Source organism: Monodelphis domestica, chromosome 7 (assembly GCF_027887165.1).
Source record: "Monodelphis domestica isolate mMonDom1 chromosome 7, mMonDom1.pri, whole genome shotgun sequence".
Classification (NCBI taxonomy): Eukaryota; Metazoa; Chordata; class Mammalia; order Didelphimorphia; family Didelphidae; genus Monodelphis; species Monodelphis domestica.
The window spans coordinates 135,240,880-135,385,058 of NC_077233.1; the positions used below are offsets into that span (position 1 = coordinate 135,240,880).

Below are 144,179 nucleotides of genomic sequence, written 5' to 3' on the forward strand. Positions count from 1 at the left end.
TGGCCAAAAACTGGAAAACGAGGGGATGCCCATCAATTGGGGAATGGCTGAACAAACTGTGGTATATGTTGGTGATGGAATGCTATTGTGCTAAAAGGAATAATAAAGTGGAGGAGTTCCATGGAGACTGGAACAACCTCCAGGAAGTGATGCAGAGCGAGAGGAGCAGAACCAGGAGAACATTGTACACAGAGACTAATACACTGTGGTATAATCGAACGTAATGGACTTCTCCATTAGTGGCGGTGTAATGTCCCTGAACAATCTGCAGGGATCTAGGAGAAAAAACACTATTCATAAGCAGAGGACAAACTGTAGGAGTAGAAACACCGAGGAAAAGCAACTGCCTGACTACAGCGGTTGAGGGGACATGACGGAAGAGAGACTCTAAACAAATACTCTAATGCAAATATTAACAACATGGCAATGGGTTCGAATCAAGAACACATGTGATACCCAGTGGAATCACGCGTCGGCTACAGGGGGTGGGGGGGGTGGGAAGAAAATGATCTTTGTCTTTAATGAATAATGCATGGAAATGATCAAATATTATAAAATTTAAAAAAAAAAGGCTGTTCCCTGGAAGAGGTATTAAACATGTTCCCCTTGTCACCAATGAAATCAGGAGAGGGAGGTAGAAGTTGCAGAAGCAGCAAAATGAAACTGGGAGACAAATTTTCTAATAATGCTATCCCAACCATCACTTGAGGTTTTTAAAAAAAAAAGGGGGGGGGAAGGGAAATACTTCAAATCCAAGCAAGAATTAGAAAGAGTTACAAAATGCAAAATAAATAATCTGGATTACATCAAATTAAAAAGGTTTTGTACAAACAAAACCAACGTAACCAAAATCAGAAGGGTAGCAACAAATTGGGAAACAATCTTCATAAAAACCTCTGACAAAGGTTTAATTACTCAAATTTATAAAGAACTAAATCAATTGTACAAAAAATCAAGCCATTCTCCAATTGACAAATGGGCAAGGGACATGAACAGGCAGTTCGCAGCCAAAGAAATCAAAACTATTAATAAGCACATGAAAAAGTGCTCTACATCTCTTATAATCAGAGAGATGCAAATCAAAAAAACTCTGAGGTATCACCTCACACCTAGCAGGTTGGCTAACATGACAGCAAAGGAAAGTAATGAGTGTTGGAGGGGATTTGGCAAAGTAGGGACACTAATTCATTGCTGGTGGAGTTGTGAATTGATCCAACCATTCTGGAGGGCAATTTGGAACTATGCCCAAAGGGCGACAAAAGAATATCTACCCTTTGATCCAGCCATAGCACTGCTGGGCTTGTACCCCAAAGAGATAATGGACAAAAAGACTTGTACAAGAATATTCATAGCTGCGCTCTTAGTGGTGGCCAAAAATTGGAAAACAAGGGGATGCCCATCAATTGGGGAATGGCTGAACAAATTGTGGTATATGTTGGTGATGGAATACTATTGTGCTCAAAGGAATAATAAAGTGGAGAAATTCCATGGAGAGTGGAACGACCTCCAGGAAGTGATGCAGAGCGAGAGGAGCAGAACCAGGAGAACATTGTACACAGAGACTGAAATACTGTGGTACAATCGAAGGTGATGGACTTCTCCATTAGTGTCAATGCAGTGATCCTGAACAATCTGCAGGGATCTAAAAAAAATACTACCCACAAGCAGAGGATAAACTGTGGAAGTAAAAACACCGCTGAAAAGCAACTGCTTTGACTACAGGGTTGGAGGAGATAAGACTGAGGAGAGACTCTAAATGAACACTATAATGCAAACTCCAACAACAGGGAAATGGGTTCGAGTCAAGAACACATGTGATAACCAGTGGAATCATGCGTCGGCTATGGGAGAGGGAAAGGCGGGGGGGGGGGGGGGGGGGAATGATCTTTGTTTCCAGTGAATAATGTATGAAAACGACCAAATAAAATAATGTTTAAAAAAAAAAAGCCTAAGATCATTTGTTGGGTATATTATAGAAGAAATTTTTCCTGAGGTAGAGGTTGGACTAGATAGATGTCCTCTGAAGTCCCTTCCAACTCTGAGAATGTGATTTCTGTATTTGGAATAGTTGAGGAAAGTGCCTGGCACAGAATACTACTCAGGACCCCAAGTCTTATTCTGCTCTCACCCACCACACACCCACATCCACATGTACCCTTTCTAGGAACAGCTGTGTTGCTAGAGGACTTCTAAAACCAGATATGATCAGGGGTAACTAAGGTTGCCAAAATTCCCTCCCATGAGTAGTGGGTGGCATTCAACCTCCATGTGCCCACCATATTCTTGTTTGGCCTTCAAGTAACTTATGACAACCCATTATCTACAAAAAAATTCAGCATCATCCCAGACTAACAAGACTTTTGCCCCATCCAAGTCAAGCCAAAGATAGAGGCATAATGTGATTCTGTATTCATTTATCAATGTATCACCCTGCCCCCAACCCCCCCCACCCCCACCCCAATCTGGAACTCTGCCTAGATCAACCCTTCATTAGCAAAGATTAGAGGTTCAAGAGTTAAATTTTAATTTCAGGGCTTCCAGATCTTCTGCCTCCTACCAGGGTTTTCAGTATGATAAACCTCCCAGGTACTATTTGTGGAAAGAGAAGTTAATTTTGCCAGCTTTTAAAACAACAACATAAGCATTTTATTTCCATTAAGCATCTTAGTATCACAATGGAATGATGAGAAAACAATAACAAAAACAAAAGTCTTTCTAATCTCTGCAAATAGCAGAGACGTAAAAAGGGAGGAAGGGAACAGAGGGGAGGAGAGAATTGGGAGTGACAGAAGTGCCAAATTAGTTCAGATGTCACATTTCTCCTTCGACAGCCTTGGGGGGAGGGAGTGGGTGCAAGAAGGCGGAATGATGCGAAGGTACAAATGTCTTAAGTTGTCTTTGGCGTTTCTGCCTCATGATTGATATACACATGATCTGCACAGACCACCCACTGAAATCTCCGGACATCACAGAAAGTGCTAAGACCCTAATACCTGACAACATGACTCTCTGTCCTCTCCAAATGCCCTGGTAACTACAATTGGTATTAAGACACATCCTGAAGACAGTGCTGGCGAGCCACCTGGGGCCAAGGCAGGAACAAAAGGTGTGGAAAGGGGGAGTAGGTTGTAGATGGAGACCAGGGTGCAAATTCACCAACATGTGCCCATGATGTGTCCAGATGAGGTCTGAGAGAAGGAAGGTGGAAATGGTGGTGGCAGCAGCGGTAGATGTACAGATCTGTTGGGACAGTAAACAGAATAAGGGTCCAGTGCAGACACTATAGCTTCACTGTGCCAGGGGGCAAACTGTCATTGCAAAGTCTGTAGTAGCGCAGGTCATTTACCAGTCGGTGCACATTCTGGGTAAACGATGGCAGGTCCTGAAAGACAGAGAGACAAAGCTGTAGCAACCAAGATGCCTATAGGGATAAACTGCAGTGACTTTAAAAAAAAAAAGGACCTGATTTATAAATCTAACTAGGGTTCCCTCCCTTGCTGTCAATCTCTATACTCACACTGCTATTCCCTTCATGATCTGGATGGTCCAGATCTATTAAAGACATTTGGGAACATGGGGGATTAAAAGCTTTGTCTACAATTCTCAGTCCATCTTCTATGAAAAATGAAATCTCTCAGTCATCTAAATGCAATAGTTATTAAATCTGAAATTTAATCTATAATCCTTGGTTAGATCAGCACAAGTTTCTGAACATTAACCTCTCTAAACACAAGCTATTCTTTACAGAATAGAAGTGAGTTGAAAAATGATAGTGAGGCCTCTTCACATGAAATGGGATGCCAATTTGGAACAATTCAGTTCAGTTTGTAGTCACAAAAGAAATCAGCTACATTAAAATACCACCAAAATTAAAAAATTCCTAAAGAAGGTATCTCCTCTTTTTTCCCCTTTCCACTTGCCTGTCTCCCCCCTCACTAAAAGTCAATCCCTATATAGCCTTGCCCCTATTAGTTTCTCACAAAGAGTTAATATGAAGCTGACAAGCAGATATATTCTGAGATATAGACAAAGCTTTTTTAAAGTCAATTTTATCAATAGAGACAGAAGGTAATGAAGAATAGGACAAATAAAAAATTAAGCACACAGAGACATAGGCACACATGCACACATGTGAGTGAGCATAGAACATCACACAAAGAAGAGTTACAGAAGTAAGATTAAAAAGTTATCTAGTGCAACCTTTTCACCTCATGCAAAATTGCCATTACAACATTTTTACCAGGTAGAGAACCTGGTTAGAAATGAAACTTAAGTATTAAAGCTGAAGGAACCAATAGCTAGTGATTTCTTTTCTTGGTTGATCCTCAAGAGAAACAACTTGGGAATTTATTGAAATTAAAAGAGAAAAAGAAAGAAAACAGTGATCATTGACAGCTGTGGAATTTAGATTTTGCTCCAGGGGACTCAGCAATTCACAGCATCATTCACTCAGCAAACATACCTGATAAAACTCCACCCTGATTTTCACTGTTATTTCACTAAACAGCTCCAATTTCTTCCTATGAACTAAGAATTACTACATCACCTAACTTGTGGGGAGACTTAGATCCCTACTGGTCCTTGTCTAGGTGTAGAAAAAACTCCTCTGCTTTAAGTCTAAAAGTCTAAGAGTCTATTATCACTGCTGATTCTTTTTGACCTGAGGCTTTCCCTGAACAAATGGGAACCTCTAGGATGAGCCAGAAGATGCAAATCAAAGAGCACTGAGTTCTGCTATGTGTGACTTTGAACATGTCATTTATTAACCTCTCTGGGCTTCAGTTTCCTCATCTGTAAAATGAGGGCATTGAATTCAACGACTTCTTGAGTCTCTTTCCAAGTCTTAAACCTGTGATCTTATGTCTAGTAGCCACAGAAAAGATAACTAAAGGAAATGGGTGTGATGGGATTTTGCATCATAAAGACAAATAGAGACCATTCTCATTACAAATACTGAAGTATGTGTGGGAGGCATTTACAAAAGATATGAGCTATAAGAAAACTGCCAGATCTTGAATACTAAGTATCATCCTCTTTTATATACGCCTATTAAGACAAGCAAAGATATGCATGAGAGGTGGGCTACAACAATCTCAATAAGGCAACTTGTGGTTCCTCAAATATAACAGTGATATCAGCCCTTGTGCTGGCCAGCAATCGCTAGTGGCTATTAAGTATCTTTTTTACCAACCCCAAGTAGTTCAGAAAGTTGAGGACTCTTCCAAGACTTCTGAAGTAAGTTAAAAGTAAAGAAAAAGAGCTGAAGGTCAACATTCCCTTAAATTTTTTTTAAATAACTTGAGACACACCTTATATGTCATTATGTGTGGAAAGATATCACCAGGCAATTTTCTAGGCCCATTACGGCAAGAAACACATTTTGATCACTGAGTTAGCCATCAAGTATTCAGAGGACAACTACTGACTTCATATTCTCAAACAAGGCAGAAACTTCTTTGAACAACAAAACAAAAAAAAATCTTTTTTCCACTAAATCTGGTGTTCCTGTCTGGGATATCTCGTTTTAAAAAAAAAAAGTGGGAAACTCGAACACTGGAAAATAAGGCCAGTCAGGTGAATTTCAAAAATTTTCAGTAAGAAGTATCATAATGGATTACATGTTCTCTATGACAAAGAAGATCAAAAGATCTAAGAGGGGAAGAAAAAACTGTGACAACACATGAAACTGAGGAAAGTGAGAAGAAACTTAAATAAGAGCTACAGAAAAACCTCAAGTTTAAGAGCAAAGTATAAGTCAAATAGAAAACCTCGAAAGGATGTAGGAATAAAGAAAGCCAAAGGGGGAAAATGGGAGAAGGTAGTTGTGGTTTCCTATGTACTATAAATATGCATTCTTCATATCTATCAGACATTAAGAAGAAAAAAGGAAATTCTATTTCTTTTTTTTTATATAGGGAAAGAGAGATAAAAAACAGACTGCAATAAAGCAACAAAGGCTTTCCCACAAAAGGTCAATAATTATGGCCAGACAACTAAAGCCAGTCTTGCCAAGGATGACAAGCTGGAAGTCAGGATAACAGTGAGTGAAATTAGCTGGTGTGTCCATCAGGCCCAGTTAGCTTGACATGTAGCCTGTGCTGTTAACAAGCAGAGGAATGCAATCTGTTTCCACCTCTAACTTTCCTTTGACTACTGTCAACAGTGAAAGGGCTACAGGAACTGCACAAGACACCTGCCTGGACCTCCTCTTCTTTCTTCAATGGCTCCAGTTCAGAAACAGTCAGGCAACTGGCAAAGGAGGCAGGCAAATACTTCTTTGACCTGCATGGCTACATTAGTTAATACTGTGAAGAATACTGGGACAACTGATAAAGAACCCTCCTAAGCAAAAGCCAGGATAAGAGACTAATCAGCTTACCTTTAATACCTGGAAAATATATAATAACTAATTAAGTATTCAGTTTTCACATTTTGATGACCATGAGGAAGTGAGGGAGTCTAGAGTAAATCATTAAAAATTAACACAAATCTGATCAGACTAAATGTGGACCTGTACCATTTCTGGGCAATAGAAGCTAATGATAATTTTAGCTTCAGCAAAGTTTTTAGACTGGTCCTATAAGACATGCTGCTTGTTCAGATAGATGAAGAAAGCATTTATTAAGCAATTATTGTGTGCCAGGCACTGTGCTAACACTGACACATTGTATTTAGCTAAAAACAAAGCCACTTCCAACAGAGAGTTCTGGAATTTCAGGAAGTAACCATTCCCAGCTAATGGGCTTCCTATCTAAGAGACATCTCAAACTGGTTAGTGGAACTAGGGCAGAAATACTAATCAAATTCAAAGATACTTCTTTCCTCAAAGCAAAAGCAAGAGAGAGTAAAGTCACAATAAGTATATAAATCAGAGAAAATCTAGCGGTTACTACATAGCTCACTGGCAAGCTAAGTAAGTGTTAGTACAAGCTAACTTTTCAGGTCCTTACCATCCCTGGGAATGGAGTAACACAACCTCCCTCTGATGAACTGGTGTCTCTGGCCATGAGATTGGCCAAACCCACCCTTCCCTGCAGCCTGGCCTCTCTTGTCCTCTCACCCGATCCATTTTGAAATTCCTCCCCAGAACATTTTTCTGGTTGGAATCCACACCATCACAGCTGGCCAGAAACTCTGGAAGGAAGGCTGCATAGAAGCTGTCAAAGTCAACAGAAGCCATGTTGTAAATGGCAATCCCTATCTCTTCTTGCAGCAGGTCATGTGACTTGTGGACGAGGACTTGAAGCAGCACATTCACAAACTGAAACAGCATGGTGGTCCGAAAGATCTTCTGTGGGGAGAAAAGATGACAGTTTTCAATATATGTGGCCATAGTTAGCTCCAGGAAATCTCTACTTCTTAGTAAACCCAATAAAGTAGGCAAATGCCAAATAGATTTTCTCAAGTAATCAAGAAATTATTAATCTAAAAAAATGGAATCTCACTGCTGTACCTAACGAAAGAAAGAATTTCTAAACGAGGAATAGAACTTACTTTATGATACAACTTCTGCTTGGTGTTCAGAGTCTCCAGGTAGAAGAGATTTTGTTTAAACAGGTGGATATCAGGTTGGAGAAAAGATTGTCCAAAGGCCTAAGAAATAAAATTGGCTTTTATAGAAACAGAAACACATCTCAAGAACAGATTGAGAAACCGTTTTGAAGGGGTTGGTTTAAACCAAGAGAGAGAGAATTGAAAAATATTCTTGTCAAATCAACTTCTATAACTAAAAGTTTCTGCCCTGTCTAAACTGTCCTCTCTTGACTCCACCTTCTCTCCAACACTTCTGACATCTTAATTTTGGTATTAAATTGTTCCATTGAGGGCAGCCAGGTGGCTCAGTGAATTGAGAGCCAAGCCTAGAGACAGGAGGTCCTAGGTTCAAATCTGGCCTCGGACACTTCCTAGCTGTGTGACCCTGATCAGGTCACTTAACCCCAACTGCCTAGCCCTTACCACTCTTCTGCCTTGGAATCAATACAGAGTATTGATTCTAGAACAGAAGGTTATGAGTTTAAAAAAAATTGCTCCCTTCAGGCAAATGTATTAACATTTTTTAAATTTATCTATTTTAAATCTTCCTTGTAGAACATAAACTATTTAAGGACAAGGACTATTTCTTTTTTGTCTTATATACCTAGGATAGTGTCTTGATAGGGACTTGATGAATTAACTTGATGAATGTTAAAATGAAGTACAATCACTTAGTCAAGTTAAAGAAATTAGCTTCAGCTCACACCTTTAGGAACACATGAGTCTTTAGACCTATTTGAAAACCTAAAAATTCTACTCTATAGAGCTATATGCTTAATATTCTATATTTTCCAATATTATCATGTTAGGAATAGTCTTCACAACTCCCCATTAGGCTAGGCTACCACAACTTATCATTCTTCCTAACTTCTTGGTTATGGAAATAAATAGTAGAGACAGTTTGATTTCCCCCTAAAGTGATTATAGATTGAAGGTTAATCTTTTGTGGTAGGAAGAAGTAAATGTGAAGATTTCAACTTAGTTGATGAAAGAACAGACAATTCTGGGACTTCATTGGGCCTTTAAAACACTGTATCCTTAAACTATATCTCTGGGAATGGATTATTATGAATCTTGTTAAAGAGATGAACTATGTAAGATAGGCCAGGTGAGAGAAGTGACAAGAGATGGGATTAGGTTGCAGAGACTTATTAGGCAATAAAGGAACTTTTACTAAAACTGAATCCCAAATAAGTTTGAAAGAATGTGGTATGAACTGAGGAGAACAGCTTGGCAAGAAGCTCAAGGACAGGGTGAGCAAATAAATAGAAAAGGAAAAAGAGAACACTGCTAAGGGAAGAGAATGTAATATATGGTGGTCAAGCTGAAATTCAGTATTAAATCAACCAGCTATTCACTTTGGTTATTATAATACAGGGGACAGCAGCAAATTTGGTAGTTCAGATGGCAACTAGAAGAGTACTTTCTTTCTTCCTAGTTTGTTTTTTTAATTAACTCTTACCTTCCATCTTAGAATTAATACTAAGTATTGGTTCTAAAAGCAGAAGAGTGGTACGGGCTAAGCAATGGGAGTTAAATGACTTGCTCTGGGTCACACAGCTAGGAAGTATCTGAGGCCAGACTTGAACCCAGGATCTCTCATGTCTGAGTTCAGCTCTCAAGCCTCTGAGCTACCTATCTGCCCCCTAAGAGAATATTTTTCCATCTGAGACCAAGATAGGGAGGCAAAAAACCGCACTTCTCCAGAAATTTTCTAACTAGATAATAGTACTAAAAATGATACCTATCAGAGAAGTAAAATTATTCTAATAGACAGCATCTAATAGACAGCAATAAGCAAAAAGAAATATAATCCCTACCCACAAAGAGTCAACATGCTACTGCCCAAAAAGCTAGGAGCAAAGCTGAGAGTGAAATAAAAGCAAGGCTAGACTGGACACTTCCTCAAAAGAAGGTTCCGGGAGGAACCCACCAACTAGAGGAAACAAGCCCAGAGGGGAAGAGTCTCCAAGGTGAAAAGGCAGGTGTGTGTGTGTGTGGGGGGGGGGGGGGGTGTATATACACCCACACACACACACACACACACAGAGAGAGAGAGAGAGAGAGAGAGAGAGAGAGAGAGAGAGAGAGAGAGAGAGAGAGAGAGAGAGAGAGAGAGAGAGAGAGGTAATGCAGTCTTAATGCAGTCTACCCTTCCTTTTATATCAGCTGAACTTAAAAGTCAGCAAGTCAAACCTGGTCCAAGTTGACTAAACAATGATGATGCACTCAAAACTGACTTCAACTGGAGAGTTTATTCAACTACACAGTATTTACTCTGTGGTTAGCCATGTTCAACTAACAGTTTACACTAGCCTCTGACTAACAAGTTATGGTAAAGGACACTTGTCAGAGATAAGAAAGAAAAAGAAAGACAACAAACATAGAGATAAGACATCTTCTCTGGTTATTATTATTAGTCTGATTATTATTTATTAGTCAACACACAGTTACCACAAGAAAACAAAAAATCTTGGGAGATGAACAGGGATTGTCAAAGATCATTAGGAAAACTTGGTATACCACCAAGAATTCATATCAGTTTAAGAAACAATGCATATCTGGCAGATCGCTGATCGCAGATGACTGATGACAGTCAACTTCGACAAACTGTCTTTGTTTGCTGGAGAGGGGAAGGGGATTGGAAATATTGGGAAATATAGTGTAAAACCAAAGCATATATTTCAAAATTGAGATAAACTGAGGGACAATGGTCTAAGCATGATCAATTTATTAGTTAGGCTAGTAGTAACCAATAAATTGGATCAATGGCCTCTCTCAATGACCAAAGACCCTAAGTTAGGGCTCACCAGCTTTCGTATAGTTTTGGAGAGGTAATTGATTTGGATAGGTAAATAAGAAAATGTGATGTGGTTACAAGTAAGACAGGGTAAAAACAACACGATTGGTTATTTTAAAGAAAGAGGGCTAGCAATTAGGTTGGCCCAGTAACCACTCCACTCTCAGAATTAAGGAATGTTAATTGTTTTAAGAGACCCATTCAGATCTCATAATCTTTGCTAAAGAATCAAAACTACCAAGGCTAAGATCAAAAACTTCCCTAATTACAAAAAGGCAGGCAAAGATTGACAACATATCTTTTGGGGCTGATAACAAGTTAACTTGTAACTTTAAAGTAACTCAGAGGAAATGCTAACTCACTAATAAAATGAAAAATCATAAAATCAGTTAAACTCAGACAGTAAAAACTAAAGATAATATTTTTATATTTTCAGATATGAATAAAACCATCAACAAAAATTAAATTGGACTCATGCTATTTGGTCACTACAAAGGCTGATAAACCATTGGTTATTCACCTGGATCTAGGAACTTTTTTTTCCTTTACTATTTTGATAACTATTTCAGTATAATTGGTTTTCCTCATAATCCTATTCCATGAATTAAAAATATTGTTCTGAGAAAGGATCCATAGATCTCAACAGAGTCTATGACACAAAAAACTAGCATTAATTTCCTAAAGAATACTTTCTAACTCTTGCTCTGTACTGAAATAATTAACTGCAAAGGTTTTCAAATTACCTGCATGATGGCACTAAATTGTACTTCATTTTCCATCTGCTCTTCTGCAATTCCCCTATGGACACTGGCCAGGACACTGGACTTGAAGAAATACCTCCAGTTGTGATGGAGAATCCGGAAAAGTAGTTCAAACAATTCAGCCTTCACATCAGGAGAGGGACGCTAGGAAAAACAGAGATGCCCTCAAATTCTCTAAGAAGGAAATCATTTATACCAAAGGCTGCTGAGTTATCTGGTTACAGTAAGATCATGGTTCATGGGAGGAATGTTTTATGTGTACAGTAAAAAAAAAAACAACAACCTCTACTTTATTCCTCAGCTGAAATCAACTAGGAATGTTTCAGCTTAATCATGGGTCAAATCTGGGCTAGCATTTGAAAGCCAGTTTAGAATTTTCCTTTTGAAGGAATTGGTGGTGACCTCAGTCTAGAAATAATAACTGGTCATGTTTATACAGCATTTTAAAAAGTGCTTTTCTCATCAAAGCCCTGTGAGGCAGGTAAAGTTTCATGATCCCTGCTGTAAAAATGAGGACATGAAAGACCCAGACAGGTTGGGTGACTTGCCCAAGGAACTACAGAGAATAAAAGAGGCAGCTTAAGCTCAAGTGCATGACTCCTAACTCCAGTATCCTTGCCACTCAAGAAGACTTCTGAGTGGAGGTATAAGTGAGAGCTACTTATTGATTTTTCTGCTTCAACTAGTACATTTAACACTTATACTGTCTCTTTTACTTTCTCTAGAACAGGAATGCCTAGCTAAAAAAGCTTTCTGGTCTTAGAGATTATAAACTATTGAACCAGCACATCTATTGAATGACCACAGATCTGTCCTTCACAGAGTTGAAAGATCTAAGGTTTCAGGAAAAGAATACACAAGGGATTAAGAGTCACCAAGAAAGCCAGTTTAAAGACATATTTTTTAAGAGGAATCAAGACCCCTTGAGGTGTGGGGTGCCACTCTAATCATCTTGTTTTACTCAGTTTTTGAGGTTCTAGCGGACTAATTAGCATCATAAGAAGCACAAATTAATCTCCAGCACTTATAAAACCTCAACCCAAGGCACTCAAGGTAGAACATGCCTGCTTGTACAGGGATGAAGCATAACCACAATGTCCAGATTATGTAGCATGTAAATACATAAATATACACTATCAAGCTAGCCATAGCTACTTTCTCATTAAGCTGCCCCACCCTGACCCTTACCTTAAGTCCCTATCTTCTAGTCACTAGTGAGTATCCGGAGGTTACAGAACAGTTTATTTGAAGAGTAGGACTCTGATGGATTCACATTAATCTATTTTAACTCAACTCAACTAAACCAAAGTGTGGAGACCTAAAATTCTAAGGTGATCTAAGATCAAGTTAAGACTTTAACATACTTAACTCTGTCTTAGGGAAAGACATAATTAGATACTTGTGCATAAAAGACACACACAATAGGAGCCCCTAAAACTCAAGTCAGCAAAAGAGTAGTATAAACAACATTACCAAAACCTAGTAAATTAAAATCTTTCCCAACAATTAACAATGACCCATTCTTTGTTTTGTGACAGTAAAAATAAACTCATTTCTTCAACTCATAACATTCTATTAAATAAATCTTTTCTAGTAATTAAAAGAAACTTCCAAACAAGGTTTCCCCATCACTAGAAATGTAAAGAAAGAGTGGTAGGAAGGAAGCCCTTCAAGTACTCAGTTTTTTAAACTGGCTGCTTCAGGCCCTTACCTCAGCTATGATTGGGCAGACCTGCTCCATACACAGTGAGATGATGCTCGGAAGGAAAGGCTTGAACACTTGGCCAGGTTCTTGCACAACCACCTGGAGGATCTTCAAAAATTTCTCAACCACTCGACAACCAGTACTCCCTTCATGGAGGATGCTTTCAGCTAACTGTTCTCTAAAGAAATGTGGGAAAAGACATTGAAACACAGGAAATTATGACACAAGCCAATGCAATTCCCAAAACAGCAAACAGAAATATTAAAAACCTCTAATATAAATATAAATATAGTTGTCTGTTATCATTCAAACATTTTCTAATGGGGATTGAAGCAGCCACAGAAATATAGAGAGAAAAAGTATGCAGTTACCTGGTAAACATGTTTAAAAAGGTCTGTATTATCTGCTCAGTAAAAGGCACACCCATCTGTACTCTAAGGCCTTGAAACAGTGTAAGGAAGAAACTCAGCATCTCATCAGTCACATCTAATAAACACAAAATAAACTAATCAAAGACATGAAAAAGGGGCAAACATAAAGCCCTATGCTCAAAAACTCTCTTCTGCAATCTCTATATACTTTATTTTTCCTGAACTCCTTATGCTGAGACATATCTACTGATGCAACTATTAATAATGGGAAAAAGAAAAAGATTAAGAGCTTGATGAGAAAATAACTTTGGAATGGTCAACTCTGCCTGAGCATTCTTTATAGGAAATGAAGTTCCTCTGGAAGCCAAACAAATTCTCTAGTCTACAAATATGGTTTCCAATGCAGAGTAGATCACAGTATACACATACTGAAAGAAACAATTATTTGTGTTAACATATGAGAGGGCATCATCAATTTCCCTCTTTGGTCAAAAATCTCTGAGTTTACAGGATAAGTAGCTAATATGATTCATGCTACAGGACTGACTGAATTCATAAAACTAAATTATAGAAAAATACTAGTTACATGTAATGCTCTTCATTTCATGATGAGAATTGCCTTACTTGGCAAATTATTGCCCAGATAACATAAATTCTTTGCATGAAAGAGACACTCAACAAATATTTGCTGAAATATTACTGGATTGCTTTCAGGTAAATAAGTCAAAAAGACATGTAAATGAAATCCACATGACTAGAGGGGTTTATGCTGGTGGGACTAAGAAAACACTTGCAATAGGTCATTTTGAAAATTGCCAGAATTACATAAAGCAGTTTTCTTCTTATGTTGGATCCAAATTTCTTTCATATACTTCAATCTCCCATAATAGAGACAACTGGGACTGAAAAAAACTGAAGGTGTTCATGGAAAAAGAAGAGTTCCCATCTGACTCATTACCATAGAATAATACCAAAGCTTCCTTGTTATATTTTAAACTATCAGAACCAAACTCACCAAACAGAAAATTATCATTTTCAGTGTTGAGATTCATTCCACTTAAGCAAGTTAAAGCATGACTTGCATTAACCCAGTTTTCTTCAAAGGAGTCCATGGCTCTCATTCTCATTAGCCCCATAAATCAGTGAAAGCCTTGGAGTTCATTCATACCTGACTGATGAATAAAAGCTGGAAAGAGGGCCAGTGAGACCTGAACAGATTCTTGCAGCGACTGATAGCAAATCTGTCGAGACTTTGTAGCTTCCCCAGAGATACTTTCCACAATATCTTCTAAGACACTCAGTGTCTGGTGGATAATCACTTTGGCTACAAATCAAAATGAAGTTACATGTCATGATGTGTGTTCCAAAGACAGATCAAGGAAGGAATATGTTCAGTTATCAGGTAGAACACTCAGCAGCCTCTCTACATCTTTACTGACTAGATATGTACCTTACAATATATAAAGTTATTAAACACACTCAACTGAAATCATTTTTAACTTACCTTCTAATAAGCTTCTCAGTAGCCTACTCAGCTCATTTGCCTCAAGGAAGCACCACCCACCAAAAAAAAAAAAAGACTAAAATTACCCATAAGGAAGCAGAAACCCCAGATATCTACTTGAATACAGTGGTAATCAAGTCAACTCAAGAAACAAAGTAGCTGTTTTAGGCAGAAGTGTGGTAAACATACCCATAATTTTTCTTTCAGATCTAGGTAACAGCAAGGTACAGAGGACTGAATAATGGTTCAGAGGAACTAGGGTCAAATTCTGAGATTCTTGACCCACGTGATCAGACAAATTATTTATTCTCCCTACTTAAATGAGAGTTAAGACTAGACAGCTTCTGTGGTCCCTTCCATCTCTATATCTACTACCTTCGACCCTGATTATTATTATTATCAATAATAATAATTCAGTTAAATATTGTCATTCAAAGTATATTGCAGAAATAGAGGGAGACTGTCTTACTGATTCTGCTATTTATACCTCTAAATTCAGCCTCATTTGATCTCTCTGGGTCTCAATTTCCCCCTCCATAAAACAGATACATCTGTTTCTGCATAATCTCCAAAAGTCTCATCAATATGGATTAAATGAGCATGGCTGTGAAAACTTTTTGAAAACTGTAAATGATCTATCAGGTTCCTATTATTATCAACTTGATACACTTACTGTCTTCCAGCTGCATCTTTCTCTGTGGTGCACTGGCATCGGATTTCAGGTGGCGATAATCTCGGGTCAGAGCTGAAATGAGGCTGGCATGGTTAGTTGAACGCACTGCCCACTGTTGCTCACTTTCTGGAAGGTTTGGCCATGGCAGCAGGAGTACATTGGAGAGGGCTCGGCATACCAACACCTGGGCCTAAGAAAGGCATTCACAGATACTCATTTGTAAAAGAGTATGGGAATGACAAAGTATACATTGGTATCTGAATTACTCACATTGAACTTCAACAAGTAAAGTAAATACATAGATACCACCCCACTCCCCATGGTTGAACAACCATGCTCCTGGCTTAAATTATTACTTCCTCTAAGTGGAAAATTATATACAATGTTGTTAGGAAAATTTCATTGAGATTTTAAAAGAAACTAAAAGAAAATGAAAGTCCTTTGAATTCCTTAAGGTGGTAGCTATAGATTCTTCTCCTTCACCATGCCCCAAACTGCTCCAAGCTATAACTTCTCCCACCTTCAACTTTTAGCTTGAGTCTTCCCAGAGGTTAATAATGGAGTCTGCTTTTCTTAAAACTATCAGTCTCAAAAATCAGACAAAGGTATATCAAAAAGCACTCTCACATTTGGAGTCAAAATACCAGCTCCAGAAGATGAATAATGCAAAATCTCTCAGTAAGGGCCCGTTTCCAAACCAGAACTTTCTAACAACTAAGGTCAGGAAGAACATTAGAATGGATCCACCTTAGCAGTTCCACCCTAACTACCTAACTGCACAAAATAGTCTATCAGTGGAAGATATGAAGGAAAATATTTATCTAAAGTTTTGGACAAGAGTCATTTATCCAGCCAAAGAATTTAACTCTTACCTTATCAAGAAGTGGCTGGGCAGAGGTATCTGTAATTCTGTTGAAGACCTTCTGAACTGCTGGGATGCTGATAAGAAAGACTGGCCGCACTGTAGTGGCTAACGAGACCAGTAAATGACATGCAGACAAGAGTAACTTCTCTTGTACCTGAGGAAAAATGACAGCACCCAATCATTCCATATACTGAGTCTGAATACAGGGTAGGATGTTTAAAAAAAAGACATTGTCAGCTCTTTTCTACACCAAATTTCAGTTACGATGGTTATCACACCACAACTCTCAAATCACAAGAAATTTTTCCTCTGGGATTTCTCTCCGATTCTAGTCTTCCTTGATACTACCTGGCCTTACTTTAGCAGTCTCTGCCACAAAGTTCTGCCTATCCTAAATCATCTTAAACATAAAAGCCAAGATCTTTTCCAATCACCTTTTTTTATCTCATTCCCTATAAACTTTAAAATGAAAACATAAACATTCAACTGATTCAACTATGCCCCAAATTCCCACTCAGCCTTACTTTTTGATGCTTTCCCATCAAAACCACTTTGCTAAAATGAAATCAGACCTTAAAACCCTCACCTTAATCTGCCTTTTTTTCATATTACTTCCCTACCCAAAATGACCACCTCTGCACATCTTCAAACATGTGGCTTAAGATTCACTTCAACTCTAAGAAGTCTTCTCTGACTAACCACCCAAGAATCATTCTCCAAGTTAATGCTTCAATAGCACTCATCTAACAATTTATTGTAGCTTTTTTATTCTTCTGATTCCCATGCATTCCCCCCTTCCACCATTTTCAAATAGGATCCAACTTCTGAGGTTTTTAAAAACCTACCTCACAAAGCTTAGTACTTATAATGAATGTTATTCATATAGTAAGCTCTAGGTTAAGTGCCTGATAACTGACTCAAAGTGGACTTCTTATATGCCCTGAGGATAATAAGAATGAAAAATCAGTAACTATTACATATCTACAAAGAAATAAAAGACAGTTCCTAGATTTCATGAGTTAAGGTTAAGGGAAGGGAGAAGATGGCTAACAAAACAAATACAATACAGTAATTTGTTTTAAAAAGACAAGAAGTCATTTTATAATAAGAATCAAGGAAGCAGCCAAAATAAATAATACAGAGAAAGGAAATATCATGCTTAATTATCTATGATGGTAAGAAGAGATTTTTCCTAAAGGAGGCTCTATTTACATTCAGTTCATTTCAGAGATCTAATCCAAAACAGCTAAAACATATTCCTTTAACATTTCCTACAAGTCATCCAAGGTGTGTTTAAAGACAACCCATAACAAGAACTATACTACACCTCAAGAAGTAGTCTACTCCATTTTTTGAGCAGCTTTCATTGCTATGAAAATTTCCCCCTAGGTTAATCCAAGAATTATCTCTGTACTCCTGGCCATGAGTCCTATAATGTTAAGTATTCCAAGGTCAAGCAAAATAAATCTAATCAAAATTCCTCTTCCAAATGATAATCCTTCAAATATATATTAAGGCAAAGACAAAGCACTTTTGTGACTCTCTGTTCTTTTACCCTCAAGTCTTCTCTTCTTTAGGCTAAATAATTTTAATTCTGACAAATGATCCTTCCTATGGCATTGCTTCAAAACTTTTTACCATCACTACCTACTTTTTCAGCATTCTTCTGGAAATGTGGTATACAAGACTGGGACATTTCATATGTGACATTACCAGAAGAAGGTGGGACTACTACACTTTCCTCCAACTGGAAGACTATAATACAGTCTAGCAATCCAGTATCACATCGATGATTCATGTTGATTGTGCAATCCACTAAAACATCCAGGCCTTTCATATAAACTGCAATCTAACTAGATTTTTCCTACCCAATTCTTGTCAACATGCAAGACTTTATATTTATCCCTATTAAATTTTATTGTATTAGATTCAGCCCACTGTTCTAATCTAGTGGGATCTTTTTTGGATCCCAATTTTGTCACCTATTACTTCATTTGTTTCTCATAGCTTTGTGGTAACAGTGAATATAATAAGATAATCATGCTATGTCTTCATTTAAGTCCTGAAAAATACAGAACAGAGCCAGACAATAGACTATCTCACTCCACTAAAGATCTACCTTCAGGATGAACATGAGCCATTATTCAGTCAATGAGTTGGGAAACTCTAATCAGTTTCTAGGCCCATAAAGTTCTGACATTTGAACTCCCAAAGCCCTTGGAGATACCAAAGATGAACTAAGGCTCAGTCTTCGGTCTCAAGGAGTTTATAATCTAAAATCTCAAGCTGAATCCTAAAAGATAGGTAAAACTTCAAAAGGTAAGTAATAGAGAGAAGGGTCAGAATTATAGTTGTCAAATCCCAGGGCATTTTAAGGGAATAGGAATTACCATTTCTTAATCCAGGACAGGAAGGACAAGATCCTTCCGGTCTAACTAAGAAAGTGTCACTCTTAATATATCACTCTGCTTATTACCTTTATTATTAACTATATTAACTCAATATTATCCAACTGGCACCTATTGGGCTTAGTCTAAGGGGGTGGGAGCTGAGAGAAACAATCCTCAGAATACTCTCTTAATTTTGCTGCCACAATTAGACCATTATAAGAACTTTAACAGTCTCAGCAAAGAAGTTTTAATAAGATATTTAATAATAATTATATAGGGAAAAAAATGGTCCTTTCAAAGAATATTCTAAAATAAGAGATACAAACCAAGAGTCTAGAAATAGTCAAGAACAAAGTCCTTTTATAGTCATTAAATCTCAACACTTTTGACATTAAAAATAACATCAAAATCTTTTCTCATTTTTTCAGTCTTAATTTGCTTCTCCCAAAGTGCCTTACACAATATTTCAACCCTCATGGTAACCACATATTTTAGTAAGGAAAAGCCCTTTACCATACTTTATGCATGAGTTTATTTTTACAAAACATTACCTTGAACAATGCCAAAAGACTATATGCTGAATACTTTTCATCTGTTGTTATACTTTCTTGATTATATTTTCTCATAATTTATTAATATTTACTAGATAAAAATTAATTTAGGAGCACTACATCTAAAAGCAATAGGTTTAATTCCTTATATCCAGTTGTCAAAGCCAATTAACAGATATTTGCTGAAATATGTGTGAAGCAAAATCAAATATGGGCATTTCCAGCTTCCACTCCTTTTACTGGGTGCAGTATGCTTCTGAAGAAATCTTAAAATAGATCACTCAAGATTAAATGACTGCACATGGATCATACTCTGCTGAGTGTGAATGTGCTGCTGCCTTCACCTGTTCAAACATTAGTAAAAACTAGCAAAATATTAAATGAAGGCATCAAGAAGATACAGGCTTGAAATGGCAGTATAGTTTACTATTAGAACAATAAAAGTCAGAAAATCTGATTTTTAGCCTTGGTTCTCCCAAATACTAGCTCTAAGACCTAGAGAAAAATATTTAACCTGAATAACACAATGTTACTTTATTGGACTGTTAAATCCCTATAAGTTATGTGATATGCATAAATGTAAGGACAGTTCAAATATTTGGGTCAAATGCACCCCAGGTAAAACACACCCAGGTGTTCAAATTGAGTATTTATTGGAAATACTGGCCTTTGGCAAAAGTTCTAACCCTTCCACACAAAGTGGATTTTAAAATAATTATTGACTCCCAACCCTGAGCCAAAACAGGCTCTCTATGTTTCAATACCTTGGAACTAATAAGAGGTGTGACTGCTTCCATGGCAGTGGAGACCAGCGAGATGAACTGTTGTGGGTTCTGTCGATGAGCTTCACTATAAAATTGTGCTAACCAATGAGAGTAAGCCTGGAGTGCTGCCAGGGACTGAGCATGACTGGGAAAAGAGAAAGAAGACTACATTTTAAAGCTTAGGATAAATAATCCATCATCAACTAAATAGTTTTCTTGCGGGACAGGAATTCCATCAATCATATAGTTTATAAAAGTGGTATTAAAATCTATTTTCAAAACATGTGACAGAGATAATGGAAATCTGTTACTTTTTCATGGAATACCTGATATAAATGAAAAATGCATCATCTGTCTGGCTGGATACTTGACAGTGTAACACAATCAATAAAATGATAAATTACAAAGATATACAACTTGTAAAATAATGTATAATATTCTGAATTACTAGTTTAACTTCACATCAACAGCTGTAAGCCAGCTATTAAATGTTATTTATAATTAATTAAAATCAGCTTTAATTACATTTCCTAAGTCGCTCTTTATTAATAGTTTTTTAAGACCTTTACCTTCTAACACAGAAGAGCAACAAGGATTAGACAAAAAGGGTTAAGTGATTTGTCCAGGGTCACATAGCTAAGGAGTCTTTGAGGATAAATTTGAACCCAAGTGCTCCAGCTCCTGGCCTGACATTCTATCCACTAAGCCATCTAGCTGCCCCCTTATAGGGGCATTATTAAGGTAATAGGAAATATCCTAGAATTTACAAGTCATCGTGGCTAAATGATAAATTTTAGAAGAGGTTTGCTTTCTCCAGATTTTGCACTGTGCCCTATATGTCATACAAGTTAAATCGTTATTAATAAATGAAAAAGAAATAAAAAGTAATGTGATGTCATCCTCAAAAAATTGGAGGTAGTGGTCAAATTCATAATATACAAGATGCCTTCAAAATTACTGTCTTAAGGTCACTTAAGGGTGTTGAAATTCCTATTAGTTGGAATGCCACTCTAAAAGTAGTTATTTTGCATATAGAATCAACTAGATAATTATGCCCTTTACCCTATTTATAAAAATGAATTACTGAAGAGAAAGGAGAAAATAAAGTTTATTTTTTCCAGCCTAAAGAATTTATGTATCAAACATAAATTTATCAAGATGCTAGATGGGTACCTGAAAATCCCTGGGAAAGAGATGCTGGATATACCAAAGTTTAGTTGAGAAGTAGTAACTTCATAAATTGCCTAACAAATTACCCAAAGCACAAATCCTCTTTAAAATATCCCAAAATGTTCATTCAATTTTTCAACTGAATACCTTCAGCAACGTGGAGTTCGCCACCACACAAAGCAGCCCATTACATTTATATAAAGTTCAAATTTTTTGGAAGCCCTGTAATTGTCACCAATTAGTCCTTATGGTTCTGCTTTCATTAGTCATTATTTACTGATTATTAAAAGGAGATATGTCTCAAATAAAAAAGTAAAATAAGTAAATCTTTAGCAAAGACAAATCCAAGTATCACTAGTAATACTCTTATTTTCCATGAGTCTAATTCTAGATTTCCTTAAAAGTTGGATATACTAAACACTACCATCTCATCCTAGCAAATGAGAAATTCATGCATTTATAATCTGTTCACACTCCCCAAATCTAGAAAGGTAGCAAGAAAAGGGAGCATGAAGTAGAAAAGGAAAGCAACATATCCTGTTAGCAAAGAAAAGAAGGGAAGAGAAAGGGAAAAAAGAAGATATAGAAAAAGAAGTGGGAACAAAAGGGAAGATAGGGAAAAGAAGGGAAAGAGAAAGAGAGAAGATGGAAAGAGAAGAGCATGAAGATAGGGCAAAGGAAGAGAACAAAAAAGAGAAAGAGAAAGAAAGGGGAAAGAGGTAGAAGAGTTTGGGAAAATATGGGAAAGGGGAGGGAGAAGAAAGGACAGGGAGAAGCTAGGAAGAGGGGAGTAGAGTGGGGAGAAAAGGAGAAGGGGATGTAGGAAAAGAGAAACAAAAGGAAGGAAGGAGATATGGATGAGGAGTGTAAAGGAAGGAGGAAGTGAAGATGGCCAGGGAAGATAAGGAGGAGGAGGAAAGGGAAAGGAAAAGACCAGAGAAACAAATGTGTGAAGAGGGACATAGTACTTCTAATTCACACTCTCATCCCCACCCTATCCTAATTCCTTAACTTTCCTGGACTTTGAGAGGAAACCTGTCAGAGAAAATTTTACACCTAAGAAACAGAATTTTTATACCAAGGTGGTAAAAAACCCATACTTACACATCAATGAGGTCAGGTTTCAATACTGATGGCACAGCAGTTTCAATGTTGTACAATTTTATCTGGGATCCATATAGAGTTACTTTGACCAATCTGTTGGGGGCAGAAACAGGACAAAGAAATAGAAAAACAGTGAAAAAACTAACTACATAAATTCAATATCTATATCAGAATAACAAGACTTAAAAAAGGCACTACAAATGACTTTCAAAAGTCAAAATATGACTCAATTTGTGGTTTTGAGAAGCATTATGAAATTTTACATCTTTTATAAATTTCTTCTGTTTAAATGTTGTTTGAAAAATGGTTTATCCTAAAAGAGATATTGAAGTTTTTAGAAGAGTTACAAAAAGTAAGGCTAGATTTCATTTTAATCTCTATGATAGGCAAGTTGTAAAAACTGCTGGTTGCTAAAGGGAACATTGCATACAAATTACCAATAAATACCCTAAGAGGAGCTAAATTTCTTTCCCAAGAGGAAAAATTCTGCCTCCTTTGAAGTGGAAAATTATTCCCTACTGATGGGAAGAGACAGCCAGAAGTATTTACCCTGCTGACAAGAGATATGCACCTAGGCTTTCTGTTTCTATTCAGAAGATTAAAAAAAAAATTCCCTCTAGAATTTCTCCCTCTGATAACTAAGAGAGAGAAATGTGTAAGTGGCAAACCAAACAAAAGCCCCAAGGTTTTGATAATAAATTAAGGAAATAGAGGAAAGAAGTCAAGCATCTATTATTTTTTTCTTTGAAGTCATAAAAAAGAGCTATAAGTCATAAGAATTTATGAAAAAAGTAGCAAATTATATGCAGGATTTGTCTAAATTTTGTTCTATGTTATCAATTTATACTTATGTCTTTAATCCTTTGACCTGGTATACTCCCACCTACCAAGCAGATTACAATCCATCCATGCTTTCTGATCCTGTGTGTCAACTATGTGACCTCCTCCTGTTACTACTTCCAACATATGCTAAGACCTTCCTATAGATATACTGACGTTGTAAGAATATCTTTGGAGCACTATAGGCTGTTCATTTGCTATTCTTTCTTTTTCATTAAATGATTGTCCCACTTCCTTTTAGGATAATGTTATGTCTCTGACAACATGCCCTGGGAGGGTTCTCCCCAGATCCCTAGGGATGATGACAATTTACTCATTCCTCAATTATTAACAAACTCCCACCCTCTCCAACCCAGTGTTTCTGAAACTTCAAATGTCATTGTCTAAACCCTATTCTCTATCCTCTAATGAACCTTATTCCCATTCTCCTCAACCCAATATCCCAATGTCTCCCACTAAAAAAATTGACTTTCAACTTCAACTTTTTCCTTTCTTTCTCCTATCTTCTTGTGCTTATTGAGATCTGAAGACCCTCCTGACACTTTATACTTATATTTACTTATAGCCCAAGTCATTGGCCAAAGTGCAGGAGTTGGAATAGTCTTTGCTCCTTATTGCCTATTCCAATCTCTTCCCTCTATCCCTACCACTATCACTAACCTTTGCTGCTTTGAAATTCATTCAGTCTATATTTGACATTCGGCCAAGATTCTGGTAACTTCCAACTTCTAAAACTCCCCTTTCCTCAATTTAGTTCAACACCTTGCTCCTAGTCTTTTTTCTCCTAACTGCTTCCTGCCTTTTTATTAGGCGCCTTAACATACATAATGATGAGCCGTCAAATGCCCTAACTTCCCAGTTCCTCAATCTACTTTAGTTTTCATGATCCACTTCACCTCAGCTACATGCAGAGATGGGTCATATCTTTGATCTTCCATTAATCACAAGTGTTCCACGTCAATGACCATTAAGTCTTGAATTCCTTTATGTGATATTTTCTGTCATTCCATTCTCTGCCTTGTAACCCCTAAATTGACCTCACCACAACTAAAATTCTTCCATCCCTGTAATCTTATATCTCCTGTAATCTCACATCTCTACCTGCCTTTCAGACATATGGAAGTAAATGTCCTATAGACAAATTAAATCTGACATGTTTAAAATTGAACTTAATTCTTCCCTGCACCCAAAACTCTCCTCTTTTCTTTACCCTCCTATTACTATCAAAGGTACCACTATCCTCCAAGACTCCTAGGCTTACAACCAAGGTGCCATCCCTTGACATCTCACTCTCACTACTACATAATCACTTGTTGCCAAGGCCTGTAGATTTGTATTTCATAACATTTCTCATATCCTCTTCCTTTTTTCTTCTGTGTGAAAAACCTGGTGCAGACCCTCATCACCTTGGGTCTAGCCTTCAGTTGCTAGACTTCTAGTTGCTTTCCCTGCCTCGATTATCTCTCTCCCACTTCAAACTATCCTCCACCCAACTGTCAAACTGATTTCCTAAGGCACAAACTTAACCAGATCAACTCTCTATTCAATTATTCCAGTAGCTCCCCATTACCACTTCTGGGAACAAATAAAAAATCCTTACTTTGGCTTTTAAATATCTTCAATCTGTGGGAATAGAAACACAAAAGAAAAACAACTGCTTTGATTACATGAGTTGATAGGGATATGATTGGGAATATAGACTCTAAATGATCACCCTAGTGCAAATATCAATAATATGGAAACAGGTCTTGATCAATGATACATGGAAAACCCAATGGAATTGTGCATTGGCTAAAGGAGGAGGTTAGGGGGAGGGGAGGGAAAGAACATGAAAGTTGTAACCATGGAAAAATATTCTTAATTAATTAAATAAATTTTTCCAAAAAGAAAAAAGAAAGAAAGAAGAGCACTTATCACAGTGGATAGTATCTAAGATCCCTGAAAGCAAGGTGTGCTTGATTCTTGGTATTTATATACCCTATCTCCTAATAAAGGTTGATTGATGGGGGAAATATAATTAAGATCTTCAGTACCAATCTTCTTAATATCTTCTTTTCCCCATCCTCACTCTATTATATATTTTATGTTCCAAAGACACTGGTCCCAAGAAATGCATCAATTAACTCTTGATCATTATCACTGGCTATTCCCCAAGTCTAGAATTCTCTCCCTCCTCATCTCTACCTGCTGGCTTCCCTGTCTTCTTTTAAGTTCCAACTAGCAACTTGTCTTTCACAAGAAGGCTTTCCTGATCCCTTTCAGTTTTACCACCGTCCTTCTGTTGATTATCTTCAATTAATCCTGAATATATCCGGTTTGCTCACTGTTGTCTACATGTCTCCACTGTGTAATTTCAAAGATGTGGCCTGCTACAAAATGTATATGTAACAATGAAAATAAAAATAAAAATGCTTCTCTGGTTGCTTTTTTAAAACTCCATCAAATGTGTGTCTTCTTCCACAACATGACAAATAACAGAAATGTGTTTTACATGATCACACTTGTATAACCCATATTAAATTGCATACCATTCTCAAGGAAGGAGGAGAGGAAGGAGAATTTGAAATTCAAAATTTTAAAAAACAAATGTTAAAATGTGTTAAAACTTCATTAAGAGGGGGCAGTTGGGTAGCTCAGTGGATTGAGAGCCAGGCCCAGAGATGGGAGGTCCTAGGTTCAAATCTGGCTTCAGACACTTCCCAGCTGTGTGACCCATGGCAAGTCACTTAATTGCTGCCTAGCCCTTACCATTCTTCTGCCTTGGAATCGATACCCAGTATTGATTCCAAGATGGAAGGTAAGGGTTTAAAATAAGAATTTCATTAAGGATATACTATGTGCAGATTATGTGGCAGTGTGAAAGTAAACATGTATTTAAGGCAATTTTTTCCAGTCCTCTTTCAGATAATTAAGAAGAGATCACTCAACATACTCCAAATTTGTCTCCTCCAGAACAGGCCTTCTGTGACTCCTTGAGCTGATTCAGCTGCACTACTTCTTTAATACCATTTCTACTTTTTGTACAGCCCTTCAGGAACTATGATACGGTGCAAATGTGCTGGCTTCACTGTCAATTACAGAAAGAAGAGTTTGTTTTAGCTCTTCTGACAGATCTTTTCCATTTTTCTTATGTTTGTCATCCTTCTAGTTTCATACTATTTTTTGCTTTATATGGCTTAGTTGAGTTTCTTGCCAAGGTTTCCATAAATTTGCTTTTCCTTCCACTGCTTCTCACTATTTAATGACATCATGCTCATAATCTTTCACCATCCTCTTCCACAAGATTTTAAAAATCAATAAGCGTGTCCTAAATATTTATGCCTATATGCCTGTTACTTTGCTAAGTATTTATGATACAAAGACAAAAATGAAAGTCTCTAGCCCACAAGGAGCTTAAAGGAAAGAAAACACAAACGTATATACAAAATCTATACAGCATAAAAAGCAAGGCAAGTGGAAAGGGGAGAGAGATATTGAGGAGATCAGGTAATTTTGGAGCTGAGCTCTGAAGGAAACTAGAAACTCTAAGAGGTAGAAGTTAGGAGGAAGAACATGCTATTAAAACAGAACAGCCTGATAACAGCAAAGGAAAGTAATGAATGCTGGAGGGGATGTGGCAAAGTAGGGACATTAATTCATTGCTGGTGGAGTTGTGAACTGATCCAACCATTCTGGAGGGCAATTTGGAACTATGCCCAAAGGGCGACAAAAGAATATCTACCCTTTGATCCAGCCATAGCACTGCTGGGTCTGTACCCCAAAGAGATAATGGACAAAAAGACTTGTACAAGAATATTCATAGCTGCACTCTTTGTGGTGGCCAAAAACTGGAAAACGAGGGGATGCCCATCAATTGGGGAATGGCTGAGCAAATTGTGGTATATGTTGGTGATGGAATACTATTGTGCTAAAAGGAATAATAAAGTGGAGAAGTTCCATGGAGACTGGAACAACCTCCAGGAAGTGATGCAGAGCGAGAGGAGCAGAACCAGGAGAACATTGTACACAGAGACTAATACACTGTGGTATAATTGAACGTAATGGACTTCTCCATTAGTGGCGGTGTAATGTCCCTGAACAATTTGCAGGGATCTAGGAGAAAAAAACACTATTCATAAGCAAAGGATAAACTATGGGAGTGGAAACATCGAGGAAAAGCAACTGCCTGAATACAGCGGTTGAGGGGACATGACAGAGGAGAGACTCTAAATGAACACTCTAATGCAAATACTATCAACATAGCAATGGGTTCAAATCAAGAAAACATGTAATGCCCAGTGGATTTACGCCGTCGGCTATGGGGGGTGGGGGGGAGGAAAAGAAAATGATCTATGTCTTTAAATGAATAATGATTGGAAATGATCAAATAAAATATATTTAAAAAAAAAAACAGAACAGCCTGTTCAACAGTCCTGGCAAAGACTAAATGTTAAAGGAAGCAAGAGAATGGAGGGCCATGAGTGAAGAACAGCAAAAAGGCTAATTTGGCTGTACTGAAGAGTAATATAAAATAAAAATGGAGAGGTAGGTTGGAAATGGAAGACTTTAAAAGCCAGGAGTATATATTTTATTCTAGAGGCAATATGAACCATTTTTAAGTGTACTGAGTATGGTAAGACGATCAGACTCTGTCCTTGTAAAACATCATTTTGGCAGCTGGATGAAGAATATATTAGGGAGAAGAAAGAATAGGGGAAGGGAAACCAATCAGAATTTAATGAAATAGCCCAAACAAGAGGTGATGAAGGCCTAAAAAGTATTAAGAATTTAAAGTCACTGAGAGAACTAGGAGAAAGATCCCTAAGTTAGTAGAAGGCTGCATCATGAAGGGAACTACAGTAAAACATCCAAAATCTCTCCATATCAAAAAACTATAGGCAAGGAGGGTGAGATTAAAATAAGGACAAAGAATAGCCAAGAAAAGTTAAATGAGAATTAAAGAATCTAATTAAAATAATAGATTATCTCTGCTATGCAAAATATTCTAAAATTTACAGCACAATTAACTAGGCTTTCTATTAAATAACTACAATGATGCAAACAACAAAAACAAAACAACAGAAACAAGACACAAACCCTGCCTGCTGAGTAATTAAAATGATCGTTGTTTGGCCCCAAAGGAAAGAAGAGAAAATATAATTGCCTCCCTTCTTTACATAGGTGGGAAGATTATAGATATTGAATACTTCAGCTATGTAATCAGATTGGATTGCTGTATAGACTAATTTTGTTCAACTGCTTTTCCTCTTTCTAATGCTTTAGTATAAAGAGAGCTCTATGAGTAGGTAAGGGGTGAGAGATTGATTTAGAAATGGTAATATAAAAAACAAAAGATAGCAATGAAAATTTTATAAATATGTTGTACAGTTGGCAAAAACCACCATAACAGCAGCAGCAACAAAAATAACGGATTCCTAACAATCCAAGCATTCAGAAGACCACATTTTTGTACAATAAAATATAAAGTAAAATGTCTTCTTTGGTTTCTGGTGGAGTTAATATCATCCTTCAGTCTTTATATAAAAGGTTTCTCAAGAAAATGACAAAGTTATCAAGAGATGACTTACACAGTGACCTTTAGCTTACCTCTCCACAACTGTAAGTGCATCATTGAATCTGGCAGCAAACACATCTCCAATAAAATATTCAGCTAATCGGCCAACAGCTTGGAGGAGAGAACTCAAGTCCCTCAGAGAACAGTGCAACCTTCGACAATCATTCTCTGCTGTGATGTTCAGTCTATGACCTGAAACACATTGTCACTGTCAGTTTCACAGAAAAAAATGTTTTAAGTTACTTCTATAAATAATAACTCAATTACTCAGAAGGTGGCCATAACAATCCCAGATATAGAATCTAGATCTTGGAGAACATCTAGATCCTGACTTTTAGAAATTCAGAAACTTAGAACTCCAAAGTGATCTACTCAAGAGCATACAGGTAGCAGGAAAAAGTCAGATTAAGAAAGGAAATGAATGCTTGTGAAATACCAAACTTTTTTTTCAACCCTTACCTTCTAACTTAGTATCAGATATAAAACAAAAGAACAGTAAAAGTGAGGCAATTGGGGTTAAGTGACTTGTTCAGGGTCTGAAGTCACATTTGAACCCAGGATCTCTCGATTTCAGGTCTGGTACTCTACTGTGCTACCTTTCCTCCCCTCCCTTCCCCCAATTTCTTTTAAGAATAATCTACTAAAACAAATTCTAAACGCAAGCAATAAAAGGGCTCAAAATCCAAATTAAATACCCTTCCTAAAACTGGAAGTCTTTGATTTCATTTAGTATTCAAAATTAGTAAAGAGAAGAAACTCATTTAACAACCTGTTTATAGTAAAGATCATTTTCCCCCCTAAGGGAACTGTTTTAACATCTCTCCAAATTTCTTCTAAGTAGATGTTACTTTGTCTCCCTCTGCTGGCTGTTAAATAGCCATGCATATATAGCACCATTCAATAATGTTAAGTAAGGAAACGTATCATTATGAAAGCAAGAGCACTGTGGTAAGCATTCAAGGACTGACAAGATTTTCAGCTGTTCACAATGAGAGTTTGGGGGCTTACCCCAGAGCAATAGCAGAAATCTGATGGGCACAATACAACCACCAGGCTATGTCAAGAAGAATGAGAAAAGTAAAAGGGCTACAGGAAGGGGAGGGGAAAATATAGTTGTGGTTCTTGGGAGGAAAAGGAGAATGAACAATGAAGAAAAATGTTCTGTATCAATTCTGAAAATTCCTGGAATCTCATTAATAAGACAGTCTTCTCAAAAAAGGTATTACCTAAAAATATCTCCAGTATATTATCTGCAATTCTATCAACTAGAGATTCATTTGATTAATTAGTATGCTTCGGGAATTCATTTATCTAGCAGCCAGATATACTTGATTAGTTTGCTTCCTCTTAACATTCAAATTAAAGGGTGTAATCTATTAGTTGAATTCATACTTCAATATAAATAGGTAGCCTTATTAAACTAACTTCTACCTAAGAATCTTGCTCATTGAAAAAGAATAGAAATATTAATGGGAGAGGAAATATGTATATATTGGTGGCAAAAGTAACCACATTGAGAAGCTTTGTGCAGCTATGTAGGATGAGGATCCTAAGCACTTAGGGGGCAAGGAAAATGGAATCAAACAAGAGAGAAAGGTAGACGGGAAGTAGGAAAGAGCCAAAGAATTACTTGAACTATATTTGGACTAGTGCTAAATAACCATAATCTCTACTTCTCCCAGAAATCCAAAAATAAAAACTATTCATTCCTTCTGTAAACAGAGCTTCCAGTAGATGTGATACCCTACCTCCTTTCCTTTCCCTGTAAGGTTTGAGCACAAGGGTAGAGAGAGCAACAGAGAAGAAGGAACAGGAAAATGGAGCCTCATTTCCCAGTTGTAGAGCATGATCTTGCAGCCTCCTGAGAAGTCTAGGTTTGCAAGCATTTTAATGTATCCTTAGTCCAATTTGTCTTCATGAGATAGGCCTAATTTCTCAAGAAATAGATAACACAATCAATTTTTGAATGTTAAAAATACTTCCAGGCTGGTAGTTATATAATTGCCCAGCACTTCTAAAATTTCAAAGCCAAGTTTATAAGTTATTCCTTTACAAACTAGCAAAAATTTCAAAAGTCCACAAAATAGTACAGATAGATAAGCTGACAAGTTACTTCCTAGTATAGAAAAGACTATGCAGTCAACTCTTTAAAGTGGTTTACTGAGACATTCAATATAGTAGGGTATAATATAATCTTTCCTTTCTTACAAGTTCCATTTTGCATAGATTACCTGTTCTGTCTTCCATTTCTACTTTTGAACCTAGGACCTCCCGTCTCTAGCTCTGGCTCTCAATCCACTGAACTACCCAGCTGCTCCATAAAGTGAATATTTCTGAAGTCCATTTTTTTTAAAGTGCTACACTCCTGAAATAGAAATTTTTCCAAATTGATTTTCCTGAAGCACCATTTTGATCATGTCAATTTCCTACTCAATATCTCCCTGTTCCAAGTCCAAACTCTTCAAAATGACCCTAATATATGTTTTTTGTTGACCATATTTCCCACTATTTTCCTACATGTCTTTTACAAGTACAAACTACCCTACCTGTTTTTACATAAACATTACATTAATATAACATTACATAAACATTCCAAGTAGAGGGAACAATTCAACATTCACCAAATACCTATATTGTATAGTAAGCGAATTTTAACAAGTGCCCCTATGTACTTTTCTTGATACCATACAATAATCTTGATTTTATCATTATTCATGTGCTTGTCTCACCCACTAAGATATAAGCTCCTTAAGGACTGGCTATATCGTCTTCATCCTTGTACTCCCAAAGCACCTAAGCATAGTGATTTGTACAGAACAGACTCAAATATTTGTTGAATTAAACTGCTTAATTAATCATGCGAGATGAATTAGAGATGGTAGTAATTTAAGATTTAAAGTAAAGTATTCGTTTTTTTTATACAAGTACTTAGCTCACCACACTGTAAACAGTAAGACATTTAAAGATTTGTAGAATTAATATATGAATTCACAGGCAGGGAAAACTGTATAAATGTGCAACCCAGATTCTATAATGATTGCCAGAAGTAGGAAAGTATATGCTGAGTGGCTATGGGATTTTGTTGCTAACTACATATGAGGAAAAGACAGATGAGCTGTAACTGTAGCTAACTATTTTTAGGCATGTTTACAATGCTGATAAAATTATTTGTGAGTGAGTAATGCAACAACTAAATCCATAAAGTCAGGGCAAATTAAACCTCCAAAGGCATAAAAAATGATTACCACAAAATAGGCTGTTTACCTAATGAACTGAAGAGAATCTGTCTGTCTGTCTCTCTCTCTCTCACTCACTCACACACACACACATTACTTTGTAAAAGATGTATAACTCCACTCTCATACTTAGCTGAGAGAAATCTCACCTGTCTCCCCCTCCAAAAAAAAAGACAAACATGGAACATGTTAAAAGAGATCTCCTTCAAATAAGAATATTGTAACATAGATGGTCAAAGATGCAAAATGTCATGGTGACTAAAATCACAGATCTGTGAAACTAAATCATCTTGAAGAAGCTATGATGTGCTTATGCCCTATATTGGGAGTACCAACTGGCAAGATACACTGGTGAACTATTTGGCCTCCCTGCTGCCTCCCACTCATTTTATATTTAGTTATTATATAAAGAAGGGAAATTCTATAAACATGTTCCATTTTGGAATGTAAAAATTTGGCAATTCAAATAACTGAAATACTATCACATGTGCCCGACAGTTGAAACTAAAAACCTGAAGAAAATGAGACCTGAAATATCATGCACTATAGATAAGAAAAACAGGGGGGCAACTGGGTAGCTCAGTGGATTGAGAGTCAGGACTAGAGACGGGAGGTCCTAGGTTCAAATTTGACCTCAAGACACTTCCTAGCTGTGTGACCCTGGGCAAGTCACTTGACCCCCATTGCCTAGCCCTTACCACTCTTCTGCCTTGGAGCCAATACACAGTATTGACTCCAAGACAGAAGGTGAGGGTTTAAAAAAAAAAGAAAGAAAAAAGAAAAACAGGTCACCATTCATGGCTAGTTGGCCACTCTCCTTCCTTGAAAGCACCCCCTAAGTTGCCTGGTGAGATCAAGACTGTCCAAGTGAGAACAAAAGATGCAAAACATGTGTTAGGTCAAATACAAAGTTGGCATATACTAGGCCAACAGGGAATCTAAAATGAATCTTATAAAAATATTTTAGGTCAACTATAAGTTTATTTATGGAAAAAAGCAATCTATAATGGAAACAATAATCACCATACATAAATCCTCAGTGATGAAAATGGGAGAATGGCCTGAATAAAATATTTTTCCCAATCTTTATTAAGAAAAAATATTGGATTGAGAGCTAGGCCTAGAGACGGGAGGTCCTAGATTCAAATCTGACCTCAGACACTTCCCAGTTGTGTGACCCTGGGCAAGTCACTTGACCCCCATTGCCTAGCCCTTGCCACTCTTCTGCCTTGGAGCCAATACACAGTATTGACTCCAAGACGGAAGGTAAGGGTTTAAAAAAAAAAAAGAAAAAATATTGGAAAAACTGCCACATCTTAATTGTCTCTTATAGTGGCTAGATCAAATAGTGTTAGATATAAAGTATGTTCTAAGCTTAACCAATGTGAGGATTTATTTTTCATGTACTGTATTAATTCCCATTTATTTAGGGAGAATTACTATATACTCCTCTATATGGAATCTGGGTCAGAGATATCCAGTCTGCTACTTTTTGCATTTCCTTTGTCCTTTGGGAATCTCAATGAATATCTTCCTTTTTTAACAGAATGTGGTTAATAAATGAAGGAGACAGGGTTCTTTTCCTGTGGATGTGACCTGCCTACCTGTAGGGATGGTAAGGGGTGGATAGGATGAAACACCTCTTAATTAGCTATGACCAATTAAAAATATCTGGGTATGTATGATCAAAGGAAGGGCTAAATAATAAGCTCCTAAAAATCTATTTATCAGGCTGCCCCCATCCAGTTCGGGTGGTATCTGGCTTCTGAGACAACAATGAGACCTATATCACTTTATTAGTTATGAAGCTAGCCTAACCAATAAATCCAATATAATCAATATTTATATTCTTACCCAAAAATCTGTCTCTCAAGATAATTTTAATCCTAATATCAACTAGTACTAAAACATCAGAATGAGGAGTCCTCCACACTGAAAAATTATGAAAAAATTAAAAAATGAAACTGTAAATCTTGGCCAAAATATACATTTTGTGCTAAGACAATAATGTATCATGACACAAACATAAGCCTAATGTACTGCTGAAGCTATTCTGGATCACAAAATAGTAATGTCAGGAATGATAATCAAGAAAATCCATAAATAAATATTACTCTATTTGTGAACAAAATGATGCTCTATATGAAACACTCCTGTAGATCCAGTTGCAAATTTAAGAGATAAAACTAACCTGGAGAAAAGGAACTGAAAGAGCAGGACTCTACAAAAATGACAAATTAAAACAAAATTCTTCAAAATAGAGGTAAAAAAATCTAGATATGATCCAAATTTCTAAAATGATGAATAATATGGAAGAGGTAAAAATTGACTTCTCCAAAAAAAAAATCTGAAAGAGGACATTTCAGAACAGGTAAAATCAAGTCCTATTTTACACTATACTGTAGGCAGTAATCTTATCAAAGTCACTACTATGAGTTTCAATACAATCTGAAGGTGGTTCAAGGAGAGTTAGACAAATTCTTGAATAATCCCTAGAGAACCATATAATTTATTATGAGAGATTAGAGATATGTCAGGCATAATATTTCTACATCTGAGCTTGCCAAATTGGAAAACCCCTCCGACAAAATGTCTCTTGACAAAATACATCCCAGGGACAAAACATTAAACTTGCTGCTGCATAACTAGTCTGAACTAGTATACCATTGCTTTCACTCAAATTCAGAAGCTTGGAAAAGAAATACATTTAAAGAAGTTAAGCTGGTTACCAAATGAAAGGGTTTTTTAAATTGGCCTAAAACACATTCCTATAGATTCTATGTATACTACTAGCATTAATCAAGAAAATATTTAGCAAATACATAGGTATACAAACACAATGAGAAGAATAAATAAGACAAAATCCCTAACTGCAAAGAGCTAATAATTCTATGCATTACTAGATTAAAAGCATAAGATCATGGGTTTAGAATTCAAATGCACATCAGAAAAAAAAAATTTAAACCCTAAATTTCTGAATTAGAATCAATAGCTAAGTATTAGTTCTAAGGCAGCAGAACGGGAAGGACTAGGCAATAGGGCAAATGACTTGCCCAGGGTCACACAGACAGGGGGTATCTGAAGCCACATTTGAACCCAGAACCACCCATCTCTAGGCCTGGCTCTCTTTCTACTGAGTCACCTAGCTCACCCATCTCAGATATTTTTAGTTCACTCTTCATTCTATAGATGAGGAAACTAAGGTCTAGAAAAAGAAGAGTAGTTCACTCATAAGTTAGTAAAAAAATCACAGAAACAGAATTTAAACCTAGCTCAGGACTCCAAGTACAGCATTCTTTTCAGAACTATATTATACAGATATAATTCTGAGAGAATAGATCACAGATTCCTAAACCTGAAAGGGGCTTCATAATTGAAATGTTCTCCTCTTAAAGATAAGGTCCTAAAATTCAGGTCTCCTGATTCCCAATCTAGCATTCTTTCCATATACATCCCTAAAACAACAATCAAATTCCTATATATGCTTATTAAACAAACAACAAAAAGACAAAATAACAAATTCTACAGACAAAAAGTATCTTGTTAGATCAAAGTTACTCTCTTAGATCTTGAGTACTCAATACTGATGCACTGGACATAGTACACATTTAATGAGTTAAAATGATGCTAATTGTTAAATGAGTTAAATTGAGGTTAAATCTTAAGGCTGGGTAGATTATTTTAAAACTCCAGTAACAATAAAAACGTTATTATGGTTCATTAAATCAAAAGGCATTCAAAAACAGTCAGCTTCCTTATGTAGGATTTTCTGTAGTCAAAAGGCTTCCCCAGGAATCACATTCCTTTACCTCTGACAATACTAAGTCAGTAAATGCTGACCATGCAGAAAGAAGAGAATCACAGGCTAGGACCCTGTGCCTGCCTGTGACAGGTAGCTAGAACTCTACTGGAAATAAAGCCCATATTGTATAAAGAATGGAAGATAGAACAAATAAGAGGAATTTGAAACATAGATCAAGAGCTGGAAAGGAACTTAAAGATTACCTATTTAAAACAACTCTTTCCAGATGAGTAAACTGAGGCCCAGAGAGGTCAAAGCCTAAGGTCAAGCAAATAGTGAAGTGCCAAACTGAGATTTTGAACTCGGGTACTGTCTCCAAATCCAGTCCTCTTTCCATTGTATCACACAGCTTTTTACTTTAAAATAAAAAGGTGGGGGGAACTAGGTGGCTCAGTGGACTGAGAGCCAGGCCCAGAGATAGGAGGTCCTGGGCTCAAATCAATCTTCAGACACTTACTGGCTGTGTAACCCTGGGCAATTCACTTAATTCCCATTACCACACTTCTGCCTTGGAAGCAACACACAGTATTGATTCTAAGATGAAAGGTAAGGGTTTTTTTTTTTTTTAACTAAATGAAATTAAAAATAAAGAGGTAAATTTCATTTGGAATTTTTATTTCAACTTTTTATTATTTACCATCCTATCAACTCATGAAGTCAAACATTAGTAATTAATTGATTTGACATTTATAATTAAACTGTTCTATTTCGAAGTACAAATTTATAAGCCCTATAAAGAAGACTGAGAAAGAATTTAAAGGTATGGTATTAAAGGGAGGAAAAGAAGATAGAGAAACTTGACAAAAAAAAAAACCACACATACATAAATGACTAAGTTTGGGCAGAATTACAAAGCTAGATCAATGATTGCTATTTTGTTGTTGTTGGGGCAGGACGGGGAAGGGAAAAGGCAATTCCTAATGCTAAACTAAACCAAAATATATATGGTTATTAGATTAAAAAGCTGGATAAGTCATAAAACAAAGCAATTTAATCTGGCTAAATTCAGAGACTTCCCAAGAGGAGTTTAAAATAAGGTAGGCAATTACTAAACCATAGAAGGTGTAATAATAACATCTTAAGAATTTCTTTTGCCTTGTCTAAACTCATAATCCTTTGGATCTAAATATTGGAGAACTATATCATGCTAAAGATGAAGATAACTTTTTTTCACTTATTACCCCTAACCTAATGAAACATTCCAAAATAAAATATTCTAATTTCTAACTAAAAATGACCATTTAAATATTTTAAAAGGCCATGCAAATCAGGGGAAGCCTAAAAGGTCTAAACTAAAAATAGGGCAATATGCCAGTCTGGATACTAATAAGCTCTGTGTCATTGCCCTAAATTGCCCCCTTTTTTTTAATTCACTAATGCACATGCCTTTGAAATATATTGCTGTTATTTCATCTTTTATCTCTTCCCTCCCATAATACCTTGGTATTAAAATGTTTCAAAGTTTACTTAAGGGGGGAGGGTATTGGAGAAACATCATGTTTGTAATAGAATCATTAGAGATGTATCAGTCCTGCTTTTTAAAATAACTGCTTATATTAGAAAATGAAAACAGATTTACCTGACCCTGAAGTAACTACAAACTGCTGTAACCCCAGATAAACTTCTAAATTGTCCTGAAGAACTGGGAACTGAAAGCAAAGAAACAAATGTGAAAGTCATAAATATGTTTTAATCCCATTAACATTAATACACAATGACCAAAAGTATGGAAATAGAATCAATCAATTGACAAATATTTATTGAACATCTATTATTTCCCAGGTACTCTGTCAGATGTCTGGGATACAAAAACAAAAGTAAAAAAATCCCTACCCTCAAAGAGCTAAAATCCTCAACCAGTAAATATATGGTGTGTACAAAATAATTCCAAAGTAATTTTAGCAGGGAAAGCATTAAATATGGGAGAGATCAGTAAAGGCTTCATTTAGAAAGTGGCCTTTTTGAGCTAAATCTGGAAGGAAACTAGGGACACAGAGAGGTTTCAATGAGAGGAGAGAATGCATTCCAAGCATGAAGGACAGCCACTGAAAAGGCAAAGAGAAGAGAGAATGTCCTGGGTGAAGACTATGTAAAGTAAACGGCACTGGAACCTACAATTTGTAAACGGAATCAATGTATAATGAAGCTGATAAAGTAAAAATAAAAATTATTTACTCTTTGAATCCTGGATATTTGTGCATAGATATAGGTCAAGGAAGTCTCTCGATTCAATTCCCCCAATGAAATTATTTTTGAGGATTAACATTCAATAAATAAAGGAAAGCAACTAATCTACATCAATTTTGCAAAAAGCAAGGAAAAAGACAAAGATCTGACAGCAGAGTCATGTTCAAAAACAAGGTCAATTATGATTTAAGTTGTCAGCATCTACCCTTGTATTCTGATAGCATGCTCACCTCAGACCACAATTTTCCCCACCAAAACCAAGTAAAATCATCATTTGGTGACCCACTCAATCTTTTAGGAGAAATATATACACACATATGTACTATAGGTAAATAATATGTTATCAGCAAGCTTTACAAAGTGAGAAGAGATAGGTCCATTTATTCAGAAATCCATTTCTCTTGCAGACTTTGTCAGCACTCACTGTAGGTGAGCCTACCTTTTGCTTCAAAAGCTGATTTACTAATCAATTCAATAAAGAGAAAGAAATTGACCTTAATGTGGTGGAAACTAAGAAAAGCAGAAGACAAGGTAAAACAGCATTCCCCAGTGAAAAGAATACAAGAGATCATGTAGCTGAACAGGTAACACAAAAACTGATTGCATTAATTTCTATTGTTTCCTTTCTCTAGAAGATGATGTGGATTTAATATGATCTCTTCATATAACATAGCTTTCAATAGGAACTAAATGAGGCCAAGTGAGTAAAGATCCCAAGAAATTAAAATAGGTATAAAGGATCATATCAGACTTATAATGCTCTCCAACTAACTCCTGATTAGGATGAGCATCACAGTTATTTTCCTCTACTTGATATAATTAGGGGGACAGTAAAATATAGCCTCAAGATAGGAAGTTACAAAAGAAAATGTTTATAAACATTGAAATCCAAAGTCTTTATGAATACAAGAATAAAGCCTTCCTAAATGCATTGCCTATGTAGGTTATGAATTAAAACAGATCATGAGAGCTGGAAAGAGCTATGAAGCCCTGGTCCTTCCTTTTTAGAAATATGGACACTCAGCCCATAAAGAGGTAAAAATGCCTTCCACAAAATCCAGCAGTCAGTTTCTGTGCCAAAGCTCAAGCTCTGTCTTTAGGTTCATGGCCTTTTCTGTTATGCTGTCTAAGTGAAAGAGAAAATGATCACTAATTAATTATTCCACAGATGGTTAGTTACCAGTGTAGAGAATGCATGACTGGGAAGGAGCTCCATGACTTTGGCCACAACTTCCAAGCTCTGGCGTAAGTACCGCTGCCACTCTGTTTGTTGCTGTCAAAAAGAAAAATTGGAATTAATTCTCCAAAACTGATGAGTATCTAGAAGTATTTGTTATTTTTTAATTTGTCCACATAATGAAGTTCATTAACAAACAAAATTCAAATCGCATTTAATGTTACTTAGTCCTTTTTCAAAAACTCACAGAGATAAAACAAAATCAATGAATGCATTTAAGAATTTTAATTATTTCCACAAAGCAATAACATTATCAACTTGGCCTGGAATAACCCCAAAATGTTTGTTTTGTTTTCTAATATGTTAATAATAATGACAATTGCAAATATGTATACAAACACTTTTTAATAAAGGACTTTATAAATTGTGACTTTCTCAAGGACACAGTTAAAATATCAACTTTTTTTTTAAATAAAGCTATTCATTCCGGGGCTAAAAATGTTTTGCCAAGAGGGTCCAATCAAGCAGCACTCAATAAACCTCAAAGGTGTCTTAAAATAAATAGAAATACTAAAAGGAGAGGACAGCTAGGTTGTTCAGTGGTTAGAGTCAGGCCTGTGAATTGGGAAGACCTTAGTTCAAGTCTAGCCTCAGATACCTCCCAGCTATGTGACCCTAAACAAGTCAGTTCATCCCAATTATCTAGCCCTTGCCATTCTTCTATCTTAGAGCTATTACTAGGGCAGAAAGTAAGGATTTAAAATTAAAAAGAAAAAGAAATACTAAAAGCAAGTGACTAACCTCCAGAGAAAGAACTAATGGTAATCTGAATGAAGAGAGAAGAATCAATTAACTGCTGGCTTTTATATTTTATCTATCAAAACAGTTTTTCACTTTATTTTTCTCACATTTTTTTTGTGAGTCTTCTTCCACAGCATAACCAATATGGAATATGTTCTGCATGGTCATACATGTATAAACTGTATTAAATTGCTTCCTGTTTTAGGGAAAGGAAGGAAAGGGAAAGAATTTGGAATGCAATATTTTAGAAAATGAATGTTAAAAATTGTTTTCACGTGATTGTGAGTATTAATTTAAAAGGTAGGGATTTTAATATAAGCTGAATGCACAGTTGCAGGAGTTGTGATGAAATATGTTCTCCATCCTTCAGAGAACTGATACATTCAGAGTACATATGAAAGCATTTTTTTTTTTGCAAATGGCTAATATGAAAATTCATTTTGCTTAACCATACATATTTGTAACAGGTTTTGTTTTTCTTGCTTTCTCAATTGGGAGGAAGGAGGGAAGTGAGAGAATTCAGAATTGGAAATAAAATTTATATAATTTTTAAAAATAAATGTAGACTGAATAGATGACTGAATAAAAATAAAATTTAAAAAGCAAGCAGCTAATTGATTCTTATCCCAATCTCTTCCTCCTTTCTTTACTTCCATCTCCCAACATTTCTCATATACTATTTTTGCAACAGGTGTTTATTTAGGAAGGAAACTGGAAGGATAACAAAGTGGAACAGATATATCAGTTTATATAGCAACCTATCCATAGCTATTTCAATAGAATTGCTATAGCTGGGTGTTCTGTAAGGTAATAAAAATTGCAATTTAGACATTGGAAAGAGCACTTAAACCTAACCAAAATATGTGAAAAAGAATATGTAGGCTTTTACACATAATTTTCTAGCAAAGACCAGATCATCCTAGTTATGCAAATGAGATGTATAAAGATTTCTCTAAGTGTTTATCCCTCAATGTTTGGTAATTATTACCCCCAAAAAATACTTTTTGCTCAACAGAACAAAACTGCAACCTAAAGATCTCTTTCAACAAGGAATCTCCCATGCATTAAAATGATACAGGATTCTTTGATAAATGAAAACAAAGGAATAATTTTCTCCAACAACCCTCTGATTGTTACTATTAAATGTTAACACAAGGAGACATAAACTCATCAAAGGCATCTGCCAATATCCTGGAAGAGTTATGTCCAATGCAAAAGCCAAATAGAGGCTTTCTCTGCAAGATGCAAGTTCTAGAAGTGACTATTTGTAGAGACCACTGTGCCAACTATATCAAGCCACAGCACACTTTGAAGCCTCCACAATGAGTTTTGGCCACACAAAAAAGAATGGACTAAGATTTGGGTGTTATAACTAGATGGAAGCATACTTTCAATGATGATTTGTACACAAAATGCATCAAGCACATAGGGAAAACGAAGTGGATGAAAAATGCCTATTCACCTGATTATGATATGCAGTTAAGCCATCAAAATGCCTATTTATCTTGGAAAAGAGCTGCTAATAGACAATAAGTTAAACCCAGAAATAGAAATGAAGTGAGGTAGCTAAATTGTCATTTAGAAAACTGGGCAATGTTTTCAATGATCTCAAGCTGCTATCCATTCCCCAAAACACCAATTATTTTAATATCAGTATTCTCATAGGGATTCTATATGGTGCTCAGTCATGGAATACCACAATCTTAGAAGAATTTTAAAAATGCACGGGACTAAAGAGTCATAGTGGATGAAAGCATATTGCAGCACATTTCCAGACGTGATTTGTATACTTTAAACAGTAGAAAAGGTATCATTAAAATATATGTTTAACCAAAAAAGGAGGGAAAGAAAAAGTATGGTATTAATATCCACAAAATAAAGGAAATGTACTAGCACTGAGTAAATACTCTGGAGGACTTATAAAAGGATACAGAAAGGAATTAAACAAGAAAAGGAGGCATGTTTGGGTTATAATTTGTAGAAAGCATGCCCACACCAAAATTAGAGCCACTGAAGTTTTCCACATTACCCAACACATTTCTCAAAAATGCTATTTCTCTGCTCCAATTGATGGTGTAAGTCAGTGGCTGAAAATGCTTGCCAAATTGAATTAAAAGACCAGGTATTAGTCGGGGGGGGGGGGGGGGGGGGGGGCCTTAAAATGAATACCCTACCCATGCAAAAAAATTCAACTTTCAGAAACAAGAGATTTGCAGGTTCCCATTGGTGACTTAAATTACATGTTGTATTGAAAATCCATAATGGTCAAAACCGTCCTATGGTATATTTCTTACATCATCATCAAGTGTCTCATCATCCAACTCTTCTAACTGTGCTTGGTTGTACCTGAACTGTATCCGATTCAATACCTCAGTAAGCAAGAGGACCAGAGCATCTTTGTACCTGCGTGTAGACAAAAATTAGACATAAGTCACAAAAACAATTGCTTTCACCTCTGGTTACTAGAATCTAATATCAAGTACCAAATGAATATAAAAACAGGAATAAATATATTGCATTCTAGTTTATCTCACATAAGTAGCATCCTAGAAGATCAGATCCATGAGGTTTAAATTCCATGGTCTAGAAAGGTCACAAGATATTGAACTTTATTCCAAAAGGTCAGTCAACATATCCCTAAGGGAAAAAAACTGCCTGCATATGTTTACCAAGATAAATACCATGTGAACTAGCAATTCTAAAACATAAAGAAAAATGGCAATAGAAATGTCCAGTAGCACAAAGAAGAAAAACTAAAGGAGAGAAGTCATTAAAAAAACCATGACCTCAGAATCTTCACACACAACTGTATGTATAATCAACAAACAAGGTGAACTAGGTATCCTAACCGAGGAAGAGAAATGTTATGTTTTAGGGATCCCTGAAACTTAGGTGGTACTCATAACTGAAATATAAGTCAAAATGATTATACCTTAATGAAATGGGACAAAAAAAGGAAGGAGAACAAGGGTAGAATAATATTATGCAGTAAAATAATACTCATGAGAAAATTCAAGAACCAAAAGGGGGAAAAGGTAGCAAAGAACTTTTGAATAAAAAGTAATGAAGGGAGTAACAGTAGGAATACTGCTGTTGAGAGTATAATACTGACTACCCCAACAGAAGAAAATTAAGAGGTTCAAGAAATATATCCCAAACTGGCATGATGAATGATGATCAAATGAGATTATCTATAAAGTGCTTTGTAAAACTTAAAAGTACTATATAAATGTTAACTATAGGAGGCAGCTGGGTAGCTAGCTCAGTGGATGGAGAGTCAGGCCTAGAGATGGGAGGTCCTAGGTTCAAATCCGGCCTCAGACTCTTCCCAGCTGTGTGACCCTGGGCAAGTCATTTGACCCCCATTGCCTAGCCCTTACCACTCTTCTGCCTTGGAACCAATACACAATATTGATTCTAAGATGAAAGGTAAGGGTTTTTTAAAAAATAATAATAAATAAATGTTAACTATAATTATCAATGATGCAGGAATTCAATTCCCTAGACATCTGCTTAACACTTCCTGCCAGAAGCTAATTAATAAATTCCTGTCTTACCCTTTGTGATAATAGCCAGCATTTATACAGGGATTTTAGGTTTACAGAGCACTGTATATGTTCTCATTTGATCTTCCCAACAATTCTGTAAGGTAGATGTAATTATCATCTCTATTTTAAACCTAAAAAACTGAGGCTGGGAGGGAGGTTATAAGTGACTTGCCCAGTCACACAGTGAGTACACAAGATAGATTTCAAACTCAGGTCTTGCTGGTTCTGAATTCTAATAGTCTAGCTAATGTGGCCCCAAGGTGAAAATATCATCATCATCATCATTCAAAAACTGGATTAAGGTGATGATAGGAATTACTATTCTAGATCTGATTCTTTATCGGGAAGAATTGGTTGATGAAAAAACAAAAATGCAAAAGATATAAACTCTGGGGAAAGGCAGCCACTCCACTTTAAATGAAAAATAAGAAGGAAAGTCAAGTACAATCATGCATCCTAGATATTTTAGAAGAGCAAGAGAATGGATAGGCAGGAAAAGACCCAAAGGTCTATAAGGGAAAAGACACCCTAGGAGGAATGGAGCACTTCTAAGAATGAAATTTGGAAGACACCAAGAAAGAATTCTAAATGAGGAAAGAGCTATCTTTTCTTTTATAAAGGGTTATGTGCCAGGTACTATGCTTAGTGCTTTTTTGCAATTATTATCTCATTTGATCCTTCCATAAGCCCTGGGAGGTAAATTCTTTTCTAACCCCCATTTTACAGTTGAGGAATTTGAGAAAAATAGAGATTAAGTGACTTACATAGGGTCACACATATTAGTAGGATTATGAAATGTTAAGGAGAAAGGCTTGAAATGTGCTAATTCCCACCGTCAGCAGTAAGCAAGCATAGCAGCCTCGCCTGGACTTAGCAACTGCCCCTACAGTTCTACTGAAAGGAGGATGAATTGGAGTAGGGAGAGGCTTGAAGCAGGCAGACCCACCAGTAGGCTATTCCAATAATCCAGATATGAAGTGATATGGCCCTGCACTAGAGTAATGGCAGTGTCAGAAATTTGAGAGATGTTGCAAAGGTGAAATCAACAGACCTTGGCAACAGATATAATGAATTTCATCAGTCACTTTCCAAACTTTCTTGCTTGTCTGGCTCCCTTCCAAACTTCTGTGAATTTTTATAAAATATTTCAATGACCTCCCTATTGCTAACCTCCTTATTATCCTTAATCTCTTCCAATTAACATTTCAGAGGAGGAAAAAAATTATAACAAACAAGTATAGTCCAACAAACAAAGTCAGTCTCTGTGTCCAATGACGTATGTTTCTTTTTTGTACCTTATGTCCATCTCAACTCTATCAGGAAGTGGATATAACATATTTCACTACAGGTCCTCTTGAGATATGGTAAGTCACTGCACTGATCAAATTCTTGGGACTTTCAAAGTTATTATTTTTCCTCTATAATATTGTGGTCTTTGTATAAATTGTTCTCCTGATTCTGCTCATTTCACTCTGGCAGGTATCATACTACCCTGAATTCTGAAATCATCTCTTTCATAATTTCTTATGGCACAATAAAATTCTATTACATTTATATAACACAATGTGTTGAGCCATTCCTCAATTGAATAAGAAATCTTAGATTCTAGTTCTTTGCTTTCCTCCCTCCCTCTTTAGAATCAGAAAAATTGTTTTGTTTGTGGCTATTCTCTGTCATTATCTTCCCTTTTAACCCCGTCATTCCCTATTATTAAGTAAAGCTTAATAAAGGTCTAATCAAATTATGTATAAAATGTATTACATATGATCAACTGGCCTTTGTCCATTTTAGATAGGAATGAGGTTCATCTAATGCCAAGCCCATTGTATACTTCTCACACACTCCATTGATGTGATATACAAGTTCCCCCCCTATTCTTCCTCTTTTTCCCACTAGTACATATTACAGGATATTTCAAAAGCACTTTTGTAATCTGAATTAGAAAAGGAAATTAGCTACAAAAACACTGGTAAATCTGCTTGTATTAAAAAAAAAGTCAGTTAATGGAATCTTTCTTTTGTAGAATATACTGACAAGATGAAAAGGAGAAAGTAATTTCATAAGTAAAAGACAACTTTTATTCAAGCAAAACCTTTCTCCTAAAAACAACACATCTGGCATAGTTTTTCCTGGTTGCTTCACTCTTTCAACTGATTCAACATAACTCATTTTTAACTTAACAGTTAGGAGATCGTAAGCATTAGAATCAGTAACCTATTTAGAAGGCATAGATATCATCAGGCCCATTCATGACAGGCCATAGGAACCAAAGACTAATAGAAAGCTTTCTTCCTTTTTTAAAGTATACAAACACTGAGAAAGATTTCCCATAAATATATTTTACATCCCTTTCCAATAAGCAGACTAAACATATACTAAACAATTTCTCAACCTACCCAACCATACTCCACCCCTCCTCTCTTGACTCCTTCAGAGATGTGAAAAGAATTGCTCAACAAAAAAGACACTTTCACTGCTTTCTCAAGTGGTGTCTAGTAAACAAAAAGAAAGCACTTTATCATAGAGCAAAAGGCCAACAGCAGAAAAAAATAAAGCCCCAAAATGTTAGCATTCATCAAGAAGCATTACTATATACTCTAAGTCAGTATGTTTCAAATCTAGTCTTCAGAATAAAATATGATAGACTATGCTCTTCTTGAACAGCTAGCTATTCTAACAGAAAGGTGTCATTCTAGCTAAAGGGCAAGTATAATGCAAAAGTGAGAATAGTCACCAGTTTTCCACCCCAGCACTACTTCAATGAGGTCTCAATTTTCTATTTCTGTAAAAAGAAACGGTCAGACTAGATTGCCTCCATGAGGTCCCATTCAAATCAAATTCTGTCTATTAGCAAATATTTATTAAATATTTACTATGCACCCAGCACTCTGTGAGATACTGGGGATACAAGTGCAGTGAATGAAATAAGTGCTTCTAGAAAGAGGCTTACCTTCTAACTTGGGAGAAACTAGAAAGATTCCTCTCTTGCACATATGCGCGCGAGCGTGTGTGCGTGTGTGTGTGTGTGTGTGTGTGTGTGTGTGTGTGTGTGTGTGTGTGTGTGTGTGTGTGTGTGTGTGTGTGTGTGAAGATAAAGAGAATAAATCTAAATCTGTTATGTAGCCTAAGAAGGAGAGCACTAGGAATTAAGGTAATCTAGAAAGACTTCATGTAGAATAGAATATGTTTTTAACCTTTTTGTGTTGTGGATCCTTTTTGGCAACATAATAAAGTCTATGAAGTTCACTCTGACTACTGCTTTTACAGGTATCAGACACAGACACAGACACAGAAGGTAGTGTTTTTCTGCTACATCTTGAGGAAAAAAGGACTATGTGAAGAGGATGTCATTACAAGTATGGAAACAACCAGGGGTAGAAAAGAGGGGTTGGAAGACAACGAGAAAAGAAAAGAGAGGTGGAAAAGGAATGGGGGAAGACAAAGAAAGAGAAGGAGGGAGAATATGAGTGTGTGAAGCCCCAATTTGGCTGAACTGCAGTCCTAAAAGAGTACTATAATATGAGGGAAACAGATACAAGTTGGTAAAAGATTTTAAAAGTTAATAGGAGTTTATATTTATTCTAGGGGTAGTAAGAATCCACTGAAGTTGGATTAGCAGAACCACAATGTCAGAACTTTTCAAGGAAAATCACTTTAGCAACTATGAAACAACTGGAAGATGGGCTGGAATAGGAAGAGACTTGTTGAACTGATAACAATGAAAAAACTATTGCAATACTCTAGGTGAGGAATGATAAGGACTTAAAGCCTTTGATAAGGTGATGATTGTTAGAGAGGAGTCAAATTCAGGAGACATTTTAAAAACAGAAATTGCAAGGTTTGGAAACTGATTAGATGTGTGGGGCAAGGGAGAGTAAGGACTTGAAAATGTAGGAGACTAGAAGAAAGAAGATAAATGAGGCATTTGGAAGAAGGGTAAATTTGATAGGCAAAGACAATGAGTTGAGTCTGTACTTTTTTGTGATTGAGATGTATACTGGCTATGAACTCTGAAATATCTAATAGATAACTGGTAATATGGAATTAAAATTTAGGGGCAGAATCTGGACTAGATCATAAGAGTCTCTCACACACTACCTTTTATTTGCATGTATTCTCTCTCTCTCTCTCTCTCTCTATATATATATATATATATATATATATATATATATATATATATATACCTTTATATATGTGTGTGCATATGATATACATATATTTGCTCATGTTTTTCCCCATTAGAATGAAAGCTTTTATATCAGTTTATCATGGGACATTTATACACAAACTACTTGACCTGAAAAACTCAGGAGCTAGGCACATTCACAGTCAAAATGTTTAAATGGTGAAGTTTCCCCTAGACACTGTTAGGGTTTTCAGGTGAAGACTTCCATCAAGAACAAGTGTGAGAATCATTAAAGAATAAAAGTATCAGCTAGCTACCTTAGTTCAAACAGTCTGAGATTTGAGTATATTTTCACTGTTAAATCTATAAACACTTAAGTTCATAAAATGAGATATTTACATGCTGAGCAACAGGTGATAATTCTTCTGCACAATGTACCAAATGAGAACAGTCTTGAAATGCTGTAGTCAAGTTTCTTTAAATGCAGTATTAGGAAAATTAGTCATTCATGCCTAATAGAAACTAAACCTTATCTTTACTCTTACTACCAAGTGCTAAGAACTGGGGAGATAAAAGAAAAAGTGAAAGCATGACTTCCAGGTCACATGATCAGCAAGATGAAGACCTAGACATTTTCTCTAATCCTCATACCTCTCAAACCACCACAAAATAATCATTATGGACAAGAGGTAAAGCTAAAAAACTGTAGCTATTCTCGACAGAATTAAAATTCCAAGAATTCTACTGATGTAACCATCTGATAAGCTAACAGCAATGAAAGCAACTAGTGAATAGAGCACATGGAATCAGGAAGACCTAGAGTTCAAATCTTGCTTCAGATATCTGCCAGCTGTGTACCCCTGAGCAAATCACTTAACTTTTGTTTGCTTCAGTTTCCTTAACCATAAAATGGGGATAATAACAATACCTACCTCCCAGGGTTGTTGTGAGGATCAAACGAGATCACATTTGTAAAGCACTACATTAAGTGTTAGCTATTATTATTATCATTATTATTTAACACCTAATTTTTTTCTGTAACTGAGTCAGTGAAAGACCCTTACATTCTCCTCTTAATTAAATATTTGATATCTCCAGCAAGTCAACTGGGGTATAACTGAGCGTATGTGGTCAAGGAATATGAACTGGCAGTTAAAATCACTAATAACTGAAAAATGTAAATTAAAGTAATTCTAAGGGTTCTATCTCACATCCATCATTTCAGCAAAGGAGACAAATAGGAAAGTGACCATTGTTAGAGGGGCTGCAAGAAAAGCACACACACTAATGAGTTCACTAAACTGTGGTATGTCTTGATCCTTGTAATATTATTCCTAGGTTTATACCCCACCCCAAAAAAGACTGAAAAGGAAAAATCAGCATTTACAAATGTAGTTTTAGCAGATTCTTGTTATATAGCATAGCAAAGAACTGAAAATTAATGTAGTATCCATACTTGTGGCATGGTTGAACAAACCATGGCATATCAATGTAACGCAATAGCACTATACTGTAAGAAATTATAAAAGGGACTATTTCAGAGAAGCCTGGGAAACTTGTTTAAATTACGATAGAATGAAGTGAACAGAATCAAGAAAACAATTTTTACACTAACAACAATGGAAAGAAAAACAACTTTTGAAACATTTAAGAACTTTGATCAATGCAATGTCCAACCACAATTGCAGAGGACTGATTATGAAACATGCAAACCACCTCCTGACAGAGAAATGATGGACTGTTTTGACTATGCATATTTCTTAAAAGGATTCTTTTTCTTTCCTTTTTGGGAGGAGGGGATTTGAGATATGGGAAAGACAGAGGTGTAAGGGATTAGGCAGTTAAAAAAAAGAAAAGAAAAAATTGAAGCATTCTTCAAATGAACAGAAGAAATAAAAAAACCACAAGCAACATAACTGAAAATTACATAATGATTTTGTGATGAATATAAAAAAACAAGCTACATATAATAGAGACCCCTAGTTTTATGTTTCTGTTCTACTATGTATAATTTCAATGCTCTTTTATTTAAACATAGAATTTCTTTTATTCTCTTTTCTAAACTCTGTGCAATTTGGTTTCTGACCTCATCACTCAACTCAAACTACTCTCACCAAAGTTACCAATGATTTCTTAAATTACATTTAATGGACTTCTATTTTCATCCTTCTTGATCCTTCCTTCAGTAATTGAAACTATTAGTCTATCAACTTGTCCTCTTGGACACTCTATCCTCTCTAGGTTTCCATGACACTGCCCTCTCTTGATTTTCCTATCTCTCTTGCCATCCCCTCAAGCCCTCCTTTATTCCGACTTTCCCTAAAATTGCTGAGGACACTTTCTCCTGGTGACCCAGACTCAGAAACATGGTGTCACACTTTATACTTCATATTGACCTTACATATATACTCATTTGTTAAAAGCTTGTTTTTACCATAGCCACAACCCTAGTTCAGTATCTATCTCTAAGTTGGCCACAACCCTAGTTCAGTCTCTATCTCTAAACTGGCTATTCCAAGAGACAATTGGATTGAATTTCCCTCTACTCCAATCCAGCCTTCACTCAGCTGGTCAGGGTGACTTCTCTGAAACATAGATCTGACCAAGTCCATCCCCTACTCAATAAACCCAAAGCATCAGACCCCTTCTAGCAACCCAACAACTGTACAATTCTTGCTAAGATGGAGAAGGGGAAATGTTATAAGGAACTAAAGGAAGGTTTGGAATCACAGCTGTGAGAAATTTTAGTCAATCACTGGAGAATTTAAAAATCACCAAGCAGCAAGGAGGGCCTAGCTGAGTTTCAATTAAATAGGAGGTCAATAAGCCTGATCATAGAACTTTCTCCAGTACTAGTCATTCAGCAGCACTCAGAAGTAAATGTAAATAGTGAGACTCTGTGTTAGGGGTGTGGCCAGGTATGAGAGGACAACAGTAAATTGCTAAATTAGTGAACCATTAAGATTGAGAGTGAAAGAAAGGTGAAATCAAAGCAGGGTAATGAACTAGATGAAAAGGCTGGTACTCATGGTAAAAACAAAGAATAAAAAGAATAGAGAGCAATGAGACTAAAAGACAGAGATAGGATAAAAGGAATTTCAATATTCAAGATCAGGGAATTACCCCAGTCAAAAATGATGGTGAGAGGGATAAGCTAGGTAGCAGAGAAGGAAAAAGTACTAGACCAAGAGTCAGGAGAACCTGGATTCAAATCTGACCTCAGACACTTCTTAGATGTGTGACCCTGGTCAAGTCACTTAACCTTGATTGTCGAGTCCTTGCCACTCTTCAGTCTTAGAATTGATACTAGGACAGAATGTAAAAATTTAAATAAATTTTTCTTCTTTAATGAGTAATGGTAAGATCAATATGTGATCATCCCTATGAAAAGCTATGAGGAGGAAAGATAAAGGGCATGAGAATTGAGAAGGATTTTTAACTAGGATGTCAAGGTGATCAACAAGTCACTGTGAATACTTAAGTCCATTAATTTTGAAGGGGGAATGGCATGGAAAGGACAGCTGTGAGGCAAGTACTAAACTTGATAGAAGAGGAAGAATGACCTATAAAACAAAAATAAACAAAAAAAAAATTTAAACCAAGTGATATAGATGGAAGGTATGAACCATAATGGTAAGAACTACAGATCATATTATTATATCCATTTTATTGATAAGAAAACTGAAGTTCAGAAATTAAATAACTTGTCTACATTAGAAAGTCTAATTAGATGTCTAATTAGAAAGTGATAGGGCAGGATCCAGCTCCCTCCTGATTCCATGTCTACTACTCTCATGAATTAAAACCACACTGACTCCAACAATAATTATTTTTTAAATTATTTTTTTAAAATCTAGTCCAATGTGGAAAAGAGATACAGTAATAGACTAAAAAAGTAGACACAAAAGTTGTCAGGGTGTTTGCCAATGAGATTAAAAATACTAAATTTTTACACAAAATCTAAGAGATAGTTTCCCCTAAGAACTCTGAAAAAGCATTAAGTAAAAACTGGAAACATTGATGAAAACTGGACACAGGCAATTTTGAAGAACCTCCTGTAGGCACCCTGATAGTATCTTTAATCTCTATTTGTCACAGTAATTAACAACAACAAAAAGTCAGCACATGCAAATGAACAAAGAGGAGACCAAAAAGTAATGCCTTTTTATTTCAGACGAGTTATTTTTTAACCCTGCGTCAAAATGCCCTTTGCTAAAATTAATCAGTACAGTGAATCAGTTGCTAAAATAACCACATATTAGGCCATCTCCAAGTATTTAATTTAATTAAAATATCAATAGTGTCATTTTATTTTGCAAGAAGAATTTAAAGTGGAAGGGACTTTTATCAGACATCTGTATCTAATCCCCTCATTTTACAGATGAGGAGACTGAGGGCCAGAAAGGAAAAATGATCTGACCAAAAAGTCCTTGAACTCAGTCCTGTGACTTTCAAGTTCAGTGATCTTTCCCCTATACCATAAAACTGAAAGAAAAAAGCAGAAGAGTCAATCAATGCCTTACACTTTATATAATACTCTGCAAATTACAAAATGTTTTCATGTAATTTTCTCACATACCCATTCTAACCAAACAACAAGCTTGAACAACTTAACCAAAAATAAAAGCTGAGTAATCAAAAATCTATTCATAGTTGCTGCACACAGAAATAGATTTCAAGTAGAAGTAGAAAAATAAAAGAAACCCAGAAATGCAAAGGTACAATCATGGTCAACAACTAAGCTCCTTCTAGAACCTATTAGAGGTAGAATCTCTGCCTATCTTTTTATTCTCTCATTGTTTTTAGTCAAATTCCCCACTGGTATTATTAGAAAGAATGCCTTCACTACACACTGGGACTTCCTTTTCCTCTGTTCTCACTTAATTCTAAATCCTCTGCACTTCTGACTTCATTCTACTGAAATTGCCTGTTCCAAAATTACCAAAGATCCCATAACTGTCATATCTAATGGATATTTCTCAATCCTCAGTCTCAACATCTCTGCAGCATGTAATGCTGTTAGCCCTCCTTCTTCTCCTGTTGGACTCTGCACTTTTTTGCCATTTCTCTCTCTTGATTCCCTATAACTCAAGACAAGCTGCTAACCATAGATGTTACTGGTGACTTCATCAGCTCTCATGAACTCAATTAGCATCTCTGCAGATGACTCCTATCCCTACTCTCTTCTCCTGAGCTCCAGGCCCACATCATCAATTACCTTCTGGGCATCTCAAACTCAACATGTATCTCTCCTCTCAAATCCACTCCTCTTGAGTTTCTTCTATATGACTCTCAAAGGGCATCATTCTCCTTCCAGTCACTTGGGTTCCATAATCTTAATGACTTTTCATTCTCATTCAACTCACATATCCAATCAATTGCCAAATCCATTGACATATATATTCCTTATCTTCAGAGCCTCCTCCCTAATGCAAAACCCCATCACCTCTAAATCAGTAATGTTTTTGAATGTTTCTATTTTTTAAAGACCAATACTTTTCTCTTTTGTCAGTTATATAGTACAGTCCAAGAGTGTGTTTAGAGGTCCCTTCTTTCTATTTGAGAAAATATTATCACCTCTATCACCTCATAATGATTGGTTTTGCCGTAATTTGAAAATGCTCCTGTCACCAAAACCAGTTTGTTCCTGAAAAACATTCAGCTTAGAAGGTGTGAATTTTAGTTTTACTCCACCCTGCTTAGTCTTTAGAAGAATAGCAACCAGGAAGGTATACACCCCCACTTAAGGATTAACTGTGAGGAGGATGGCCTATGACCCACACGTGCTAGCAAGTGACAAATCAGAAACAATTGACATATCCCCTGGGCTGTCCTACGTCAAGCTTAAGCTACCACTGGTACATGTGAGGTACAAGTGATGTAAAGAACTGCCTATATATTTTGCATCACTTCCTCTCTCTCTCTCTCTTGCTCTCGCTCTCAGAGACATTGGGCTCGCTCATGCCTCGGTGTTGGGAGCTCTCTGGGGGGTGTCTTGGCATGCTTGAGGCGTTTTTGCTCTGTAGCGTGGTTTAGGTGAGGCATCTTCCCTGAGCAACCTTGGTGAGTGGTTAGACTGATTCCTCCTTTCCTTAATCTCCTAAAGGCACTATCCTCTGAGGAAGGCCCCTCGTCTCAGAGAAGACATCTCGGATAGAAGCCAAGCTAGATTTAGCCTCAGAGGCTGAGGCCTCTGAACTTCCCTTGGTTTAGGTTAGGCCAGAGAAATCTTATTCCCTTTCCTCTCTCTTCTTCTTAATTTCTTCCTACTGTTGTAATTAAGCCACCATAAAAATCCCAAACTGACTTGAGTATTTTATTGGGATTGAATTTAAATCCCTGTCGACCCCTAAAATAATATATTCCAGTCCACAACCCTAATTTTACCCTCAACAAAGGAAATATCTAGGTTTCTATCCCAACTTGGTAGTCTGTATTGAACAAGTATTTCTCTCATTGTTGATTATCTGGTTGTCATTCTGAATAAGGTGTGGCATGACATTACATCAAACATACTAGGTATTAAGACATATTTTCTTTTAGGCCATAAGGTACAGAACTGATAATTGGTTCCAAGTATATTGTTCTAAGGCAGAAGGTAACAATAAGGTAACAACAAGAAGGTAAACAAACAAATACATAAATGAACCCTGTCACTAGTCTGTGGTTTATCCTGTTAAGTATATTTAACTGCTAGGATATTTATTGCTAGTTACCTAGTTGTGTGCAACCCCAAAGCATCTATAGTTTAGCTTGTCTCCTTCTCTCCTTACACCTAAATTTTGTCCCAGATTCCAAAGGTCTTAAGGAATCTCCATAGAAGCTTATAACAGTGGAGAGACTACTCAGAGTGATGGGAATGTTAACAATCAAAAGAACAAGTGATGGAACATACTAACTAGACCATCAGGAGCCCTGCCTTTGTTTCCTCCCTACTTCTATCCATTGACACTGAGGTTGTAGTATTGCCAGGGAACATCTCCCTAGATAATGATCTTTTTACTTCAAGCATCTAATTTCTTTGCAGTATCCACCTACAAAAGAAAAACAACCTCTAGAAATTACTATATTGGTATTCCTAGAGTTTACTCCATTTTATTTTCTCCAAATTGAATTTTTTTTTAATTTTAATCAGATAAATTATACTTAATACTTCCCAAGAAGCAGCACCATAGAGACCAAGGGTCCATTCATGTTTTTTAATTACATTTTTGGAAAGAGTTTCAGTAGCAAATGCTGCTTACAGGAAGTATTCTTGAATATTTTCATGTCTTAATTTGAAAATGTGGGTGTGGTTATACCACAAACACTGCACTCACATCCTGTCCCTTGTGGTTTAAAAGCTTTTACTTCATGTTCTAGGCATTGTAGGGTATAAAGTTAGCAGACATAGTATGACATGTAACTTAATTCTAGAGCCATGGTGACAAACCAATGGCATGTGTACCAGAGAGGGCACACAGAGTCCTGTGGGCATGGGACCATCACTCCCCCAATCCCCCTCTCAGAGTTCATTACTAGAAAGCCAGAGGGACTCAGGGATGAGCTACTCCCTCCCTTTCCCCTCTCCATCACACCTGAGGACATTTTTTTCACTTTACCCACCCCTCTGCCCAGCAGCCCAATGGGAGCACTTCCTCCCTCCCCTGGGGATGGGGAGAGGGGCACACCCTTGGTCTCTAACCATCACTGTTCTTGAACCTTAGAAAAAGATGGAGTTGTTACAGTCCCTATTTCACAGAGAGGTCAGGGATGTTAATCTTGTTAATTGACAATATATCAAATCATTACTGAAAGTACCACTAAGCAAGTTAGATGATGATTAACACCTGCTGCGCTAGTCTTCTCTTTTTGTCTGATAAAGACCAGGCAGCTATCCTTTAGAGTAATTCTTTTTTTCCCCTCATGGAAGAATAGGCAATTTGAAGCCTCCAGACAACTATAGATAAGAATGTCAGGCCTGGAGTCAGGAAAATCCATCGTCCTGAGTTCAAATCTAGTCTCAGACACATACTAGGTATATATGATCCTGGGCAAGTCACTTAATCATTCCTGTCTGCCTCAGTTTCCTCATCTGTAAAACAAATTGGAGCAAGAATGTAAACCATTCCAATGTCTTTCCCAAGAAAACCCCAAACTGGGTCACAAAGAGTCAGACATGACTGAAAACAACTGAACAACAATTAATCAATAGAACACTGATTAATACTGACTCTGGAGCAGCACCAAGGAAATGGAGCCGTGGGCTAGATTTTAAAAGCAAATTTAGATGAATATGGAACACATTAATCTACTTTGGGAGTGACAACATTTTTCAGCTTGTTAAAGAATAGTGGCTTAATACTTTATTTTGTGGTTTTGGTAAAGTCATTGGTATCAGTCAGCAAGCATTTATTTAGCAATATGTGCTAGGTACTGTATCAACTATGAGCTATATAAATACCTAGTGGAACAGCTCCTGCCCTTTAAGGAGCTTAGCTTACAGCATATAGAAAAGCAGAGGGGTGTTACATATAAGTGTGTATGTGTATATATGTGTGTACATGTGTACGTATGTATTGCATATGTGTGTACACATGTGTATATGAGAAAGACAAAGACAGAGTCTGCTGCTAGATACAGTCACTGTTAGCCCAATGATTAGAGTCTGCTAGTTGCGAGAGGCTGAACTGCAGGGGCTGCCCCCTTTGCCCCCCCACCTTGGTTTTGATTTACTGCTTGGTTTGTTCCACTGTAGACTTCTGTGCTGGGCTAAAGGTTAGAACTGAGTTCCTCTAGGGTTTATAATCACTGGGCTATATTCTGGAACTCATTCCTTGCTTCTCAAGACAAGTGGGTCCTCTGTTCCCTCTTGACCATAATTGCTCCCCTCTGCCTGGATTTTATGTTGCAACCTGGAACTGGGGTTATGGGCAACAAAGCTACAGATGGTACCTCTTCTGTTCCCAAGGCTAGTAGAGGGGTGGCCCCTAGGATCGCTTTCTGCCCAGGTGTTCAATCTTTTTATTGCTCCTGGGTGCAGGCCCATTGTGGTACCACTATTGGTGCTGCACTGAACTCCTGGTTAGTCCCCACTTCAATGTCTGTAGACTTTTGTCTCTCTTCCTAAGCTGCCCTAAGTTGGGAAAATAACTCACTTGGCTTTCCTTGGCTTTCCTGACCAGAATTGGATCTGGTGCTCTTTTTCAGTCATTGTTAAGGCAAAACTGCTAGATCTCACTTGACCATCTTGACTCCCCCTCAACATTTATAATTTTTGAAGAGAATTATGCTGAAGAAAATAACTGCTACTTTGCAATGAGGACTTCTGATATACTTGCAATAACTACATTTGAACCAACATTATGATAACCTGGGACTTACTTTTTGTAACTATAAAGGCAGCATTTCAAGAGTAAAAGAGTAAATGGTAATATTTGTATTGTAAATACTTTTTTTTTAAAGTGTAGTTTATAACACCTAATCTCAATACCTTATTTACAACTGTATGAGATGGATTGGACCTTGGTGGTCACTTAGTCCAAACTGCCCATATATAGCGCCCCTATAGCACACCTAACAATTCCAATGACAGGGAATTTACTACCTGTATAAGGCAATCCATTCAGAGAGAGGCCAGTTTTCATATCTAAGCAATACATCTACCTAATATTTTCTATGTAAATGAGTTACAAATAAAATATGATAGCTACAAATTATATAAAATCTAAATAAATTTCCACTGTAATGGGCTAAAATCTGGGCTAGGAAAAAATGGTGCCTGGATTGTTAGCTCATGTGTTGGCAAAATATATACTAGACAACGGCCAATGTTTTTAGTTATGTTTAAAATTCTACTCTATTGCTTTTTTTATATTATTAACATTTCAGAAGTGTGACCACTAGAATCTAAATTCTGCCCAATATTGTATATAATTTAATAAGGAAATGAAAATTTTTCTGTGATCCAAAATTAGTTCTTGTTTACCTCATTGGGAGATATGCTAAGCTTTTATCAATTAAAAAATGCTATGGTACTTAATCTTCTAATACATAAATATTCTAAAATTTAGTCAAGCAATATCTTAAAGAGTTTACCAATCCTTATGCTGAATTTGCCTGTTTAACTAGTATGCTAAACCTTGCAACTAACCATAAAATGGTGTATTGCATCAGCGCCGAGAATTTCTCTGCGGAACAATTCCCAATATCATGTTGGTGAGCTACTTTAAGCTAACATGATCTCATCCAACATAAGAGATTCTTTCAGTGTCACTTCTTTTAGGCCATGAGGAATACTAATTATTGCCATTTCAGCTTCTAGCAATAAGTATTTTAATTGTTTACCTGCTGAGTACAGCTTCCTTGTCTGCCAAACGACTTTTAATTTTACTAGTCAGGTAGTCCAAAAAAAGGGTCCAGATATCCAAACAAGAGAAGTATCCTTCATGGGTGGGCTATAATGCAAAAGAAATACAGGTAATGAAATTAACAAATATAGGAAATGCTTTTTTTAAAGGTTGCATGCTCAATCAATGTTTATTTACTTTTACTTTAGAAAATTAAAAACAAAAGCATGCAACTCCTGAACAAATATTCCTCCAATATATGAAATCAAATTTTCTCTAGAAAGCCAAGTTAAAAAATTTTACACAGTAATGGAGAAAATCTTTTAATAGATGCTATGTATTAGTAGTGTTATGGAGAATAATAAATGAATCTTCTAAAATCAAAGGTTTGTTTCAGGGACCAAAAAAAACCTGAATTTAAGACTTCTGATTCAGATGTTATTGTAAAAAACTCGGCAAAGAGCACAACTCTCCTACATACACCAGAAAATATCTGAAAAGGTCTCCAGATTACAAAAATAATAAAGAAAATCAATTATTTCTGCCTGATCCACACAACTGTACAAAAATACAGCCAGAAGTACAGAGGCTGGGAGTAGGTTCACATCAGGGAAACCAGTTCAAACTCCAATAATCAGAAACGGATACTAAAAGCAAAGAAGTGCCAAGGAAAACAGTGTGAGCTCCAATAAATTGGTCTGAATCCAACAAAAGATGTTCATTTTCAAATAATCCTGAAGGGGTTTGTTGAGATGTTCCAAGTTATCCAGTTACCTTTCTCCATTTATGCATTTTAACAAATAGTAGTTAACAGCTAAGGCCATTTTCTTCTATACCTGGTCCTCTTTCAAATCTCTTTTAAGTTTGTGCTTCTAAAATCAGCATAAAGGGCTTAAAATTCATTATTATACTTGCTAGTAGGTGGGCTTAGTCCAAATCATGCTGCTGCAGTCATTATGCACAAGAATACTTAGATCACTTTGTGGAAGAGGCCTTTTGCTCAACACTTCCTCATACTTAAAAAAAAAAAAACACCACTTCATTTGATCTGATCTTCCCCATAAAATCCTTTATAACTCTCTTCCCTTTCATGGCTAAATTCCATGAGAAAGTCATCTAGGCTTAGTGCCTCAACTTCCTTTCCTCTCATTCAATTCTAAACCCTCTACAGTCTGACTTCCCACTTGATCATTCAAATGAAACTGCTTTCTCCAAAGGTATCAATTCTCTTTTTTTTTTTACTCTTGCCTTCAGTCTTAGAATCAATACCAAGCATCAGTTGCAAGGCAGAAGAGCAGTAAGAGTTAGCTAAGGGCTAGCAATTGGGATTAAGTGATTTGCCCAGGGTCACATGGCTAGGAAGTGTTTGAGGCCAAATTTGTACCTAGGCCCCCTCATCGCCAAGCCTGGTTCTTCTATCCATTGAGCCATCTAGCTGACCCTCAATGATCACTCAAACTGTCAAATATAATGTCCTTGTTCTCATTCCTCATCCTTCTAGAATTCTTTGTAGACCAACAATCTTGACTGTTCTCATTCTCTGAATTTTCATGACACCATTTACTCCTGATTTTTCTATTTGTTTGATAGCTCTTCATTCTTCTCTGTTGGATCTTCAGCTAGGTCATACCTACTAACAGTTGGGCTCCCTAAGGCTCACCACTTTTCCTTCTCTAAACCTGGAATATCTCTTCTGTTTTCTACATATTTCAAAGATCACTGACAATGACCTAGAATAACACTGATCAGTTCTTTCAATACTATAGAACATAATTCATCTGAGTCTGGTGACTCTTGCCATCTTCCTTTTTGCACTGGCTATCAATTCCCTATTAGCCTTTTACTATTTTGATCACTATGGTCCAAAGATCATCCTCCTTGGCAAAGAAAAATAAAATATAATTGAAAATGCTTTATCTTATCTCTTGTCCATTATCATCATTTCATGTAAAGGATAATTTAATGAAGGAACTTCAATTTGTATTCATAGTTTAATGTCTCCTTATAACTTTAAACCATCTGCATGTAATCCCATTAAAAATTCAGCATTTTAGTGAGAAGTTCTAAGGAATGATCCTAGTTATTAGCTGTGTATGAAAATCACAAATCAATAAATAATAGCTGAGTAAAATAAAAAAGTGTTGCCTATAGTGCTTTGTAGGGGAAAAAAATTCTTGCCAAGGAGTTTGCACATGCAAATTCCAGCATCCTGGAATGTGTCCAGATGCTCCTGAGGCTATGGTTTATGATTTCTCAATTAGCTACAGAATGATTTTGGCTGTCTTTATAGCAACATATATGGAACAGAGGCTACATAAGTTGCCATACAGATAGGGCAAGCTGCTCCACTTTCAAGATGTCCCACTGGGGAAAAAAGATCCAGCTGGGCAGACTCCTTCTGGGATGAATTTGTGTAATCTTTTGAATAAAATATAAATACCTATTAGCTGATAAGGCTTAGCTTCTCTGGGAGGGTATCGAAACTGAGATTTATAGCTCTCACAATAAAGTCAGTTTTGTTCAGAAGATTTTTTACCAGTATTGTTCTTTTATATTCATTTACTACAAGTATCAGAAAGATAACCTTTCTTTGATTCTCCTCTTTCCCCAAAAACAGCTTTAAAAAAACATATCACTGGAGAACATATCCACAAATAAGATTAAAGTCCCATTGTAGCATTAGAGTTCAGGTAGTCTGTGGTATATACAGATCATAATACTACTACTTTTTCTACCTTCATTAATTTTCACACAAAAGCTCATAGACACTCTCTCCCAAACTCCCCACCTCCCAACCCCAATTCTTAAATTTTACCAATTTCTGGATTTCCTCACATACATGAATTTTCTAAATATACCATTTTGTTAAACCTCTTTCCCTAACCTGTTCCTTTTGAATAAGGTCTACCTTTCCAGAGCCATATTCCAATCATGGGTATCATCCTACAAAGTATGTGTGTATGTGTGATAGTCTGCCACCTGGTTTTCTTAGTCATATTTTGTACAGACATCCAAGACTATGGCTTTATTAGTTTTCTTGGATGTTTATCTCTTAGAACATCAGAATATCTCTACTATTCTTCTTTGAGAGCTATAGCTGCTCTAGGTTATCTAGATAGTTTCTTTTAACTTTCCTCTTCAACTTAAAGTCCTTTTGATCAGATTTGCTAAACTTCAAGCAAATACAATAATATTTAAATGCAAACCATCTTTAGCCAAGAGCACATTATTCCTATATTTGAAACCCCAATTCAGAAATCCAAATCATATTCTCAGACACTATCTAACCAGCTGTGTACTTCCCAAATCCATTGCTCTCTTCAAAAGCCCTTGATCAACAACAATGACATCAATACCATCTCTGTCCCATAAAGTTTGCTTCTCTCCTAAGATTTCATAATCTTTAGGAATGTTTTCTATAGTTATTCCGACATCAGCATCTGTAACCAAATAAAGTCACCAGGTGTGGACAGTAGTTATGCAGAGAAACAAGTCTTGAGAACTTCCCTGGGTGGTTCCAGATCCATCCCTTGGAGAGAGACATCACATCTCACTATTTTTAATCAGGCTGACAAACAGTTGCCATTAATTGCTTCTTCTTCTTCTTACTTTTACTGGATGATTGCTCACCTGCCAACATCTGAGGATCCACATCATTATTCCTTGGAACACAATGCAGCTGCTTCAGCTCTTTGCTCCATGGGAGAAGAACCCTCTTGTCTGGTGCTTGGCACCCAACAGTCTCATTCCCTTCTCATCTGTCATAATCTTTGACCCTCCAATCTCCTGACACAAGTCAGAATTCCTCCCTTTTGCTTCTTCAAGATCCCTTTTCTTGTTTTCCCACTGATATCTCAGAATCAGAGGATTCTGTGACCCTGTGTCTTTTTTTTTTCCATTTGTAAAGAAACACTTTTCTTTGATGGTCTGGAGAGATGGGGCATTCTTCAAGCCTCCTTAGCTTCTCATCTAAGAGGAAGACAAACCTGCGAAGTTTGATTATACCTTTTCCCACGCAAGCTGAAAGTAAAATCAGGGAACAAGGCTACTTATATAAAAGCATACCAGTATAGGGCAAGCTTCAGAGATATGCCCCCTTCTTCTACCCCTTGAATAGAATTCTGGATGGACAATGAGCATAGACTCCCACACTCAACCAAAAATAAAGAGTAAAATGTAGGAGGCTGAGTTCACAAGGAGGAAGCTCAGCTGGCTACACACTAAAGGTAGAGAGAGAAAAGAAAAAGATATTTGTTTCATGGCCACATACCTAGATATCTTCCAAGATACAAAAATTCTATCTTCAAACTTTCAAACTGAATTTTTAAATTTTTTTTAAATCTAGTTCTTAAATTGTTTTCTATCCTACATAGTAATTAAGAGTCATCTGGAAAATTAATATTGCACTAGGAGTCAGATTTCTAAATATTTTCACCTTATCCTCCTATATGCACTCTCTTGTTTTCTAATTTTAGTACTCCTCTTCTTCTCAAATTCTGACTTCCCAAACCATGGTCCTAATTCTAGATAAGGAGAATAGAGCTTATATGAGTAAAGTTCAATGTTCAATGCTATCAGCATTTTCCCTCAAAAATGTGAAATATTCAACAATAACAAAAATAGCATGTAGTAATTTTTTGGTATATAAATAAGTTTTATTTCCCCTATTTAGTTCCAAAATGTCTCCAATTCCTCCTTTTCCAATGGACATTCCATTCTCCTACATTCCCATTTATGAGTTGTCAATATATTTCAAGTCCAAACAAAATTAATTTGGAAAACTCTTCTCTAATGCTTAACTTAATGTTCTTGCTACACTGGAAAAAAAATTGGATATGGAAATAGGGGCCATAATTACAAATTCTGTCACTTAATGCCTATGTGATTATAGCCGTATTAGTTCTCTCTGGTGCCATTTTCCTCAGCTTTTGGACTATATAATTTCTATGGTTCTTTCTAATTCTTGAACCTCAGTTCCTATTTAAAATTCCTCAAATATTTTTGTCTCTTCCAATCTCTATATACCCATCTTCAACCTTTTCAACTTCTACTATCTACATCCCCACTTCATTTCCAACAGGTTAATAATATCTTCCTCCCAAGACCTCCAAGCTACCAATGGTGCTCTGTGCTCTTCTCTTACACATAACTATTTTTCCTTTTTTTTCTGTGAAATCCCTTTACAGTTGAAATCTTTCAATTCTTCACCCTTCTAATCCTCCTAAATTCATCTTTACCATTCAATAACATTTTTCTCACAAGTATGCCCTATGAACTCTTCAGAATTGAACAAATGTTATACCAAATCCTGAATTTCCTTTCTCCTTCTAAATGTCTTCCGACCTCATAAAAGAATATTTTTTTAAATCTATTTGAAATTAGTTGCAGTTACAAAAAATTTAATTCAATTCAATAAATATTCACTAATGGCTACTATGTGGCAAGGTACAAGCCTTCCAAAAACTAAAATAAAACAGTCCCTACCATCAAGCATCTTATAGTCTATCTACTAAGAGATAAAATACAGATATTAGTAAATACAAGGTAATTTGAATAAGGATAGAGCACTAATGACTGGGAGAGTTGGAGTAGAAGAGTTAGGAGAGGCCTGCTGCCTATGGAAGATAGCACCTGAGATGAGCCACAAAAGAAGATAAAGCTTATTGAGTGACAGAGATCTGAACACAGCACTTTCCAGGAGGCATAAGATATTTGCTTATATAAATGCATGGAGGTGGAATATGGAATGTTGAATTCAAAAACAACAAGTATAGTCATGTTTGGATGAAATGTAGAGTTCTCAAATTCAACTTAAGTCAATAAGGTTGTTTTTTTAAGAGGACAAATGGAGTTAAGTGACTTGGTCACAGAGCTAGGAAGTGAATAGGCCAGATTTGAACCCAGGTTCACTTGACTTCAGTCCTGGTACTCTATCCAATGTTAACTAGATACCTGACAACAAGCTTTTATTACATGCTCACTAAGTGCAAGATACCATGCCAGCTCTGAGAAGACAAAATTAAAGTACTTCTTTTTGTAGTGAGTGTAAATATAAACCTGGGGGGCACCTGATATGAGCCCTAAAGAAAATGAATGCCAGGAAATGATAACCTAAAATAAAGTCAAACAAAGAGAAAATGGAATGCTGAGTTAGAGAAATATCAAATAACTAAGCCAATTTTGGCTGGAAAGTAGACTGTAAAAGAGCTGAGGATTGCAAAATGGCGTATCTACTAGCTTTGTGACCTGGGTCAAGTCACTTAAACCCCACTGCCAATCCCTTACTATTCTGCCTTGGTACCAATACACAGTATTGATTCTTGGGCAGAAGGTAAGGGTTTTGTTTATTTTTAATGGCATATCATAATGGTCATGGTGCCCTAAACAGAAATAGACAATTTGGAGCAACAGAAGATCTAAGGGAGAAAATAATGAAATCTACTGCAAACTATTTAACAATCATTTGACATGACCATTTAACAATCAAATAAGTAAAATTAAGGAGAAATACAGACAAAACGACTCTTAAGACTACACCCTGAACACAATAAATTGGTAAATATGGCAAAAAATATAAGTCAATAATAGAGGGAGTTGATTAAAGACAAGCAATAACAATAAAGTGTTAATGGAGCTATGGACTGGTCCAATTATTCTGGAAAACAATTTTGAGTTAAATAAGTAAAATATCTATACTCTCTGACCCAGGGATGCTATTATTAAGTATATGCCCCCAAAACATTGGGGGGAAGGTGGGGAGAAAGATCCATTCACACCTAAATAATCACAACATGGTTTTTGTGATAGCAAAGTACTGGGGAAAAAAATTAATGTGGCTAAACAAATTATGATAAATATAATTAACGTAAGAAACAATGAATTGGATTTTACAGGAAAACCTGTACAAATGGATTAAATCAGTTAGTCATCAATTGGATGCCTACTATGTGCCAAGCACTGTGCTAAGTTCTAGGAATAGAAAGACAAAAGATAATTCCTGCTCTCAAGAAGCATGGAGTTTAATGGGGAAAACATCATACAAACTACTATATGCAAATGAAATAAATACAGAATAAATTGGATATCATCTCAGAAAAATGACAATAAAGAGGACTGGGAAGGGCTTCTTGCAAAAAGCAAGGCTTTAACTGAGACACAAAGAAAGCCAAAGATGCTAAGAGGCAAGAGATGATGAGAAAGAGCAAAAATGTGTCCAAATATAGGACACAGCCAGTAAAAAAGCTCAGACTCAGAAATGGAATGTCATGTACAATGAACAACCAGAAAACCCATGTAAGACAACAGTTTCATTCAGTAGAGTGGTCTCATCAGGAAGAAAAAATAAACAGCTTGATTTTTGTTTGAAAAAAGACAGAGACCCAGGCTTTTTTGCCAACAGTTGAAAAGAAAACAGTAATAATACAAATGAAGATGTCAAAAATGGGATGTGGGGTGAAAGCTCCTGGAAGAAATGGAAGAAGACAGGATTATAGAGGCAAAAAGTTAGGGCAGATCCACCTTTTCTGTCAGAACAGGAGCAAAGAAGTAGAAACCAGGGGATAATGATGATGAGGTATACTCAGTACAGAAGTGCAGGAACTAGGAATGGAAGGAACTCACAAAACTGGATTCATTTTCTCAAGAAGAGTAATACACTAAAGAAAGATTAGAACCTAGCATGTCTATAATCCTGACTCCTCTGCTCTATAAAGTTCCCAATTTTAAGGTATTTAAAAAATTCAGTTCTCTCTCCCCTTCCAACTTAATGGCATTAACTATAAAATGGGAGAACTTCAAATAAGTTAACATAATGCAGTACTTTAGGTTTGCAATATTAAGAGTAAAAATATATTATTTAAACAATGAACATTAAATAAAAATTGTAATTTCATGCCATACCTGATGAAATGTGTACTTGAATAACAGTGTCAAAAACTCTACCACAGGAAACTGGGAGTAGGATTCTATCCTCCTCAAATGGACACTCACAAAGAGACGAAGAAAGTCAGTAAACTTCTCGATGTAGCTAAATAAGAAAAAAAGATTACAATGTAAAAATCTCAAAGTCTACCTTCAATGGAAATAACTTAATGAGATAAATGAAATGCAAGATTAAACAGCCCAAATCCTTTTTACATTACCAAAACACACTGATTTAACCAAAATATTTTCAGTTTAAAACATAAAAGCCTGCATCAGTTACCTACAGGACACGCAACCCTTCTCTCCATTAACACCTGAAACATAGCAGAAAAGTAACTTTAATGCTTAGATAATAAGGCCTTCTGATAAGCAACTACTCTCATACTTCCCCAACTACTGAAGTGGCATGACCCATATAAATAAAATGAAAGTAAAATGAGTGAACAATTGATAGGTGGGTCATATCACTTGTATAGAGCAACTCAAGGTAACAGCATTTTACTCAAATTTATAGGTGAAAATTCATTAGTTAGAAGGCATAATTATGAAAGTATAAATATCAAAAACCATAGAGACAAGCTGATGATCTTCAAAAGGGTTAACAAGCTACTAAAATAGATCTAGGTTTGAAATCCAAATATATTTTGTTCTTTTATTTCTGATGATATCTAATGCCCCAATTATCTCCAAAGTTTTTTTTTTTTTTCCAACAGGAATGAAATTTTTTAATACTTAGAAAGATGTAACAACCTGTCATTTTATAAAATCATAACATTAGAGTCTGAAAAGGACCTTAGAGCTCACAGAGTCAGGAATCTGGGAGTACTCAAGAAGTGAAATGACTGACTCGCTCACTAATTGCAGGAATGAGACAGACTCAGATTCTTAGATTTCCCACCCCATCCCCAATTCGGTATTTGTTCCACTGTATGATGCTACCCCAACCCCAAATCCAAAGATACTCCTATGACCATTTCATAGATAAGCATGTGCCAAAACAACAAGGATAACAAAATCCTCTGATTAAACGCACAGCACATCACTCTCACATTCAGAAACTGTCATTTCAAGCCCCTAAATACCAAAAGGTGATTGGAAAATGAGATGGATAACTTTTTTTTTAGTGTTAATTAAAAAGATACAAAGAATCATCTGTCCTAGAATCAGGCAAGTCTACTAGTAAAAGAAATCTCTAACTGCAGTCAATAGTAGGTACAACTTCACTTTACTCAGTTCTCAGGCCATCTGAGATGACCAATGTCACAGGAACCCTAACCAACTTGATCATGGTTGGCCATGCCTTATTTTAGGGCCCATATTAATTCTAGAAAACATACATAGAAATAAAAGTATTTACAAGTTATACGGTATTAATTATTTCATAAGGAAAAAGGCTGAATGGATCACTGAACCAAATATTTAGGAAGGCTAACATCAATAGTATTTTTATGCTGTTATTTGTCCCTTTCATCAGAATCTCCAGATGTACTGAATAGGTAAAATTCCTCCTTTTATATTACTCAAGTAAAGAGATCTGTCTAAAGGTCCCTCTCCAATCGATCAAGAGTGGAACCTCCTCCACCCTAATCTAGCTCCTTCTATATTAAATTTGTATGTGTATATTTAAAGCATTTCAATTTTTTGTTCCTTAGAAAATACACTCAATTCTCAGTCATGCAAACTAATGGAGCACAGAGATTGAATGCACAAACAAATACAGTACAATACAAAAACCTCATTAAAGTCCAGGCCAACCTCTTTATTAAAAAATTAAATAAACCTGATCAAGCAACAATACTAACTAATCTTCATTCACCTCATTTTCCTTCCCTTGCCCACCTTCTGGTACAGGTGCTAATGAACAGTGGAAGAGTTAAGAGACAAGAAATTGTAAAGAGATAGAATAGAAGCAAAGAACCCAGTTAAGCAGCTTCTGAACAACTGAAAATTGACTATCTTTTTTTTTTTAGAATTTGTTATAACAGACTCAGAAGAGTCATAAAGCAAGCACACAGTATTTTTCATATCACCTGTCTGTACATGCAGAGCTCGCCTTTCACAGTGCAACTGGAAGCATATGATTGAAATACAAAATCAAAGGAAGCAAAAAAAGTTAACTTTAAAGTTCATATACACATAAACTACTATGATTTTTTATGTAGATCTAAGCTCAGGCTATGACAACAGCACTGTCCTAAGAGTAATACACAAGCCAATTTATTTGTTAATTAATTTATTTTTTAAACCCTTACGTTCTGTCTTAGAATCAATATTAGGTATCGGTTCCAAGGCAGAAGAGTAATAAAAGCTAGGCAGTTGAAATTAAGTAACTTGCCCAGGAGGATCACACAGCTAGGAAGTGTCTGAGGCCAGATTTGGCAACTTATTTTTAATGGCATGTCTCATAGTAAAAACTGAGAAGACAAAAATAATGAACTCAAAGAAAAAAGTAAGATATCTTAGAGAATACCATTTCAACTTAAATTACAACATGACAACTATCTTTTCACTGACTTATTATAAATAATTAGAGCAGCATTAGAAAGCCTTTCTAATTAAAATAAGAAAATATTGGAAAAACTGTTTCAAGAAAGCACTGGTACACTTGATTAGTCAAGTTGCTAATTCAAAGCATATCAAATTAGAAGGAAAGAACTTTATTACCCTAACAGGATATGAATTATTTCCACATGTATACAAAGTTTAATATTTGGAATAGATAGACAGTATATTCTTACACCAGTTTTATTTCTCTTAACTTAATAAAATTAAGCTTATATAATCAATATTCAAAATTTCAAACTAATCTCTAAATTACACAACTCCATGCATGTATATTTACATATCATACAGTAACAACCTCATAAAACAAAACTGCTAATGGTAATTAAAAGGACACAAATTCCTCAACTGGATATAATAATCAAAATTGGCCTGGGAAATTAGCTAAAGTAATAAGCATTTTTGCTTCCAGGCAATCTGTAAATGCCTACTAGTTCAATATAAAACACCCACTTGGAGGCTTCCAAACACACTCAACATGAATGTTCTTAAAATAAGCATCCAATTTCCCTCTTGCCTTTACACAGCAGTGTAGCATCTTGTTCATGAAAGGTGCAAGATACATAACTGACATCCCACTGCAAGGGAAAGAAAGAATTAGACCCTGACTCAAAGTGCTTCCATTTATCCTCAACTGGATTTTTAAAGGGGAGGTAGGCAAAAGGAAAAATAAAGACCCATGGTCTTATTTCTGGGTTTCATTCAAAAGAATGATAAAGAAGGTGTAAACTTTTCCATGTAAATGTGTCTATCTTTTGGTGACAATTCACTAAGATTTAATATTCATAAAACTGAGACTACTTCTTTGTCCTGGCCACTTCCTTTTACGTACCAAAAAAAAAAGCTAAAAACTAAAAGGCAACACCAACTGAAAAAGGGCAGATTGTAATATTCCTGTACCTCCATGTGCCTCTTCTGATGTTCCTGGCTATGAATGAGGGGCAGTTTCAGTTCTCGAACCACCTTATACCTGTAGTCAAATAAGTAAGGGAGAAAGGAAGAGGAGGAAAGAGGAGGGGGAGGAATATGGGAAATACAACAAAACCTAGAACCACCACAATCACTTGTCAAAATCAGTCCCTTTCCCCTTATCCACCCCAGCCCTTTGAGCTACAGTGAGACCTATACTTACCACAAACACCTACCTTTCTGCTCTTCTTTTGGAGCTCCAAATTCTGAAATCAAAGAGGATTAAAGACGCTATGCACAAGAGCAATGAACCATAATAACCTTTTCTGAGTACATAATTCTTACTCTACTATGGTTTCTTTCTCTTACCTTTCATCTAGTTCTTCTAGTCTGCTCTTCACTGTATGAGCATTATTATCCTTGGTGATTTTCTGCAGGAGGTAAAAAGTCTGCTGGAACATTCGCAGTAAATACTCTTCAAATTCCATAGGCACACAGTTCTTGGACATGAGTTCATTGATGCAAGACATGGCCAAAACACCAAGTCTGCCACGTTCCTGACCAAGGACACAGTTCTGATTGCTGCCATTGACTGACGCCATCTTTCTGGCCCGAATGTCACAGCCAAATCGAGCAAAGTGGAATATCGTGGTAAGAAGGGATGGGGTGATGCTGGTTGACAGAGGAATCCAGCTGAAGAGATGGGCCAGGCACTCCAAAGCCAGAGAACAGATATACTCACTCTCTGAATCAAGGATAGGGATTGGCTGATTTAACAGTTTGGCTGCGCTAGGACTCTGCAACAGGTTACTTAACAGATCACCTGAAAATTTAGGGGGGGAAAAATTGAAAAAGACTCTACACCCAAATCATCATTACAGAATAAAAACAATTCAATAATATAACCATTCTCAATCAGTTTCTAAAATTATTACACATGCTAGTTTTTCCTCCTGAGAATACATATTCAAAATTAATAAGATTAAAATAAAACATGAAATTTTTAAAAATTATTAGTATAACAAAGAAAACTAATTCTGATTTTTCCTTGAAATAATTTTTAGTTCTGTATGTTCATGACAAACCATTTCATTCTCCTACCCTCCTACCTTTCCAGCTGTATGTCACATTATCCCCCCGTGACATATATATATCATATACTAGCCAATACACATCATTTCCCATATACATCTAAACCTTTATCACTCCTGTGTCTTTGCCTATGCACTATGCCCAGAATGCTTACTCCCATATTTCCTGTGGTTAAATTCCTAACCCATCCTTCGAAACCCAGTTCAAAGCAATCTCCATGAATTATTCCCCATATCCTAGACAAAGGAAACTTTCCTTCTTTGGATTTCAAATATTATGCTTTGATGCTCACATTTTGTACTATGAAGTGTACATATCCACTTCCACTTCTCCAAACCTACCCCCCCACCCCACATGCCTTAAAGCAGTGTCACATAATAGCCGAAGTGCTGAGCTTGGAACCAGAAGATATCTCAGATCTCTGTCCTCACCACACACTTACTGTCTGAGAGACTCTGGTCAAGACACTTAATCTTTCAGGGCCTCAGTTTTCTCATCTCAGAGAGTGGTTATGAGCACAATTTCTTTGAAAACCTTAAAAGTTGAAATGATCTGGATGAATATATACAAAAATACAAACTGCCTAGACTAACAGAAGAGGAAATAGAATTCTTAAATAATCCCATATCAGAAATTGAAATCCATCAAGCCATCAAAGAACTTCCTGAGAAAAAATCCCCAGGGCCTGATGGATTCACCTGTGAATTCTATCAAACATTCAGAGAACAGTTAATCCCAATACTATACAAACTATTTGACATAATAAGCAAAGAGGGAGTTCTACCAAACTCCTTTTACGACACAAACATGGTACTGATTCCAACACCAGGCAGGTCAAAAACAGAGAAAGAAAACTATAGGCCAATCTCCCTAATGAATATAGATGCAAAAATCTTAAATAGGATACTAGCAAAAAGACTCCAGCAAGTGATCAGAAGGATCATTCACCATGATCAAGTAGGATTCATACCAGGGATGCAGGGCTGGTTCAACATTAGGAAAACCATCCACATAATTGACCACATCAACAAGCAAACTAGCAAGAACCACATGATTATCTCAATAGATGCAGAAAAAGCCTTTGATAAAATACAACACCCATTCCTATTAAAAACACTAGAAAGCATAGGAATAGAAGGGTCATTCCTAAAAATAATAAACAGTATATATCTAAAACCAACAGCTAATATCATCTGCAATGGGGATAAACTAGATGCATTCCCAATAAGATCAGGAGTGAAACAAGGATGCCCATTATCACCTCTACTATTTGACATTGTACTAGAAACACTAGCAGTAGCAATTAGAGAAGATAAAGGAATTGAAGGCATCAAAATAGGCAAGGAGGAGACCAAGTTATCACTCTTTGCAGATGACATGATGGTCTACTTAAAGAATCCTAGAGATTCAACCAAAAAGCTAATTGAAATAATCAACAACTTTAGCAAAGTTGCAGGATACAAAATAAACCCACATAAATCATCAGCTTTTCTATTTATCTCCAACACAGCTCAGCAGCAAGAACTAGAAAGAGAAATCCCATTCAAAATCACCTTAGACAAAATAAAATACCTAGGAATCTATCTCCCAAGACAAACACAGGAACTATATGAACACAACTACAAAACACTCGCCACACAACTAAAACTAGACTTGAACAAATGGAAAAACATTAACTGCTCATGGATAGGACGAGCCAATATAATAAAAATGACCATCCTACCCAAACTTATTTATCTATTTAGTGCCATACCCATTGAACTACCAAAATACTTCTTCACTGATTTAGAAAAAACCATAACAAAGTTCATTTGGAAGAACAAAAGATCAAGGATATCCAGGGAAATAATGAAAAAAAAAACACATATGATGGGGGCCTTGCAGTCCCTGACCTTAAACTATATTACAAAGCAGCAGTCATCAAAACAATTTGGTACTGGCTAAGAAACAGAAAGGAAGATCAGTGGAATAGACTGGGGGAAAGCGACCTCAGCAAGACAGTATACGATAAACCCAAAGATCCCAGCTTTTGGGACAAAAATCCACTATTCGATAAAAACTGCTGGGAAAATTGGAAGACAGTGTGGGAGAGACTAGGAATAGATCAACACCTCACACCCTACACCAAGATAAATTCAAAATGGGTGAGTGACTTAAACATAAAGAAGGAAACCATAAGTAAATTGGGTAAACACAGAATAGTATACATGTCAGACCTTTGGGAGGGGAAAGGCTTTAAAACCAAGCAAGATATAGAAAGAATCACAAAATGTAAAATAAATAATTTTGACTATATCAAACTAAAAAGCTTTTGTACAAACAAAACCAATATAACTAAAATCAGAAGGAAAACAACAAATTGGGAAAAAATCTTCATAGAAACCTCTGACAAAGGTTTAATTACTCATATTTATAATGAGCTAAATCAATTGTACAAAAAATCAAGCCATTCTCCAATTGATAAATGGGCAAGGGAAATGGATAGGCAGTTCTCAGATAAAGAAATCAAAACTATTAACAAGCACATGAAGAAGTGCTCTACATCTCTTATAATCAGAGAGATGCAAATCAAAACAACTCTGAGGTATCACCTCACACCTAGCAGATTGGCTAACATTACAGCAAAGGAAAGTAATGAATGCTGGAGGGGATGTGGCAAAGTAGGGACATTAATTCATTGCTGGTGGAGTTGTGAATTGATCCAACCATTCTGGAGGGCAATTTGGAACTATGCCCAAAGGGCGACAAAAGAATATCTACCCTTTGACCCAGCCATAGCACTGCTGGGTCTGTACTCCAAAGAGATAATGGACACAAAGACTTGTACAAAAATATTCATAGCTGCGCTCTTTGTGGTGGCCCAAAACTGGAAAACGAGGGGATGCCCATCAATTGGGGAATGGCTGAACAAACTGTGGTATATGTTGGTGATGGAGTACTATTGTGCTAAAAGGAATAATAAAGTGGAGAAGTTCCATGGAGACTGGAACAACCTCCAGGAAGTGATGCAGAGCGAGAGGAGCAGAACCAGGAGAACATTGTACACAGAGACTAATACACTGTGGTATAATCGAACGTAATGGACTTCTCCATTAGTGGCGGTGCAATATCCCTGAACAACTTGCAGGGATCCAGGAGAAAAAAACACCATTCATAAGCAAAGGATAAACTATGGGAGTGGAAACACCGAGAAAAAGCAACTGCCTGAATACAGAGGTTGAGGGGACATGACAGAGGATAGACTCTAAATGAACACTCTAATGCAAATACTATCAACAAAGCAATGGGTTCAAATCAAGAAAACATCTAATGCCCAGTGGACTTATGCGTCGGCTACGGGGGGTGGGGGGGGGGGAGGAAAAGAAAATGATCTATGTCTTCAACGAATAATGCTTGGAAATGATCAAATAAAATATATTAAAAAAAATGATAAACCAAAAAAAAAATTGAAATGATCATTTAAAAAGTACTAAAAAAAGTGAGTCATTACTACTAAATTTTGCATTCCATAAAAAAGGAAATGTTACATTGATTTTTATCAGTAGTAAAACTATGTATGATTTTTTTCCCTATTATTCCATCCCTCTTTTCTGCTATCTTCAAAACTGATCTCTCAGTACTGTAAAAGACTGCGTCTTTTCCATCTCTAGGAATAGTCTTCTCCAGCCTTGTCACCTCTTTTTGCTTCAGTAGCATCACTACACCTTCATGAAGCACACTAGAGATGGGAAGGGACCCAGTTATGTCACTTGATTATCACCTACAGAGAAAAGAACTTTTTATACAAACACTGACAGAGCTGTCTGTCTATGCCCTTTCTCATCTGAATTGTGGTCTTTCCATTTCATCTCTAAAGGCTTCATGCAGCCTTACATGGAGCCCACTTTCTGCAAACATATTTTGATCTGTGTCTTCACCCTGTTCTTCATATCTTAAACTACTGTTGCCCTTGGCTGCCATCTCTCTTCATTTAACTAAGAGATTATTAATTTATTGACTAAGAATTCTGTCTTATGGTAACTACTCTATTCTAGTCAAACTTCTACAGAAATGTTCTCATACAAATAACCATTCTTAAAGAAGTTTCACTGATATAAAGCAAAAGGAAAACCAAAGCCTAGAAACCACCTGTTGGAGCAAATACTTGTTCTTCTTACTAAGAAGATTTACTGCAATCAAGGCCAACGCTAGTTTAGAGTATATAAACTTATTTACAAAATATGGTGGGAGGGAACAGTGGAAGATTATTTGCATTATTACCTAACAAAACAGCAAAAGTAGGTGGGAAATCATTCTGTTTAAAACATAGGATGGAACTAAATTACAAAATATCATCCCAATAGCATTTTAAGTGAAAATATAATAAACAGAAAATACACAGATATACCAACATTTGTATAGCAATCTATTCTCATCAATGGAAGTGGAACCAATACTTTGGACTCCATCTCCTCTGGACTCCATCACCTCAACACATAATGCACAGCTAGGTTCTGATTAATATGAATAATGAATCCTCTGAAGTAGCTATAAGAATTCTAATTCGAACTATCCAAAGTTACATTGAAATAAAATATAATAATTAGCTCCAGTCCGATGGAAATAGTCAATATTAATCTGAATATTATGACCACTTTAAGGGATCCTTTGCACTAATCAGGACCTGGCTTTATTATACACAGACATGGAAATGGCACTTTAACATCCTGACCCGGGGGAGAAGTAGCTGAACAAGACTGAGTACACATATACAAAATCCATGCTGAAGAAAAACAGAAAAAAAAATAATAAAACCAAGGAATAGAAGTTCCTTTATATCTCCAGAACCTTTATCTCCACTAAAATTGAAATCTCCTTGAAGCAGCTAGATTTTAAAAGGAAATGTGACTACATGAAGCAAAAATTATAGCTGTAAGGAAAATCAGAATGCTACAAAAAACCAAGACAGGCCTCATGTATAATTACAATTTAATGTGAACCATTTACAAAGAAAAATAAATGCAAAAGGAATTCCATTCAACTAAACAACACATACAATAGATATCAACCACAAACAATTTCAACTTGAAAGTAACACAATGTAATGAAAAGAGAATCTAGTTATAATTCTATCACTAATTCATTTTTTGACCTTTGGCAAGTCATTTCCTTTTTCTGGGCCTGACTTTTCTTTTGTAAAATGAAATACCTAGACCTGATGCTCTGTGAAAGGCCCTTCCCACTCTAAAAATTTCTATTAAGCTATGAATAAAATCTACCAATCTGTCATCAAAGTGGTAACATTACTGCTACCTTTAAATAGAACTTTGCTTTTATTAACACTGTATGCCACATTTTTAATGCAAACTTAACCAAAGTTAACAATTCAACTATAATGATGTTTATCAAAAATGAAATCTGATCCAAAGAATTTCTCCAGAGAAATTCAGACTTTGCCTGGCATTCCTCACAGCTGAATGATATTTTTATCTTCTGGTGTTATTTACCAATTAAAATTCAACCTTATAGACTGAGGAAGAACAAGTTTGCACAGGACAGTCATACAAAAGCTATTTTAAAATTAATATTTAAGTTTTTTTAACAAAGATTTAACCACCATTTTAATATGCTTAACATATGGCTCATACTACAAAGAATCATAATATGACTATTATTGGGGGGCAGCTGGGTGGCTCAGGGGATTGAGAGCCAGGCCTTGTGACAGGAGGTCCTGGATTCAAATCTGGCCTCAGACACTTCCTAGCTGTGTGACCCTGGGCAAGTCACTTGACCCCCATTGCCTAGCCCTTACCACTCTTCTGCATAGTATTGATTCCAAGACAAAAGGTAAGGGACATACTACTATTTTAAAATGTTTGTTGAGAATATAATTCTGTCCAAGTATGAATACTATCCATTCATCCCAGAACTGGGGTTTCTAAAACTGCAAAGGGAGGATATTTCCTGATAGTTCTCACTCCTTTCAACATCTAAAAATAAAGAAAATTAGTGCACAAATGAGTACATGTACTCACTGGATGCCCCAAATACTCTCAAGTTCACTTTCACTAGAGGCATGAGTAACAACAAATAAAAGAATATAAATATAAATAAATAAAATATAAAATGAAGCAAAATTCAGGATGGGTAGTGAAAACAAAAGTTCTCAAATTGCAAGCTATTATCAACCAAATTAAATATTGCTCAAAATCACTATTAAAAGAAATACAAACAAAACTACTCTGGATTTTCACCTCATACACAGCATTCATTGGCAAGAATGATTAAAGATGAGACTGGTCACTATTGGAGATATTGTCATAAGGCAGGCAGATTAACATGCTATTGACAGAATGCTAAATTGGTCCAGAAATTCTCGAAAATACTTTAGAATTATGCAGAAGTAAATAAAATGTCTGTCCTCAATGACTCTGAGATCTACTAATAAGAATATATACCCAAGAGATCAAAGATAAAAAAGAAAGGCTTCACATACAAAAAAATATCTTTATATAGCAGAATTGTTTGTAGTAGCAAAGAAAGAACTAGAAACAAAACAGAAATGTATTGATTGAAGAATGGCTAAATAAATGGATAACACAAATGTAATGTAATATTACTGAAGCATTAGAAAGATATATGAAGACCATAAGAGAAGAATATGAAGGCATGAAAACTGATGCATAGAGAAGTAGAATTAAGAAAACAATGTAAAAACAAAGTCCAAAAAAAGAAATTGATTACTTCTTAACAACCAAGCCTGTTCCCAAAGAAAAACTGAGAATATGCACCTTCCTCTCCCTTTCACTGGATAGGTGGGGGGAATATGGGTGTAGAACACTGCATATACTAACAGATTCTGTATTCATTTAGGTTTATGGCACTGCTGTTTTTCTTTTTTAAATTCTTTGTTATAAGGGATGGCTACAGGAGGGCCATGTTTGAAAATAAATATCAAAATAACAATTATATATTTTTTAAGTTAAAGGCAGAAGGAACTTTAAAGACCATATAAACCTAATGCATATTTCCCAAGTCTCCAGGATATATTTTATCTTCAAACATCAGTCATATAGACCTGGCTGTTATCCTAGTCTTAGTAATATGTACAGGGGAAATATTCTAGATAGCATTACACATAATGGTTATGTGACTAGTGAAAAATAACCACCTCCAAGGGCAGCTAGGTTGTACAGTGGATAGAGAGCCAGACCTGGAAACAAGAAGTCCTAGGTTCAAATTAGGCCTCAGACATCTCCTAGCTATGTGATCCTGGGCAAGTCACTTAACCCCAATTGCTTACCCCTTACCACTCTTCTGCCTTGGAACTGATACATAGTATCAATTCTTAAACAAAAGATAAGGGTTTTAAAAATAAAATAACTATTCCCAAATAAAAAAAATGATTACAGCATGCAACTTTTGCAAAGTTAAGCTGGTTTCACTTTCAATATCATTCCTTTGTGTTCCTCAATATGGTAGGATGCAAAGATGAAAAGCATGTGAGGGAGCATAGAGACATAAGAAAACAAGTGATAGGGTAGATGACTACCAAAAACAGCAGACAGGCAAAGAAAAGTTGACTGCCTAAAAGGAAACCCTCAATAAACATGACAATTATTTTGTTGTGAATAGCAAAAAATAGCCATAAATCAAGTCCTTATGGAGAGAAAGCTCCTCCAAAAGGGCACAACAGCTTCTGAACACATAAATTGGTCTGTTTCTCCCAAACCTATCAAGGAACTACTACTATTCATGGTAAGTTCCAAATCAATGATTCACAAGGAAAAGCTAGCATCATAAATAAATTAGATGAGCAAGGAAAAAATTACATTAAAAATTTATGGACAAAAGAGTTTATGACTAAAACTAAGAGGGAGAATCACAAAAGATAAAAATATGTTTTGATTACATAAAAGATGTTACACAAACAAAAATAAATGCAGTTAAAGAGGGGAAAGACCCAAATATACAAAAACAACTACAGCAGCTCTTTTTGTGGTGGCAAAGAACTGGAAACTAAGGAGATGCTCTGCACTGGAGGATAACTAAACAAATTGTTATATATGTGAAGATGTGATTAACTCTCCCCTCACCTACTTTTAAATTTAATCACCAGAAGTGTATACATCCTAATTAATGCCTAAGTGGGGGAGGTCCGCAACCCACATGCTAAAGTGGGTGACAACTCAGAAACAAAACAGAGGGAAAGGACCATCCCTTGGGCAGTCCTAAGCAAAGTTATAGACTACTATTGGTCCCTGTAAAATGGGGGAAGGCACAGGAAATGACGCAAAGAAGGGTCTTTAAAAGTGGCGAAAACTTCCTATGACCACTTTTCTTTGTCCTAAAACTGGATCACGGAGGAGCTGGGACTCTGGCACTTGAACTGCATTTAGTAAGACAGCTCTTAGATTTTCCCCTTCGGACTACCACGTGGGTGGGTGAAAAGCCTAACTTCTTTCCTAGCTTCTAGAGAGATTAACTGCCGGAGGAGGCCACATGGTTATTCACCACTGGCTCTTCCAGCTAAACAGTCCTCCAGTCAAGGGTTAACAAGCCCTGTCTGGTTCAAACCAGGCCAAAGTACTTATCTAGCATGATAGGAGAGATATCTTCTCTACCCTCTTTCTCATTTTTCTGCTTTATTCTTTCCCTCTATTTTATAAATAAAGCTGCTAAAAAGTCATTTGACTTGAAATATATTAATTTAGGCGACCACATTCTCTTATATTTAGTCCAACCTTAATTTTAACCCCTACATATAAACATAATGGAAAACAATTGTGTGGTAAAAAATGATATGATATTTTGTGAAAAAAAGATTTGTATGATCTGATACAGAGTGAAATGAAGCAAGCCAGAATAATTTTTATTGCAAAAATATTGAAAAAAATTTAACAAAAAAATTTTAATGCCAAGAAAAGGACAGATAAAAAAATCAGACATGTATGACAGCTCTGAAAGTTACATGTCAAATTTGTTACATATTTTAAAAGAAAAGCAAGTAGTACTAGTACATAAGAGATTTACAAATTCATATAGAGTCTTCTTTCTGTTCGATGTTTATAAAATACCAACTTTATTTGGTGTCTAAGTTTGAAATTTTTAAAAAATTGAAGGGGGCAGCTGGTAGCTCAGTGGATTGAGAGCCAGACCTAGAGAAGAAAGGTCTTAGGTTCAAATCTGGTCTCAGACACTTCCTAGCTAGGTAACCCTGGGCAAGTCACTTAACTCCCATTGCCTAGCCCTTACCACTCTTCTGCCTTAAAACCAATACATAGTATTAATCCAACGGCAGAAGGCATAGATTAAAAAAAAATTTTTTTAATGCTACTACTTTTTAGGTAGCTTCTCAGAGGAGATAGTAAACAAATATATAAAAATGATAAACATTAACCTCCATTTAAATCCTAGTCTTCTGACTCAGAGTAGAAGAGAAATAAATCTAGGTTCTGGAGGGCTATGCCAAAAGGGCTCACACTCTGACCTTGTCTCCCCAGCCAAGAAAAGATTCAAGACCAGAGTCTATAATTGGATATGTATCTATTGTCTTAGCTAGAATTATCCTAGCTAAGTTCAGAGAAGTTGTACCATCAAAAGGTTTACTAGGTAATGACTGTCAGTCATGATGACTCATAATGACTATCAACATAGAGAATCTCTTTACTAGCAGAGAGATATACAGGTTTGAACCTGTGAAAAAGTATATCTTAAAGTTTTTAAATAAATAGTGTCATCAAGAGGAAGGGAGACAATTGGGGAATGGCTGAACAAATTGTGGTATATGTTGGTGATGGAATACTATTGTGCTCAAAGGAATAATAAAGTGGAGGAATTCCATGGAGACTGGAACAACCTCCAGGAAGTGATGCAGAGCTAAAGGAGCAGAACCAGGAGAACATTGTACACAGAGACTGATACATTGTGGTACAATCGAAGGTGATGGACTTCGCCATTAGTATCAATGCAATTTCCCTGAACAATCTGCAGGGATCTAAAAAAAAATACTACCCACAAGCAGAGGATAAACTGTGGGAGTAAAAACACCGCTGAAAAGCAACTGCTTGACTACAGGGTTGGAGGAGATAAGACTGAGGAGAGACTCTAAATGAACACTATAATGCAAACTCCAACAACAGGGAAATGGGTTCAAGTCAAGAACACATGTGATAACCAGTGGAATCATGCGTCGGCTATGGGAGAGGGAAAGGCGGGGGGGGGGGGGGGGGGTGGGGAGGGGAGGAAAAGAAAACGATCTTTGTTTCCAGTGAATAATGTATGAAAACGACTAAATAAAATAATATTTTAAAAAAAAAAGAGGAAGGGAGAAATCTATCCTACAGCAGGAAGCAAATGTCATAGATGACTACAACAAAAGGAAGCAAATCAGGAAAAAGGAAAGACACTTTAGGTGTCATAAAATTCCTCCGTCATTTGAAGGGAGGAAATGGAAAGGAAAAGTACAATGGTTATGAATCCTGATCCGGTATCTATTATAGTAAAGTTTCCAGCAGGAGGAACTCATCTTTTCATTTTTGTTCTTTCAAAAATATCTCAGTGTTCATTCTTTTGAACCTGAAATCTCATCTAAAAAGATTAGAGGCTCTGTTTTCATTTGCTATGATGAGCATCAGAGAAAGACTCTGACAAGAAAAAAATTAAGGAATTCTCCTATGGCTTAGCCAATAAAAATATTCCTCCTATTACATCCTGCTTTTACTATAGCCAGCTTTATCAATGGCTAGCTAGGGCTTATCCTTCAGCTCCACAGGTCAGCTTTCATGCTCTGTTCTATACTTAAAATCAGAAAAATTACTATTTTAAAAAGAATATAAAGAGGTAACTAGGTGGCTCAGTGGATCAAGAGCCAAGTTTAGAGATGGGAGGTCCTCAATTCAAATCTGACCTCAGAAACTTCCTAATTATATGACCCTTCTCAAGTCACTTAACCCCCACTGCCTACCCCTTACCAAACTTCTACCTTAAAGTCAATACACAGTATTGATTCTAAGATGGAAGGTAAGAGTCTAAAAAAAAATGTACACTAGAAATTAGATAAAGTGCATCCACAAGCCAAAATTGACATAGCTACAAACTAAACCAGAATCTAAATAGAGCCAAGCTCTTACATTTGGTAGGTTTCTTTTAAGTAAAATTCAGTTTATTTCTACAAATGACAAGTACTTCTCAGAACATCAATTTCCTTAGTCTTAGAAAGAAAATAACACATACTATCCTTTATAATTGGATCTATGGTAGGAGAAAAACTCAATCTTCTCCAAGTTACATAATTTAACTTAGTATTTTGACAGACCAAAAAAATGTGCAACTAGTTAAGCATATTTTTAAAGAGAAATGTTAAGTCATCAGCATTGTGATCAAATGATGAAGCAAGGTCTAATGACCTCATTTGAAAAGCTTACTTTTGGGAAATGCTGCAGAGTGAGTTTTTGTTTTCTCTTTTTTAAAAGGAGGAAGAGAACATGGGATTACATAACTCCTTTGGCCTGTTATTTAGACCAGTTCCTCAAACTATACTGCACTAAATTCAAGATTCGAAACAAATTTTAAGTAGAAAAAACATCTATTTTCTGTTATGACTTAATTTTGTCTGTATATAAAAATATCTACTTGCATACTTACACTTAATATATCAAACAATCATAAAATTCAAGTGGTAACAAATTAAAATTTTGTCACATGCTACAAGGATTATGGGTTTCTTTAAACATAACTACTTAGTAATGAGCATATACCACTAAAAGAAGACTAGTACATAGTTTTTCCATTTAAAAAAAAATTTAGTCAAGTTAATTGTTAGAATCAATGTTAATGACACGTCTGCATTAATGCACCAAAAGATAAATCTAATTTGAAAGCCAGGCCACACTACTAAAAATATTTCCTTTTGCAAACTACAAAAAGAATTTAAGAGCATTTCTAAATGCAGTTCACTTTAGAGAGATTTTGTTAAGGTATTGCAGGAAAATTAGTTCTACAGTTAGTAATACTAATGAGCTTTTTATTTTAGGATAGATATTTTAATATAGTTTAAAAAAGATTCACAAGATTATTTGATAGAAGAAAAAAATAAAAGAAACCAAAATTGTTGATTTTAAAACCCATGTTTCTTTTATTTTTTTCTTCTATCAAATAATCTTGTGAATCTTTTTTAAACTATATTAAAATATCCTAAAATATCCTAAAATAAAAATATCCTAAAATAAAAATATCCCAAAATAAAAAGCTCATTAGTATTACTAACTGTAGAACTAATTTTCCTGCAATACCTTAACAAAATCTCTCTAAAGTGAACTGCTTTTCAATGTAATGGAACTTTGATAAACTGAGTTAAGAGCAAATAAATAACTACACTAGAAGCAATCTTCAAAAACTTTGTTATACTTTTTTTTTATTATAAGGTTCTCAAAACTTCATCTTTCAGATGCAAGGCCAATTTGAACAATTTGAGATCAAGTTGTCTTATTTTAACAAGGTCTTTTTCTTATGGAGAAAAATGAAAAAATAATTCTAATAAAACATATCAAGTTCTATCATAAAGGAAGAAATATGTGCCAATTCACAGGAAGTACTACTCTACTTGAAAAGCTTTTTATGACCACTTAGTGTAAATACAAGAAATGCTCAGACACAGAATTTCTTCTTTCTACCTATTCTTAAAAATGGTCGCTTTACTTGTGAAATAAGTATAATTTTGAAGGGTCAGTCAAACTTCACAGAATATTAACCATTTCTACAAAGGCACAGGTTTTTATTCAAATTATATGCAACCCAAAACTGGTATGAGAAGTAAAAACAAAATAGGTGACACTCCTCACAATGTCCCAATCTGCTTTGACTATCTGCAGGTCTTTCTCTGAGCTAACAGAAGGACAGAAAGTACAGTGCACATTAAAAGGTCAATTTCTTAGGCAGCTACCATTTAGCAGTTTCAGTGTAAAGATACAAAACTGATTTGTCAATCTCACAACTTACTAGCTTCAGCAGAGGAAAGACAGTATGGCAAGATTGATAAAGGAAAGCATAAGTCTAGAGGTATCACGACCACCAGGGCTAAAAATTCAGAATTAAATGAATTCTATTATCAAAAACAAAAATGGAAGAGGAGACATTTTTAGATGTAATAATGGGAATATTAGGATGTAATAGGAGGAAATAAAGTTTTTGCTGAAGTTTTGGGAAGCAGAAAATCTGAACTTGAATCTCAGCTCTACCAGTGACTATCTGTATGCCCTGGAACAAGTTTCCCCATTTATAAAATAAACTGGACTACAAAATTTCTACAGAGTATTATGGCTCTAAATTGATGGTTCTATATATTTCTATTGTAGCTCCTTATAAGGAGTTAAGACACATGCAAAAAAGAAAACAAGTCAAGGAAGTTATGATCTTGACTGATCTGGCTAAGATACTGCTCTCCAAGACAATAAATTTACAACAAAAGAATGTCATGATATTAAAGATCATACCACTTTCTCCTGAAGTCGGGGATGGTGGTGGAGTGGCAGCAGTAACACTGTGCTTGTCCCAAATGGTCTCCAAAATACCTGCAAAGAGAGGGATACAGTTTAGTAATCAATCAACAGTTTTAAGTACCCACTATGTGCTGGGCACTGTGCTAAATCCTAGAAATACAAAAAGAGTCAAAAGACAGACCCTGACTGCCCTCAAGGAGCTCATAAACTAGATCTAGGGACACCAACCACAAAAAAATGCAATGGGGTAGTGGGAGTATCATTTTGTCAATAATTTCAATCAATTAACTTGTGATGAGAGGGGGACTACAAAACTGTGAGACAAGACTACGTCCCCTCAAGAAATTTAAAATCTCACTGAAGACTCACTAACACACATGAAATAATACTATTAGTACATAATGAAATAAATTAAGTATTCAGAGGATCCTAGATTTAGAATTGAAAGACGCCTTAGAATTCAAATTCTCCAATCCTATGATCATAAGACTTGATTTAGCAGCAGACAACTGTGAGCCATTTAAGGTTACATAATGAAAGAGTTTAATCAGCCAACAATCCTCAGACACTCAACATTTGCACACCTAAAATAAATCAAGGTGCTGTGCTAGACCTAGGGAAACAAAGATGAAAAGACTAACAAGCTCTGTCCTTGAAGAATGAATATTCTAGTAGGTGCTGAAGGGAAGGACAGAAAGAAGGTGGCACAGGAACACAGGACATACATAAGATAAAACATAATAAAGAAAAGAAAGAAGGACACTAAAGGAAAATCGGGGGGGGGGGGGGGGGCGGGAGTATTACTTGGAGGAAGGGGGGAAACCAGGGAAGAGCTATACCACAGCTAAGCCTTGAAAGATTTCAATGGGCAGAGATGAGGAAAGAGTAAAGAATTAAATGCATGAGTGCACAGAACTGGGGTAAAGGACAGAAAAAGACTGAAAAATAGCTAGTACTGTAGTTTGACTTAGAGTTGAAGTGTGCATGAAAGGGATAATATGACATAAGGCTGGAAAGGTAGGCTAAAGCTAGATTATAAAAGTCCTTAAATGTGAATGTAAGCAGAAACTTCTATAATATCCTATAGGCAATAGTGAGCTACTAAAAGTTTCTGAGCAGAAAAGTGAAATCAATGGTCAGACCTATCAATATGAAAGATATTTTGGCAACTGCATTAAAGGATAAACTAGAGAAGAGGGAATCTAATCTTACCAGACTTCTAGTTAAGAGGCAATTACAGTAGGCTAAGTTAGAAGTGATAAATTTGAAACAAGGGTGGTAACCAAGCTGAAGAAAAAGAAACCATGAGATCTTAGATTTAGAAATAGGAAGATTTCTGACCCATCCTCATTTTAAAGATTAGCAGAGTCCTCTTTTGAACCCAGGTCCTCTGAATCCAAATTCAATGTTTAACTGTTTATCACAATGACTTTTAGATCATTTAGATTATGGGGACAGCTAGGTAGCTCAGGGGATTGAGAGCCAGATCAGGAGACCCAGAGGGTCCTGGGTTTAAATGTGGCCTCAGCTATTTCCTGGCTATGTGATCCTGGGCAAGTCACTTAACCCCTTATCATTCTTTTGCCTTGGATCTGATACTTAGTATGGATTCTTAGAAGATAAGGGTTAAAAAAAAATTATGGAGACTCAAAAAAACATGGCTATTCTGCCTAGATGCAAAAGGTAAAAAGAGAATAAAAGAAGTCTCCAAGGTCTAGGGCCTAGGTGACTGAAAGGATGGTGATAATTGATAACTGGAAGGGACAGTTTGGGGAGGAAGGTGATGAGGTCAGTTTCAGACAACAAGTATTTTGAAATGCTACCAATGGGACACCCAGATAGAGGTTGAGGTTGAATCTTTATGTACATACTATATTGGGGTTATTTGCAGAGTTAATAATTGAAATCAAGAAAGTGGATGATTATCTCCAAGGAAGAGCATATACAGAAAGAAGAAAATCAAAAGACAGAATGTAAATTCATATTTAGCATTTGGGAAGACAATGGAAGCTATGAAGAAATTGTCAGACAGGTAAGAGGACCAGAAAAGAAAAATGTCATAGCAGCTAACGAAAAAGAGATTATTCTGGAAAAAGTAATGATCAACTGCACCAAATACTGCAGAAAAATCTAAGAGGAAAAAAACTACTGAAAGCCACCAGAAAGCTTGTAGAGAACATTTTTAGTACAGTGGTAAAGTCTGAAGCAAGACTAGAAAAGGTTGAAAAGTGATTGGATGGTAAAGATGTAAAAAAAGATAAAGGAGGGAAAAATACAAAGAACAACGACTAGAGAAAATAACTGTCAGGATAAAGTTTTAGAATAGGTGAGACTCAAAGGAAATTAGCAGACAGCAAGAAAATAAGAAAGGGAGGTAAAAATAAAGGGAAGAGATATGGGAGGAATGAAATCAGGACTGGATATAAGGAAGAAGAAATGATATCAAGTTTTTAATCGATGCTAAATTGTAATACCCAAGGTACTGTGAATTTTAAAAATCTCCATCTTGCTTGGTCTAGCACCCAAAATTGTGCACACCCACACTACACGGGCATGTGCTAGTGAATGACACATCAGAAATAACTAACTGCCCACCTGGGCTGTCCTAAGCCAAGCTTGAGCCACCATTGGCACTTGTGAGGCACAGGAAGTGAGTAGGGAACGGCTCTGGAATTCAATGACTTCCTGTGGTCAGGGTTAGATGCCAGTTCGTGCTAGGAGCTTGAGCAGGTTGGAGGTCTGCAGACAGCTTACCTTCAGATCAGTCACATGAGTCAAGACTGATTCCTTCTCTACCTTGGCCCTTTGGGCCTAATCTCCTTCTGACCAGAGGTTGAGTAACCCCTTTCCCTTTTCTCCTCTCTCCTTCTCTCCCTCTCCCTTTTCTTATTCCCATTGTGATAAAACCACCATAAATTCCATTCTGACTTGAGTGTTTCATTTTAGGAATTTCCTAAGTAAATTCCTTGGTGGCCGTAGTTTTAATATTATAACAACCTTCAAAGGTGATATTTTCACTACAACAGTACATAGAAAGAAGCTGATGGGGCTAAAATAACATATTTATATTTATTAAGCAAATACTCTGCATAGAATCTTCTGCAAGCCAATGAAGGAGATAAAGGTAAACATTATTAAAGCATGAGGATTACATAGCAGTGATTTGGGAAATCAGAAGTTCAAATCTTAACTCAACTGCTTATTATAACCTTGAGAAACTCAATTAACAATCTGGCCTTGGTTATTTTCACTGCTACCTCACACATGTTTTGTCCCATTCCCCCTTTCCAGGGTCTACAGAAATCCTAAAGCTTCCTTCAGCAGTGACAGAATCCAAGAGCTAGAAAGGACCTCAAAAGTTTATTTGTGCTCCTCATGCACATCTAGATCATATTCGCCCTCTCTGCTCACAAGCCTCCTAAAGCTCCCTGACTACTACTAACACTCAAACTCCACATTGCCTTCCAGGCCCTACAGGAGCAAATTTCTCTCTAACTTTCCAGCCTTCTATCCTATCACTTACTTTTTCATATAGTGAATAATCTAACTAACACAGATTACTCTGGAAATCCAAAGCTTTCCCTGAGTTCTCTCTGTTTCATATGTTTAAAATATTCTACCTCACTCCTTTACTTACTGCCTACTGAATAATAATTATCCTTGAAAGCTAAACTCAAATGACTACTCTTCCATAAAATGAGGGAGATGACCTTCCTTTGTTTTTCTATAATCTAATGTCCTTTCCTATATTTGTCTAGCTTCCTTTCTACTACACCACAACCATATGCTTCAACAAACTCCTGTTCAGTCAAATATTTTTATATATTCAAAATTCAAGTTAAAAGCATATATATACATATTTTTTTTTTGAAACTAGAAAATGTTGAACAGCTGAACTGACAACAAACTGTACCAACCAAAGGATTTGACTTTAAGAAAATGTTAACTGGTTTATAATTCTCAGTGCTTCCTCTGATGCACCACAGCATGGACACTTTTTTCAAAAGTGTGATCACACTCACCTGTAAGTAATCCAAGTACAGTTTGTACCTGGTCCAATAGCAGCTTCCTCAACTCCTCTTTACGAGCCACACTAAGGTCTTCACGGGGGCATGCTAACTCTTCTGAAGTTGTTTTCAACATGATCAGTCCAAGGGGAGTTGTTAAAGGAGACTGTATCAACTGAAAGTACAAAATACAAACAAGCGTTGAAGAAAACTCATAAAGGCTAGTAAGAATTCTATAGATAGAAATTAATTTTGACAAAATAGATTATTGAAACAAAGTGAAACTCAATTTCACATGAGTTTAATCTGAAAAGTTATACACACATGAAACATAATCTTACATCTGGGTAGCACTAACTTTTCAAAACACACTAAAATTTACCTCATTTTAAATACAAAAATCCTTAAATTCGGAGCTGAAATAACTTACTCTTAAAAAGCTATAAAAGAATTTTCCTTCGGGTACAGGTTTTAAAGAGTCCTCATTATTGAAGTAGAGCATTCAGACCATGGATTTTCACTTCACAATACTGATGGAATAAAGTGTTGAGGAACTCCTATAACTCCCTTTTTCATTTAGAGCCCTATAGGAGTCATCATAATACATTAAATCTACAGATAACACAAGCTGGAGAGAAAAACTAACCCATTGGCTGACAAAATGAAGATTTAAAAATATCTCAGACAGTAGGTCAACTCTATTAAGATGGAATTTAATGGGGATAGCTGGGTGGCTCAGTGGATTGAGAGCCAGGTTTAGAAATGGGAAGTCCTGAGTTCAGACACTTCCTAGCTATATGACCCTGAGCAAGTCACTTAACCCCCATTGCCTAGCCCTCACCACTCTTCTGCCTTGGAACCAATACATAGTATTGATTCTAAAATGGAAGGTAAGGATTTTAAATTTAAAAATTAAAAAAAAAAGATGGAATTTTATAGGGATGAAGGTAAAGTCTTACAATTGGGCTCAAAATATCAACTTGACAGGTACAATATGGGTGACATACTCAAGATGTAGCTCATCTAATAAGATGCTAAAAAAATCAAAACAGCTTCTGTAATCTTAGGCTACAATGAGAAGACTATCCACAACCAGGAAAGCATGGTCCCATGGTATTTTGCCCTACTACATTTAAAGTACAGACTACATTTAAAATATAGTATGTTCAATATGGAGGACTACACTTTAGGAAAACCACTTATAAGCTGGAGAGCATCTAGAGAAGAGCAATAAGGATGGTATAGGGATAATATATTATTCAGGTTACTTTATGAGATCAGTTAAAGGAACTTGAAAAAAATTTTTTGAAATTTTTTTCAATGTCAAGTCAACAAGCATTTCATTAAATTCTCATTTGAAATTTCATTTCATTCATATGTATACATGCATGTATGTATATGTACACTATGCATACATACACTCCTGGTTCCTGTTGTCTCTCTTGTCAAGAGAAGTCAATCAATAAACATTTATTAAATGCCTACCATATGTCAAGCATAATGCTAAATACTGAAGATATGAAAAGAAGCAAAAGGTAGTACCTGTTCTCAAAGAGCTTACATTAACGAGGGAAACAAGCAAACAAATGTGCAAACAATCTATATACAGGATAAATAGGAAGTACATAAGAAAGGGAAGGCACTAGAATTTAGAGGAGTTAGAAAAGGCTTCCAGTAAAAGATAGGATTTTAGTTGGGAATTCAGAAATAAGGAGACAGCATTCTAGGCATGAGGGGACAAATATCCAGAAAAAATACCCAGAGCCAAGAGATGAAATGTCTTGTTCTTAGAATATCAAGGAGGTCAAAGTCATGGATCAAAGAATAAATAGTACTGAGTAAGGCAAAAGAAAATATTGAAGAGGTACGAGGGAGCTAGGTTATAAAGGACTTTGAATGCTAAACAGGATTTTATATTTGATCCTGGAAGCAAAAGGGTGCCAGTGGAGTTTATTGAGTAGGATAGTGATATGGTCACACCTGAGCTTTAGACAAATCACTTTAGTGGCTAAATGGAGGATGGATTAGAGTGAGAGACTTGAGGCAGGCCAATCCACCAGCAGGCAATTTCAATAGACTACATGTGAGGTGATGAGGACCTGCACTAGAGTGATGACAGTGACAAAGAGAAGGGGGTATATTTCAATTATGTTGTGAAGGTGAAATCAACAAGTTTTGGCAGACTGGCAATGGAAGATGAGAGATAGTGAGAATTCAGTGGGAAAAGAAAATGAATTCAGGTTTGGACATGCTGAATTTGAAATATCTGCTGGATATCCAGTTCAAGATGTCTGAATGGATTTGGGAGATGCTAAGTTTGGAAGTCAGCAGAGAGGCTGGGACAATATAGGCATATCTGAAAAACATCAGCACAGAGATGGAAATTTAATCTATGAGATCTGATGAAAGAGTATGGAGAAAATGGACCAGAACAGAACCTTGAGGGACACCTGTGGTTAGAGGGTCAAATCTGGATGAAAATCCAGCCTGAGAAGTAGTGATGTGGGCTGACAGTGGGCAGTGAGGGGTAATAATAGGAACAAGACCCTCATACTCTGAAATCTTGCATTTCTCACTAGTTAACACTGGTTAAATATCAACTGCAAAGTCTATAGTTTCAGCATCAGTCAAGCATGAATTGCAGATTGAACAATTACCCACTCTATGTCCTGGATATACAATATCCTATACTGGGCATCAGCTTTGTGGCTAATCTGTTTTATTAACTACTCATAATGTTCTTAGAACTGTAAGACATAATTAATTACCTCAAGTGGTCCTCCAATGTAGAACTACACACACACACCATATTCTCATTCTAGAAGGGCCTCCCACATTGACAAATGATGACAAGGTTGCACTGAGTACTCGGACATTCCAGAAGAATCCCCCAATCTTGCGCATGCTCCTTATTCCCTATGACAACAAACCCCAAAATATACTTCGACCTGAATTTGGAATGGGAGATGACAAGCTCCCAGAACCCAATAAATATGCCAACTCTCATCCATAGCATGTGGAAGCTGCCACTCTACAGTGGAAGTTGCCACTATGGCCGAGCTGCTACTCCATACTATCAGCTCCAAAGAGGCTACTCTACTAGCCCTTGGACTTGTCCATCAGTCCTAATTAGCTCCCAGACTGTTCCTCCAGCTATTAGGCTACTATATCACCATAAACCACTTCTTCTTCAAATAAAATTCATTTCTTCTGAATTAAACAGTTTGAGTCTCCCATTCTTGGGTCAAGACCCAGCTACAAATTTGGATGTGTTTCCCCCACAACAGGAAGATAAAAATGGGCAGAAATGTCTGATAAGAATGGTCTAATAAGAAGGACAAGAACCAAGAGAGCAGTATCCCAAAACCTAGAGAGAAGAGAATATCAAAAAGAAGACAGGGCAATAGTGTCTGGCTTCTGACTCTTTAAGGAGTTTAGACAAAAAGGGAAGAAAAAATAAATGACAATAGTAAGCAGAGATGGAATGATCAAGTTTTTCCAAGGATGGAGAAAACATGGACAATGTTTGTAGCCAGTAGAGAAGCAGTCAGCAGACAGGTAGAGACTGAAAATATAGTACAGAAGGAAGGATGACAGAATGGAGAATGTTGGGGAAAGAGGGGAAGGAGTGGGAGCTATTGAGCAAGTAAAAGGGTAAGAAGGCCACTTCATCATGTGGGACAGGGATAATGGAAAAAATAACGGCAGAAGGCATATGAATAATTTGAAATAAGGAAGAAATGAGAGGGTGATGCTTGGAATCACTGGAATGTATAGGGTATGACCAGGGACGAAATGGTAACATGTTTTATTATAGACCCCTGAAAGACAAGCCTGGTTATTGCATTGATCATTCAAAGTTGTTTTTCCTTACAAAACTGTTGTCTTTGTATAAATTATTCTTCCAGTTCTGTTCAATCCACTCACTGTTCATCACTTCACATTACCAGGGATTGTGTGAAATTCTTTTATAATTTCTTACAGCACAAATAATATCCCATAACATAAATATATTATAATTGTTCAGCTATTTCCCAACAGTCTAAGAGGTAATATAAAGCACTTCCCTTAGTAAGTCTTTGCTTTTCTTCCCCCACTTCCCCCTTTTTTTTTCATATCCCCCTTCAGAATCAGGAAGTTTGTCTTCTGACTAATCCCTCCCAGGTATTTTCCTCTCTTAACCCTACCTCTTCTCTATCTTCGCTTGTTTCCCAGTTGAGTTGCATATATTTATTATTCATTGGAATTTAGAATTCAAATCCCTGGCAACCAACTAAAAATATATTCAGTCCAATCCTAAATTTTACCCCTTACAACATTCCATTTTTCAATGGATTTCTCAACAAACTACCTAACACAAATGCCATAGGTCCTCTTACACTGCTGGCACTAGGCTATTGCTACTCATAAACTACTGATTGAGTCCTCTCTGTTTTCCTGGCACCTTACAATTTAATTTACTCCGGCCACTCTCTGATGACATAAGGGTATTCTTAAAGAGAGAAGCCACCAAGAGGGCACACTTCCTAGCACTTAATCTCCATTGCCTACTAGGCTTTATCAATCTTCTGTCTTAGAACTAAAGAGAAAAGAAAGTGAAAGAAGTCACCAAAGGATTCTAATACTGCCTGCAATAGTCCAGTAAATTCTTCACCTATTTTTTGCAGTCTGCTCAACCTAGAACAATGCTTACCTCAAAATGTTTCCACTGCCAACTATGTGAATTGAAAAGATTCATTATTTATCAAAACAATTGAACAATGATACATGTAAAACCCAGCAGAATTGCTTGTTGGCTAAAGGAGGGGGAAGGGATCATGTAACTATGGAAAAATATTCTAAATTCAATAAAAAATTTTTAAAAAGAAATAATAAACAAGAATTACCCTTTTGTAAGTTCCCCCCCAAGTGCACAAATTTTTCACACAAACAAAAAAACCCTATCTTATACACAAATCTTACAAAAATATATTCCTAAAATAGTTAAATCTTAAAACTTCTTTACAAGCTAAGAAGGAAACAACTCATGTAAAAGCTTCTCAGGATAAGATACCCAAAACTCCTGAAATGGTTTACCAGATTTCCTTAGGCATATTCTTACCTGTAAAATATTTGTAAAAAAGTCATGGTAGAACATAGGCCAATCTTGGCGGCCAATATCAACAATAACTTTGCAGAGTTTGTTTCGGATAAAATAAGGTAAGGTTTTGTGGTGAGCTAGAAGGAGCTTGGGCAGGCAGCTACGGATTTCCATTTTATCCTGGGATGGGACTCCCAGCCACATTTTATTGATCAGATTCTAAAAAACAAAAAGCATACCCTTTATATTAGCAAAACATGTACGCAAATAATGGCCTTTCATCACTAAACAAAATGATGTAAGTTTTCATACCCAAAAAAATTTAAGATTGTACAAACTGGTAAAAATCTGATTTCATGATAAAGGTTGTAGAACTTTATTTTGAACATTTCTCAAAGCAACTAAATTATAATGATCTTTAGCTCTGCATTTGGATTAGGAATGAAGAGTGCAAATAGCAACTACTCACCTATACCTTTTTTCCAGTGTAAAATTAAATAATACTTCCACCATGAAGGCAAAGAAACCTTGAACCACCTTACTACATATTACCTACTGCTGAGTAATTTGAAAAGTACAATTTAAATTTGCCACAGAATCACAGTCCTTATTTTTGCCTGCTTCCTGATTTGCTTAAAATGTGGAAAAGATTGATTATCTTTCCTAAATTGTAAATCACATTAAAATTTTAAATGGTGGCATTAACTACATGAAAATCTGGAAAGAACCACACCAAAAACTATTAGCTTTTCAAGCATGATGAAGTTAAATGTTCATATAAACTCTTAGCAACCCAAAGTCACTTACCCCTCAGTCTTCACTGTTCCGAATTGACTAGAAAAGACTAATGGCATCTTAACAGAGGTATTTAAACAAGTCTTAAACATGTTCACAAAAGCTAGGCCTACAATAAGAAATACATGCTACTGAAATAATATGAAAGGCAAAATAAACACATAATTCTGAGTATGAAACTGTCTGAAAACTTACCTCAAAAACTGTTAAACTATACATCATTACATAGTCATTCCGTGTGCTAGAAAGAAAATAGAGGCAGAATCTCCAGGCTCCAATCTGCTGGGCAAAATTATTCAGAAGCTCCTCTAGAAAAATTTAAATGTCAAAAAGGAAATGGTCATAACACAGTAAATCTATTTTAATATTATTTTTTCTCCTAATTTTCCCAATATAGTTTCACCAACATATAAGCCCAACAAAAAACAAGCCCTCCCTATAGTCTTCAAAAAAGACAGGCCAGAGGTTCCTGACTACAGAGCATTGACTGAGAGCTTATGTACAGGTAAGCACTCACTTTATCTTTACCCTGCACCAAATTGAAAAAATTTTTTCTGCACAAACTCTTGGACAAGAATTCTCTATGCTACATAATTCCATGTATTGATTTGGTGACACCCACATAGCTTCTTAAAACCACAAGTGGATGAGAAGGAAAAGACTGTTGTGATAACTGACATTACAATCATTAAAGAAGATCCAAAGGAAATCTCAGGCGAAATAAAAATACAGGAGGTTGAAATGGTGGAACTTTATTATAGTTTTGTTTTATTCTGAAATACTTTCAAGTAGTTTGTTCAATGAAGGTAATCAAATGGGCATTGATTAAGCCACCACAACTTTTCTAAAAGATTCAAAATGCTGTCTACATCAGTAAGATTCATATGTCTAAGTCTGGGATTTCTGGAAATCCTCACTCACCATTCAAATAAATCATTGCTCTAATACAAACTTACAAATTCAGCAGCAACAGAGGTCAACTTTTTCCCCCTAGGGGTGAAAGGAGAAGTGGGGAAGATATAGGAAAGAAAGTGAGGTAAAGTAGTGAAGTTGTGCTACAGTATTTCAGAGTTAACATAGTTTGATTATGTTCAACATATACTGAGTTTCTAATCAGTCACTTTAACCTAAAGGACATGAAATATAAGCATGAGACTTTCTGGATTTCAGATTATGCTATCAAGCAGTAATCATCAAAACTATTTGGTACTGGTTAAATAAAATAAAAAAACAGACTAGAAAAGGAAGAATTAAAAATTAATGGACACAAGTACCTACTAATCAATAAAACCAAAGAACATAAATTACTTGGGAAAGAGTTTATTAGATAACTGTTGTGAAAACTAGAAAACAGTTTCGCTCAAATATAGACCAGTTAGTTCCCATTTATTCCCATTTAGTGACTAGCAATTGCCCTAGGGCTATGACAGCAAACCTATGGCACATGTACCAAAGAGTTTGTTACTAGAAAGGTAGGGGGATTGGGGTGGAGCTGCTCCCTTCCTCCTCTCCACCATGCCTGATGTCATTTTTTCACATCACCCACCCAGTAGTCCAATGGGAGCACTTTTTGCAGGGGATGGGGGGGGGGGAGTACGAGGCACTGGGTCTTGGGAAGGGGGTACAGTATCACTAAAAGGTTCACCATCACTGCCCTAGGGGTTTGAGACAATGATCAAATGGGTTAGTGTTAAAAATTCTTTAATAGTGCAGACTATTCTAAGTAGTATATTAAGTTTTTCTCAAGGTTCACAATATATTTTTATTATTATTAAAAGGGGACTGAGGAACAAAAAGCACTGGGAATCACCAATTTAGACTAATATCTTTCACTATTCATCATAGGTTTAAAATGAATAAACAAGAATATGAAAGATCAAACCAACAACAACAACAACAACAAAAAGAGTAAGATGAGGTACCTTTCACAAATATGCATAAGGGAAGATTCCATAACAGAGGACAGAAACAATCATAAAAGATAAAATAGTTAATTTTTATTACATGAAGGTGAAAAGGTTGTGCACTGAAAAAAAAATCAATTCAACTATAAAGAACATCTGCCAAAAGGGGGGAAAATTTTTTAAATTAAACATCTCTTGATAATGGTTTATAATCCAAGACATAAAAGTAAATTTTTAAAAATTACAGAATACTAGTCTTTCCCTAGATAAATAACTGTTCTAAAGAGAAATTTGGAATTATTTGAAAAGAATGACTAAAATATCTTTGACATAGATTACACTCCAAGGCTTACCCTAAGGAAAAGTCTCATACATATAAAAATATTAAATGGAGCTTTTTGTGGTAACAAAGTACTATGAACACAGTAGATGTTTATTAATTAAGGAATGACTAAAGAAATTGAGGTACATGAATTTAAGAGAAATTGCTGTTCCAAAATAATGAACATGAATTCAGAGAAGTATGGAAAGTCTAATTTAACTGATACAAAGCAGAGTAAGCAGAATTAGAAAAATAATACACATAATGACAACAAAGTAAATAGATCAAAAAAGAAACTGAGCACTGTAAAATTACAGTAACCAAAGTTGACCCTGGAAAAAAATTCTTTCCCTTCTTTGCAGGAGTGAGAGACTACTACTGTAAAACAAATATCAAACATATGACCTACAAGACCCTGTCCCTATCCTTACAACTGAACCAGATTAAAACATAATTGGGAAACATTTTATAAAATAAAAATATAACACATAAATAACACTATATTTTAAAACTAAGTCAATATTCAGGACTATTTCTTTGTGAGTTTGATTTGTGAGTTTGTACTGACTAGTTTTGATGATACTTTTTCTTCTCTTTCATTTTTAATCTTTGTCCCAAGGAGCAAGTCACTGAGGAACAGAAAAGGGAGGGCATATTCAGACATGAAAACAAAAACTATCAATAAATTTTTCTTAACTGTTAAATTCCCTTCAATTCTACTCTGTTTAGATGAGGTCCCAGGCAGGCTCATTTCTTTCCTCCACTCCCAAACCTGCTGAAAAAGTAATTTTATACTCAGTGTCTCACAATGAGGAAACAACATATCAAAATTTATGGGATACAGTCAAAGCAATACTCAGGGGGAAATTGCTATCACTGAGTGCATATATTAACAAATCAGAGAGGGAAGAGGTCAATGGATTGGGCATGCAACTTAAAAAACTAGAAAGAGAACAAATATCCCTAGATAAAAACTAAACTGGAAATACTAAAAATCAAAGGAGAAATATACTCAATGTCTCCATTTTCTTTCCTTAATCTTTGGCAGTCTAGCTCTTGAAGATTCCCTAAAGGCACTCTCCTGAAGCTTCTCTCTCCAGAATTAGCAATCATCCTCTTGAACTCCTAAACAATAAATCCAATGGCTTTTTCTCAATCACCACATTCCTTAACTATTCAGCATCATACAAGACAAACTGTCACACCTATCTTGGTTACCCTAGCATTACAATCTCTAGGTTCTCCTCCTAGCTCTCAGCTCCTCTCTTATGAGGTTCCTATTCCTATAAATTAGATATTCTGCAAGATCCTATCTTCAATCCTCTTTCCTACACATTCTCTTTAACCTTGGAAATCATATTACAATGGCAAATGTTGTCTCTAAGCAGATGAGCTACAAACATAAAATTCTAAGACTAACCTATTATTTCTGACTCTCTAAACAAGTATAATAGTGAGTCTAGAGAAAAGAAATAACATATTTAAAGAGTAGGGAAAAAAAAAAGATACTACATAGAGGAAATGACATTTGAGCTAGGCTTTGAAAGATGGGCAGTATTTCAAAAAACAAAATTAAAGGTGAAGAAAGCATTCTAGGTACATGCAATGGAATGCACAAAGACATGGTGGCAATTCCAGAGGACTCAAGATGAAACAGGTTATCTTGTCTCCTGACAGACAGGTGATGGACTTAAGAATGCAAGATGACAAATCTGGCCTCAGACACTTCCCAGCTGTGTGACCCTGGGCAAGTCACTTGACCCCCATTGCCTACCCTTACCACTCTTCTGCCTTGGAGCCAATACATGGTATTGACTCCAAGACGGAAGGTAAGGGTTTAAAAAAAAAAAGAATGCAAGATGACATTTCTTTTGGACACAGATAATGTGGGAATTTGTTTGTTTGACCACTTATATTTGTTTCAAGGAATCGCTTCCTAGCTGTGTGACCCCTAGGCAAGTTACTTAACCCCAGTTAAGTAACTTAGCCTAGCCCTTACAACTCTTCTGCCTTAGAATCAAGACCCGTTATTAAATCTAAGATGGAAGACAAGGGTTTAAAAAAAAAGAACGTCAAAAGAAGGTGGCCTATACTTATATAGGAGACCAATTCTATAAATGTTAGAGAATTTTTGTGTGTCATGAACCCCTCTGGCAACCTGGTAAATCCTGGTAAACCCTTCTCAGAGTGTTTTGTTGCCTACATTCCCCACTGAAAGAAATATTTTTCCCATCCAAGTTCACAGACTCTCTGAAAGCCATCGAAAGACCCCACATGACAAACACATGCTTTAGAAATCTGAAAGTATATTGGATTACAAATCAGAAGGTATAGATTCTAATTCAATTCTGTTACTAACTAGTTGTATGACTGAGTAAATCTCACTCTCTCCCTGAGTCCTACCTTCATAAATGAGGACATTTGCCTAAGACTGACACTTTCTAAAATCTATTTTGGAGCTAAAATTCTATTCATTCTAATTAAAGAGAAAGCAAGGAAATTTCCAGTCTGTAAATTCAACAAATGGTAGCTACAAAGAATAATTACAAAAAGAATTAATATCTCCCATCCACTAGCATTTTTATAACTGAAATCTTCTCAAGTTTAGAAAAAGCATTCCTCCTTCCTTCTAACCACTTAATCAGACATTTGCAACATCTAATTCATCCTTTAGTGTCTTCAGAATTGTACTAGAAATATGGAAATGTCAATTGGGTTTTATTTCTAGTCATAGACATGGAAATTAGGTATGATTAAACAATAAAAATAAAGCAAAAGTACAACAGCATTGTTCAAGTTAAAAACACAAGATCAAGAGGTCACAATGTGGGACTTTTAACAGATGTCACAAAAGGAAAATCTTTTTTCATTGAATATATGTATATTTATAAAAAGGTATAAAATCAAATTGCGGTATATGTTGGTGATGGAATACTATTGTGCTAAAAGGAATAATAAAGTGGAAGAATTCTGTGGAGACTGGAAAGACCTCCAGGAAGTGATGCAGAATGAGAGGAGTAGAACCAAGAAAACATTGTACACAGAGACTGATACACTGTGGTACAATCAAACGTAATGGACTTCACCATTAGTCTCAATGCAATGTCCCTGAACAACCTGTAGGGACCAAGGAGAAAAAAACAATACCCACAAGCAGAGGACAAACAGTAGGAGTAAAAACACTGAGGAAGGACAACAGCTTGACTACAGGGGTGAAGGGGATATATCGAGGAGAGACTGAATGAACACCCTACTGCGGAAACCAATAGCAAGGAAATGGGCTCGGGTTGACGACACATGTGACACCCAGAGGAATCAGGCATCGCCAATGGGAGGGGTGGGGGGAGGGATAGAGAAATAAAAAGTCATCTTTGTTTCTAATGAATAACGTTTGAAAATGACCAAATAAAATAATGTTTAAAATAAAAAAAAATTTTTTAAGGTATAAAATCAGTTGCCAATTCTCATTGCCTTTCTTCACATCTCACAGTCATCTTCTTTCTGTTCACAAGGTCCCTACCCTATTAATTCAGGTCCCCTCCCACTATATCCCATCAGAGGTACTACAATACTGTATTTGGTCTCCCTGAAGCCAAATTCTCTCCTCTCCATTCCAGACATCACACAACTGTCAAAGTACTAAGGCCAAATGACCATATTACTATCCTACTCAATCACCTCCAGCAGCTCCATCTGACCTCTAGGATCAAAAACAAACTCCTCTATTCATCATTTAAACCCCTTCATAATTTGGCTACAATTTACCTTTCTATCATTATTAAACATTCCTGCCCTTCTTGCACACCAGACAAACTGACTTTCTTTGCTATTCCTTCTAAATAATAAACTATGTCTAGGGGGCAGCTAGGTTTCTCAGTGGATTGAATCAGGCCTAGAGATGGGAGGTCCTAGGTTCAAATATGGCCTCAGACACTTCCTAGCTCTGTGACCCGAGGCAAGTCACTTAACCCCCATTGCTTAGCCCTTACCACTCTTCTGCCTTAGAACCAATAACAATATTAATTCTAAAATGGAAGGTAAGGGCTTTTTAAAAAATAAGCTCTCTCTCATCTGCAGAATTTTTCACTGGCTATCTCACATTTCTGATATATACTCTCTATCTCACTTGTCCCTTAAAATATATTTTTTCCTTCAAGATTCAGCTCAAGTACCACCTTCTATATAAATTCTTCTCTGATTCCTCTCCCCTCCCCAATTCCTAATGCCCTCTCCCATATTACTTTATTTTTATTTATATTCTTATATGTATGCATGTTATCTCCCCCAATAGGGTAGGGGCTATACCAGTGATGGTGAACCTGTTGGAGACCCACCAACTGAGCCCCACACCATGCCCCAACCCCACACTAAATGCCCCACCCCATTCCCCCTTACCCCTTACCCCATATAGGGTGGGAGAAAGCACTGCTGGCCAGAAGTATGGGTGAAGTGAGGAATGTCCTCAGCAAGTATAGAGAGAAGGAAGGGAGTGGCCAGAACACTCTGCTCCCTTTCAGTTCTGCCACCTGTGAGTCAGCCACCTTACCCCACCACCACCACCCCTTGCACTCCCATTGAACTGCTGGGCAGAGGGGCGGGGATGTGAAAAAATGTTGACAGGCAAAGAGAATAGAGAGGGAGAGGGGAGCAACTCCGCCCAAGTCCCTCCTCTTTTCTAGTAACAATCTGGGGGGGGGGGGGGATGGAGGGAGGGTAATGTACATGCCCACAGAGAGTGCTCTGCGTGCCATCCTTGGTACTGTGTGTCATAGGTTCACCATCACTGGACTATACCATCTTTGTATCCCCAGTTTCTATCAGTGTCTTGTATATAATAAGGAGTTTAATGTTTACTTAAAATATCTTTTTAAAAAATGCATATTTTAAATGCCAGAAAATTTTCCTCTCCACAGAATAAATTTTGCCATTAAATCAAGACACATACACAATAGTGAAGGTTCAATACTTCCAGGAGCCAGTTATCACACAAGTATCATTTTCAAAGCTTGCCTATGGGCATACAAATGTTGTATCCTCTAGCTCCACAGGAACAAAGGTCAGCAAAAGGAGAAAAATTCAAGAAAGCTGTGTAACATGAAGAACCTATAACACAAACAGCAGCCCAGTCTAAAAAAGGCTGAAGATTCTCCCAGAAAGAGAAAGACTAACCAAAATCTCTTTCAGGCTGGAAGTCTGAGCATCTTTATCATAAAGGTCAGATTTAGGGGGCAGCTGGGTGGATTGAGAGCCAGGACTAGAGATAGGAGATCCTAGGTTCAAATCTGGCCTCAGACACTTCCCAACTGTGTGACCCTGGGCAAGTCACTTGACCCCCATTGCCTAGCCCTTACCACTCTTCTGCCTTGGAATCAGTATTGATTCCAAGACAGAAGGTAAGGGTTTATTAAAAAAATAAATAAAATTTAAAAATAAAAGTCAGATTTTAGCAAAGTGAAAAGGAAAGAGAGCAATTGTCACACAAATTCTTTTTATCTCATTCTTATTTCTTTTTTTAAAATGTAACATCATCTTGGCTGAAACAAAGAACAGGATTTTTCCACAGATCAGAGAACAGTGTGTGCTACTGACATTGGAGAACAGTGAGAAAGCAGAACAAAATGCTGAAAAGTCAGGATCCACTATCGATGCCTATAACTAGGCCTTTCTCACAAAATGGTTGCTTATAATTACATTAAATCCATGTAATAATCTTACCTATTTCACGTTTTCGTTCATTGGTCGTACAATCATGGAAAAACTCTGTCATTAAACTCTCCAATGCCCGGAGGGAGGCTTCTTCAGATGCCTAAATGAAATTTGAGAAAAAATAACAAAATATGTATCTTTAGTTCCCTTCTGATCTTCAGTCCCCTTTAGGTCACAGTCAACAGTAAATGCAACAAACTTCCCCTCTACAACCAGGTACAAGATGTCGGTTTTAATAGTTTCAGCTGAGGCACAAGTTCATACACATACAACAGACTCAGGTTACTATGTAGTCAATCTCTGTGCTAACAAAAGGGATGGCTGATCATAAAAAATAATAATAGAGAATCTCAAAATGAAGGAATTCTGGAAATAGATTAAAAACTAAGAACCAATCCTAGTCCTGAACAGTCAAAGGGATTGGATGCAGGGAAAAGGTCATGGGACTTTCAGGATGGAAGTCTGAGCATCTTTATCAAAAAGGTCAGGTTTTAGCAAAGAGAAAAGAAAAGAGAAATGCTCCACAAATTCTTTTTATCCCATTGCTAATCGATCCACAATGCTAATCCCAAAAAGAATAATGACATTCTGATCTAAAAAAAGATGGATTAAAGGGAAAAAATAAATCTAGTTATTCCCTCACTTTGAGGGAGGAATGGGGAAATATTTTTTTTGAAAGCTCCTTTTATTTTAATTTTTTTTAAACCAGTAGCAATTCTGTAGCCAAAATGGATTCTCAAAAACTGAGGTTTCCTAGCCTCTGCTTTAAATGTTTTAAAGCTGAATTCTTTTATACCAGAACAAATTCTGAATGAAAATTTTTTATCGTATTAGACAGCACCTTATTGATTCATCATTTTGATCTGTTAGTATGTGGTATTCTAAAATCATATTCAAAGATCTTTATATAGTCCAATCTCATTTCTATGCCTACCCTCCCCAAAAAATCCAAGTTCCTGCTTTCTTTACCCCACAGTCCAATCCAGCTTTCACCAATCTATCATCAGGGCATTTGTCCCTTTCAGGAGGAACTGAAGAAAGACAAGGAGAATCTAACTGACCCTAATATACCAGCTGAATTCTCTAAGGAACAGCTAAACATTCTTAACATTTTAGTTACTGAGCTCTAAAAACTTGGTAGAAATAAGTTGTCCCTACCCTCATAAAAACTCTCTCAAATGAGAATACAGAGAATAAGCAGGGAAACCTGAGTTAGAAGGCATTTCATTGAGAGATAAGTTCTTCGGGAGAAATATGTCCCTTCCCCATAAGGGATCTGTTTAAGAAATAATAAAGAAAAGGAAATACCCAAACAAACCTGGTAATATAACCAGAAGTCCTAAAAATGACATAAATGTAATGGTATTAAGGGAGATAGATATTAACAAGTTTAACTATCAAAGGATAGTATACTAGTCCTAAATCAATTAAAAAAGAATATTTGATAAATATAGAACTAAGAACCCTGTCCATATCTTCAGCTTTAGAGACCAAAATAAAGTAGTAGAACTAAAGCAAAATAATTCAGAAACAGAAACAAAGTAGATCATAATCAAAATATTCAAGAATTCCAAAGCTTTGTCTTGAATATTTCTGATGGTATTTCTCTGATATAGCTACATTATTTGCTAGATTACTTATCAAACTAGACTTGAAAATAAGTCCTACAGGTGTGTACCAGGATAAAATTTTCATGGAAACATACTGATTGGGGCAAATTCATATTAATAGATTATTAGATTATTACCAAGCCCCTCTTTTTTGCACATGTCAATAGAGACTCAGGCCAGTTCAGCTCTACCCTCACCCCTTCCACTCCAGTGGCAAACCAGCATTCAGGATATTGAGAAATTTTATGCACAAAAGCAGTCTAAAATAACAGTATGTGCCATCTCAGTGGCCTTTGGGGACTCTCAATTTTAATTCTTCAGAGACCAAACTACAAGTACTAAAAGAACATTATAACCACTACTGCCACTACTGCTATTAAAACAAAAACAGACCCTAAACAATACCCCATTTTTGTAGTTAGTCAGCTTAAGTGACTTAGGTGATCTCAAATTAATCCATACCTTCAGTTTTGTTTTAGAACATATTTCTAAGCTTAATTCCCAAGGTTCATCTAGAGAAGTGATGGCAAACTTTTTAGAGATGAAGTGCCTGGCCCCACCCCAGACCCCATGCCTCAGGCTGAGTGCCATGCCCACCCCACCCCAGAGAGCAAATGCTGTACCCCTCCTCCCAACTGAGTGCCAGGTGTACCCTGCCTACCCCCCCTTACCCGACACAGGGGAGGAAGAAAGCATTCCCATTGGGCTGCTGGTGGAGGGGTGGGTGAAGTAAGGAAATGTCCTCAGCTAGTGTAGAGATGAGGAGGGGAGTGGCCTAAGCACTCTGCTCCCCTCCAGCTCTACTGCCTGTAAGCTACCCCTCTCATCCACTGTGTGCTCCCATTAGGCTGCTAGGCAAAGGAGCAGAGTATGTGAAAAAAATGTTGTCAGGCATGATGGAGAGGAGGGGAACAACTCCACCTGAGTCCCTCTGCTTTTCTTATAATGAATTTGGGGAGAGAAGGGGAAGGGGGGAGAAAGACACCCAGAGAGAGTGTTCTGCATACCATCTTTGACACCTGTGCCATAGGTTCACCATCACTTATCTAGAGGCTTCACAATGAAAAATATTTTTAAAATCTTGTTAGCTCATTTTACCATCAATTTCAATTCCCAATATATCCCTCCCCATCCCCCATCCACCATCCAGATAGTCATCCCTTGTGACAATTAAAAAAAAAAAAAGCAGTTTGGCAAAACTAACCAACACATTAATCAGATTCAGCAGAATATGTTATCTTCCACAGACCCCCCCCCCACCTAAATTTCAGCAAAGAAAGGAGGAAGGTACATGCCAAAAAATGATCACTTTTTAAAGCTTTATGTTTTATGTGGAGAGAGAGCACTGTTCTCCAAAAGTTACAATCAGTTCTCATAGACACTTTAACTACAAAAACCCCTGACATCTACAGATAGAAAACTGTTCCAATTAAAGGAATTCCATGCATCTCAGCAGAACTTGTGTAAACCCTGAGTGGCTCTCAAAAAGTTCTTGTTAGGTAAAGGGAAAACTTTCATAAATGGATGGGTGTACCTGCACCCATTTAATCTGTACCTTATTCAGAAGACTTAGTTCTTTTCTCCCTAAGAGAGAAATCCCGAAATGGACAGGATAAAGCCTAGTTTATCCAATACTCTATCCTTCCCAGTAAGATGCTCCCAATATCCTAATAAATTGCTGTAACTGTATTAAACACACATCACTTTATTATACATTATTATGCCAAGTGAAATAAATGAATGAATAAATGGTTTCTAGCCATCAGGAAACTACATTCTAACTAGAATATACATGTGGATACATAAAAAGCCAGTAAAAGAGTAACAGCTAATAGTAATAACATGCACTTATATAGCATATTAAGGTCTGCAAAGTATTTCATATATGCTAAATCATTTGTTTATAAAAATAATGCAAATTAATGAGTAGGCTTTTTTATCTTTATGACAGTGCATCTTAGGGATTATTAACTACATTAGAGCCCAAGAGAAGTAACTAGAAATTCCCAAAGCAGTCAGCTCTTTTTCTGACAAATACAAGATATTATGGAAGAAATGAGAAGAGTATTCTAGGAATGTAAAATTTTTCTGGAGAAAGTCAAAGATGTAAGATGAGATGACCAGACAAAGCTAATGAGACTGAGAATAAAAGAAGAAATCTAAGAAGTAATGTGGCCTAGTGTATCCTGGGAAAGGCCTATGAAAGGCATAAAGTAAAGATTACAGATTTGATGAGCATTTGACAAGGACCAAAGCTCAAATCATACAATTCTACAATGAGTACAGGCTCACTAAGAGCAGCAGTGCTAAAAACATTAGCAGTCCAAGAAGCTGTAGAATGTAAAAAATATCAATAGAGATGTTGAGGAAGGTACCAAATGAGATCTTGGCAAATGATTCGACTTTCAACTACAGACTAGTGTTAAATCCCAATAGACATAACTGGCTGCCTCTTTTCCTAAGCCACTGATGCCAGACACTAAAGTAACATATACAGTATCTACTAAATGAAAATCTAAAAAGTAATTTCTAATCTGTAAATTTCAGTATTCTAAATCAAAATCAAATGATGACAGAAATTCCCCAAAAAGCTAAATGCCTAGAAACAAAAAGTAATAAACATATAAGAACAAGATTACTTCTAAATCTACTAGTAGCCTATTTTTTTTTAATTCATAGGAAGAAAATATAAGACAATATTAGGGTTACCAATAGTTATTACACCTACTTTTTTGAAAAAACCATGTATCAGTAGGGGTTGCAGCAAACCATAATACTAAGTTATATATCAACAGAGCTCATTGTCTTTTTTCATACAAATAAAGACGTTCAACTCTTGGATCCAATCCTCTAAATACTAATACAGTAGAATTTTAAAGCTGAAATTGACATTAAAAACAAGTTACTCTTGCCTTTTACATATGTAGAAACACAAACTCTGCAAAACTCAATGTCATACATCAGTGCCAGAGGAAGGACTAAAACCAAAATCTCCTAATTTGAGTAAATAAGTATGGCTGGTAGTTTAAAAAAAAAAAAGGACTTTATTCTGACTATACAACTGTCTTATTTTTAAATGTTAAAAATATTAACAAATATTCTACTGTGACTTTTGTTCAAAAGGTGATAGAGCTACCAAAGAAATAAGACTGTTAATTGCATCTAATTGCTTTTTTTAAAAACAGATGAACCATGTGTTTCAAAATTAAAGCATTAATGTCCATTAATATCAAAAACATAAAAATGTAGTCGACAGGCAACAAAGAAATGGTAAGTATACATTAACGGGGAACTATTGCAAATAAAATACTTCCTTTTGGTCCTAAATATTTGCTCACAAATTTCAATTCAACAAATATCTATTACTTCTCACAGCTAGGCACTAGGGCTACAAAACCAAATCTTTGTGCTAAAAGAGAGGAAGTCCTCCTATCATATATCACTGATTTTTAGTGTGCCATTTCAAAGTCATTCTTCATCTTAGAGAGGAGGAAAAACTGTGGCCCAAGTAGCATTTCTAAAGACACAAAAGAAGAAAGTTCCTGAGCTGAGATTCAAACTTCAATCCCCTGTCTTCTCAGAGATCTTTTTTTTTCCACTGTCCCATTCTGCTGGCACATGACCAAAGGATGCCTTCCTAGAATGAGAAGAACAAAAGATCAAGGATATCCAGGGAAATCATGAAAAAAAAATGCAAAGGAAGAAGGACTTGCAGTCCCATATCTCAAACGATACTATAAAGCAATGGTCATCAAAACAATTTGGTACTGGCTAACAGACAGAAAGGAAGACCAGTGGAATAGACTTGAGGTAAATGACCTCAGCAAGACAGTCTATGATAAGCCCAAAGATCCCAGTTTTGGGGACCAAAGCCCACTATTTGATAAAAACTGCTGGGAAAATTGGAAGACAGTATGGGAGAGATTAGGTTTGGATCAACATCTCAAACCCTACACCAAGATAAACTCAGAATGGGAGAATGACCTGAATATAAAGGAAACTATAAGCAAATTAGGTGAACACAGAATAGTATACATGTCAGATCTTTGGGAAAGGAAAGACTTTAAAACCAAGCAAGAGCTAGGGGAAAAAAAATCACAAAATGTAAAATCAATTAATTTTAATTACATCAAATTAAAAAGGTTTTGTATAAACAAAACGAATGCATCCAAAATTAGAAGGGAAGCAACAAATTGGGAAACAATCTTCATTACAAAAACCTCTGACAAAGGTCTAATTACTCAAATTTATAAAGCGCTAAACCAATTGTACAAAAAATCAAGCCATTCTCCAAATGATAAATGGGCAAGGGACATAAATAGACAATTTTCAGTTAAAGAAATCAAAACTATTAATAAGCACATGAAAAAGTGTTCTAAATCTCTTACAATTAGAGGAATGGAAATCAAAACAACTCTGAGGTATCACCTCACACCTAACAGATTGGCTAACATGACAGCAAAGGAAAGTAATAAATGCTGGAGGGCATGTGACAAAGTGGGGACACTAATGCATTGCTGGTGGAGTTGTGAACTGATCCAACCATTCTGGAGGACAATTTGGAACTATGCCCAAAGGGCGATAAAAGACTGTCTGCCCTTTGATCCAGCCATAGCACTGCTGGGTTTGTACTCCAAAGAGATAATAAGGAAAAAGACATGTACAAGAATATTCATAGCTGCTCTCTTTGTGGTGGCAAAAAATTGGAAAATGAGGAGAGGCCCGTCAATTGGGGAATGGCTGAACAAATTTTGTGGTATATGTTGGTGATGGAATACTATTGTGCTCAAAGGAATAATAAAGTGGAGGAATTCCATGGGGACTGGAACAACCTCCAGGAAGTGATGCAGTGAGAGGAGCAGAACCAGGAAAACATTGTACACAGAGACTGATACACTGTGGTACAATTGAATGTAATGGTCTCCATTAGTGGCAATGCAGTGACCCTGAACAACTTGTAGGGATCTACAAGTTGAGAAAAACCACTATCCATATTCAGAGGAAACACTGTGGGAATAGAAACAAAGAAAAACAACTGCTTGAATACGTGGATCAAAGGGATATGGTTGGGGATGTAGACTCTAAATGAACATCCTAGTGCAAACATCAACAACATGGAAATAGGTTCTGATCAAGGACACAAGTAATACCCAATGAAATTGGGAGTTGGCTGTGGGGAAGGGTGGGTGGAGGGGAGGGAGGGAAATAATGTGAATATTGTAACCAAGGAATAATGTTCTAAAATGACTAAATAAACTAATTCAAGTGGGGGAAAAAATAAATAAATGAATAAATGAATGAATGAATGAATAAATAAATGAATGAATGAATGAATAAATGGATGTCACTAAAGTTAATCCTCCATTGACCATTACAACCTTTTGTGTATCAAAAGCAAGTAAGGAGCTTATCATGGCTTCCAAGCATTGCTGGATCACAAAATCACCAACTGCTAAAATTGGAAGGGACCTTCAGCAAGACCATCTAATTCAAACCCCTAATGGATGAGGAAATTGATGTGTATAGACATACAAGGATGCCCAAAGTGACAAAGCCTGTTAAGTAATGAAGCAGAGTTTTGACACCATCAGCAATACCATCTGTCCCACTTCTCCCCCACACTCATTTCGCTTTGGCATACTAACTCACCATCCTAATTATTTTGATCTCTTCTTTCAGCTAAACTGAGTAAATATATCGGTCTAGTTTCTCTGTGTCTGGACTCAAAATATGTCTCTGAATTTGGTAAACAATTAAATAGTTGCCTGGTGTTCAATAAATTCAAGAATATGAAATGCTGGGACAAAACTCAATATTTCAAAAGAATTTCTGGAAAAAACTTTGGAAACTAGGATTTGAGTAATATCTTATACCATACTCCAAAACAGGATAGAAATAAATAACATTAACATCATAGATCACAGTACAAAAAAATTTTAGAGGCAAATTCAAGGAGATACCTTTCAAATCTATGTTTGGGTAAAATCCTTAAATCAGTAATAGCTATGATCACAAAGACAAAATAAGCAATAGTTATATATAAAGTTTAAAAACTTTTGTGGAAACAAAATCAATACAACTTGAATAAAAGAAATTGTCCACTAAAAAAAAAAATCTTCATATCAGCTACTTCTGATAAAGGTCTGATTTCCAACAAGGAACTAATACAAAAATAAAACTAAAAGTCATTCCCCAATAGCTAACTGATCCAAGAATATAAATAGTGTTCAAATGAAGAAATATAAACCATCAATACATACCCTTTGATCTAATAATACCTCTACCGATGTTGAAAATACAGAGAAAGGTCCCACATATAGAAAAATATAACAGCACTTTTTGAGGTAGTAAAAACTTGGCAAAAGTAGCTATCAAATGAAGAATGGTTAAACAAACTGCTGTATAAGAATGAAAAGAAATGACATAGTACTCTAAGAAACAATCATACTGAGATTTCAGACTTCGGATATTTTTTAAGAACTGATGTCAAGCAAAATGGAACCAAAAGAATAATACATACACAACCAGAGTCAATCATAGACTTATTACTAAGGAACGAACTCAGACTATCTAGTCCAAAATCATCTTCTTATAGAAAAAGAAACAGTCCCAGAGAGGGAAAGTAACTTGCCCAAGCTATCAGTATATATATATATCAGAGTTGAGATTTGAATCCAGGTCTTCCAGAGACCTAAATATGAAACACAATGCCATCTGAGCAAAAGTGATGGATTTAAGTGTAAAATGAAGCAAAGGTTGTCAAACATGGTCAGGACACTGGTTCATTTTGCTTTACAATACTTCTGAGTAACCTGTCAATGCATTTATTAAACATCATAAAAATGTCAGACTAGTAATACAAAGCCAAAAAATAAACAGTCCCTGCTCTCAAGGAGTTATTATTTTTAAAATTGCCAAATTCCTAGAATATTGATTTCTAAACCAGAAACCACCCCCCCATTTGTGATAATATACCTAGAACTAGTCAATTTTGTGCTAATAAGAGAGGAAGTCCTCCTATCATATATCACTGATTGCCCTGAGGAGTAAATCAATTCAGGGAACTAAATTTGAAGAATATTTATCACTTAAGTAAAGAAGATGTATATTCTTTAAGAGCTCTCAACTTCAAACTGAGGTAATTTAAATGAGACAATAATGACAGTGAAAATATTGGACTTGATTTTACAAAGACTGCAGTATTTTAATCCAACCTCTGACATTTAGCTGTGTAACCTGGGCCATCACTAAACCTCTCAAAGATTAAACTTCTTCTGTAAAATGAAGATAGCATTCACGCTCATTGGGTTGTAAGGAAAAAATGTTCTACCAACATTTAAATTCTATTGAAATGTGAGCTGTTATTATAATTGACCTTCTCTACACTAGAGCTATTTCTGTGGAAAGAACAAAGATCAAATCAGCTAGAAAAGGATACCCTGTTCTTCAGAAACTGATAAAGAAACAATGCTATTTTAGCTCTGCTTTTTTCTATGGTTCATAAGGCACCTTTCTGATTCATTACTATAGCCCCCTCTAAGATGTTTGTGTAATGTGCATAAATGATTAGTTGATTCAAGGTACTATAACAGACATTAAAGCTTCAAATTTACAGATTATTTTTTATGATTATATTTCATGTGGCTTTCAGATGATCTATAGGGAGGCATCTTAATCAGCAGCTATAAATTACACTGACATTTTACTACTAGAAAAGTTTCCTGTAGACAGACAGCTAGCTCCCAGCCACAAACTATGGTACCTTCTTCCTAAGTACATGTGTTCTCGGTCTTGACCTTAGATCTTACCTAATGAAAAGGTAGCTTTCAACATATCTTCAATGAATTCCTTAGTGGTTGAGAAAGAAGGGTACAATGTTTAATTGGAAATTACTACAAATTTACCAAAATTATCCATTTTTAAAGAATATGAAAAATATTTTTAAACCATAAAATACAACGAATGCAAATAAATTTCGCTTTGATTCAAAAGGCATTGCAGGACCTGAGTATCACCAAGGGAATCACCATGTAGCTCAATTATTGTGTAATATTGTAAAAGTAGAAGATTTAGCTAAACCTGTAGTGACTCACTTTAATGTTTTGTTGGGAGGCAGTTAAAGCAAAATAAATTGCTAGAATGAATTCCTCTTTTTAATAAAATAGAAGATATAGATATGAAAAACCTCATTGGTTAAAAGTTGGCATAAAATCTCCAGTTCTTTTCTCCCCACTATTTTTTTGGACCATTAGTATGATTTGAATTTTTAGCATTTGAAACATATCACCATCACTTTTTAAAAAGGAAAGAACACTGATTGGACTTCAGTTGGGAAATGTGAGTTCTAATCCAGGAAGGCCCCAACTTTATTATTCCACCATAAACAAGAAATATTATCTCTCTGCTGATTATATCTTGTCTGTAAAATAAAGGAATTGAACTAAATGATCTGACTTCATTGCGCCAGAGAATTATGTTCTACACTTTTCTGCATCTCTCACCAAGTTACTAACAACAAAATACATCAGCTACTACAAATAGAAATATGCGAACCATTAACTAGCAGCAAGAAAATATTAGCCAATTGCATCTCTATTTTTGCTTAGTAATAAAAGAACCATACACAGCAATGGTCGGTAGAAGCTACTCAAAAAAAGAAGTATATTGTAACATAGACCTTTTCATTCAGTTTTATGTACCATTTTTTAAACCCTTAACCTTCTGTCTTCATATCAATTCTAAAGTAAAAGAGCAGCAAGAGCTAAGCAGTGGAGTTAGTGATTTGCCCAGGGTCACACAGCAAGAATCTTTGAACTCAGGTCCTCCCAACTCCAGGTCTGGTACTTTATTCACTGTGCTACTTAGCTGCCCCTTTATGTACTATTAAATATGTAATGCATTTTTGCACAAAACTTCAGTTTATGTGAGACTTTTCAGGGAAGCAGACATTTACCACATTACCAAAAAAACACAGCACTAATGTTGACTTGAGGAAAGTCAGGGACAATAAGATTATGAGGTGAAGAGGGATTCTTGCCAACAGTATATTAGCAAAACTTTTTTTTTTTCATTTAAGTTTGCAAATCAAGACAAGATATACTAACCTAGAGAAGAGTTTAAGAGACTCCCCCAATACAAATGAAACAAAAAAGACTGTCACAGCCATAACTTCAACCTTATACAGTCTGATGTATCCTAGGAAAAGCTTTAAAAAAAAAAACCTAGAGGGTACCCTAAAAGTCAGTACAACTTTAAGCTTTGGAATACCCTGTATTAAAGGATAGAACATTCCTGCCAAAGTTTTAAATTTCAAAACTCTTCGTACTTCTAGAAAGACACAATAAAAGTTGAAGACTTTCTAAGAAATACACATTGAAGCTTTGTCATTTTGCAAAAAAGATGGAGAGGGGAGGAATTAGGGAAATCTATCCACAGGTTCACCAGAAAAATTCCATTTACCTTATTGCCTTCCATGGGCAACTATTACCCTGACTCAGAGGTTCCTAGCCTGAAATGAGGAAAGGGGATTGTGCAGAGGTCACTGGCCAGGAACCAAAATAGGGACATGAATCCTAAAGCACTGGAAACCCTCCATCCCCAACAACCTCTCCTTAGAGTCACTGACATAAACAGAAGATTATGAAAAGGCTAGAATGCCCTATTAATCTCAGCGTCACTGTAAATTACCCCTTTGTATCAAGGTTTAAGTTTTAAGAATTCCAGGGGCACATCAGGCGCAAGATAACAAATATATTCACATTTATATAATAATTCTCTTTTCTCATTCCTTATATGAGATCAAAACCCCCAAATGTAGGTAGATGCCTGGCTAGCTCAATGAATGGAGTGCAAGATTCAGTGTCAAGTTTCTAGGGATCCAGAATGGAGCATCTATCTACTCAAAACTACTTAGGTATTTAATCCAAATAGACTGCAACATCCTCGATGGTGGGCAAAGACTCTATGTTGTAGTACAAGCTCAACACATATCTTTAGATGCTAATTCTCAAATGGTGCCATTGTCACTGCCTAAGATCCACTGATTATAGCGAATCCTTTTTCCTACTACAGATACACAGATTACCATCCTCACAACTATGTATTACACAGCCCAAAGAAAAGGCTCTGCGTTATGCAGATCTCCTGCACGCATGTGTGTCACCAGGCATGCTCGGCACACACCACTCCCCTCCCCCTGTTGTGTCACAGAAGAAAGATGGTTCAGCACACTAGGGTTCCCTCCCCCACCCCCACTCAGTGGGATGATGCTGCACACACTTACCATGTTGGCCCGGAGGCCTTTCAGGTGATTTGACTCTTGAGCTTCAGGTTCCCCCTCTCACAGTTCATGTCATGGTCCAAAGCAGGTTCGGGAATTCCCCCACCCATCCAAATAAAATTAAATACTATACCAACCACCCTCAAAACATACCCCAGGCCCTCTAAAATAAGGACGCCCTCCTCAATCCCACATCCTGGCACATTGGGAGACCACTGGAATCCCCCCAAAATCCATCAAAACCCATATGCCCTCCCCAGACCCCGAAGTTAGACTTAAAAATCACCGGGAAACATCAATAATGCGGCCCCCACCCTAGCAAAAGTCGAAGACCACGGCCAGGTGAGGGTTGGGGGGGGGGGGTTCCGCAGGCCAAAAACGGCCCCCAATCCTGCCCCTGCGGCTTTCTAACTAGCCTAGCCCTTGTGCTGGCCCTTGTGCTGGCCCTGCCCCGTGCAAGGGGCCTGGCTGCCGGGCTACTCCCCGCCGAGACCGGTCCTATCCGGCTAGCTTCAAGCAGCAAGTGCCCTCTCCCTTTCCGAAGCAGCAGCGGCCAGCTGCGGCCAAGGCTCCGCGGCCCACAGGCTCACGAGCGGAGCGGCCTGGGAAAGCTCAAGTCCAGCCTCTTGAGGGAGGGGCGGGCAGGCCCGAACGGGGTCCCTGCGGGGCGTCCAGAGGACACGGAGCTGAGGAAGAGAGCTCTGTGGCCGTGGCGTTCAGCTCGCTGTCCGGTTAAGGGAGATGCCGCCGCGGCGGCCGCTGAGCAGCAGTCCGGGGTTCCAGCACCGCTACCACCTCGAAGCGCATCCCGCTCGCTCTTTCCCCCGGAGCCGTTCACTCAGCCTTCCACCCCAACCGCCCCTCCCCACCGGAAGTGGCGAGAGCCCGTGGCCGACCCCACAACGAGGCCGGCTGGAGGTGCTGGAACCGGACCAATCCGGAATCAAGATCGGAGGCGGGTGGGGGAAACCAGTTGGGGGAGGGGCGGGACCATAAATGTCATGTGAGTGCTCTGGACTGCCCCGCCTGCCCAGCCTCCATCTTGGTAGAGGGCAAGCACAGCCTGCCATTTTTGTAAAGGGAGGTCTTCCCTTTCGTTTTAGACTCCCAATGGCTACTTCCTTAATCGGTTCCAGAAGATAACCGAATTGATTAAATAGAAAAATACATTTTTAAAAACAGGAAGAGGAAAAGGTTGCAACAGGGAGAATTTAAGCAATAGATTAGCGGCTGTGGAAAGAATTTAATACGTAGTCGGAAAACTCGTTTTCTAATGACTGTCTCTAACAAGCTGTGCGACCCGGAGAAAATCACTTTTCTCTGGGTCCCAGCAACTTCATTATCTTCACCACTAACAAAAACCGACACAGAAACAGCATCAGCAGTAGTCATTATGACCCATCTGAGTAAAAAACATGCTATAGGATGACTGCAAAGATTCAGGAAGGTGCTCTTCACTGCCAGGGTGTGGAGCTGACGCTCAGGAGGAAAATCCAGTGTGCACACAAGTAACTACAAAACAAAAATAGAAATAAAGTGCATTAGAACTACAAACCAAAATGCTCATCAATAAAATAAAAGGGTTTCTAAAATCTGTTCCAGATATAAAATGTTGTAAATCCATGAATCAGTCAGCAATGGACTGGACTTTGTGAAAAAAGAGGTGGGCATAATTGAATGGAGAGCTACAAAGAAAAATACTAAAAAAAAAAAAGGCTTTCAGCAGTAGGGTAGATCCTAATAGAGAGAGGAAAAATAGAAAGAGCTAAGAGTTGAGAAACCTCTAAAAAGCTAGAATCTGTACTGTTACAGGGGATACCCACAAAGACAAGGTCCTAGACGTATATGAGCCAGTTTGCCATATTTTACCAAGAGAATTCTACCCAGATCAAGTAACCTAATGAACTGGAATTGAAATAAAGCTACAATTATGGATCAAAGAAAAAAATCAAATATAGAAACAAAGATCCAATCAATATATGACAAAAAATTCAATAGCAGCATTCTTTGTGGTAGTAAAGAACTAAAAGCAAAACAAGTGCCTATCAGTTAGGAAATAACTGGAAAAAAAAACTATGCTATAGCCAAGTAATGTACATTGGATCCAATATACACAATGAATTGTGCAGGCAAGAAATAATGAATATGAGGAATTCACATTGGAAGATTGTTATGAAAAGAAGCAAAATGAAATAGTTGGAACCAAAAAGACAATGTACACAACAACCAGAAAATTTTAAAAAAGAAAACCAAATTCTGAATAACAGAAAAACATCAATTTTCTCTGTATAGACAATCCTCCACATAAACATCTGTATATACAAAAAACATTTTTAGAAGGCATTACAGAGGTAGATGTATTTTAATCACATCTCAAAGAATGGGTAGGATTTCAATAGGCAGAGAAGGGTTACAAATCATTACAAGTTCAGATTAAAAGGCATTGAGAGAGGAAAGCAGAGGACTTGCATAGAGAATAACAAGTAGTCACTTTTGGCTGAGGCAGAGAGTGCATGGTTATGAGGGAAGACTGAAAAAAGTAGTGTAGTAACAGACTGAGAAAGTCCTTTAATACCAAGCTGTGGAGTTTAGATTTTATTTAGTAAGCAATGGGGAGAAACTGAAAACTTCTTATGAGAAAAATGGTGTGATCAAGGAAGTACTATAGGAAGATTAATCTGACAAAAGTATAAAAGGGGGATTGAAGGAAGAAATTAGAAGAAGGAAAACCAGTTAGAAGACTATTATAATAGTTTATGCAGATAGAAATAAGGAGATGTACTATGATGACGATACTAAGATTAGACCTAGTAAGACAAGTAGACAATGTGAGATATCCTATGGAAACAGAACCAACTCAACTTGGTAGGGTAAGAGAAAGGGAAAAGACAAAAATCATACTTGGCATTACTGTTCCAAGGCACTTGAACACTTGTTGTCTTTGAGAAAAATAGAGAAGAAAAGAAGAGGAATAATGGTTTCTGGGTCCTCTCCTTATTCTATACTACTTCACTTGGTGATTGCATCATCTCCAGTGGATTTAAATATCTCTATGAAGATAATAATAATAGCTAACATTTATATATCATTACTATGTGCTAAGTGCTTTACAATTATCTCACTTGATCCTCATAACCCTGAAAGGTTGGTGCTATTATACCATTGTACAGATATGAAAAGTAAGGCAAACAGATTAAAATGACCTGCCTAGGTCTAGACATATACCACAACTGGTATATGTCTAAAATGAGATTCGAAGTAAGAACAGCTATTTCCTAGATCTTTATATTCCAGTTCTGACTTTTTTCCTGACCCTCCAGTCTCACACTATCAACTGCCTATTACACATCTTGAACTACATGTCCCATAGATATTTCACATTTAACACAAACTCATTTTTCCCCCAAGCCCCATTCTTCTGAACCTCCCCATTATTGTCAGGGGAACTCTAGTGTCATTCTCACTTGTACTCACTTCAGTTATCTAATATGTTTTTAAATCTTGTACTTTCTACATTCACATCTTGTGTATACATTCTCTTCTCTCCACTTCAATAACCACTTTTGTACAGGCTCTCATTATCTCAAGCCTGGACTACTATACTAATCCCCTAGTTGGCTCCCTGTCTCAAGTCTCTCTCTACTCCCGTCCTTCCCTCATTCAGGTGCCAAAATGACCTTCCTTAAAGCACATTCCTTAAGCTCTACACTCCATCTCTTAACTCCACTACATTTCACTGTCTATACCCCATGCCAAAAATTCTCTCCTTCCTTCCCTCTGTTCACTGGCTTCCCTATCTTTCTTTAAGATTCAGTTTAAATCCCAGTTTCTTAAGGAGACTTTTCTCAGGTTCTCTCTATCTCAATATTGCTATTATCTTCCCTCCAAGATTACCTTCCATTTCCTCTGTAGTAAACTCAGAACTATAGTAAATCAGTAAATGCAAAACATTGATAATAATTTAAATATTGTCTCCCTCACAAGAGGGTGAGTTCCTTAGGGTCAAGAATAGTGTGTATCTCCAGTGCTTAACCCAGTGGGTAGTATATTTGTTGCTGTCCTTTCGTTTCAGTCATGCCTGACTCCTTATGACTCCATTTGGGGTTTTCTTGGCAAATACACTGGAGTGGTTTGCCATTTCCTCCTCCAGTTCATTTTACAAATGAGGAACTGAGGATAAAAAGGGTAAGTTATTTTCCCAGAGTCACAAAGCTAATAAATGTCTGAGGCCAGTCAAGCTCTGGAAGATAGGTCTTCCTGACTTCAGGCTCTGCCCTCTTTCCAATGAACCACCTGTGCCTCCTAGTTCATAATAACAACTTAAATTAATCAATGCTCAATGACTAGTTGACTGAGGAAGGGAAAGATACATTCAATATTCTTTGACTACTTATCCAATTGGGATAGAGTGTTACTCTTGAATATTTCTGTTGGTTGATTCAATTTAACAAGTTTTGTTTTGTTTAAACCCTTAATTTCTGGTTTAGAATCAATACTAAGTATCTGTTCCAAGGCAAAAGAGCAGTAATGGTTAGGAAACTGGGGTAAAATTATTTGCCATGGGCCACACAACTAGGAAGTGTCTAAGGCCAACTTTGAACTCAGGACCTCTCTTCTCCAAGTCTGGCTCTCTACCCATTGAACCACTTGGCTGCCCCAATTTAACAAGTTTTTAAAATATCTGCTCTATGCAACATTCTTGTGATACAAAAACTCAACAGTCTATATCCCTAAGAGATCTATAATCTACTTGAGACATAAAACATGTTGCGTTTGAAGGGATAGTAGTATAAACAAGTAGAAGCATTCCTCAGGCAGTTGGAGATACTGGGCCAGAACTCAGAAGAGGGGTCAGGGTTTGAAGTACAGAGATTAGAGACCAAACTAGTCTGCTGACTCTCAGGTTGGACCTATGGAACATACTCTTCCCTAGCCCTTTGAGGAAAGAGATAAGTGACCAGCAGTTGCTTCAGCTTACCCAGAAAGTGTGCTTTGTGAACAAAACAAACAAAAAAAGATGAAGATGAAAATGACACAGTCAAATGATCCAGAGCTATGGCCTTTTTTACTCATGAAACACTGTGAATGAGAAGAAACTCCATATTTAGTATCCATGAAGTCTCAGTACACTATATACTCCCTCTCTTTTGGAAGGAAAGATTAAAACGGAGGGACATTTTGTTTCTCTGAAGACTTGCAGAAATAAGGAAATGAAGTCATTTCTTCACAAGAAGAGATACCACTGAAGCAAACTGTATGAAAGAGACAGGATAATTTTTGGTTGTTTGAATAGAGAGAAAAAGACATTGAATTTGGAATCTGGTTTTATTCCCAGGTCCACCCCCAGTTTCCATGCCACACCTGATTGTGTAACCTTCAGCAATTCCCAATCACTCTTCCAAGTCTTATTTCCTCCATCATATGTAAGTATACACTAATACTTGTACTTCTTGCTGCACTAGGTTGTTTTATGGAAAACTTTTTGTAAAGTAGAAGACATTATAAGAATATGAGGTATTAGAAAAGAGAAGGAATGTCATTCCATTTCAGTATGTTCTTCTGCAACTCTGACCCTCTTTCATGAAGGAGAAAAGGGAGGGGAAAGGCAAACAAATTAGTACAGTATAGGACAGAATTCCAAACTCTGAAGCTCAATTTCAAGAATGGACTGACAAGGCTCCAGGAGGGGTGAGGGGGAAATGGAAGGGAAAGTACATGAATCATGTAACCATGGAAAAATACTTAAATTTAAATTTAAATTAGAAAAAAAAAAGAACGGACTGACAACAACTCCCTGACATATAGTGACCAAGTTGGATACTGTCTGTCAAAGCTGAGTAGCAGCACTGTGACTTTAGAATCAGAGGATCTTAGAAAAGATATAGGGATTCACCACCAACTGAACACTTAGTACAAAGAGGCCTAGCTAAGTCCTCAACTCAGAGAAGCTCTTATAAACAATAGTATGATACTTGAGTTATACTGCATTCATGTAGTGTATCTTTTTCAGCCATCCTTTAAATGGCTGAAATTGAAATGGTTCTCCCTTTGATTTCCAGTTTTTTTACTACACAAAAAGCCCTGTTATTAATACTTCAGTATATAATTTTTGTCAAACTCTTCAGCAAGAGGATAGCTGCAGTCTAAGCAATCTTCAAGCAATTCACAAGCAATTCACAATTCAAGCAATACACAAGATAGCAGACCAATGGAAATCTATCTGATACCAAGTAATTGAAAGATGGGACAATTGGACAATCTAAAATATAGACAAAATAATCAAGCTCCTACAAAGACAATACATCACAACTACCATTGCCTACTGGAATTTTACTCAACATCCCTACTGAGAAAAAGAAAGTAAATCATAGAATGTTGGCCCAGGAGATCAATCGCCATTGGCACAGAGTCTGACCTTGATAATGGCTCAGAAGACAGTAATTTAGAGACTAGAAAATCTGAGTTCTTGGTATCCTACTATAAAAACAGAGTGGGGAAAATATAACCTGTGCTAGCCCCAGAAGTATCTCTATTTAGAAAGGGAAAAATGCTGAACCCAGAGGCAGCCATTTCCTTACCACCTAAGCAGATTGCCTTAAATCCATATTATGCCAGTCAACATATATGTACTACAATTGTAACAAACATGTATTAAATGTCTACTGGATACAGATTACAATATTAAGAACTGAAGGGTTTAAATAAGATATATTTCCTGCCTTCAAGGGAGTTACACAATCCAGTGCTTTGTCAGGTAAGAACTCAGAAAAAAAGGTCTTTTACTGATGAGGTGAGAGAGTTGGAGGAAGGGATCAGAGAAGATTTGGTGAAGAATGTAGTATTTAAATTGGGTTTTAAAGAATGAAAAGGAATTCAACAAGCAAAGAGATGGTATCCCAGGCATAGAAAATAATTTAAGCAAAAGGACATGAATATGCATAAGAGTTTATTGCATAACTGGAGAAGAAATTGTTGAGTTTGGCCAAAGTACAGAGTATAGGAAGGAGAGTAAAATGAGATAAGCATGCTCCTAACTCAGGAACTTTGATAATCCCTTTGTGTGAGTAGCATAGCTAACATCACTGGACAGGATAAAAAAGACTCTGCCAATCAATGGGATTTTTTTATAAACATGAAATTGAGTAAATCAATCTTGTTATCCCATTCCACTTACTCTACTTAGGAAATCATAAGGTACCTTAACAAAGTTTCATGGTTTAGTCATTTTTGCTCTTGTATCTGACTCTTCATGACCCTATTTGGGGTTTTCTTGACAAAGATACTGGAGTGGTTTGCCAGATGAGGAAACTAAAGTAAACATAGTTATATGACTTTCCCAGGGTCAAAAAGCTAGTGTCTAAGGCCAGACTTGAACTCAGGAAGATAAGTCTTTGGAATGAGAGTAGAGTCAAAGATAATTTCAAAGCTGCAAACTGGAGTGAACAGAAGAATGGTGGAGTCCTTGATGGAAATAGAGAAAGTAGGAAGAAGGGTAGATATAAAGAGACAAATTATGAGTTCTGTCTTAGACATGTTGTGTTTGAGGAATCTATATAACAGGGACCAAAGATGTCATCAAGGAATTGTGTGACAGAAAGATGGGCTGATCACATGTCAAAAGATACCAGGTGAATAACCAGACTGATACCCTACTGAGAAAGTGAGGGAGGCCTCCAGCACTCTGGGTGGAGCCCCAGTAGCAGATTTTAAGGAAGTCATAGAGGAAAGTTATACAAGATAGGCAAGCATGGATGGGTAGCAATGTATCATTGGAGGAAATTCCACAATTTCTGATATCAGAGATTCATTTCAGGAGATGTGAACTATAAGCTTAAGAGGGAGATGAGGTTTGCATATAGATTTGGGAGTAATACATAGAGATAATAGTTGAACCAAGAGAGGACAGAGAAAGAAAGAAGGAAGGAAGGAAGGAAGGAAGGAAGGAAGGAAGGAAGGAAGGAAGGAAGGAAGGAAGGAAGGAAGGAAGGAAGGAAGGAAGGAAGGAAGGAAGGAAGGAAGGAAGGAAGGAAAAGAAACAAAGAAAGAAAGAAAAAGAAAGAGAAAAAACCTAGGATAGAGTCCTATACTCTACTAATTCAACTCCCTTGACTAGATTTTTTCCTGTGTGACAGCACATACAACTCAATATGCCAAGCAAAGATCACAGTTATTTACTGTCACAAACAAGTTGTGGTATTATGGTGGGGAAATGGTATTTTCTTTTAAAAGATAATTATCTTCAAAGCTGGGCCTTAGACCAATTTTCTCTTCAGGAACAACCCCAAAGGGCAAGGCCAAATAGAAAATTAAAATATTATCTGGATAGTTCAGGCAAAAATATCAATCAGTTTTTCCCTGACTCATCTTATATGATACAGGCCAAAACAGTGGTTTCTATCAATTATCCTAATTACATAGTATTATGTAGTATTGTAAAGCATCTGGGGCAACTAGGTGATACAGAACTCTGGGAATTGTGAATTTTAGAACTATTCCACCCTAATCAGACCATTCTTTAGAAGATTTGATTTAGCTATTTCCTGATCAATAACAATAGAGATATTTGGAATAAAGAATTAGGTCTTGGGAAGTCCACATTTCTCCACCCTCCTCGGTTTAACAAGGTCAGGATGCCTACACCATACTCAAGATTAAGTATCTGGGGAAAAAGGCAACCGACATGTGCAGAAAACAGCTGACAGACTCGTGGGTTGTCCTAAGTCAAGCTAAAGCTATGATTGGTACAGATGAGACACAGAAAAATGATGTAAAAACATCTATATAAGGCATGTCACTTCCTGTCTCTTCCTCTTTCCCTGGAGAGGCGACTCTGGCTGGCAGCGTACTAGGTATTCCGACATCTTGGAAGTAGTGACAGTTATTTGTACGGGTTTTGGCAGTGAATTTGTCCTTGACCTGATTCAGGTTCAAGCATCTCAGATGAGCCCCTTTTGGAGTTCAGGTTGATTCATTCCTCCTTCACACTCAAAAATCTTACTTTCTAGATCTTCTAACCTTCCCGCTCAGTACCAGCAAGGCAAGGGGAGAAATCCTTCACCCTCTCCTTCTCCCTTCTCCTTAATCTCCTCCACTATCAATTAAATCACCATAAAAAAAATCCAACTGACTTGGGTATTTTATTATTTGGGATTTCCCCTGGCAACCACTTAAATTTAGATTTTTCAGTCTCAACCATAATTTTAACATTTACAGAATGGAGTCAGGAAGACTTATCTTCCTGAGTTCAAATCTAGCCTCAGACACGTAGTAGCTGTGTGATGTTAGACAAGTTAATTAATTCTGTTTCTCTCAGTTTACTCTGTTGTAAAATGAACTAGAGAAGGAAATGGCAAATTACTCTAGTATCGCTGCCAAGAAAACCTCAAATAGGGTCACAGAGAGTTAAATATGACTTTAAAAAAATGAGTTAACAACAACATGAAGCATCTAGGTGGCCTCAGTAGAGAGAGTTTTGGATTTGGAATCAGGAAAACCTGAGTTCAAATTCAGCCCCAGATACTTATTCAGCTGTGTGACTCTGGGTAAGTTACTTAACTTCTGTCAGTCTCAGTTTTCTCATCTGTAAAATGAGAATAAAAATAATACCTACCTCAGATCAAAGGAATCAAATGAGATGAGTACTTGGAAACCTTAAAGCACTATAGAAATGCTAGCACTAGTATGAGAAAACATAACAAAATTGGAGTCAGAAGATCTGAATTCAAATCCTGCCTCTGCCCTTTAACTACCTTTTTTTTATAACTTTAGACAAGTTCCTTTTCTGGGCCCTATTGCCTTCATCTGTAAAATAAGTCCTAGATGAAATCAGGGATCTCTACTATCTTTATATCTATTATCCTATGAACTTCCTAAATTTTTCTCATCACTTTCCAAATACACCTAATAAATTTTTTTTTTAAAAATCAAAATCAAAAACCAAATACACCTAATATATATGCAAGCTGAGCTATCTTCACCTCTGGTGCCCAGGCCCATCCTTCCACCATTGCAACCTCTGCTTGTCTTGTGGCTGCCATGACAGGTGCCTCAGGGACCACAAATCCCAAGCTCCAAACTCTCTTTCTCCTCCTTTGCCCTAGTTGTTCTCATCCCCTGTCTCAGAAGAGCTGCAATCTTTTTGTGTTATTTAAGAGAGAAATATTAAAAGACTTTAAAACAAAAAAAATGCTAAATTCAAAGAGTAGTAGGGGAAGGTTTAAAACAAAATTCCTGCCTTAAAAAGCCTAATAAGATAGGAAAGAAACACAGGAAATTAAAAAACAAAACCAATAAGTTGAAATCTTAATTTCTTCTGTGTTCAAGTTCTCATCTCCTGTTTTGCCATTTCTTAATAAAGGTTTTGAGGACAGGAGAAGGTCCTTGCCAAATTCTCTGGTTCTGAACTTAAGAAGCACTTTGTACTCCTATCCCATTATTTTTGCATGGATGTTATTTCTCCCCCCTAGCCTATAAGTTTCTTTATTCCTCTGTCAGCACACAGTTGGCATTCAATAAATATGGGTTGACTGAGTAAAGACAAAAATGGGAAAAGGAGTTATATCATCAAGGGCCAAGCAATAATCATCATTTCACTCCAGAGAAAAAAGATTGTGGGTTGTAAAGGGAAGAGAAACTGGTTGTATTGAAAGAGGAAAGGGAAAACTTTAGGAAAGACAGTAGATTTTGCACAAGGTTATTCATTAACCCAAATATTCTTTGAAGGAAATTTTTTAGTTTTATTGATACTTTTGGCTTTTAATCACCTACATTTCCCTATATATCTCTCCTTTCACTTCTTTCAAGAAAACTATCCGTTATAACTAAGATTTTTTTCTTTTTGTTTTTTAATCCTTACTTTTTAATCTTAGAATCACTACTGTGTATTGCTTCCAAGGCAGAAGAGTTGCAAGGGGCTAGACAATGGGGGTTAAGTGACTTGCCTAAGGTCACACAGCTAGGAAGTATCTGAGGTCATATTTGAACCTAAGACCTCCCATCTCTAGGCCTGGGTCTCAATCCACTGAGCCACCCAGCTACCTCCAACTAAGAATTTTTTAAAAGGGTGGTGGGAAGGGGGCAACCAGTTCAATAAAACTAACCAACACATCAACCAAATCCAACACTACGTAGTGCTCAATACCCATAGTCCCTCACCTCTGCACAGGAGGAAAGGAGGCTCATTCTTATAACTCATCTTTGGAGTCAAGTTTAGTCATTGTAATTTCACAATGCTATGTTTAGATGGCTTTGCTATTATCCTTTCTGTTTACATTGTAGTAACCATTATGAGTATTGTTTTGCTATTTCCAAATACTTTGTATCAGTTCATATAACTACTCCCATGCTAATCATATTCATCACTTTTGGTACAGTAATAGCCCAACTACATTCAGGTACCACAACTTCGTTATCCATCCCCTAATGAATGGAAATCTATTTGTTTCTATTTCTTTGCTGTTACCCCCATAAAGTGCTGCTATAAATATTTTGGTGTACATGAGATCTTTCTTTTTATTGACCTCTTGGGGTATAGATCTAGAGTTTTTAAAAGGGGGGAGGTCTAGTTCAGCAAAGCTGAAACATCAACCAAGTCCTGCATTGTATGCAGTGTTCTACGCCTAATCCCTCATCTCAGAAGAAAAGGAACCACAATAAGAGAAGTACAAAGTGCTGTTTAAGCTCAAATGAGCCAGAGAATTTGACAAGGACCTTCCCCTGCCCTCAAAATCCTATGTAGCTAAGGATGAAAGAAGAGATGAGGGTTTTAACACAGAAGAAACTTTGAATTCAATCTATTGTTGTGTTTTAACTTTCCTACATTTCTACCCTGCCTTATGACACTCTATCCTAGGCTCCTTAAGTAGAATCTCTGTGTCAAAGTGTGTGAATATTTTAGTTATTCTCTTCTCAAAATTCCAAATTTTTTCCTAGTATAACAGGACCAGTTCACAGCTCTACCAACGATGTATTAGAGTGTCTATTTCCATAAAGCTTATAACATTATTTAACCCAAGGGATCCTTTAAGGTATTCTCTGTTTCTTTCTTTCCCTAGAAACATCTTTTCTGTGTCCTGAGATGGGCATCCCTATCTAATGCACTTATCACTTTCATTTTACACTAGTATAATGGGAATTGTACCCCATGGAGCATGCATTAGGTCTGGGCATGCAAAATTCTCTCTCAATACTAAGGTATCCAGACCACTTTCAGGAAAATATCTGTTAACCTCTAAAGGATTTGCCACTTTGGGATGACATTGCTAACCTTAGATGGTCTCTTGGTCCCCACCTTGAGTGATGTCTGAAGTCTGAGGAGGTTGCCACGAAACCAGAGCCCACTCAATAAATCTTTTAAAAAGGAATGGCTCCACCTTGTTTTTCTCTCTTTTTCACTATTCAGATGATATCAGGTAGCTCTAGTGTTCCCTAGGAAGGACAGGGAAAAGCTAACCTCCATACCCGAAATAATGGCAACTATTTTCATATGCAAGTAGAGCAATGACTCAGTTGGGCAAATATGAGCCTGAACCTCTGGCTGCTTCTGTCACTAAATTGTGTCTGTACCTGATCAGAAGTGACTAAGCAATAAAGATAACTGAACCTGTGAGAATTCCAAGAAGGATGGGTCTAGGCATGGAGGCAACCTCATTGAGTTCAAGGATTAAAAAGTCCTGGCACCTCAATCAGTGCTGTGAAATAAGTCTCTCTATCCCATTACAGTTATTCTAGAATTATAAGTTCAGCCTGTGACCAGGATTGCTAGAAGACATGGACCTGGAAGAGAATGGTTTATATAGTACAGGGCCAAGGTGAAATTTGAAATGCCAACTTAGCAACTGCACTGTCTACTTTACCTCAACCTTGCCAGGATAGTAGAACAGTTATTGTAAGTTATTACTGCTGCTTCTTTTAATTTACTGTCAAAGTACTTGGGGGGGGGGTCCTTGTGTTTAGCTTTTCTTTTTGTAGTGGGGGAAATAGTCTATTTCCCCATGTATATATTGGGTATGTTTATTTTTTCAAATTTTATGTAAAAGTTTTGTTTTATTTATTTTTATTTTTTCCATGGTTACATGATTCTTGTCTCTCTCCCCTCTTCCCTCCCATCTCCTGGAGTTGACCCTATTTCCATATTATTCCCTTTTGTAATAGAGTGATTGATCTTAAAAAAAAAAAACCAAATCATATTCCCATATAAACAAGTGATCAATCATATGTTTTCTTCTGGATTTCGATTTTATTTTATTTATTCATTTCTATTCCCTATTTTGGGGAGACTGTAGACACAAATCAAAATCTAAAGTTTAGGTCATTTCCTCCAGAATTCAGGGTAAGGTATAAAGAACCAAAGGGTTTTAAGAAAAAATTCCTAGCTCTACTTTTGTCTGGCCAGGCTCCCCTAGAACTGAACCCGGTCCATGTGCATGGATTGGAAGTTGAGGGTGTTCCTTTATGAGAGGGAAAGGCAAGAGTTGAAAAGACACAACATCTCAACTCTCTGGATACAGAAGGAGTTTTTAAATTATTATACTATATTTATTTGTGTGTCTTATCCCTCCTGCTAGACTGGAAGTCCCATAAGGTCAGGGCCTTACTATCCATTATTGACCTTTACCTATCTCCCAGTGAGGGGCACTGGTTGGAATTGATTGGGGACTTTCTCTCCATCAGCAGCACCTCTTAGCTCTCCAGTTTTGGGCCTTTAGCCTTGTCTGATTCATTTTGCTGCTGGTTCATTGCTGTTTGAATACTACCCCCTGTGCTGTTAGCTAAAATATTTTTAGACAATGAATTTAAACCATACTGTGGGGGCTGTAAAACACTTAGTCATCGCTGTCAAGGTATGGGATCAAGCTTCATGATTTGATTTTTCTAGGGCAAGACTGAAACTCTGAGGCTCAGACCTCAAGCAGGACTCCTTTAATTCTGAGTCATAGGCAAGGATGCCAAGGAAAGATTAGAATCTTAATGCCCACATAATCAATGTTCCCCTGGAATGGTTAAACTCAGGCAGCAACGCAGATCTGGAGTCAGAGAATGGTGATTCGAATCACAATGCTGCTTCATAACTTTGGATAAGTCACTTTACTTCTGGGCCTTCGTCTCCTCATCTGTAGAATAAGATTGGACTTCAAGGAGTTCTATGTTCTTTCCAGCTGCATATCATAAACCAATTCAGCAGGCAATCTTGCCCAAACCCAAGGCATGAGACCAAATGATCTTTTACTTTAAGAATTCTACTCCACATTTTGCCTTTCTTTAGTTATTCCAGGCAAATTGGACCCTTCACCCCTCTTGCATGTTCCATATTATTTACTGCGGCACTTCTACTCTTTTAAAAATTACTTTTTAGTAGCATAATTGCATTATGATTGCATCTGTTTCCCTGCATTTGCTTCGTCCCTTTTTTGGTATTTTGTCTTTATTTCCATTTTGAAAACAGAATCATTTTATCTGTGACTTTCATTTTCACATCACAGTCTCAGACCCCAAACAGAATGAGCCCTTCCTTGTATCAAGGGAAACAGTTAAACAAAACCAGCTGCTACTACTGTGTCCACATCTGTATGAAGCATTCTGTACCCCTTACTGTCCCACATCTCTACCTAAAGGAGGAAGTATATTTCCTCATCTCTTCTCCAGGGCCCAGATCAGTCATTACAGTTTCTCAGCATTCTGCTTTGTTTAGGGTCCTTTTCATTTACGTTATTGGAATCATCCTATATTTTTTCTCTCCTAGTTTTGCTTACTTCACCCTAGCTCTGCTTTTCTTGCTGGGTCTTTCTACACTTGACTCAAGACTTCAGGTTTCACCACCACACTACCGTCATTTCTTATCTGTCTCCTTTCAAATGTACTTTAGCCTCCTTCTCTCCTCATCCTCAGTGTCTGTGTCTGTTGCAAGACGCCACCTGCAACCCATATATTGGTTTCAAGCTTTTAAAAACCTGGCATTTGTCCCATGTGCATTCTGTGGCTCAAGGTGGAGGTTAAAAACAGGCCTTTCCTACCTTAGCCCACTTTGAATTTATTTTCCACCACCAATACCAGCTTTGGCTTGTAACTGACCCATCCACTCCCCATTAACCAGAGAGGTGGAGCCATATAATGGTTAGCTCACTAGCCTGGAGTTAGGAAAATCCATTTTTGAATCAGCATTTTTGTGAACTTTAAAGAGCTATATAAATATGGCATGCTATTAACCAGTCTCTGGCTGTGGTCCTGCCACACCAAGAAACAAAATTTTGCCAATATTGGTCCCTTCCCTGCACCAAGTCTGGGGCTCAGCCACAGAGACAGCCCACCAGCATACAAATGCAAGCACAAACCAAAAAGAGTTGGGGGAAGGCTCTCCCCAGTGCCAGTCCGGCTCTCTGCCTCAGAGAAGCTTCCATTCTGGAGAGTGCTATCCAAGTGGCAGCGAGATAGAGAGAAAGACCCAGAATAGGAATCTGGAGACTTGTGTTTGGGTGTTGGTTCTACCACTAACTTATGTGGAGAGTTTAGACAGTTCACTTCCTCTTCACTGGACCTACTTCACTGACTATAAAATAAGGAGGTTCGCTATCTCTTCCTGCTTAGATATTTGACTATTTTATGACTCATTCCTTTGGTTTAAGCCTTTCCAGACTTTCGAAAAATATAAGTTTCACCAGGAGGGGGAACACATCTGACACCATAAACCAATCTGCTCTGATCTTTCCAGTTTTATCTAATATTACTTTTCCTTAGGTATTCCAGGCAAACTGGACCACTTGCAGTTCCATCGTCCCTACTCCCAACCATTTGCTTGCCATGTTTCCCCAAACTGAACATGACCTCCTTACCTGGTTAGCTACTGAATTTCTTCTGATACTTTAAGGCTCAACCCAAACCTTCCATGAAGCCTTCCTTGACTCGATACTCCCAGGGAGTAATTCAATTCAATAAATAGCTATTTAAAACTTACTGCAGAAGAGCAGCTGGATGGCTCAGTGAATTGAGAGCAGGCCTAGAGATAGAAGGCCATTGATTCAAATCTGGCCTCAGACACTTCCTGGCTGTGTGACCCTGGGCAAGTCATTTGACTCTAATTGCCTAGCCCTTAATGCCCTTCTGCCTTGGAACCAATACTTAATATTGATTCTAAGGCAGAAGGTAAGGGTTTAAAAAAAAAAACACTTACTGTGTGTAAAAGATTCTAGTAGGTGCTAGGGATAAAAAGGCAAAAATGAAACTGTTCCTGACCTTGAGGAACTTATATGGAGAGGGGGAAAGTGGACAAATGAGAAGATGATTCAGGGAAGGAAAGAGTACTAACAATTTTATAGGGAGGCTTTAAAAAGAAGGTTGCACTTGAGCTGAGCATTGAAAATACTCAAAGATTCTGAAAAGTAGAGATGTGAAAGTAGTAAATTCCAGTCTTGGGGATAGAAGAGAAAATACTGAGCCCTGGAAACAGTTATAAGCCCAATTTGGCTTGAATATAGGGACTGATCATGAAGGGGAGTAATATGAAATAAAGTTGGGGAGGTGGTTTGGAGCTAGGCTGTAAAGGGCTTTGAAAAGGAAGTTGTTTTGTTTTGTTTTTGACAGACCAGTGATTTTATCAGCTGTATTAAGAATTAATGGTCAGGAAAGGGGAGGCGGGGCCCCTGAAGCTGTGCCCGGCAGCTCAAATGGATTAAGAAGCAGGCCAAAAGATGGGAGGTCCTAGATTCAAGTGTGGCCTTAGATACTTCCTAGCTGTGTGACCCTGGGCAAGTCACTTAACCCCCATTGCCTTGCCCTTACCATTCTTCTGCTTTGAAACAAATTTACAATATTGATTCTAAGACCAAAGGCAGGAGTTAAAAAAAAAAAGAATTAAGGTCCCTTCCACATCACTGGGGCTAGGGGAAAAGTCACCTCAGCAATCAGGAAAATCCACATAAAATGTCTTTGGCCTTCACTTCATACCAGAGAATACGTCTGATTTTTTTCTTTTTCTTTTATGGGGTGTTTACAATATCTTCCTCTAAAATTTGGGTCAAATATTTGGTCACAGGCTATTTTATGGGTTCCTGAGTTTCTAAACTTTTTCTGTGTATCTGCTGTCCTTCATGTGTGGTTTGCAGCTTCTACAAAGCTCTGAACATTTTCATTTAATTTCTTATTCCAACCCACAATATATTGAAACCAAGCTGGGGAAAGTTGAGATGTGGAAGGGATACCTGAAATTGGAGAAAATAGACTGGAAGTAGCGAGATCAGTTAAGAACCAATTAGTCTAAGCAATAGGTGATAAGTACCCAGGCTAGAGTGGTGGTAACATAAATGGAGGGAGAGAGGGAAATTTGAGAGCTCTTGTGGCAATAGAGAGACTGGAGTAAGCACAGCTGTTCTTGTTGTTCATCCTTCATTTTCAAAGAGGACTAATGACATCACAAGGATGATACCTTGATGAGCGACATCTTGACTTGTACATTAATTGGACTTAAGTGAGGCAGAGTTACACAAAGTCATCAGCTTCATTCTCTTCCAGAGTTGTCTAAGTCCAATGGCAAAGGAAAAAAAAAAAGTCGAATGCCTGGCAATGGTCCAGGATGCAATAGATGACTGTGGCTTCTTTGATAACTGACCAAGCTCGGAGCACTCCACAGAGCCAGCTTCAGCTGCTTTCTTAGCCTTTGGAACAAATTCTTCTCCTCTGCCCATTTCCCCAGGGAGAAGTCTTCACATGCTTGGGGAAGTTGTGCCCCTCTGACTCACAGCTACCCTCACCTAGGTTTAGTCAGCCTACCCAGACAGTCTTATCAGGGTGTGGCCTCTGTGCACCCTATAGCTTCATAGAGCCACTTAGAGTGAGAAATGGGTGGCAAGTGGACAGAGGAGAGGAGGCCTGCAAAGGGCTCAGCTAGCCCTGACACCAGAGGGACTAGTCTTTCCTGAACACTCCACATACCCCATAAGTATATCTACATATATGTAATATACATACAATACATATACATACATGTGTCTATAAGTTTCATGAACATGTACATGCACAAAGTGGCTAAACTCAAGATATTTTGGGAGGGGAGACAATAGCAATGAGGGGGATAAGAAAAGGCTTCATTCAGGAAACAGTGCCTAAGTTACATCTTAAAGGGAGAGGTAAGATATAACGGGAAGGGAAGGAGGGAGCAGCTTCCAGCCAGTTCAAAGGCACAGAAATAGTGAGGAACAGGGAGAGGGCCAGTTTGGCTGGATTACAAAGTGTATGTGGTGGGGTAAGGAATATCTAATAAGACTAAAAAGGCAGATTGGACCAAATTGTATAGGGCTTTAAATGCTAACCAAAGGAGTTTATGATGATGTCCTTTCTGATGCTGACAAATCCAGGTGGAAATGGTAGTCAGGCAGTTGGTGATATGGGACTAGAGTTTAACACAGTGATTAGCAATGACTTTCCCCTGAGATCTCACATAGTACTTTGTTTTCTTACTCTCTAACGCATTTAAATAATATTGTATTGTACTGCTACCCGTCTTGTATAATAGTTTGAAAACAGAGGAATGATGGAATACTTGTGACAATTGCCTTGCTTTCCTCTGTCTATACCCAACAGGCTCTCATCAAATGATGCTCAAGAGGACAAGAAGACTTGGGGAGACTTGCTACCTGGCACAAAGGGCTGATGTTGCCTCTTTGAGTTTTTGTTATTTGACCTTGATGCACAGAAATTTCATGAGGGTCATACAAGTGGTAATCCATGACCTCTCTTCTATTGCTGAGGTCCATACTAAGAGGGGAGGGGAGATAGCCAAGGCCAAACGAGATGGGTGGGGAGGACCAGTATATAATGAGATTTTTCTCCCCTGGACTCTAAATCCCAGCTTCCTATGTCCCTTCTCACATTATGTGCTAATGTAGGGAGGATATGAGTTCTATGTAGCTCCATCCCCTCTCTCTCTCTCTTGAAGCTGGCTTTTGGGCCAAGCAGGACTTACCTAGTCTTATTTTTGTTAAATAATTAGGTTTTTTTTAACTTCTATTTCCTTTTCATTCCTTCTACTTTAAGTGATTTTTAATAAACTTTATAAAATTAATACTTGGAGTTATTTCTATCGATTTAAATCTTACACCAGTATATGAGGGGCCTAGAGATAAGCCCATTAGGAATCAGCTCACAGAAGTAAAAAAAGACTGGGTGACTGATACAGAAAGCTTCCAAATATTTCATTGACTCATGAAAAGTCTGGGATACTTTTTTAATACTTTTGATCTTTTCAATATCTTTTGTTTTTACACAATAAACATTTACAGATCACTTTTGCTTCAAAAAATGAGCTCTTGTAACAAAGTAAAACAATTAAGTTAATTAATACCACTTCATCTGAAAGTTCATGAAACATTTCACATCAGTAGCACCCCTAAACTTCTCTATTAAAAAAATTAATAAAAATCTATTTTCTCTCCCTTGTATCCATCCACCCTCCTAGAAAAGCAAAAGGGAGGGAATCCAATTTCTTGTAACAAATATGCATTGTGAAGCAAAACAAACTCCTCCCTTTACACAAAAAATACGAATCTCATTCCAACCTTAAATCTATCGATTTCTTCTTTACTCTCATTGTCCCAAAGTAGGACTAAGGGTCCAGCCCTAGATGCCATCACTTTTCCTCTTTCTGTGATTTGCTGGTACTGGAAATTATTTCAGGATTTAATTAAGCAAGGCATCCATTAAGGAACATTGACTCCTTTTCCCTTGCATCTTTGCAATGCTAAATAAGTTATGTGGCTACACAAAGTTGATTACTTGTGTAGTATCAATATAGTGAGTTGAGATTATGATGGGGAAAAAAGATTACTAAGATTCAGTGTCAGTGGTAGAACCATAGATTTATCCCATCTTAATCATCCTGAGTTATACATTAATCCCAATGTGGGTTTATTACTTACCCAATTCTTTGAAGCCTCCCAGAAGTTGGCAAAATGCTGAAGTATATGAATATCTAAGAGAAGGTTCACATATGTGCCCACCACACTGACAAAAAACATTTGGCAAATGGCTTGAGTATAGTGCCACCTGGGGGAAAATAAAGTATTATACTCCCCCCTCAAGTTTTACATGGAACTACACTGATGGCCTATATTCATATATCATATTTGTATTCCCCTATACCTAGTGTAGTCCCAAGTAAAATGTAGGTTCTCACTGATTTGTTCATTCTGGCTTTCTATGGTTATGTCTTATTGCCTTTCTCAGCCTTAAGTTGCACAAAGAGCAGAGATGTGTCTTAATAAATTGTCTTTGTATCTCTTTCAGTACATAATAGAGCACTCTACATATGGCAGTCACTTAATATACATTTGTTGAATGACTTACTGGATACTTTAAAGTTCTCCATACCTTAACATCCATTAGGAATAGAAGTTTTTCTTCCCCAGCCAGAAAATCTGTATACAGCAAGAGGACAGAGCTCTCTGGAATGCTGAAGATGAAGGTCACTCAGGTTCTTATGGACCGTATCCTAATGAGGAGAAGGGGAGTTCTAAATAAGAAGGCAAAATAACAGCTCCAAGGGGCAGCTAGGCAGCTTAGGGAATTGAGAGTCAGGCCTAGAGATAGGAGGTCCTGGGTTCAAATCTGACATACACTTCCCAGCTGTGTGATTCTGGGCAAGTCACTTAACCTCCATTGCCTATACCTTACTACTCCTCTGCCTTGGAACCAGTATATAGTATTGATTCCAAGATGTAAGGTAAGTTTTAAAAAATAATAACAGCTCTAAGAGAAACCATGATTTATCCAAGTGTAAGATGACCCTGCTAGGGACTGAAAAGAGATATAAGGATGCATAAAATGGTTCTTGTCCTCAATGGCTGACCCAATAGGAGATGGAAAAACATTTACAGAGATAAACATAGCACAAATTATGAAGATATAAGAGGTATTTCAAATGAGTTGATAAGAGTCGAGGAAGAAATCATATGTAGTCAAGGGGAACAAACAAGTTTCCTATAGAAAGGGACATTTGAATTATACCATGAGATGATTTGTATGTCAGCATTCCAGAAGTAAAGAGTAATATGAGCAAAGGCCCTGAGACAAGATATCATATTACCTGCTCAGATAATGGAAGTTACATATATACCTCATCTAAGAGGAGCCCCATCCATAAACATTGAACTATGATAGCATCATTAATTTAATAAAACCCCACCACAAATCTATGAACCAGACACCACCTCCCCCATCATGTATTTGTTCAAATGTCCATTTATAATGTTGTTCCTGTGTGCAACAATTAAATTTAGATTTTACTCAATATCAGAGTTAAAAAATAATGTTGTGGTTGCCATTTATAAAATATTAGTCCCTAAGTCAAAATGATTGTTAGCAGCTTTTATTTATAACAAGGTAGAGATAGTGAAAGTGGGAAATATAGGAAGGAGGCAAAGCTCTATTCACCAACACAAAATCCAAAGGAAGACTCTCCAAAGAAGCAGCCTCTCCAAAACTAAGGAAGCAAAAAAGACCAGACTATATTGGTCCCTTCTTTTATACTCTTTTTTTCCACTGTCTCTCCCCATCTTCACATGAACCAATTGCAGTCTTTCAATTTGCCAAGGTGCCCAAGGTGGGCAGTACTTGTGGCCTTTTGGGGTGTGAACTAGTAAGTGACTTATGAGCTCTCTTACCTAATGGTTAGCTAGCTACTAAGTAGGGGTAATTAATTTCTTGATTCGATTAACTAAAAAATAGACAAAGGGAGAGTTAATTCTATCTTCACATGTGAGACTAATTTCCCTGTAATATCTTTTTACCTGTTTTTATGGAACCAATTAACATTACACAAAGTATGCCTATAAACTAGTTCTCCAGAATGAGAAAGCACATGACTGGATATAGAAGGAGATAAGACTGGAGAGCAGAGAGACATAAATGTTTGCCAGAGGAATCTGATCAGCATTGGAAGTCCATTAAAAGTTTTGGAGTGGGAGAATAATGTTAGACCTATACACTGGGAAGGTCATTCAGGCAGATGCAGGAAAGAGAAGCCATTAGCACTGATAGCCTGGAGAGTGAAGAACAGGGACATTGTAATAATCTGGGTAAAAAGTGATAAGAGCCTGAACTAAAGTAGAAGTGGAACTGGAGGGTATAGAAAGGAGGGGACAGATGCAAGGGACTATGGGAATAATGTTAAGATTAACAGGATAAAGTTACTGATTGACTCTGTGGAGTAAAGGAGAGGGATAAGTCAAAGATGTCTCCAACATGATTGGGAAGATGATAGTGTCATAAGGAAATAAGAATCATAGGTATGATATGGTTATTCTGCCCATAACATCCAACCCCAAAACATAAAATCATAAATTGTCAGTGCTTGATGGAGTCTTAGAACACAGACTATCAGAAAGAGAAGAGGCTTTAGAAAATAGATCATAAAATGTCAGGGCTAGAAGGAATCTTAGAAAATAGAATGTTAAATGTCAGATCTAGGAAGAAATTTAGACCTAAAGGAAAATTAGGCAATTGAGGAGAATTCATTGGTAGTGGGAATTGAGTGAATCACACTTGATTCCATCTTGTGACTCAATTCTGGATTTATCTTAGTTTTCTTTTTTCCTTCCTTCCTTCCTTCCCTCCTTTCTTTCTTCCTTCCCTTCTTCCCTTCTTCCTTCCTTCCTTCCTTCCTTTCTTCCTTCCTTCCTTCCTTCCTTCCTTCCTTCCTTTCTTCCTTTCTCTCTTCTTTCTTTCTTTCTTTCTTTCTTTCTTTCTTTCTTTCTTTCTTTCTTTCTTTCTTTCTTTCTTTCTTTCTTTCTTTTTATTTTTAGACCCTTACTTACCATCTTAGAATCAAAACTATGTATTGGTCCAAGGCAGAAGAGTCGTAAGAACTAGGCAGTGGGGATTAAGTGACTTGCCCAGGGTCACACAGCTAGGAAATATCTGAGGCCAGATTTGAACCTAGGTCTTCCCATCGCTAGGCCTGGCTCTCAATCTCAAGCCACTTAGCTGCCTCCTCAGTGTCCTTCCCATGCAAATTCTATGCAATTTCTGTCTTTACTCAGTGGTGGAATTTAGGGGGGGAAATCTTTATTGTATTGTTAGACCAAAACCTGCATAGTTAGGAGGCTAGACCACTTCTACCTGCTGCATAGAGACCTTAATTAAGGACCTAATCACATCTGAAGATGGAAACAAAGAGTTTTCTCAGAATTATACATCTCAAACAACCTGTACGTCTTATCTGAAAAGTGGCCCCATATTGGTCAGTTACTCTTTCCATGTTCCTTCAATTGTTTTCAGACACTTGACTGGAGTGAGATGCCACTTTTTCTGATTTCAAGAAATTGCACCTCTTTCCTCTCCTCCCAACTTGGAAAGTTACTAATCTTTCCTCCAATTAGAAATCAGATTATCTAATTTTGTATCCTTGTTAATTGTTCTCTTTTAATTAATTTGTCTTATTTGATTAATTATTTTTAATGCATAAGTCAGTCTCTCCCTGTATTTAGGGTCTGATGCCAAAACGAAGGGAGGTTTCTGGTCTCAGTTTGTGGGCAATTGGCATGTATTGATTGCTTAATAAATCAAATACTCAGTAACTTGAACCTTTGTTTCCTCAGTCATTTCATCTTTTACCCAACACACAGCAAAGTATATGGATCTAGAAGAAATCTTAAAGGTACTCTAGTATGATACCTCTGATATTATACACTTTTACTAGTATTGTATAATTTTGCTAGTACTAGTACAGTTTTATTAGTAGAATTGTAAAAATTGGGAAACTGAGGCCTGAGGAAGAAAAATGCCTTATCCCAGTCACGCAGAGTTGATGCCAAAATCAGATCTATGGATTCTCAGTTCAGTACTTTTTTATGACACCATACTGATTTGCTTATGGTGGGATTTCCAGTATCAAGTAGCTAGTAGTGAGATTATTTTCGGTGAAGTTGGGGTAAGACTTTCCCAGTGTTCTTGAAACTCATATTTCTGCTCTCAACAATTCTTAGGACAAACAACAAATAGCAAAGTGACCCTGGCATTAAGACGTGGCATTTCTTGTGGTCATCCCAAGGTCAAGTCATTAAACCACTCTTGAGTCTAGACCAGACTAGGCTAGACTCCTAATTTTCCTTCCTTTGAAATTTAGTTCTTACTTAACCTTGATTGTCTTGCTCTTGCTGCTCTTCTGTCTTAAACTGATAATAAGACAGAAGGTTAGAGTTTGAAAAAAGAAATTTAGTTCTTTGGTTTGAGCCATGACTATTCAGAGTGTTTCTTATTGATGTAGATTCTTGATTTTTACCCAGCTTTTCTATTTTAGATAAATTATTCATTTTCACTAGTAGAAAAAATAGAAATAATAAAAATAAAATCATATGGCCAACTGCCTCCTCCACCTCTGCATAAGACCAGCTTTGTTTCCATTAACCCATTTCTATCTCAGTCCACAGGAGAGCATCCTATGCACCTTAAGATTAACATTATTTTCTTATGATTCAAGACTCTTCCCAGGATCCTGACCTATTATATAATAATGGACTCCCTCTTTTTACAGTCAGATGCTGGAATTGTCACCTTCTACCCAGCCTCTTTTCTCCTTGTTATCTTCATAATTGTGCCAAATCAGTTAGATGTTGCATCTGCCTGGGTTTTGTCATCCAGGTTCCAAAAAGCTGCAACTGTGATTATTGGCCACAGTCCCAGAGCTTTTGGTGACTCTCATAGATAATCAAACAAGGTTAACCTGTCTCTGGGATGCAACTGGGCATGTCTGTGGATTGAGAGCCAGACCTAGAGACAGGAGGTCCTGGGTTCAAATGTGGCCTCAGATACATCTTAGCTGTGTGACCCTGGGCAAGTCACTTAACCCCCATTGCCTAGCCCTTACCACTCTTCTGCCTTAATTCTAAGATGGAAGGAAAGGGTTTAAAAAAAATTAACTTGCCTCTACAATCACCCTGCTCCTGAAATAGGTGAGTAAGATGACTCAAAAAGTTTGTATAATGTAAACCTTAAAATTTCTTAGACTTATAAATGTTGGAAATTTCACCATTGGGAAATTTCATACTTGAAAAATTTCCTATTGAGAGTGGGAACTCTATTGGAATGTGAACCCCATTGGCATGGGAGGTTCCTCCTCCTCCCTTCTTAAGATTACTTTAGGACAGAAACCTTTTGCTGAACAATGGAAAGGGCTTTGACCTATGCTTAAGCATAGAACAGGAATTTCTTTGAGTCATGATTGATTTTAGAATTGATACAATGGAGATACTTGGAATGACAGAACCAGGTCTTGGAAATTGCAATCTCTACCCTACTCAGTCCTAACAGGATTTAGGAAGGGCTGTAGCAAAAGATCAAGATTTAATTATTTGAGAATATGACCTTCAACAGACATGTGCAAAGCCACAGACCTCTGGGCGGTCCTGGGTTAAGCTAGAGCCACCATTGGCACAGGGAAAATGATGGACAGTGATTGGTAGATGTGAGAACTGAGGGGAGGGAACTTGGATGGTTTCCTTAAAGATAGAGGGGTCTGAGGACTGAGGGTTGGTTGGAGAGTTTTGGCTCTGAGTGGTTGGAGAGGTGCTGCTCTGAAGGAAGCTGGAGGTGGAGGCCGCTGAAACAGTTTCTCCATTTTGGTCACGTGAGTAATAGGGACTGATCTCCTTTCTTTGCCTCAGCTATCTAAGGCCTTGGGCCTTTTGGCCCAGCCTAAACAGAAGGGGTATTTAAGCCCTATTCCCTTCTCTCCCCTTTCTCTCTCCCTCTCTCTCTCTATCTCTAATTCCTTTTTTCCTCCTGTTTGTAATTAAACTCTATAAAAGGTTGACTGCTGATTTGAGTTTTCATTTAGGAATTACATAGCTGAATTCCTTGGCGACCTTAAATTAATATATATCAGTCTTTTAAAGTGATTTCCTTGTCACAATAGTTTGTTGTTTGTATATACCCAGAGGAACTCACTCTACAGGCCTGGGTAGGCATGAAAGTAAACTCTTGGGCCAAAATGCTATCTGACTCTTCTTTAAAAAAACAGTAACATAGTTTATTAATAGTCAAGTAAATGAAATGATGGAGAACCAAGGAAATAGGAGTCCCTAAATCTAAAAATCTATATTCTCCATCCAACTTCTAAGGGTTCCTCCCAAAACCATCTTCAGGTCTTCAAGCTGCTTAAATCTGCTCTAACTAAAATTCCCACTCTAGATAATTTACCCTAACCTACTGGTCTTCAAATTAAATTGTAGACAGTAAAAGTTCATCAGAGTAGAAAGAGGATTTGAACTCTCGATGAGCTTAGCCTCTTTGGCTGAGGCCAAGATGAGTACAAGCCTCTTCTTCGAAGAGGGGGTTTGATCTGGGTTCTGGCTCTCACACACATTCAGTCAGGAATCCTCTCAGGAACCAGGAGCTTACAAGTCTCTGGGAGATAGCAACTGGAGACAGAGATGGACAGGATCTCAGGAATCTCTTAATAGCTAGAAACACCTTCCATTATGAGGAAAGGCAAGTCACCTCCTTCAGGCATAGACAAACAGCCAACAGGAAGTGATCTCTCTGCTCTCCTGACAGAACAGGAAAAACGGAGGATCCTCAACAGTCATTGGTCCTCAGTTTTATCCCTTCCCCGGATTCTGAAACTGCTCCTTCAGTTCTGCACATGTGAGCAGACCCTCCTTTGCAAACCCATACCTTTGTTATTTTCTACTTGCAAAGTCTTTCTCTCACTCCCCACCTCCAATAATTCCACACCTTCTGTACACATCTGCTTTCCTTACTGAGGAATTCCAATGGAATTATAGGTCCAGTAAAAAAGGGATGGGGCTGGGGGGAGGTAGGAGGGCAATACCTACACTATCAACCCAAATTATTGTGAAAATCAAATGAGATTATTGCAATAGGAAGTACTTTGTGAGTCAAAAATGGATCTCTAGAAAATTAAAAAATTTTTTACTGGATCTTGCTTCTCTCTCCCCCTCCCTCTCTCTCCCCCTCCCTCTCTCTCTCTCTCTCTCTCTCTCTCTCTCTCTCTCTCTCTCTCTCTCTCTCTCTCTCTCTCTCTGTCTCTGGCTCCCTATCTCTGTGTCTCTGGCTCTGGCTCTCTCCCTCTCTCTCTGCCTCACTTAGTCTCTCACTGTCTGTATCCTTCTCTCCCTCTTTATCCTTCCTTCCCTCCCTCCCCTCTCTGTGTCTCTCTGTCTGTCTGCCTCTGTCTCTGTCTCTATCTCTCCCTCCCTCTCTCCTTCTTCCTTTCTCTCCCCCTCCCTCCCTCCTTCTCTCTCTCCTTCCCTCCCTCTCTCTCTTTCCCTCCTTCCTTCTCTCTCTTCCTCTCTCTCCCTCTGTTTTGCCCTCCCCTCATCCCTCTATCCTTCTTTCTGTACACACACATACACACACCCATCACACATACATACTGATTTTGTTATTAAAGATATCACAAATAAAGAGATTTGTTATTAAAGATTGTCACAAATTCCTGTACCATACCTGTTCATGTAGTTCCTGATGACATCATTCTCAGTGATTCTTCATCTTCTTCCTCTGTTCTTCCACTCTTACTCTCTCTCTCTTACATTACCTCTCTTGCCCTCTGGGCCACTCTTCCTGTTTTCTTCTTAGGGACTTTCCCTAGTAAGAGACAGTTAGTTCTCTTTCTCTGTTTTTCTTCCTGCCTCTCTCAGCCCCTATCCTGGATGTGGGCAGAAGTAATGCCTGCCCTACCTTCAGAGCCTCTAAGAAGTCAGAAACTCCTGACCAGTCTCCTCTGCAGTAGTCTATCATAGACTCATCAAATTTTGCAGCTAGAATGGATAGAGATATCAGCGTTCATCTAGTTCAAGTCCCTCAGTTTATAGAGGGAAAAAATCTTCCATCTTAGAATAAATACTATATATTGGTTCTAAGGCAGAAAATCAGTAAGGGCTAGGCAAATGGTATTAAGTGACTTGTGCAGGGTCATACAGCTAGGAAATTTCTGAGGTCACATTCAAACTCAGGACCTCTAGCCTCCAGGCCTAGTTCTCTACCCACTGAACCACCCAGTTAACCTCTGCTTGTCTTACACAGGAGTGTCTCTAAGTTACAAAGAATCCAGCCGTAAAGGGGACAGGTCAGGAACACAACTGTCCTGCTGAAGGCAGCCCTTTTCACTTTTGGATAGCTCTCATCATTACACATTAATCTTTATACAAAGTCTAAGTTTTTGTTTGGTTGGTTTTTTTCCTCTCAAACTCTTATCTCTTGCTTCTAGTTTTGTCCTATAGGGCAAAGCAAATCAAGCTGAATCTCTCTTCTACCCAAGAGAACCTCCAGACACTTGAAGTCAGCTCTTGTCTCCCAACTCAGTCTTCTTTTCTAGTGGCCAAACCACCCCTAACTCATTCAATTTACCATCCTAGCTGCTACCTTCTGGACACTGCAGCTTGTCAAAATCTTTCCTAGCAGTGTGACCCTGGGCAAGTCACTTAACCCCATTTGCCTAGCCCTTGCCCTTTTGTCTTAGAGTTGTGACTAAGGCAGAAAGTGAGGTTTTTTTTAAGTCCTTTCTAAATTGTGGTATGCAGGGCTGCACACAGTTCTCCAGTGGGTTCTCATCAAGACCAAATGGAGCAGAACTATCACCACTCAAATTCTGTACACTATGCTTCTCTTAATGGAACCCCAGATAGTGTAATGGGACATAAATATACTCTACTTTGAGTAGTTTTCTTCTTGTTGTTCATTGTGTCCAACTCTTTGTGACCCTATGGACCATAGCCTATCCATGGAGTTTTCTTGGCAATAATACAGTACTAGAGTGGTTTGCCATTTCTTTCTCCAGTGGATCAGATGTTAAGTGAGTTGTCTAGGGTCACACAGCTAGGAGATGTCTGAGGCCACTTTTGAACTCAGATCTTCCTAACTCCTGACCCAGCACTCTATCCTTTGAGCCACTTAGCTGCCTCCTACTCTGGGTATGGCAATCCCCATGGACTACTGAGCCTGTACTCTGGCTAATTCTAGAGAAACATGAGAGAAACTCAATACTGAAAAAGTACAAGCCTGACCCATCTCAATAATGAGGGCAAGAGGGAGAGGAATGTTGAGGTATTTCATCAGCTAAATAAGGAAAAACAGATCTCAGAGCTCTTTCTTCCTTTCAAATTCCCAGTTGTATGGTGAATTGTGGTTGCCCAACCATGTCCAACTCTTGTGACCCTATTTGGGGTTTTCTTGGCAAAGATATTGGAGTGCTTTGCCAGTTCCTTCTCCATCTCATTTTACAGATGAGGAAACTGAGGCAAACAGAGTTTAAGTGATTTGCCCAGGGTCACACAGCTAATAAGTGTCTGAGACCATATTTGAACTCATAAAGATGAGTCTTCTGGACTTCAGGCCAGCACTTTATCCACTGTACCACTAGATACAGGCACGCAAAAGCTAAAACATTGGCTCAGCTAGACAAGCTAGCTTTTTAACTTTGTAGTTCTTTCCTGAGAAGAAAGGACTGAACATTACCAGCCTTGGACTGGAAAGTCTGAAGCTCCTGGGCCACTCAGTCCGAACTGATTAGCAGAAAGAGGGCTGTCCACCCTGGAGAGAATGACCACCGGGAAGGGGGTGAGCCTAGCCCCTGGACTGGCTTACCAGAAGCCAAGGACCTGGAGGAACTGCTTTGACAGGGCAAAGCAGAAGTGCTATGTGAACGGCTGATTCAGCACGGTTGGAAACTCTTTCATGTTCTCCTGTTTATGTCTCAACTCCTGGGAGAGCATAACAGTAATTATATTACTGCTGCTGTTTAAGTCTTTCTGGTAATACCGACTTAACACTGTACATTGAGTACCTTCCCACTGCCCCCACTTCCTTTTCGAGAAACCCTAGCCGGAGCCACTCCCGAGGAATAAGTGATTCTCCCCGGGCTGGATGAGCCAGGAGCCAGCCCCCCTTCCTTTGGAATGCAGACCCGACAAGTGCCTCTCAGTGAAAAGGAAGAGGGCACGTGCCTCCCACCCCAGACCAGCAGCCTTAGCTTTACTGGAGGTGACAGCAGGGTCAGCTTTTTAAGTTGGCTGACGACCCAATCCCCAAATTCTGAGGAGGAAGTCCTTTCCCCTCTCCCCCTTTCCCAGGCTAGAGTATGTGTAGAAACGGTGAGGATTTGACTCCTACTTCCAATGAAGGATGGGGAAGAGGGCCAGATGGAAACCCCCCTCCTTCCAGAGGCTTCACCAATGTCCCAATGTAAACCCCACCTTAGGAAGGTAAAAATACATCCCTTCTCCTAATCAGGACAATTTTTCCCCACCAATCACTCCATCTCCATCCTCTGAGCTTCTCATTCCCTCGCCCTAATCAGTGTTCAAGGGTGCATCTGTCAAAACAGATTCCAAATGATTTTGCTAATATCATTGCTTGTTTAGTCATAAGGAAAGGAAATGCAGTCAAGGAGAAAGCATTTAAGGAAGCTAAATTGCTAAATATGATTGTCTTAGGTATTGTAGAGAGCAATGGTAGCAGAGTGGAAAGAACCAGGAACTTGGGCTCAGAGACCTGGCTTTGAGTCCTGGTTCCACCACTACTTACTAGCTGTCACCCATCGACTAGTTGCTTCAGCAATCTGGGCCTCAGTTCCTGCATTTATTAAATTGGGAATCATTCCTACCACTATACTACCTAATTCAAGGGAGCAGCCCACTTGCTGGGCCATCAACACATTTATTTGGGACAAGTGTTGCAGATGGACCTTGAGAAAGGCCCAGAAGGAAGGAAGGGAA

The 144,179-nt window shown here is 37.1% G+C and overlaps 1 protein-coding gene across 4 annotated transcripts; it reads right to left on the bottom strand.

The window, feature by feature from the left end:
* Positions 1–2,622: 2,622 nt before the first annotated feature.
* XPO6 (exportin 6) lies at positions 2,623–113,767 on the bottom strand. Of its 4 annotated transcripts, XM_007499472.3 has the most exons (28): positions 113,461–113,767; positions 101,578–101,668; positions 93,832–93,944; positions 92,863–93,060; positions 87,777–87,936; positions 83,749–83,826; positions 69,554–70,007; positions 69,421–69,450; positions 69,176–69,245; positions 67,744–67,780; positions 65,994–66,027; positions 65,690–65,816; positions 57,789–57,898; positions 42,083–42,191; positions 38,991–39,083; positions 37,203–37,272; positions 28,618–28,777; positions 22,192–22,284; positions 19,918–20,062; positions 16,220–16,366; positions 15,348–15,537; positions 14,339–14,494; positions 13,171–13,285; positions 12,806–12,977; positions 11,077–11,238; positions 7,495–7,593; positions 7,061–7,291; positions 2,623–3,382 (listed from the first exon to the last, which is right to left on the bottom strand). In XM_007499472.3, the coding sequence occupies exons 1-28, from the start codon at positions 113,461–113,463 to the stop codon at positions 3,281–3,283; spliced, it is 3,549 nt and encodes a 1,182-aa protein (XP_007499534.1). In that variant the 5' UTR covers positions 113,464–113,767; the 3' UTR covers positions 2,623–3,280. The 4 variants fall into 4 exon arrangements, with proteins under 4 accessions (XP_007499534.1, XP_056661487.1, XP_007499535.1 ...); XM_056805509.1 differs by having other exon boundaries at positions 2,623–7,291; XM_007499473.3 differs by lacking the exons at positions 65,994–66,027; positions 67,744–67,780; positions 69,176–69,245; positions 69,421–69,450.
* Positions 113,768–144,179: the final 30,412 nt, after the last annotated feature.

Bases quoted from the DNA above. Each gene is read 5' to 3' on its own strand.
- XPO6 (XM_056805509.1), bottom strand. The intron at 93,945-101,577 runs GTAAGATTATTA...AAATTTTTCTAG, and splicing joins TGAACGAAAACGTGAAATAG to AGGAGCTTCTGAATAATTTT. The intron at 83,827-87,776 runs GTGAGTGTGATC...CTCTCTTTGCAG, and splicing joins TGTACTTGGATTACTTACAG to GTATTTTGGAGACCATTTGG.